General features: G+C 50.2%; 1 protein-coding gene across 3 annotated transcripts; it reads left to right on the forward strand.

Moving 5' to 3' along the window:
- The first annotated feature begins 350 nt into the window (after positions 1–350).
- Positions 351–118,578, forward strand: MN1 (MN1 proto-oncogene, transcriptional regulator). Of its 3 annotated transcripts, none has more exons than XM_052796232.1 (2): positions 351–3,917; positions 117,023–118,578. In XM_052796232.1, exons 1-2 carry the CDS (start codon positions 479–481, stop codon positions 117,208–117,210), a joined length of 3,627 nt encoding a protein of 1,208 aa, XP_052652192.1. In that variant the 5' UTR covers positions 351–478; the 3' UTR covers positions 117,211–118,578. The 3 variants fall into 3 exon arrangements, with proteins under 3 accessions (XP_052652192.1, XP_052652193.1, XP_052652191.1); XM_052796233.1 differs by lacking the exon at positions 117,023–118,578 and adding an exon at positions 37,459–44,595; XM_052796231.1 differs by lacking the exon at positions 117,023–118,578 and adding an exon at positions 16,291–16,692.
- Positions 118,579–141,664: the final 23,086 nt, after the last annotated feature.

Genomic DNA, 141,664 nt, shown 5'->3' on the forward strand with positions numbered 1-141,664 from the left:
CCGCCCCAGGCCGCGCGGCGCTCATTGGCGCAGCCCCGATGGCTGAAATTCATCGCTGAAATGCAAAACTTGTTGCTGCTCCGCCAGCGCCGGGCGAGAGCGAGGGAGCGCGCAGGGGAGCGCGGCGCAGCCCTCCCAGCGCCCGCCCGCAGCGCCGGCCCCGCCGCCCCGCCGCCGCCGGAGCCCTGCGAGCCGCGGGCAGCGCACGGCGGGCCGGCGATGCGGCGCGCAGCTCCCGGGTGCCGGAGCCTATGAGCGGCGGCGCGCCGCCCCGTCGGCTCTCGGGCAGCGCAGCGCGGCCGGCGCCGGGCGGCAGCGAGCGGCGAGCCGCCGGGGTGAGCGCGGGCGGGCGGCCGGTGCCAGCGGCGCGGCGGCGCGGCAGGATGTGAGCGGGGCGGCCGAGCGGCGGCCGGCGCGGCGGGGAGCGGGACGGCGGAGCGGCGCGGAGCGGCCATGCTCTTCTGAGGAGCCGCGCAGGATGTTCGGGCTGGAGCAGTTCGAGCCGCAGAGCAGCAGCCGGAGCGGCGGGCAGGCGGAGCGGGGCTTCGGCCAGCCCGGACTGAGCATGAGCGCGCACTTCAAGGCGCCGGCCTTCCCCGGCGGCGGCCCGGCGGCGGCGGCGGTGGACCCGGCCCTGGGCGCGCTGGGCGAGCCGCCCCTCCTGGGCATGAACATGAGCCTGGCCGGGGACGCCTACGGCTTCCCGGGCCGCGGCCCCGCCGAGCTGCACGGCGGCGGCATGCAGCCGCCGGTGCACGGCTTCTTCGGCGGGCAGCAACCGCACGGCGGCCACGGCGGCGCCCACCACCCCCACCAGCACCCCCCGCACTTCGGCGGCAACTTCGGGCCCGACCCCGGCGCCTCCTGCGTGCACGGCGGCCGGCTCCTGGGCTACAGCGGCGCGCTGGGCGGGCAGACGGCGTTCGCCGACGGCTACGAGCACATGGCCGAGAGCCAGGGCGGCGAGGGCTTCGGGCAGCAGCGCCCCGGGAACCTGCCCGACTTCCAGCACCACAGCGCCGGCGCCTCCAGCCACGCCGTGCCGGCGCCCTGCCTGCCCCTTGACCAGTCCCCCAGCCGCGCTGCCTCCTTCCATGGGCTGCCGGCGGCTGGCTCCTCCGAGCCCCACGGCCTGGAGCCGCGGCGGCTCCCCGCGCAGGGCGGCGTGGACTCGCTGGAATACAATTACCCCGGCGACGGCCCTGCCGGCCACTTCGAGCTGCCCGTCTTCTCCCCGTCGGAGCCTGAGGGGCAGCTGCCGCACTACGGCGGCGGGCGGCAGGTGCCGGCGGGCAGCGGCTTCGCGGGGGCGCCAGCCCTGGCCCGGGCGCCGGGCATGGCCGTGGCCAAGGCGCACCCGCCGCAGCAGCACGGCGTCTTCTTCGAGCGCTTCGGGGGGGCGCGGAAGATGTCCGCCAGCCTGGAGCCAGGGGCCAGCGCCAGGCACCCGCTGATGCAGCAGCAGCAGCCGCCGCCGCCGCAACCGCCGCAGCAGCCGCCGGGCTTGCTGGCCAGACAGAACTCCTGCCCGCCAGCCATCCCTAGGCAACAGCAAACAGAAGCCAACGCTCCCAACCCCAACCTGCAGGACAATGGTCCCATAATGCAGAACCAGCATGCACAGTTTGAATACCCTATTCACAGACTGGAGAACAGGAATATGCATCCCTACACCGACCCCGTGTTTAATATGCAGCACCCTCCTCCGCAACAGCCACCAAATCAAAGACTGCAGCACTTCGATGCCCCCTACGTGAGCGTCGCCAAGAGGCCGCGGTTCGACTTCCCTGGCAACCCTGGCGTCGAGCGCTGCGCCTCCTGGGGCAGCGGCATGCATGGCCCCACCATGGAAAGCCACCTCTCCCCGACGGCCTACCCTGGCCTGCCGGGTGAATTCACTCCACCGGCGCCTGAGGCCTTTGGGGGGCCACTGCCGCACAGCGGTCCCGAGCACCCGGCGCTGGCGCAGCGCCAGAACGCCGCCCTGGTGATGAAGCAGATGGCCTCACGCAGCCAGCAGCGCCTGCGGCCGCCCAGCCTGCAGCAGCTGGGGCACCACGGTGAGGTGGGCCCGCCTGGCGGCCTGCCCCCACCCGCCTTTGAGCGGGAGGCTGGTGGCAGCAGCCGCGGCTTCGACCCGCCGGCACCGCACCTGGCCCCCGACAGTGCCTGGTTCGCGGGCCCGCCGCCGCCCGGGGAGCTGCTGCCGCGGCGCATGGCAGCGCCGGGGCTGCCGGCCGAGGCGGCCCCCCACGAGCTGGGCCTGCAGCCGGGCGGTGCCGCTGTGCTCTTTCGGCCGGGCACCAGCGGGCTGGGGCTGCAGGAGCCACTGCGGATGGCGGGCGAGGGGCCAGCGCAGGCCCTGCCCTCGCCGGGCGTCCACCCTCCCTTCGCGCCCGCCATGGGCGGCCTCTCGCAGCTGCAGTCGCCGGGCGGCGGCGTGGCACTGCCCAGTGCCCCCGCCGAGCGCCGTGGCCCCACTGACTTCGCTGCCCAGCCAGGCTTCCCCTTTGCAGCAGCAGCACGGCAGCCAGTGGCCCATGGGGCCACGCCTGCCCTCAGCGCCTCACCAGGTGCCTACCCGCCGCCCCCACCCGAGTTCCCCCCACCACCACCACCGCGGCCTGCCGCCAGCAAGCTGGGCGCCCTCTCACTGGGCTCCTTCAGCAAGCCGGCCAGCAAGGACAACGTCTTTGGGCAGAGCTGCCTGGCTGCCCTCTCCACTGCCTGCCAGAACATGATCGCCAGCCTGGGTGCTCCCAACCTCAACGTCACCTTCAACAAGAAGAGCCCGGCCGAGGCCAAGCGCAAGCTCAGCCAGGCTGAGCCTGACCCGCCACCGCCTGCTGCCCCAGACTACTTTCCGGCAGGGCCGCCGGCAGGTGGGGGCGGCACGGGCAAGGCAGCGGGCACTGCCCCACTGCTGCCCGCTGAGAGCAGCCTCTCACCTGGCTACACGCTGGAGCCGGCGGCTGGCGGAGAGGGGAAGGCGGGTGGTGGGCGGGGGCGGGGCCGCCGGAAACGGGACAGTGGGCACGTCAGCCCTGGCACCTTCTTCGAGAAGTTCTCGGCCACGGAAGGCGGCGGGGCCGGCGTCAGCCCAGGGCAGCCAGCGGTGCCGGTGGTGGCGGGGGGCCCGCCAGGGGCCGTGGGTGCAGAGCGCGGCGGGGGCACCCCCCATGACAAGCCCCTGACCTCGCCCTCCTGGGGCAAGGGTGGCGAGCTGCTGCTGGGGGAGCAGCCCGACCTGATGTCTTCCCTGGACAGCGGCATCCAGAGTGTGACCAAGTCGGACGGTAGCTCCCCGCACGTGGACTTTCCTGACGAGGTCAGCACCAGCTACGGCAACGAGGACGAGGTGTCCTCCAGCTCCGACAACGCCGCCTCCAAGCCCACCCGCAGCCCGCTGCTGGGTGGCTCGCCCAAGCTGCCCCGCGCGGAGCACGCACTTCTCAACGGACAGAAGCCCCTGGCCCTCGGCCTCCTCAGTACGTCTACCTCGACCCCCGACAGCTATGGGCTCAGCACCACGGCGGGCACGCACCCCGGCACGCCGAGCATGGAGCAGGTGCGGACCCCCACGAGCACCTCGGCCCAGGATGAGATCCACCCCCTGGAGATCCTGCAAGCGCAGATCCAGCTCCAGCGGCAGCAGTTCAGCATCTCGGAAGACCAGCCCTTGGGGCTGAAGAGCAAGAAGGGGGAGTGTGCGGGGCAGAACGGGGACAGTGACTTGGGCAGCTGCTGCTCGGAGGGCGTCAAGGGCGCCATGAGCACCATCGACCTGGACTCCCTGATGGCAGAGCACAACTCCACCTGGTACCTGCCCGGTGAGAAGGCCCTGATGGAGGGGCAGGAGGAGGACAAGCCCATGGCGCCCTGGGAGAAGCCCAAGCCCCCGAACCCAAGCAAAGAAGGTATCAGTCATCCCGTGCGGGTGCTGGCCCATGGCAGCGGGGACGGTGGGCTGCTCGGGGAAGGGGAGGTGGCGGGGCTGTGGCCCTGGGCTGCTGGGCACACCCTGGCTCCAGACCTGCTCCACCAATGGTGGGGACCTCGGTGGGTGCCGGGTGCCTTCCCGCCCTGCGCTGGGGCTGTGGGATGGCAGGTGGCTCTGCTGGGGCGGCCAACGGCAGGGACGAAGCGCCTGCTGCCCGGCCGTCCCCAGGTGACGGCCATCCCCATCCCCATCGTGCTTCCTGGGGAGTGGGCCCCCGAGGGCTGCGGTGGCCCCGGCTGGCACGGGGCTCTTGGGGGCGCTGAGCAGAGGGGCTGCCAGTGGAGCCCCAGCCATGCTCCCGGGCCTGGGGTGCCGCGGAGGGGGGCTGCGGTGTAGGGTGCCATGGAGGGGGCTCCCGGCAGAGCCCCGTTGGGCTGCTGGGCTGGGCTGCCGGGTGTGGGGTGCTGAGGAGGGGGCTCCTGCAGAGTCCCACTGGGCATGGGGTGCCACGAAGGGGGCTCCTGCAGAGCCCCACTGGGCATGCAGTGCTGAGGAGGGGGCTCCCGCAAAGCCCCATGCCGGCTGAGCCTTCCAGCCACTTCCCCCAAACTGTTACAGAGGTTTTCCTAAACAGAGAAAAGACGCATTTGTTAGTGGTGCTGTCCCTCCGATTCCAGGTATTTCCCTGCTTGCATTAAGAGCCTACCAGCAGTGCGATACTGAACTGAAAGGCTCTTAACATTTTTTTTTTCCTTTACTAGAGAGGCAATTTAAAATAAGGCTCTGGGTCTGCTGGTATAAAACTTGCTTAGTTGACAGATGTTTAATTTCAACATTAGTTGTCATTTTTGATCCTTCCTCATGTCCAGAGGGCATCATAATTCCCCAAGCTCAGGAAAAAAATATTTTAATGGAAAGCCCCCTATTATAAAAGCTGTTGAAGATAAAGATGATTATAGATTCAATTGGTTTCTATTTTATCGTATCAAAGCTGTATTTTCCAAACTGCCTGGCTGTGTGTGTGAATATTACAATAGATGCACGTGGAAGTACCTGCTGTATGAATGCATGCAGGCTATTTTTTGATGTGCTATAAGTACACGTGCATAATTTACGCAATATAAACTCATTATTTGCGCCTAGGAAAGTTGATGTTTTGTTACCGCTAGCATAGTTTGAAATTGTTTTCATTACATCTGGTGGTACAGACTGACTTTTTACAGTCCTCCGCATTTTGTGATTTCACTAAGAAAGGTGCTGGGAAAATCAAAAGGGAGCTGGTTTGAAAACTGGGCAATTTCCTACCCCTGGTTCTGGTTGGCTTTCCAGCTTTGGCTTTCTGAAGCGTGAATCCTAGCCCCCATGGTTTGTCTCTTTGTTCATGTTTAATGCCCAGTGCAGGAGACTCTCATTTCAAGCGGGAGTGTTTAGCATGCACAGCAGACTCTAGGAAGCCCATCAGCATTCTCCATGCTTCACACAGGCAAGGACATAAATTGGTTTGTTTGGGGCCCTTCTTTTCCATTTTTAAATGGAGTTGCACACAGCATCCTTCCTGGCCCCTTCTCTTTTATTGTTTCTTGTACACAACATCTAGATCTGACTGGATCAATAGCTAGTTAGCACAAATCACAGTTCCTGTCACTTCTACCTTGGCAGACTCGAACACATATATACGTTCTCTCACAACACGCACACATGCGTGCACATCCCCCCGTTATGTGTGCACTCTCACACACACACATGCATACAGATATGCAGATCTACACACCGTGCTGTTTTTAGAAATAGATTTTAAAAGAGTAACGTATTCCATAGATCTTAATTTCATGGATTAAAAAAAAAATCCTGAGCAGTGATTTAATCCTGAACAGCACATTTATTAAAAGTGTAATTTGGCTTAAAATTATGTGTATTTTGTGTATATGTGTCACATGGAGCCATGCTTTCTTTAACATCTTTAACAGCACTCCTACGTTCACTTTGATTGCCACTATTCTTAGTAACATCTAGTGAAATAAATAATTGCTTTCTGGTCGCGATAACCACAATGTTGCCATTAAAACAGTTCATCACTGGGAAGGAAAACCATTTAATCAGTGTTCCTGTATAAGGATATGTTTTAGTATTTCAGAGGCTTAACATAAAATAGCAAACCAGTTTTACAACAATGCATAGAGACACTCATTTTGTTTCACACTTTAGTCACTTACAGGATTTGAGTGGGCTGGTTCTTCGGATGAGGAATTCATATAGACCAGTGGAGAATTTACTTTAACTGTTGTTGGAAGTGATAAAGATACAATAGGTGAGACAAAACAGGCTGTTCTCCTTGGTTAGTAGAAATAATTTAACTTTACATTGCTATACCCCCGAGTGTTTGAAACTGTGTTTAAGAAAAGGCTTTATTTATCCAGTGACTGAGATTTTAAACCTTTTTAGGTGATTGGGATTTGCATCCGTGGTATTTGTTCCAGCAGTTCCCCGGTATACGCGTGCAGGTTGAATGCACAGGCTTCAGACAGCACTCCTCCAAATTTCAAGCAGTTCCTAAATGTGCTTAATACTGTGCTGGGGGAGTGTTCACCATTTCGTAGTTCTGTGCAATGTTAAGAGTGACATTAGTCGTTAGACCCAAGTTCCCTCACCAACACGTAGGCGTTGTTGGTGGGCTTCTTAATTACACCTGCCGTGATGGGAGGGAAAGCGTTTGGTGATTTGTGCCTATTGTGGCACTGCCGCAATCTGCACCGGCGGTGGCTCCGTGGGCTCTGAGTGGGGCGGAGGAAGGGACGGCGGGTGTCGGAGGGCAGGTGTCCCCCTTCCCGCCGCTCTCCTCCCGTGGCACGGAGTGAGTGCCGGGGCCAGAGGCTCTGGCTTTGCTGCCAGCTGTGGAGGCACAGCGTTGGAACGGACAGGCTCCCCAAAATGCAGCAGAATCAGGAACTTTTCAAATACTTTGTTAATGCCCAGATTACTGGGGGAAACAACTTGTTTGAGTTGTTTTAATGGCTGGTCAGATTCTTATAGCTCGTCTCTTTTTTCTTATAATGGCATTAGAATGATTTGCTAAATGTCTAGCAATCTGTGTGAGCTGTGAGCTTTGAGGGTAGAGGGGAGCAGATAACGTTATTTCAGACACCTGTGCTGTAGGTGCCCTTGTAACATGTACACACCTACATCATTTAGTGATAGCCTTTAGCCAGGTCCGTGCATATGTTCACGTTTTGTTTCTGAATTTAACATTATTAATGCTGGCTGAACATTGGTCTTCGCTGAAATGCAATTTTCCATAAGGAGTTTTCTCTGATACATTGCTTCTTGTGCTAACATGTTTTATGTGAAGTGGCTGATTGTTTTTTTTCCCCCAAAATGCTTTCTAGAATTTCATGTTTTCCTCTGCAGCTAGAGCTGGGAGTGAGATATAATAATACTGAGTCTAGAGAGGTTGTGTTGACTTCCAACCCCGCAGCTCTAGCTAACAAAGAATAACCAGATCAAACTCACTTAAAAACTGAGGGCCAGTTTAATGGGGTTTTGCTTTGCCTGGTTTGACTGAACTAGAACAGTTTCCCCTTTAGTGAAATGTTGATTAGTATTCTCTAGAAACCCAGTAATTAAGTGCTGGTAGGGTTTTGGTTTTAGTTTTTAATTGAAATTTTGAAGGTCCCATACTGCAGATGTCAGGTGAAGATGTCAGTATGTAACCTAGAACCATGCAGATGTTGACTGGAAAAAATAAGAATGTGTTCAGTTGCTCGGTAGCTGTTGGGCTCGTCTGTCCGAGCTGATGAGCATGTGCAGTGCAGCATGGTTACTTTTCATCTTTGAGGTTTTGTTAATATTTCATCGTAACACCGAACCTATCATTTGAATGAGCCAGCAAGCTAAAACTCGTGACGAAGAAGTATGTAACGTCCGTAAATTACTACCAAATACATTAACAAAGGTCAAATTTGGTCCAGATGTGGCTAGGAGCCTTTGTTTTCTTTCTCTTCCTAGTACGTTCTGCTGCGTGCTTTTATTTTAAATACTGCTAAATTCTTTTAGACGTCCCCTTACCAAGGGACTAGGTTTGTTTACTGAGACTGAGTTTGTCAGACCTCTTGTGAGGTATTTCAAACACTTAAATATCATTGAAAGCAATATGTGATTTGGAATGAGTTTGTACTGTACTGAGGGTTGTTGGAAATGAGTTCAGTGACTAAGCTCAGCGCACTTTGCAGCGATGGATCTGTGATTCCCGATGCTGCTTTGTTTGCTTGAAAGAGCTGTTTAAACTTACACAAGGAATTTTAACAGTTAGTGAAAAAAATGCTATTGCCTTTGCCAAGAAGTTACGTGATATACTCCACAGATATGAAATACACATCTTTAATAAATGATCTGGATTAGCATGCGGATTTATGAGGAAAGAGTACTCCCATTGCGTATCGTAGGAGAGAGTTTGGTGTGCATTAGATTTGAGTTTAATAGGATCTTTTAAACTCTTCTGACCTGTCCAAAAAAAAAAAAAAATCAAGAGATTGCCCCAGCTTGGCTTGGCTTTGTGTGAATGAGAGTAATACTCTATTGTTTACTTTGACTGACTATCATTTTTAATATTTTCTACTAGAAAGTGGCCCTGTTTAGAAATGTTTTCCTTTGTTTTATAAACATTCTGCAGCAGTGTGTTTGTAGACCTTCATGGCGAATATTAGAGAAGGCAAGGGGCAGAGTTTTCAGTAGTATTTGCTATTGCTGCTGTAATGCACGAAGGTGTTTAATGCAGAAAGTGTGTGGGTTTATTGGCATTTCAGTAACTACCATAGCCACTCTGTTTGCCTTTACATCCCTCCGTCTGTTTGTCTGTCTATTAATTTTTGGCCTTTAGATTTACCTGTTCTGCTCATTTTAGTGGACAGTCTAGCTGTATTTGAATTAATGCAGATCACAAATTTAGTTTGTGTCATGATGCTTTCTTTTACCAAAGTCTGTTATTCTATAATGGCACGTTTAGTTACGAGGTTAGTTTTAACTGGATTGTTTTGTACACGCTTCGTGTGAGAGAGTGCATGAGACAGGCTTTGAGGGATATAATTCTTGAAATGGGTATGTGAATGTGCTTCAGATCTTTACGTATGATGTAAAGGGAAATGAATTAGACTTAATATTTATATATGAGCTTAGATGACAGCATAGATTTATTCTGATCTGTGATGTATTACACCATGTCTGCTCTTAATTTTAACATGCAATACCTGTTTTTTTACCAATGACCTAGTGGAATGCTCTGCCATGAAACTGCAAATATTTTTTTGCTAAAAAACATTATTAATTAGCAATACCTACAGATACAGTTTGTCATTGCTTGTATAGAGCAAAGGATAAGGCATTAAACAAAAGTCTAACCTAAAAGTATATGGGCTGCTTTTATTTGTACCAGCTGACTCAGCTTCTGCAATGTTCTGTACCAGGGAGAGGTTTTGATACAGCAAAACGTCTTTATGTGGCCATATAAAATTTTAGTACTAGACAAATTACTGTACATTTTTAGTCTGTGGTTTCCTGTGTGTTTCTATTAAATACAAGTGTGAGTAGAGCATCCACCGAAAGCGTAAAGGCAGCTCTAAAATGAATCTTCAGGTGGCCTAACACGTAAGCTTTTTTAATGCTAAATTTACTGAAATATCATAAACAGTTTAATTATGTAATGCCTAGAGCATATTGAGAATATCAAAAGAGACCAGTCAAATTGTGGGTAGTGGGATCCTTCCCTGTTTTGTTGCTACCATAAAATAGATCATCCTTAACGTGTTTTGGGCTGGAGCGCTTCGTATGCAGACAGCATGGATAACGTCGCGGCCACCGCTCGAGCCAGCAGTCGGCTTTCTGTCAAACTGTTCTGGTTTTTCCACTGAAAAATCTAAGCCCTTGAAAAGAACAAAATTTGCACCTGCAAATACATGCTTAGAGTTTGTAGGATATTTTTAAGATTGATACGTTGGGTTTTTTTAATACAGAATTATTCTTGTTTCATTTATTTGAGGGGCGTTTAGAGCTTCCGTTAATGAGGTATATTTAGAACATGGCTTGCTTGTGCACTTCCTCAGCACCAGTTCTTGGGTAAGGTACACAGGGCAGGGAACCCTATGGAAATTAAATAGGTGAAGCTGTGGAATCTTCCAGGAAATTCAAGGTCTGCCCTGACTTTCTTGATCTTGGTTAGATTTCTCAACTTTTAAAATGTAAATCTGAATTTTTGCTATTCTGTAGATAGACCCAGTTTGCACATAGTGATAACATGACTAGCTTATGTAAAAATACTGATATTCTTTGTGGATAGTTGCTTTTCCTTTGCAAAACACTTTTGTGTTGGTGCAGTTAAAACATTATGAATTATTAGTGACCTTTTTTAATGCAAATATTATATATTTTTTAATTTAAATATATTTTATGCATTATGTGCCAATGTTACAAAGTGAAATACCTTTTAAATTTAAAGCTGAGAATTGAACAGCTGGAGGTCTAATCCATTAATTTTTACAAGTTGACTTTCTTAATACTTCAAAGAGAACATCTTAGATGATATTGCTTTGCTACTTCCCTCCTCAGCACCCCTTCCTCTCAGCTCCCCCCCAATGCCCTCTCTTCTAAGTCTTTATGTTCTGCTCATCTCCTGGCAAATGACAAAAGCATATGTGTGCGGGGAATGCATTTTCCTTAGTTGATGTAGTAAGTTGTAAGACTTGATGATCTAGAAATGTACTCTCTTAGTGTTGCACTTTTTGTCTACATACTGATGCAAAAAATATTGTGGTTACTGCTTTTCTAGTAGTCTTCTCCCCCGTACTTGAGTTATTTTTTGTAACAGTACAAGCATTACCGTAAGACTATTTGTATTCAGCAGCCATGTGTTCTGGGCTTGTACCCTTTTGAGACACCTGACTAAAACCTAGAATGCATCCCTTCCCATAGGATTGGGTTTGATCCATGCTGGCCATTTTTAAATAAAGTTTTTCCAAGTTTTTTCTTGCCCCTCTTAGACGATAACTGTTTTATCACATCTTACAATTTCACTCCCCCAAATGCATGTATGTATCAGTCACAGGAAGCTCCTGAGAATGAACCATTTCTCGTCTGCATGCTTAACTTCTGCTGGGAGTCTTTAGTTGTGCAATTTATGTCTGTTTTCAATTTTAGGAAATCTATTTGTGTCTGTTTAGTATTTTAACATAAAAACGCAGTGTATGACACTGCGCCATCTAAATTTTTATTAGCTTTTAAGATTTGTCTAAAGAAGCTTTTTTTGGTTTGGTAAGCGGAAGACTGGTTACGTTTAAGTGCTGCTTTGATAGATTTTTTTACATTAAAATAAATACAGTTTATTTGAGTTTAAACACAAACAACACATGTGTGAGCTCTGCAGGGCTCCACTAGTTCTCTGCTGCAGAGTGTTGTGTTAGGGACGGCACTGCAGCCTTGCTCTAATGACCAGTTTGCTTCAACTTGTGGATATTTATCTTTTCTTACCCCCACCCTGTTTGGAGCATTTAAAAAGCGAGATGAGGAAAGTGAGTTGCTACCTTTTTTTCATTTAACTCTCTTACCTTCAGTTCTGACCGCTGGGCCTTTAGGACTTGATACTCTTGACCACAGAAAAGCCTGTAATCAGTCAGTAGTTGGGAGACAGTGTTTTTTTGTGGTAAAATATATGTTTTCAGAGTTAAGTCTGCATTTAATTAATTTTGGAAATTAGTATTCACAAAATATTAGAAAGCATTTGTATTGCTAATAGAAAGATCATACTAAGGCTGAGGAAGCACAGTTAATTGAAAAAGCAGCCATTTGTAAAGTGAAGAAAATTTTAAAACATTTCATACCCTAATTAAGAATATACTCCTGATTTAAAATTGAGAATATTAATTTGCTGTGTGAAGCAAATATACTAAAAAGCCCTGGAAACAGTCATATCCTTCCTTCCTCCTCTTAATCCTCTCCCAAAATGCAGTTTAAGAAGAAAAGCATGACTTTTTCTTTTTTTTTTTTTTTTTTTTTTTTTAATGTAGCCTGAAACCATTTTGCTACAAAGATGTAAATTGATCTATTAACATAGGAAATGAAGGCTGGACTGAGGTTATTATCTGGTCAGAATTTTAGGATCTCTTTCCTAGAAAAATCTTCCACTAATTTTTTTGGGGGGGGTGGGTATAATCTTCCTCTATAATGACATTTTAAAGCCTTTTGGTCTTGGGTAAGAGAAGTCATGGGAAGCAGAGGATGCTGTAGATGAAGGATGTCTGAGAGACACAGATGCGAATGCATTGCAAGCAGGGCCAGGTCCCCAGGGACCAGGACTGAGTGTTCCTTCCCATCCACTGCTGGAGGTGATGCTCCGATTGTCTGTTGGGTGAAAACAGGCGGAGAGGGAGCGTCTGCCTGAGTGTTCCCATCTCCTGGCTAGATGGCACAGTTGGTCAAGTCATTACCATTGCACTTATGGATACTTGGGTTTATATTTGATTTAGATTGCAGTGGAGTCTGTATTCAGGTCCCACTCTATTATTATTTTTATTATTTAAGATCATATTTATTGCACCATAAATTGACATGGTTCTTTAGAAACCTGGGAGACGTTCCCACTGCTAAAGATTTACAGTACAAATGAGATAAAAGAGACGTCGTTCGGCCACGCAGCTGCCAGTGTACCAGGGACCACCTCCTCCTCTGGAGGCTCACCAGTCCCAGTAAACTAGCAGCTGTGTGGCTGAATGACCGCGGTGCCACCAGGGCTTTGGCAGAGGATGCTGGTGGGGTGCACAGTGGGGTCCTGTGCTGGCAGAGCTGAAGGGAACCTGGGGACAAGTCTGGGCACTTGGATGCTCGACAAAGGCTGGCACACTGGGACTGAATGGTGCTGGGATGGAGTGTGCGACCGGGGTCTGGTGGTGGTGGTTAGGAAGTATGTGTAGGCAGGGGGAATGGAGGGCTGAGAGTGTCTTGTCCCACTTGGTAATCTCATTTCTGCATCGATTACTTCTTCCTCCAGTGCATTTGGTGGGGACAGAGTGGCCGTACTGCCATCCCCGGTGCAGCATTTCTCCTCTCCCGCAAAAACGAAAAAAAAAACCCCAGTTATGGCACTTCTGATCCAGAGTGTGAGTGAATTTCTAAATGAATTTCTCAGTCTGAGCAACAGGAAAAGAAACTGAAATGATGTGGAAGTAGTTTGATGCGAGATGGGTTTTCACCTCCTCCAGATGCCTGGGGACGGAAGCATCACCGCCGATGAGCTTCTCCTCTCCTCTCCCTCCCCCTCTCCTCTCTCCTCGGGCGAGGGGAGAGGAGGGCCCTTCCCCCACCAGGACCTGACCCCAAGGTTTGAGCTATCCGGTACATCACAGCACTCTGGTATGACTTAAGCCTGGAGTTGTCCTGATGTAATATTGCTAGAAACAGGGTATCCCTTAGACGTGTAATGCAGCCAGATAACTTTTTGCATGTAATGTTACAGGTATTTTTGATCTGACTCACTTGTTTTGTTAATTTTTATTGGTGCCAAAATGTTAGACGGAAAAACTTTTTTTGCCTAGTCTGAAGAGTAGCCCAAATTTCAGACCAAATGCAGTTATAAAGCAAGACAATAATAAATGTGCCCATTGTTTGTATTCTAAAAAAAAAAAGGAATTCCCCAGTAAGCATAATAAAAATTACCACAATCTATGAGACAATAATTCTGAAACACTTAAAAAATAGTGTTATCATTCAAAGTGCAAAGCAGCTGGTATTTTATGATGGAACAGATTTAATTGTTGCTGGATATAGGGTCAAACACTTGCAACACATTCTTGATTTAACAAACCAAAAACACAAGTGCTTTTTTGAAGATAAAATCAGTATGATTTTTTTTTTCCCCTGGATGCTGTAGTTCCCTTCTCTACCTCTAAATATAGGCACACGCTGTTCTTTTTACGCTTGGAGAAAACAGCTAGCATCCCAACTCCCTGTGCTTGCTCTCTACCACGCCGTCATTCTAGAGGCATAGGAAAAAATAGGACTGTCTCAAGTATAATTAAAATCTCATACTAGCTATTTTGAGATAGGCAGATCCCCCAAAAAAGAAAGAACAGCAAAACATTTCTTCATTCTTGTTCTTTTTAATTATTATTATTTGCCATCGGTGGTAAGTTTCATACCATCGTCTGTTAATTCGTTGTAGCTCTCTCAGAACGGATATGAATTGCGATGGCTCGAAAACTGCGGAGGGACTGGTGCAATTGTCACAGGAAAAGCTACAGGGAGCTTGGGGGTAGGCACGGTTATTTGGGTTATCTTTACTTTTAAACTTTGTGCGTGCAAGGTAGTATCATACATTACATGATAAAGTGATTTGTCCTGTAGATGAATCAAGTTAGTATACTGTGTCCTGATTTTACTTACTTTAGCTGAGGTGCTTATGGGAATTGCAGAAACGAATTTGCTGCTTGCAGCCATAGGGCTCCTGGGTGCTCCAGGTTCCCGCGTGCTCCGGGTTCCCGTGGTCTGGGCTCTGCCAGGACTCCCGAATGTGCAGCTGAATGCCTGGCTGCTGGTGTGCTGGGGGACTCTGGCTGCCATGGGCTGACCAGTGCCACTTCAGGAGTGTGGGTTTTTAACAAAACAGTGGAGTTTTACTTCAAATAATTATCCGAATCCTCTTGCATTTTGTGTAGTTTTTTCTAGAGTGGTTTATGCCAATGGTGCTGAAATACTTCAGTTACAGAAAAGAATAGATTAAAAATCTTCTCCTTGAATCAGACAAATGTGAGCTTCAGGAGCTGGAGAAACATGCAGTGGGAGAGATTGTGATACAATTACGTTTTTATGTCTACCTATTAAGCATAATGAAGGGTTGGTTGCTGGCCTTAAATTTGGAAAGAGCTTACTGTAAAGCTTAAAACAGAAGTAGATTCCTGTAATTACTGCTTCCTGTAATTACTTTGCAGTGAGGAGTATGGCTAGGTAAAGGGAATAAAAACTATTCATTGTCCAATTGTATTTCCATAACTGCTGCACTTTTAAATGTCTGTTTTGAAAGATAAAATTTTTTGTTATACTCATTTTCAGAAGTAAGCTAATAAAAGCCAACATGGGGCCGGGGGGGGGGGGAAGAGGTGAAGAACGTCAAATGCACAATGCTTAGAAAACATACAGCTTTAACTTCTTTTGTGAGCCCTGCTACGTTATTTGGAGAATCAGTTGATATGTTTATTAAACACAAAGCCAGTATACTATTTTGTTTTGTGTTTACTTGAGTTTGAGATATTTGATGATAAAATTAAGAATTTAAAAAACTTTGACTTTTATGTTTGCTTTTATTTGTACTAGATTAGGCAAACCTGGTAAAACATGGTTCAGTCAGTTCTGAGTCTCCTTTTGCTTTTACTTGACATTATTCTTGTTGCCTGATGGCAATATATCAGGCAAATCTGGATCATAGCGTCAATTGTTTGAAATTATTGTTTAGATTATATTCAGTTTCAGATGGTGTGAAACTATTTGTAGTGAGGAACGAGCATTTGTTTATGATGATAAAAATAGTTTTTCATAGCCTACATTTTTTTTCTTTGTATGTAATAGTAATTGTTATAGCTCAGAATATCCCTGTGTAGTTTTTCAAAGTGATAACGTGGCACCATTTTGCTCTCTGTATGCGTTTGGGACTGTGCACTACATTGAAGAGGAGCTGTTTCTGCGCTTCATGCAAGGAAGAAGAGGGGGAAGACCAAGCCTTTTCTTGTCCCTTAGGAAAAAAAACCAAAACCCTAAAACACATGCTTTTTCCTCTCCCCCTCAAAAATTTGGATTACATCTTTAAGATGGAGGGTTTTTTTCTTTTCCTTTTCCTACCATCTTTTAAGATGTGCTGTACTGGCCTTTCTCTTCCTTTTTGTGGAGCTACTCTTGGAATCTGTTTTAAGGGGTTATATTTGAAATGTTCTTGAAGGCTGCCTTCCACAGTGGTCTGGCCCAAATAGAAATGTAAAAAGTTCCCATTACTGAGCTGTAAAAGAATACCGTAAATGGGTTATGCAGAAAAAACCATTTAGATAAAAATGCAATTTTCCCTTCCACATACACTGCTAAGAATTAATAGCACATTCTTCCTAAATGGGGCCTTCTATATCATATTTTCACCTTAATGAAATTCTTTCCAAAACAGGAGTGTTTCATTTAAAATTTTGGAGAAAAATTGATCTGTCTTTATCCTCAGTTAAATCTTAGTTAAATCTCACTGGAACATAGAACTGTGGGATATCTGGGTACTTTATGGAAAATAGATGTTGGTTTCAAAGGTCAGCATCACAATTTGACTCTCCATCCCTTCGCAGGGTGTACATCATGGGATACTTCTTATCCGTGTGACTTCACATCTGGATTGTGCTCTTTGGTGGGGTGGTATGTGGTGTGCACGCCAGCTGTGCTCTTACTGGCTCTGCTACTTGGCCTGTGGCCACCACGCAAGGGAGACATGACTATGTCACTTACTGGGTCATTTTTGCCAGAAATACTCCAAAAGGGAGAAGGGCCAAGCCCATCGTGGCCTTTGCCTGCGTCACCCCGGCGCGGGTTCGTCGTTGCACAGCTGGAGCAGCGGTGGTGAGCCTGAATGCGGCATGGGCTGGCAGCACCACGCAGCTGCTTGCAAAAACACACAGACATTATTTTTAATATGTCCATTTTCTCTAGAAAGTAAATAAATGCCTAATTAAAAAAAGAAGAAGGAGTCCTCTGTGGTGGCAGCAAAACCGAGGTGGAGATGTCCCCTGGAAGACTCAGTTTGCCAGAGGACACTGCGGAAGACCTGCTCGGGGCGGCTCTCCAGCACTCGGCACGGCCCATGGCACCGGGAGGAGCACTGCCACCACCCTGGTGCTGAGCCTGCCAGTGGCGCATGTCCCACAGTGCTTTTGGCGGGTGGTGTGGGAGGAGAGGTGAGAGCTGCCGGTCCCTGGGGAGGTTAGTCCCCATGGGATGCAGTGTGCAGCACACGTGCCTGATTTTGGTGACGGTGGCTTCTGTCCATTTGCAGTGTTGGTATCTCCTTGCTGTTTTCCTTCTGGAGCAATGGTACCTCACGCAGGCCCCAGTGTGTGGCGGCTGCTGGCGCTGGCTCTGTGTGGCCTTGGGTCATTAGCTCGTGCGTGCGAGAGCCGAGGTGTTTTTAATTTCTCCTGGCAGCCTCTCCCCGACGAGCAGGAGCGGCTCCAGCAGCCCTGAGCGGCGCTGGCCCTTCCCTGGGCACGGGCATCCGTGAGACAGGCGAGTGTGCTGGGGTGTTCACAGCCTTTCCTGCAAGTGTGCCAGAGTCATCAACAGCCAGTCCCAGGCAACAGAAAACGAAAACAGATATTCACACTTTTTTTACGGTTTCCTTTTTAATAAAAGGGTTTTAATATAAAGGTGAGAACAAAACTGTACTGTAGGAATAGGGCTAATAGAAAGATTCCTGCTTTAAGCAGCTATTCACTGCTGAGTTGCAGTGGGGGAAACACTTTTATTAAATAAATTGTTTGGTGTTTCCATAGTATTAGTAAAATGGTTCCCACGTATAAACAATACTTGTAACAATGAAGACACGGATAGGAGTTGGTACAGCTCAAAGTCTCCATGTTCAAACCAAAAATCTCCTTTAGTAGCAGCACTGAGCAGCCTTCTGCATCGTTTTTGTGATAAACTACTCTTCAAGGGACTCTGTGCTTGGGATATCCCCCAAGACGTGAAATACAGGAAAATCATAAAGCCTTATTTTCGCAAAGCAGTTCTGATGCCTGTAAAAGCACTCTGGAGCTCTTCTCCCTAATACTATCTGAAAATGTATTTTTTGGACACCTTAGCTGAACCCAAAATCTAGCTGGCCTATTGTAGGTGTCCTGCATTGGGGTTTTAATTGGGGTTTCACCCAGATGCTGCTTCCCTGCCTGCTGCCTTAACCGTTGTGTGAGCACGGTGAAATACAGAAGGGAGATGGTGTTTGTGATAGCCCGCATGTGTTACGTTTGTTTGGAAAGTGGGGGAGGAGCTGCCAAGTAAACACTCTTGAAAATCACCTTACGCACTTGTTGTCTGGGTGATTTAGTGCTCAGACAACCAGAAGGTGCCCGACCCTGCCTGTGTGCATCTCACTGGCAGGCCGCCGAGGTTCAGGCCGGGGCAGAGCCAGCTCGTGTTCTGACAAACTTTTTCCTTTCGGGAGGACAGCAGTGATCTGTTCAAACTCAATAGGTAGGAACTCCGCGTGCGTCACGGGGCAAGGATTGTCCTCGGCAGGTACCCCGGCAGCCTTGTGTTCGCCGCCGCCTGCTCAGTGCCGCCAGAGGGTGGGCACACGGTGGGTCTGTCGCTGCCCAGGCACTGCTCCCTGAATCGCGTTTGCAAGGAAACAGATGCCTTCAGTGGATTCCCCCTCCCACCAGTTTGCAGATTACTGGGAAATGGATCACAAAGTTCTGTGATTCATTATTCAAAATGTGTTCTCAAGCTCCCTCAGCGAATAGTTATCAGTTCATACACATTTGTGATTTCCACTTGGGTTGATACCTTACTTAAGAGCCTTGGCATCCGTTTGTTTTCCCTCTGACTCTTACTCTGAACTAACACTTAGCTTAATCCAAATTCTGTTTTTGAAAGGGGTATTTATAGTCAGTGAGGCTTTGACTATTTACAGTTGTCTTCCGATAGTCTTCCAATCAAAGAACAGAAAAATACTATACTCCTCATCAGATGGGTTACATAATAGCTATTTATTCAGTCACAAGATTCCCCTTTTGTGATTCACTTTTTGTGAATCGCAGTAGTTCAGCGAAGATTGCAAATCATGACTTTTACAGCCAAATATGCAATTCCCTGGAAGCAAATGCTGAAAATTTAAATATTTCAGTGTAGTTCTTTGTAACTTGCAAGTTTTGTATTAATGGAACATTGGCTCTTGAGTTTTTGTGTAAAATGAAATTAAAAAAAAGCCCACAAGAATGATTGCTCGAAGTAACTCCGGAAGGCAAACATTTCTGAATAGTTACAGTCTGCTGTCTCATTTGTGGTACTTGAAAATGTGCAGTGTAGTGTACAGTGTTACACTGAGTGCTTTTTTTATTATTACTGAGAAGTGCTCTGCAATCCTGATGAATACTGAGGGCCCTGCAGGGCAAAACTGCGGGCAGATAGAGAGGTCTGGATTGTCACCTGCCAGGCAGGACACACCACCCTGCAGAACTGGCTCTTCCCCTGCTCTTCAGGTGAAAAGATACCACTAAACCTGCGTGGCTAGGTCTTGTGCAGCCATCTTATTGTCAGGAAATTTAAAACTCAGTGTCTGAGAAGGAAAACGCAATACAACTAGCCAAATGTGGGCTGCTCTCAGACTTCTACATTGACTGCTTCATGCCATAGGACAAGAGTGCTTGTCATGAGGAGTGTTTGCTACCCTGTGTGAATGGTTAACCATTCAAAGAGTGCTGCTTGATTCTACTCTAGGTTTGGATTTCTTATGCGTCACTATTTTATTTTTTAATTTTTTTTTGCTGTTGGTGCTAGCTGATGGCAAGCATGCTGCATACTAAGTTGTGCATTTAAGGTACAGTAAAAATCTTGATGGCCATTGTTTCTATCAAAAAAACCCTTCTCCAAAGTCGCTGCTGTTACAATAATTTTCTCTTTGAACATGTCAGGATTCTGCCTTTGATTATATACTGGATTGTCTCTTGTCATTGCATAATGATTTTTTTTCTTTTTTGGGTAGACAGAGACATTTTTCAGTTCATCACAGTTCATCCCCCATCCCAGTACTTCTTTAAGGAAGAGACTATGTTGAAAACGGATATTTAAGAATATAGATCTCCAAGAAAATAACTGGTTTTGACTTTTTATTTTCCTGGGAATATTATAAAGCTGATGTGAAATATAGCTTTCTTGTACAATTTGAATTTAGACTTTCAAAATTTCCCTTTTTCCCCACTCTTCTTTTTACTTTTGATTGCACCAGAAATCATTATTTTGGAGATTTTCTTCCATTTTTTAATTTGCTGTTTTTGCAACTCACACCACACAAAAAGAATAAATCTCTGTAATTCTGCCACCAGTTTATTCAGCTCTAGACAAGTTTTGGAAAAAAAAAAGACAGAGAGAATGGAAAAGGGGTTTTAGAAAATTAAATAAAGCTTATTCTTTTACCAAAAATAGAACGTGAAAAACTAGATTTTTCCATTTTGTGTGTTGCTATTCTCTGAAGCTGGGAAGGCTTTAGAAAAGAAATGTTGGAAAAGAAAATGGGGGGAGATAAGTGATTAAATAAACATTAACACTCATTTTTGTGGTTACTGAGGAAGAGAGGAAAGGATGAAATCTCATGGCCAACTTTTAAAAAATACATGTGAAAATTAAAAACCATTTGTAAAAATGAGTAGACTGGTGCTGTGTCAGCGATGCCATACTGTCGGCCGGCTCTGCTGCTCAGCACCCCTGCTCCTGGCTGGCTCCTGGGCAAGGAGGTGGCTATGTGGGAGCGGAGGAGGCATGGCTGCCCGCACGCCCTCCCAGTGGGGTGGAGGTCGGTCCACTGGTCCTCAGTCGGGTGGGTGGTCAGTCAGTTGGGTGGGTGGTTGGCTGGCTGGTTTTTAAGGTGGCTGGCTGACCGAGTGCTCTGCTGCCTGGCCCTCCCTGCCCTGCTGTCTGTTGCGGACTGGTTCAAAGCCTTGGCAGGCACTCACTGAGGCCACTTCCGTTGGAAGCAGTTTTTTGGTTTACAGGACGTGTACTGGTGGTCTGCCCACTTCCCAGGGACAAGGGTTTCCATCGCTGCTGTGATGAGTGCTTACTGGCATGTTGTGGCTCTCCGAGCGCGGTGGTGGGATGAAGGCACCCTGGAAGTGGAGCTCCTTGCCCACTGCTGCTGAGGTGTGGAGGGACGTGCCAGCTTTGTGGCTATTCATGGTTGATGGCTTCATCTGCGGTGCTCTGCACTAGTACAGTGTTCACCTTGGATCAAAGGGCAGGGGACCTTCTGAAATGGAAGGTGCCTTGGAAGGTCCTCCCAAGCCTCCCTGAGCTAAGTGAAAGCCCAGAGGCAAGAGCGTTTGCAATTGTCTTGCTCCGTGTGTATGTGCAATCTCTTCCATCACTATGTGATGTTGATGCCACCAGGGTAATGGGAAAACTGGACAAAAATGGGGGACAGTAGAACTGCATCAAGCACTGAACAGATTTATCCCTTGGAAAATGGGTATTTTGTAAGAACGGCAGGAGACCCTAAGCCTGGCTAAAATCTGCAGACCCATATCTGGTTATTGATTACATTGTGCACGCTTCCAGCAGGTTGTTGTAAAACTTGATGGGTATATGCTTCAAAGGGTTAAGTACAACTAAATCAAAGATACCTTCTCAGTGGGGTTTGCCTGTGTGATTTCATGTAATGGAAGTCTTTGCCATAGGTTTTGTAAATCCTGGCTGTGGTTTTAAACAGGCGCTTTCTGCCCTTGTGTTTTGTAAGGAAAAGAGCTAAAAAGGACTCACTGTATCTTTAAACTTGGGGATCCTCAAAACCTCCCTGGGAAGTCAAAGGGGGAAGGGACCCTTTCAGAATTAATTAAACAGAGATGCCTAGCTGTAGACTTCAGGGTTTACTGATAAACGCCAGCCCCTCACCCACATCTGGTGGTGGCGGCTGCTATTATTTGATCAGGGCTATTACAAGGAATCTGAGAAATCTTCCCTTTCTCCTTCTCTGTCCTCCATTTATCTGTCCTCCCAACCTGTTTGTTTGTGTACGGTTAAGTTTTCCATGCTAGGGAGAAGCAGAGTGGAAATGTCAGGGGTCAGGCTGCAGGCAGGGCAGGCAGGGAGCAGGCAGCCCAGCTCTGCTGCAGTCTTTGACTTTCTGAGAAACTGGAGATATGTTTGTTCCAGGAGAGGTTAACTCTTTCAGCACAGCTGCCTTCCAGATGACCTGGAGGACTGGAGTCCAGGTGGGTACGTTAAGACGCTGAGTTCAGTCTCTGTTCATGCATATATCCTTGCAGTCCCGTTGGTTATGGGTGCTTCTGCTGTCATTTCACTCACCCTCTTATCTAAGCCCAGCAGGCCCAACATTTCATCTGCCTTGGCAGCTGTGCAGCTGGAGGATGAGGCTGTGTGGATCCAAACCTCTGAGAAGGACAGAGGATGGCATAATTTGTTGTAATGCTATTATGGATACCTGTATTTCTCAGTGCGTTTTCCAGTAAATAAAGCGTTCATCCATGAAGGGCGCAATGCTGCTGTTTGGAGACAGGTTTTTGAGCAGAGGCATGACTTGGGGTTTGCTCCTCAGAAGATACCTGAAGACCAGTCTGAATACCCTTGTCTTCAGAATAACCAGTTTTGATGTTGGACCCATTGACTCGGTATCTCACAAGCTTTAAGCTGTGTGTAGTGTGGTGGTTTACGTGTGCAGCAGCCCTGGCTGATGCCGAAGTGATAGCTGCGGTTTGGTGAGAGTTCTGATTGTATGACTCAAGCTGTACTACCTGCATCTTGCCCCGCCTGTGCGCATGAAAGGTATGATTCAGTGGTGGGGTGGAGGATTTTGTTTGTTTGGTGACTTCTTTGCATTTGTGTTGTGGCAGTGAAGAGGGTGCTGAAGGGCCAAGTCTTGCCTGGTTTGACAGAGCTCAAAGTGCAAACAGTGCCCTGCTTGGGGCAGTTGCAGGTGGAGATGACAAGGTAGATTACAAGGTAGTCCTTATGCCATTGCGTGGTGGCTTCTTCGTATTTGGCTTTATTTCGGTAGTGAGGTGTTTGTGTGGAACGTGCACGCGTTGAGGTAACGGGCCTCTCTGCAGGGGCAGGAGGGGTGGGGGGGTGCGAGGTGACAGTCATTCCCATGAGTGTCAGGGTTGTGTTTGCAAACAAAGTCCTTTCACAAAGGGGTCTCGGTCTTGCTGCTTTGTTTCTGATTTTATGGGACATGTTCATAAGCTTTGAAGGTCTTGCAGACCACGTGCATGGGAAGGTTATTTAGCTGTTTCCTAATCAGCTCACCCCCACAACACTATTCTGTGCTACGTAACTGCTTTGTGTAGGGTTGATGAATGTGCCACAGCACATTTCTGTGTTATAACTTACATGAATTAAGGAATGGTGTCCTCTGTGTCTGGAAGGATGAGGCCATTTGCTCCAACATTCCCCTCCGTGACAAGAGCCCGTCAGTGCAGGGGACGAGTGCGCTGCTTGTCGCCCCTCATGCTGCGCCCTGCGGGGCTGGGGCTCAGGGCTGGGTGAGGAGCTCCCTGCTTGCTCTGTACGCTCTGTGCTCCTCTTGCTTACTGCTATGTGCATGCAGTATTTGCTTTAAACTTACCTTCCTCCACCACTCCCTGTTAACTTGGCGCATGGAAAGTGGCGCAGCAGGAGAGAGCATCGCTGCCGCTGGAGGCCTTTCTCCTAGGAGCCAGGCGATCAAAGGGACCTGCCCTTCTAGTAGGATGGTCCATGCTTCTACACTGACCAAATCTGAACCAGGGTAAAAGCAGTTGTCACAAACAGCTGTAGGATGTCCTGTATGGGACAGGAATGAACGCCAGTCTCTCCTGGGCTGCTCTATGCAGAGTCCCCCTGCACCGCAGTGAGGTGCCCAGGGACATGCTGCGCTCCCATGTGCCGGCTCTTCGGTGCTGCTCAGCCCTGTGCCGTCTCCCTGCTCCCCTGCGCTTGCCAGGGGGAGTTGGTGCTTCTGGGCATCCCCTCCCCAAGTGCCATAGGGCAGAGCCCACAGAGCTGCCAGCATAATGGGGTGAGCTAATTGCCTGCCATTTTTTCATTTTCCAGGGATACTGAAATCGTTGGGGGTCATAAATCACATGAGCATATGGCTAGAAAGGGAACACAGGCCCATATTTCAGCTTTGGGTTTGAAGATGAGACTGTCCGTCCTGTGTTGTACTGGCCCATTTTGTGGATTTACTGGTCTGTGAAACTTTAGAGTTAATTTTTTGTTGAAGCAGTGAAAGTCTGTCTACCTGTGACTTTCTTGCTTGAACAGCTTTTTGCTCCTGATTCGTTGCTATTCTGAGAATTTCGTGAAGATTCTCCACAGTGATGTGACAATTGGAAGAAAAAGATGAGCTTATATTTTTCTTACCCTAATAGTGGCACTTACAGATGTACCTAAGAAAGCCAGGTTTCTTTGTGTGTTTTTTTTAAGGTGAATTTCCCTTGCTGCCATTCCTCCTTCACATGGTTGCATATTTCTTCTATATCTGATGATTTTTTTGCTTTTCCTTCAGATAGATTTAATTTTAAAACATGCTGTTCAAACAAACCCTGGTCCTCCATTAGATTTATGACACCCAGCTGAATCACCACACCTTTCTGCTGCATGTTTCTGAATGTGCCAAATCCATTATACAGCAAAAACATTTCCATCTCTTTCTGTAGCCAAACCAAAACTTGGGGTATACCAGAATTTGGGGGTTTTCTGTAGCAGAAAAGACCTAGCAATAATTTGACCAGAAAGTACATTTTGGGTTGATAGCATCAGATATCAGTCTGATTTGCGAGCACTTAAATGTTTTCCAGCAGAGATTTTGACCCTTTAAAAAGCTCAGGCTTCCTGACGATTCTGCCTTTTTAAGTTACTTTTCGTAGACTCTTTAGAAATTGTCCATTGATTACTAGGGACTTGCAAACTGTGATTTGAAAACTGTTGTTTCGGCAGTGTCACGCCTCTGCCTTCTGTGTTCCTGGACAGAGAGCGGGCCGAGGGGTGTCTGCCTCTGAACCATGTCTCTGCGGGTGCCTTGGTGAGACCCAGCTTTGTTCTGGGGTCTCTGCTCTTGCTTTGCTCTTACTCCGTGAGTGGTGAAATTGTTTGAGCTCCTTTTGATTTCAGGGAGACTGTTTCCCAAGGTCCCCTCATGTAAGCCACTACTTCTGAAACACCGAACTGCAGCTGGAGGTATCGTAAAGAGGAATGTGATGTATTTCAAGGTAACGCTATAAATAAATGAGATAAAAGAGCTAAAGATCCTGGATGCTGTTTCTTCTCGCTTACTGTTAGCCTTTGACAAACTCCAGTTGTATTTTCACGAATATCCTTGAACTCGTGTGGTTTAACCCAGAGCATTAATGCACATGATCACCATTTCTTGGTGTGCAAGAGCCTCGTGTGTGAGGCCCCTGGGAGAGATTGACTTTGCGTGTGGCAGTTTTGTATTACGGTCTCTCGTAATTGTGAGTTATAGATCGGGCAGAGGCGTCTCCAGGAGCTGCAGGCAGAGCTGGGGAGGAGACGGGAGGAACTGAGGGATGGGCAGCCAGAGGACCCTCAATCCCCGGCCCTGGCAGTCAAGCTGGACGCAGATCTGGCTTTGGGGTACGAGGACATGGCTCCTGTTGATTTCTTTGGTAACAAGGCGACTAAACACATAAAAGTCTTTGGCCAGCTGTATCCAAGCCTTCGCCTTGCAAGAGCCTGGTAATATTTCAGAGACAAATTCCCTTTTTTACACTTGGCTAACAAGTAGTCATTTAATTTGCATCCTGAAACTAAGCGACCACAAACAAAGTTCTTTGAAGGGAATCTTCTTCTTTCATTCTGTTTTCACTTCATTTAAGGAAAATACAGATTTCCATGTATAATATGCAGAGCTTAAATATCCTACTTTTTGTTGTAATTTCTATTTTTTCCCGAGCAATTATGTAGAAGCTCTTGCACATATCTGATGAGAGAAAGCTGGAATTTACATGTTTCCTCCTCTGTTGCACTCAGCGCATAATCACCATCTATTCATTGCCTTTACAAACCCCATTAATACACCCACTTCCCTTGCCAGTGTGAGTGGGCATTTTTATGCTATTTTTGGAGGCCTGCTCTGTGCATTGAAACTCGCATTAGGCTGAAGGTGATAGTGGTACTTCGGACCTGCGTGTCCTCAAGAAGAAATGAGTGGCAGCAAAACTTACTAAAATGGTATGATGGGTTATAGAATGAATTGATGGATCAAGTAAATAGTGCTCTTTCGGGCACCATCCCCTGGCGAAGAGTCAAACTGGTGGTGATGGTGCAGCAGCAGACCGAAGCTCAGGCCAGCTCGAGTCATTTTTCAGTATTTAACACGTGTTAAAAGGTTCCATCATAATGGGAAAAACCAACTCGGGGATCGATCAAACCTGGTAGCCCGGGACACCGTCTGAAGGCAGTCTGACTGTTGGAGGCTGACAGCAAGCTCTCGGGAGCGTGGACCAGTGGTGGCCACTTGTGCAGTGCCTGTGGGAGAGGGCAGGACTGTGAGGCAATCCTGCATGGGGAAGTGGTGGCCATTAGTCACCGTTAATCAGCTTAGCTCCTTGTTAAATGTCTAGTTGGCCATTTAATGCAGAACATTTAAGTAGTGTATTTTTTCAATTTTGGCCTGTCCTGAAATAATGCTAGACAGTGTCCAGGAACTGGATTTAGTTAAATGAAGGCGTATTGAACAATTTCATATGACTTCAGTGCAGGCAGAAAATTCCACTTTGGATTTTATGCAAAACCTTTTATTTGCTTGTACATTCTGGCTGTCAAGAGATGGATTTCACATGGGCTGGAGTTGTGCGTAAAGCTGCCATGTGATAATTTGCGTACATATGAAATAAATTTGAAAGCATTGGATGCAAAAACCAGCATTTCCTTACTCATCATGTGTGGGCTGTTACTCTCGGTGAAAATAGGCTCAAAGCATTTAGTTAGTGAAAGTGAGTGCGAAAACATGGGATCAGTCAGCCAATATTCACTCCTACCATGGAATTCTCCTTTTCACGTTGCATGCTGGATGCCAGAGATAGGGACATGGCTGAGACAGCTGCAGGCCTTTGGAGGGAGGGTTAGGAGAAGGCCTTTGTAGCCGCCTTCCCAATGCTGGGTTTGAGGGTAAATTGGATGGAGCCGGTGGGTTGGATTTAGGCAGGTAACTCCTTTCTGAGATGAGCAGAAGTGCTCGTTTTTTTGCAGGGGGAGAAGGACAGGCCCTGGAATATAACTCGGAGCTCCCAGAGGATTCACTGGTCTTGGATGGCAGCGTATGAACGTCAGGAGCATTGAGTCAGCTGTGCCGGGATGGGTTGCAGTTGCCAGACTCCTGTTTGTTTTCTCTTGGAAGCATCCAGAAGTTCTTTGATTGTTGGTGGCAGTTGGTTTGGTTTGATTTTTAAAGGCAGTTTTCCTCACTTGGGCAGGGTTGTAGTTTCTTATACCGTGCAGAGCTTAGGAGGGCACGGTGTTAGTGATGGCACTGGGGAGCCCAACTGGCGATTCAGAGCCATGCGGTTGGGTTGGGTTGTGTTGGCTTAGACCACAGTTGAAAGTTTGGCCGTCAGTCACTCAGCTTTCTGTGGCTGTTACACATGAGCCATGGTTTGCCTGCATGGGGGAAGGCAGGACCAGGCTAGCAGAAAGCAGCACTGCAGCGCTGTAGTTGTGATGGGACCTGGTTTGCAAGAATGGTCTTTTATTATGTGAGAACCAAAACCCTGACATCGGCCTCTTCACAAGGCGGGTAGGCAGAACTCCCCTCTGTGGTTTGCATATTTTGCAGTAAAGCCAGTCTGAGAGTTAATGTGTTAAACTGAAAAGAGGAACTGGAGGTAGCCAAAAGAGAGGAAGGATATGAGTTAAAAACAGTCCCTTGTCCCTGTGGCTGTCTAGCAGGGCACAGGAGCTGGTGCTGTCCTAAAGTACAGAGCTTCTGGCTTCCCCCTTGGACAAAGGGCTTACGTTTCTTCTCAAAGAGTCATAGAGTTGGTAAGCAGTAATTTAACAGTAGCTTCCAGAGAAATAAATAGATGTAGGCAGTTTCACAGTTTCCTGTAAAGCCATGGATGCGTGTTGTTCTCCTGCTGGGCAGTGTGCAGCAAAGCGGGAACTGTGTGTTCCCCCTTTTTCATCTACTTCTGGCAGGGTGGAGGGAATACGTTTTTTAAAACGTCAGTGTTGTTCTCCTCATCCACACATCGTTCATTCTGTGTCTTCAAGGTCATGCTAGGTGTAAGATGACTGCCACCTTTTCCACTGATAGTACAAGCATTTTTCCTACTTAATGGTGTTTTCACCAGTTTCTTCAGACACTGGCATGTGGCTAACAGTCTGAGTTTATCCTGAAGTGATATCTGCCCCGGCTTGGTGCTGGAGCTGTAGGGTAGGACACTGCGGTCTGAATGTAGCCCTACAGCCCTAACAACAAACCCTTAATGCTGCCGTGGGTTTGGGCAGCCTCCCTGTCGTGGTATGCACATCCTTCCATTGCTCCTGGTGAAAATAGGAGCATGAAAAGAGGTCAAGGGAGAAAAAAGAAAAATACGTATTCACAGCAAGCACTCTGTCTCCTGTTATCTAAATTCTGTGCAAGCAGTGAGCACCGATGGAGCTCCATGCCAGCTCTGAGACCACTGAAAGCAAAATAAACATCTTTGCAGCATGGGCTGATATATGCTCCCTTTAGAGTCACAGGCGCCTCCAATTAATCATGCTGTCTATGGAGGAAGAAGCTTTGAGGATCAGAGGACATTGCTAGACCTGATGGGCTGATGGAGGGGTGGGTACCACTCAACATGAAGGGTGAATGGGCTGTGTTCCCAGCCTGAGCGAGCGGGGACGGCCATGCCTTGCTGTCGTGGTTTAACCCCAGCCAGCAACTAAGCACCACGCGGCTGCTCACTCACTCCCCCCCACCCAGTGGGATGGGGGACAAAATCAGGAAAAGAAGTAAAGCTTGTGGGTTGAGATAAGAACGGTTTAATAGAACAGAAAAGAAGAAACTAATAATGATAATGATAACATTAATAAAATGACAACAGCAATAATAAAAGGATTAGAATGTACAAATGATGCGCAGTGCAATTGCTCACCACCCGCTGATCGACACCCAGCTAGTCCCCGAGCAGCGATCTCCCGCCCCCACTCCCCCCAGTTTATACACTAGATGTGGCGTCACATGGTATGGAATACGCCGTTGTCCAGTTTGGGTCAGCTGCCCTGACTCTGTCCTGTGCCAAGTTCTTGTGCCCCTCCAGCTTTCTTGCTGGCTGGGCATGAGAAGCTGAAAAATCCTTGACTTTAGACTAAACACTACTGAGCAACAACTGAAAACATCAGCGTTATCAACATTCTTCGCATACTGAACTCAAAACATAGCACCATACCAGTTAGTAGGAAGACAATTAACTCTATCCCAGCTGAAACCAGGACACTTGCCTTGCCTTGCCTTTAGGTGAGCAGTGTCTTGTCTATATGCAGCGAAGTCAAATGCTTTAATCCTGGTTTGCAGGATATATTAGTGGTGTGGGACAGTGCTCAGTGCTGTGCACACATTTTTGACTAAAGAGCCTTCCCTCCTTTGTGAGAAAGGCTTTCACAGTGCAGCTCAGCTGGCTGAGTCTCGGCAATAAATCTATGGGCTGACCAAGCCAAATGACTTCTTGAAATGTTAATGAGTGAGATGTGGCCGATACCCTGGAGTTGATATATCTCTGCACAGCGCTCCTGGTCAGCAAAGAGGGGAATCGCCTGATCCCCATTTCGGCTGTGCTTGTCATTACGAGTCCTTGGCATCAGCTACTCATCTTAACCACAAACACTTCTGACTTCCTTTAATTTTGTTCATATTTGGGAGGGTAGCACCTTTAAGCATCTTATGGGCTTTAAAAATTGCACAGGTTACACAAAATAAATGAAGGAATAAAATTGGAGTAAGAGGAAGGTTTCAGTAATGGAGCAGATGGGGCTTTTCATTGAGTGCCAGCAGAGTGCTCGGTGCTGCAGAGTCCAAATGCCCCAAGGCATTTAAAATAGAAGAGACAGATCCAGTCCAAAGTGTGGTACAGGTTGCCAGAGGTGAAGAAAACTTAAAGTGGTGCAAGTGTATGGAGTAAGCAGGTGGCAGATGCCATGTTTGTGTTTATAAACAAATGCAAAACATATGCTTACTTGTACTCCTGGGTCAAGAAAATGCCTTTGTCCAGGATTTTGTCAGTGCTACAGCGGTGAGGGAGGAGATGGCTCATTTGTTTATCAACACAAATGAACTAGTTGTGTTTAAAAATACAACCTTAGGAGTAAATTAATCTGTGGAGACTAGGTCCAGTGTGCAGGGAAACACGAAATGTTTTCAGACCTTATTTTTCTTGAAAACTGAAAAAGATGATTCTGTACTGTGTACAAATGCAGAGCTATGTGCCTGAACCAATATGTCAAACTGTCATGTGGGAGATTTGGTGAAAAACATCTTGTCCTAAGGGAATAATTTTAAACACTATATGTAGGTTTGCTGCCTCATAAGAGATCATTACTCAAATCTATCCCCTCTTATGATATCTCAGCTTCTGCTTAACGGGCGCAGAGTGAACAGAAGCCTATTAACGCATCCTGTAAGAGTGGTTATCAGATGGTAGAGGGGAAACTGATCTCTGATCAGGGAATATAGTGGTTTTGGCCAAATCCTCCGATTTAGCCTTAACGAGATCAGTAGCAACGCAGGGGCTTCACGCTTGGCTGGCCATCGAGGGCGGCGGTGGCGGGGCCATGCTGTGCCAGGCAGCCGGACCCTGGGCAGCGCGGGCGGCTGAGGCTTTGTCAGAGCCAGTGAGGAAGTGTAAGGGATGAGCCCTGGGGCAAGGAGCTGTTCCAGGGATCTTCACCTCCTGTTTGTCACTTCAATCTCGCAGGAGTGCTGAAATGTGGAGTGGAACCCATTCCCAACCAGACCCCTACCAGACTATGAGTGTGCTCTCGCTCCTGCTTGTCACTGCCTCCTGTTCCTTTTATTGGTGGTGGTTTTGGCAAAAACGAGAGGAACGGCATGAGCAGCACCTGAAGAGCAGCATAAACTCCTGGTGCCTCTGTGTAGCATCCATGGTTGCCTTGACTACGCACCATCCCTCCCTCAATTAATCTCTCTCACGAGACAATGCACGTAATGCATGCTAGCGTTGCAGGTGAACTTGTTTTTAATGGGATTAGCTTACCTAAAAATTGGCACACATCTGGGTTTACATAGTGCATGGTGGGGTCGTCACAGTTAAGAGAACACGTTTATTTTTTTAAAAATGCCTAAGAAGATGCTACATGAGGGAAGAGGCTTTACATAGCAGCTTAATGTCGGCTAAGGAGAAAGAGGGAGTGAGAAGGAAGCTGGAGGGATTGAAAGTGTGTATACATGGTGTCTTCAGGAGTGAGGAGAATGTCAGGATCTAATCTGACTAGAGAGAAATGTGTCTTTCCTGAGTTGATGTGAAAAAGCAGTCTGTAGTGTGTGCACTGAATTTTTTGGTGGAGCAGAACTCCTCATCTTCTCCCTGTGTCCCAGCTGCGGGCTACCAGCGCTCCTGGTGAGGCTCCTGTGTTAGTTACCATGCTGCCATTAATGCTGTGTAAACAAACAAACAGCAACCTTTTATTTTCTGAAGGCATGCATGCCTTTGCAAAGTAGAGCAGAACGAAAGAGCAGCTTCCTAAATGTGCAAGGTCAGAGCAGATGATACGGGGCATGGGAGAAAGCCTGGGTGAGTCTTTCATGGGCTGTGCTTTTCTGTCTGTTAGCTTGTTTGTTTGGGACTTACCCACACGAACACATTTCTATCGTTAAAGCCTGTTCAAAAGCTTAATGTGTAGCTTTCACCTAAAAGCAAACTTCAATATTATTATTAAAAAAAAAAAAAAGCTTTTTTAGTCTTTTGGGAATGTGAAGCTGTCTGTGTACTGTGTACGCATCTGCCTCTGTAAAGGAGAGCAGCCTGGCATTTTTGTCCCAACTGCTTGATACAGTTGCTTTTGTATGTTGTTGTAACTGATGGATCTTTTAGCAAACTATTCAGAGAATACTTTGAAATATTTACCTAAAACATACAGTTTGAACTGCAATAAACAAACTTGCTGGAATATTGGCAGAATGCAAGCATGTAAGGGCTGTGAAAATGGCTGGACTTAATTCACTTTCATGTTCCAATGAATGTTTGCAAACATTTCTTTGCCATAGCCACCCAGCTCTTCCAGATGTTGTGGCTGCCTCTTGGAAGTGCCTGTGTGCAAGCTGAGCTAATAATATTAATCAAACCTCATGTTAACTTTCAGGGCATTCAGTGATTATTGCAGGAATTTTCTCTGCTGTGAGCAATTTTGCACAGTTGGCTGGGATACACAGTGCTGGGTTTTCCTTGTCTTTATCTTCCTCTGAAATACAGAGTATGGGTTGCTGCTCTGGACAGGATAATGGTAGGATGGCCCATTATAATCCAAGTAAAAGGAAGAAAGAGTTTCCAGTGCTAGAAATTCAAGCTCAATACATGCAGGAACTGGCTTTTGGGACCACCACAACTTCAGCTGGTCACGGTGTGAGAAGGTGCTGCTGCTGAGGGATGGGTGCTGGCTGCGCCGGGTGGAGGAACCCGACTGCGGTCGCAGGCAGCTTGTTGGCTTTTGCTCTGCAGGTGACTGTCCTCCCTGGCATAACACCCACCATCGCATACAGGAGTGGCAGAGGCTGCCATGGCCGGGACGTGCACTAATCACAGCTCTTTGGGGTGAGGATACTGTCACAGTTGAGCTGTTTCCAGACTCCTTTCAGTCTTTGGTCACTTTATGGCTTTGAGTTTCATGCCTTCCATGTGAGCACGTTGTGTGCTTACGTATGACATTTTATCTCTTATCTCTACTTCAACATTTGCTGTTTTCAAGTGGCATACGCTATCCTGCGAACCAGGTAGTTTTACTTGCATCCGTCCCAGGTTCTGTTGTGTCACGTTCTTCAGTTTGGAGAGGAAGTCTCTACCCAGACCATCTGTAGTGGATTGACCCTGGCTGGATGCCAGGTGCCCACCAAAGCCGCTCTATCACTCCCCCTTCTCAGCTGGACAGGGGGGAGAAAATATAACAAAAGGCTCGTGGGTCAAGATAAGGACAGTTTAATAAAGTGAAAGCCAAGGTCGCGCGCGAAAGCAAAGAAAAACTAATTATATTATTCTCTACTTCCCATCAGCAGGCGATGTCTAGCCACTTCCTGGGAAGCAGGGCTTCAGAATGCGTAGTGGTTGCTCCGGAAGACAAAAATGCCCCCCTTCCGTCTCCCTTTACTTAGCTTTTATATCTGAGCTGACATCATATGGTATGGAATATCTGTTTGGTTAGTTTAGGTCAGCTGTCCTGGTTATGTCCCCTCCCGAGATCTCGCCCTGCCCCGGCCTGCCATTGAGGGGGGGGCAAAAATGTTGGAGAGACAGCCTTGATGCTGTGCCAGCACTGCTCAGCAGTAGCCAAAACACTGGTGTGTTATCAACACCTTTCTAGCTACTGATGCAGAGCACAGTGCTACGAGGGCTGCTATGGGGAGAATTAACTCCATCTCAGCCAGACCCAATACACCATCTTGAGATCTTGGGTATGGAGGATGGCTCTTACTAGGAGGGTATTGCTTTTATTAATAACACTTACAAATTTCTTGCAGTAATTTCTAACAGAGGCAGTTGTGCAATTTAAACATAATTTGTTTGAAAATTCCTCGCTTTCAATTAGATGTACTTCATGACTAGCAGTGATTTACCTGAAACTTGGCAACTGCGAGACAATGACGTGACGACACCATCTTGCATTACCTAACTAATTTTAACCTGCTGAGTCCCATTAGTCTCTACTAGCAATACCCCTCAGGACTGTGTGCACTGCAGAAGGCGGGTGTTGGGGCACTGCTGGTTTGAAGGAGGCAAAGAGACAGCGAAGAAGGCTGCTGAAACAGGTCTGCTGGGAGAGTGTTACTGTTTTGGACAAGCATCAGAGAGTATCTCATGCTTAAGAACATAATTCTCATCAGGTGGATCAGCACAACTTTAATTTTTTAATGCAAAGAGTTTTTTTCAGAAAAGCATCATAGCTTTGTCAAGACAGAAATATTGGAAAAAAGCAAATTGTACTGAATATTTCCTTCCAGATTGGCTTTGAGAACACTTGTGCCAATGCAAGCCTTACTGCAAGCTCTCATGCTCTTTTTGTTTTGGATTTGAACACATCGTTTTCTGTGCTCTGTAACAATAGATCAGGAGAGCTTGAGCTCCCACACGGTGTTGAGTTACGCATCATGTGGACAGTGGCAACTGGTATTAACTTCGCAAACTTAGCATCACATCCTGCTCACCTCGTTTACTTGGGTTTTCCTCTGAGGCCAACAAATCCTGTTCATCACTGTGGGATAGATTTTGCACTGATTCCTTTATCAGTAGTTTGCTTATGAATTTTATCCACAGCAAACATTTTAGAAATAATTTGCTGATTTACAAGTAAATAAGCCTAATTTTTTATTCTTTATGTGCTTGTGGCATAAGAACTTCCTCACTTCATCGTTGGCTGAGGTCCTCATCCATTCTGGGTGTCGGTGGTGTCTGCACAGCCGATGCAGACGTCGCTGCCCACGCCAGCACAGCACAGCTCTGGCTCTGATCCTGGCCGGACGGCTGGGCACGCACAGCCATGTGCTGGTCGTGCTCTGGGAACGCGCCGTCTCGGCCTCTTCTGTCAGTGTCCTCAGCCAAGGTGCTGGTCTCCTGGAGCCCTGCAGTAAATGCTCCTTGCAGAAACACCACCGAGATTTCTGGGTCCCTCGTGACAGCACTTCAGCTGTGGGGCTCTTTCTCTGCAGCAGAGGAAGAAAGCTGCTGTCACAAAGACTAATCTCAAGGCGCCGGCTTTTCCTCTACTGAGACCAGCATGTCCTGTACGTTCAGGGAGACCTAAGAATAAAAAATCCTGGGTACTGTGTGCGTTGTAAGGGATGTGAACAAATACAAAGAAGAAAAATGTTTCCCTTTCTCAATTCTCTGCACAATCCCATTTGAGTTTGAAACATTTTATAAATAAAAAGTTATTCAGGTATATTTACATTCAGGATAGTAAGTTTAAATTGAACACTTCATCAAATAGCATTTGTTTATGGAGTCTTTTTTTTTGCCCTGTGATTTTTCCCAAAGTGGCACTGTAATATCAGCTTGGGATTCACTGGTCTGCGCGACTGCAGCTACTAGCCCTGTGTTGGTGGAGCAACCCGTGCCGTTCCCTGCCCTGCACAGGGCTGCCATGCCCGCAGAGTGCTGCCAGTGGACCAGCTCTGCAGCACAGATGTGTCCCTCGTGTTAAGGGCCGAGGTGGAAACGCTCCCCCGGGGAGGTAAAACCGCTTGTTACTCTTCAGAGGCAGGAGCAGACTGTGCAGCGAGGGAGAGGGTCTGGGGTGTGATGGGGCTCAGGGGTAACGGGAAAGAAGAGTAAAAGCTCCCTGTGTTGGAGCAAAGGCAGGCTGTGCTAATGCTGTCTCTGCCTGCTGAAATGCTGCATTTGGGTATCACGCGACAAACTGTGCTTCAGCTCTGCTCCTCGGTACTGCTTATTTATCAAGACTGACTAAAAAAACCCAATGCCAACTACAGTGGACTGTAATCCACTTTGGAGTTTAGAGAACGTGAGCATCTTTGGCCTGCTGATGTTGGATTCTTTATTGGAGCAGTGAGTGAGGGTATCCTACAGAAATGCAAACCCAGAGCACAGTTGTGCTAGGCTGAGGTGTGTAACACAGATTCGTGTTGATTTTGCACATGGTTGCACTAATGCGGTGCATGGCTGTGCAGGCAGCAGCACTTCTCTGGATCCGTGTTCCTTCTCCCGTCGTTTATAGGATCGTGTCCCCATGTTCTAACTAGTTTCTCTGTATGGTGTTATGATACTGTTTTGAATACGAGCATCTCTGACATCCTATAATCAAGCATTAAAAGCATTTTCCAGTTTAAACCAGGGACTTCCAGTCTGGTTTAAGATTATTTTTTAATAGCACTGTGATTGTGTTACAAGCTCTTCAGTTCCTGTTTTGTATCTGATGTAGTGGCTGGTTAAGTGAAACAAATACAACTTGCTCCATGCAGTGTGGTAAACCCGCACTGCTTGGCTTTGTGGAACATAAGATGATGTGAAGAAAGGTCTTAAGGAGGTTAAACATTCACAGACATTTTCTGGCATTTTTGGCATGCTCCAGCATCGCCCTCAGCCCTGTGTGATGGGAACTCTCAGGGTCTATCAGAGAAATTGCAGTCCCTGCATTTGCTAGTGCTGTAGCGGGTCTGCTCTTACCTCTTGTGCTCTGGGTGAATGTGAACAAAATGGTGGATGAGAGGAAATGCAGGCTGCCTGTCAAGATGATGTTGGCTTTTTTGTCTTGTCTTGCATTGTTCTTCTATTTACTCACTGGTTTTATCGCACAAAAAGCTCTCCTTCCAGTGCTGGGGGGGCTGTCTGCATCAGCTCAGGCATCCTCCCTGGCAGAAGCAGTGACATTCATGGGTGTTCCTGGGGGTGCATTAGCTCTGAGGGGGTTTTCTGTGTCCAGGGCTGGCAGGCTGGCTCCGCCTGGGGATGGGGGGGAGCAAGCCCCAGCCTGTGCTGGCCGCCGGGCTGGCCAGCCCCAGCCAGGGTGGGCGCCAGTTGCTGCCTTGCTCTTTCAGAGGGTCTGAGAAGGACCCTGTGGAGGGGCTGTTGAGGACGTTGAGGATTTACAAGGTGAGGGATGAAGTTTGGGGGGTTTTGTCTTTAGGTTTTTTTTGATGATTTGACTAAGAGCAGTGGAGAAGAACTAAAGAAGTGCTTGATTTCAGAGAGGAAGAAGGTGATGAAAGAAAGATGTCAGTGGCTGTGCCGGGCAGGGAGAGGGCACATGCACCAAGGCAAATTTTGAAGATGAGAAAAATATGTTTGCAACAGAGAAGATTACTTGAGAGTATTAAGAATGGAAGCAAGGCACAATAATGGAGTGACAGTGGGAACGAGTCATGAATACATGGCAGTATACTTTGGAAGGAACAATTTTAGCTACTCTTCATATTAACTGTAAAATCCAGAGGAAAAAGGCCTGGGACATCATTTAGGGTGTTTCGGTTAGACTCTTTAATTTCTGTGGTTAACAGAAACTAATGGTGGCTAAAGATCATGCAAAGTCCTAAAATGAAGAAATTACAAGAAAAATGTTACATGGTGCTCCATTAAAAGAGGTGAACAGGGAGGCCTTTGCCTGTAGACCAGTGGTCGGAATGACCTGGAGGACACGGAGGGTTTGGGGCTGGTTTCCTGCTTGGGGAGGTTTCAGGATCGATTTCAAATAGCGGAGGGTGCATGGGGAGTGAGAACTCCCAGTTGTGCTGCAGTCCAGGACATACATAATCAGTCGTGTATACATCCCCAGCATTGCTGATTTACTTTAAACCAAGTGCATGTGAAAGAGAATATTTTTGGGGTTCCTCTGGCACGGTGAAAAGGCAGACAGAGAGGCTCGCTGTGGGGTGGGAAGAGGGAGCTGTACCAGTGGTGGGGACACCGGGGGACGCCACGGGTGCAGGAGCTGGGGCGCGGGCCCGCAGGGCAGAGGCGGGTGCAGAGACTGGGGCCATGCCTGCTCCCCGCTTGCCGGTTGTGTGAGGTGATGGGGTTGCATTGCATGGTTCTCCTAACGCTCTCTCTGTGAACCCTTTCCAGCCCACGACCTTCCTCCGAGCAAGACCTCGGCCACGGCGCAGACTGGCAGCCACCTGCAGTGCCTCTCGGTCCACTGCACGGACGACGTGGGCGAGACGAAGGGCCGGACTGCGGTGCCGACGTGGAGGTCCCTGCACTCGGACATCTCCAACAGATTTGGGACTTTTGTGGCTGCCCTGACTTGAACAAAAGAAATTATTTTTTTTCTCTTTTTAATTTCAAAGGCCGCTACTGCTAGGTGGACTATTTTTCTAGGTTGGTACCTGCTTAGTGGCATATGGACTGGAAAGGGTTAATTTAAAGTAAACCTCAACTTTTTTTTAATCTTCTGCCACAGTATGTTACCAGTGTTAACCCTTCTGCAGTTAGCACACTTTTGCTTAAGATTTTCCTGCTAGACCACTTTTTCCCATTATTCTGTAACCTTGGCATACATTTATAGATGAGGCCTTTTCCTTTTTCATCTCAGCATATGTCCAAGTCACGTATGTCATAATAAGACAAAGATCCTCCTCCTCCTCCTTTTCTTCCTTATTTGCTTTGTTTTTCCTTTTTTGTTTTGCTTTGTTCAGTGTTTATTACAATGGTGATCCTGAAGAACAGCAGTTCAGGAATAAACGCCGGTTAAAGTGAAATGGTCATCATTATATTATATATTATATTGACACCCAGCTTTTGCCAGTCACATACAAACCAAACAGTTAATGCTCTGTTGAATATTCAGGCAACGAGCCTGCCCTGAGAAAATGATGTTCTGTTACTAATAACGTTCAGCCTCGTTTGCTCTCCGCCTCCCCCTGTGAGGCGAGGACGCTCGTTCCTGTATTTACCCTGGTAAAGCCCAGAGATGGAGCTCTGTCATGAACGGGCTGGTTCAGACACAGCTGGGGAAGGTATAGAGAAGTTTTTCTGTGTAAGTCTAACAGGAAGTTTACTTAATAATTAAGAGTCATTATCTCCTTTGCCGAACACCCAGGCTCCCTCCCTGCTTGCGAGGAGGAGTGGGGGGTGCTCCCCAGCGTGGCCGTAGCCTCCTGGTCCTGGTGATGGTCCCACAGTTCCCACTTTATCACAGCTGGAGAAAAAAATCCCCCCGAGCTACTGCGCGCCTCCCACGTGCGTTGTCCCGCAGCACGGTGTCCCAGCACAGGAGCCGGCGCCCGCAGCGGGGCTGGGGCTGGGTCCATCGCCAGCTGTGGCTGGTGTCCCCAAAGCCCTGCCAGGCAGCACTGCTGCACCCTGCCCATTTTTCACCTATTTTTAGCTGAAGGAAGACGCTGTCGATTGGAAGCAGGGTCCAGCACCCTGTGTGCTTGTCTGCGGAGCACCCCAGCTCCCGCCATGGCTGTCCCTGTGCAGTGGCAGCGGTCGGGGGACAGCCCAAGCAAGGGGATGCGGGGGGCTGTACGCCCAGGGTCAGTGTTTCCTAATCTGCCAGGGCAGGGACACCCCATGTTAGACTCCCCCAAACTCATTTGAGGCCCCATTTTTGCCATGCACTGAAGAACAGCGTTAGTGGATGCACACAATAAAAGGAAAACCATACTTTCCTGCTCGTGATAGATAATACTCATTCAAGAAGAAGGTTGGAAGCAAACCAGATAAAAAACACAACTGACACGATGATCCGACACTCCTGTGGTTTTACGTAATGCTGTCCATTATTTGTGTATCCTCTGTGTACAGGAGTGTGAGCTGTCCCACTCCACTCAGGCCAGCTTGCTTTCCTCTGCTCCCTGAAGCTTAATAACATCACTGGAGATTTAGGTTTTAGCTGTGATATAAAGGTTGGCCTCTCTAGGGTTATTTATTACTTCTGTCATGAATTTGCAAAATGTGTCTCTCCTCAAGGGACGGAGTTTGAAGACTGCTTTGTATTTTATCTTCGATGATTGTGCTGGGCCTTTAATTATTTTGAAGTAACGTTCTTGGTAGACACCAATGGAGAGGAAATTCTGCCTAAAATGGCAGTGGCACTGGGTGGTCTGAAATCCTCACCCTCGGTCTTACGTGGCTTCAGAGAGACTCACAGTGTTTGGAAATGTTAGTTGAATGTGCTCTTATTAACCGTGCATGGATTGATTTCCTCTTATGGGTCTGGTCAGTGACTTGACTTTGGATAAATTTGGATAGTTTTGAACCTTGATTTTCAATATTATTTTACTTTTTATAGAAGCTGGAGCTGCCATGAGGATGAGGATTTTTGCCCATCCCGGAGCAATTGGCTGTGGAGCTGCCTCACACCTGCTTGGTTTGGAACAAAAGGATGGGATGTTTTGTACCTTCTGTAGGTGTGTGTGCTGCCAAAAGCTCAGAGCTCTCCCCTGTACCTGCAATAAAACACCACCATCCCCAGTAAAGTATCTCCTGGTAGAATAATAATTGTCAGCCCCCCACTCCGGAAGATGCCTCTTTCTTTGCCTGTCATTTCTTAAGTCCCAGTGCACCCAAATATGTGTTTAACTTTAAATCCTGTCTAGCAAAGCACTTGGGGGCTGCTGAGCTGGGGGGGGTTCTGTGCCTGCCAGAGCGGGGGTGAGAGCTGCCATGGTGGGTTCTGTCCGCTGCTCCCACCCTGACCTGGCAGCTCGTACCTGTTCCAGCTGGGTGGGTCTTGGAGTAACCCCCCAAAACGCATGCCCAGACATATGATACCACATTTCAGCACTTCCAGCTGAAAATTTAGGAAGAGTTCATGGTCTGGTGGCATTCCTGTACTGGAGTGCAGCCCCAGTGGCTTACTTCTTTGTTTTTAGTTTTTCCTGCCGCATTCAAGAGAACAGGTTTTTCAGGCTTCCTGAGGTCAGGGATGCACACCCTGTGCTACCAGGAAGAGACCTTTCAGTGAATGCTGCATCAAACATTTCAGATTGCTTTTAAAGAGAAATCCTCCTTTAAGTAGAAATGTGGCGACTCAGTTTCCCCCGCCTTTTTCTTCTGGTTTGCTCTCTACAGCTTGTGCTTCTTTCCTGGAGTTGTTCTCATCCACTTGAGACTTGCTTTTTCACTTGCTCATAGAAATACAAAATAGAAGCAATTCCTTAAAAACCAGTGGAATCCTAACAGTTTTAAATCCTATGAAATGAGGAGGACGGGCTATACTGAAGGCAGGGGACATGTCTTCAGCTGCCAAGCTGTACAGCATGGAAGTGTGGGAGCTGTGGCACGGGGCTGCCACTGGGTCTGCTCCTGCATGGCTGGCACCGCTGCACCCGTGAGGTGGATGCAGTGGGAGGATGGGAGTTTCAGACAGCGAGGAGCTAAAAACAGTGGTTGACTGTCTTCTGGGCCTTATTGTCCATTTTTCTGAATAATATGGTCACATGCATTCCTTTTTCTAACCTCCTATCCATGTGATCTTGCTTAATTTAAGTGACATTATCACTTGAGCAAAAGGAGACATTGTGAGTGCTACTCGGGGCAGCTGTTAGCAATGCCAGGACCAACCTGGGCTTTTATGTTTCTTTGCTTTTTGCCAAAAAACGGAACAGAAATGGTACATATTACTGACCAGGACATGCATCACTTCATGCTCATGACCTGGTGTATTTAGTACTGACAGCATATGCAGAAGGATAGAGCTTTGTCACAAAGCTTGTGTTGCCTGCAGTAATTTCATTGTACTTCTTTTCTCCATTAATTTGACACTGAATGCACTGGGGTGGGTTTTTTTTAGCATATATAAAATATCAGCATAGTCCTACATGGTAAGAATTGAAATGATTTAATTTTCTGAATAATAAGACTTCCAACTGAAGCATGTTTGAGAGCTGTAGGTAAAAGCCTGTTGTGCAAGAGGTAAGTTGCACTTTTTTGTGGAGAGGGCAATAGGCACAGACAGTGTCAACCCGAGCTGGGTCAAAGGCACATCGGTGGCAGAGCTGACCTGTACCCGAGGTCTGACCTCTGCTTGCAGCCCTCGTTGCTGAGCTGCAGGGCTTGAAGCTTGCTTCCTTCGGAGGATGAGCCAGTGCAACAGGGTGAAATTTTATGAGCTACATGTTCCCCAAATGACTGGGTAAAGCCAGAATAATGTAAACTTGCACCTGCTTGTCCTACAGGGCTTCCAGACAGGGGGGACCTTGTACAAGAAGTCAAAGACCTGCGGTAAATGTGCCATTGAGATATGCATAGTCTTTGCTTTGTACAGTGAACAACAGCTAAAATGCAGCTTTGCATTTGTTGTGGAGACTTCTCCCTCCCTTGCCCGGTGTTTTCGTTCTCCCATGCGGCCCCATGCCCAGGTGCGGGATAAGGGGGAGCCTGGGCATCAGTAACCTCCTGACCCAGCTCGCTGACTCCTTTGGTATTTGTTAAAAGAAGCTCTGCACTTTTAGTCTGTAAGTCGAAATGTACTAGCAAACTGAGCAAAATCTCTCTTGCATTTAAATTGGGAGGAGTGATAGAATACCTCTTTGCCAAAAAAAGGAAGGAACAAGCCTTATTTATTAAATACTCTTGTGAATTTTCTCCAGATCACTTTTTCCTAGGGTCACTAGTTCTCTGCTATTCTAGCTCGGTTGTTAGAGCATCAGTGAGAGAGGGTTTAGACTCATTTTCATTTAGTTATGGTGACTTTTCATCAAATAGGTAAGGATTTCATTGTGTGGTTAGGGTGGAAGGGAATGAGCATCAGATTTATGTCATCTAGGTCATTTAGGGAACTGTTTCAGATACTGGATGTCTACGTGGTCATTCTGAGACTGGCTGGCCTTCCCAAACCAGGAATCGGTATCAGGCTTCCAGGCACCAACAGTAAGGCAAAATGTTCACACCTTTCCTAAGGAGGAAGGGGTATGGTGAGCACAGGTCAGCAGAACGCATCGGCTGCTGGGAGGGTGGGAGGAGGTGGGTAGGGGGGAAACGCAGACAGAAACAAAACTGGTAAATTTTGATTATTTTTGTTAAGGTGCAGTGTAAGGTTTTCTCAACTACTAGATTCACAGCTGTTCAATGGATGGTGTGTAAGAGCATAACCCATTTTTATAGAATTGTTTCTCCTTTATTGCTTAAGGCTAATGGAGGAAATAGTCTAATTTTGTCTTAGAAATTCTCTATTAAAATTGTTGGTTTGAGTCCATCCGCTCATAGATTCTGACTGATGAAACTGCAGGCTGTGATTTCCGGCAGTTATAACTTTATCACTATTCACTACCCAAGAATATTACAGCTTTAAAACAGCCTTAAGCAAAAGGATGTTATTACTTTGTACTAAATTTGGTTCATGGAAAAGAAAAAAACCCTCAAAACACTGGTAATCCGTACTGCATAGCAAACTCTTCTGAAAAATGTTATTGCACATGTAAAATATGAAAACTTGACTCTGCTGTGTGTTAGGCAATCCTGTAATCTTTTTTCTTTTTTTTTTCTTTTTTTTTTTTTTGATTCTTGTTAAATTCATTTCTTAAATGCTTGGTTGGAAGACTGTGACAATAGCTCATGAAATTGAGTGTTATTTTTCTTTCTTTTTTTTAAATATGTAAAGTGCAGTCTTCTGTATTCATGCATATTGTACATATCTGTATATGTTTTACTGAGCAACTAAATAACAATAAATATGATGTTAATGGTGGCTATTGTATATTTCATACCATGTTTGTTAATTTTTGTAGTAAGTCCTTTTTCTGCTAAGATGTAAAGAAGTCAAACGATACTATTCACATACAGGTAAACCCTGGGCCTCGTGCTGACCGGTACAAATTTTGCCCATGATCTGGGGAAACCGTCACTAACAACTGGCTTCCCTCGCTGATAGGGCTGTCACGCCGAGCTGGATGACTACAGGAAGGTGTGGGGATGCAGTTTGTTCCTGGCACTCCTGGGCTTTGCAGATTCCTCTCTGCCTGCAGTAGGGTGACCTTCTGCTCTGGCGCCTGGTGGTGCGGGTCCCTGGGAGCTCGTGGTGCAGCCCCGCAGCCAGATACAGCCCCTCACTCCTGGTTCAGACGGTGATGGACACGGAGATCGTGAAGGTTGGAACTAACCGGGGCGATCAGAAATGTCTTTTTAGCTGAAGGCACTTCTCTGATAGAACAGACAGCAAATCCATGAGGTTTGCTGAGCTACCCCATCTGCAGTAAATGGGGCTTGATGAGGAAAGATTAACCTCCCCAGGAGCAGCAGCTGAATTTTGAGGAGGCTCCTCCCCAGGTTTGGGGGATCCCTGGTACAAGAGGAGGTTCCTTCCGGCCTTGTAAGCTTGAGTGCTGGATCTTCCACAGCACTTCTGGCAAGATTTTTGAGCTGAATTCTGTGAATAAAAAGTAAACAGCCTAGAGCTCTTACCAAAATTCTTAAAAATCCCTTCATCTCTGTCATTCCAATTTCAAACTCTTAATCCTTTCACATTCCTGCGAGTTTTCCAAGGAGTCCTTCAGGAGAAATGTCGTATGGTATTTTCCAAAGCAAAAAAAAAAAGCGCAATAGCCCAGGCAATGTTCAAACACGTCATTTTTTAACTGAAGAAACAACCTTCCCTATCTTTCATACTCACAGGCAACACAGAAGTGGTGCTCAGCCTCACGTATTTGTCTCCATGGGTTCAGCACACGCTGGGGTGCAGAAGGCTGTAGAGCGCTTGCAGCACAGCACTCTGCCTTCTGGTGTGCAGCGTAGCAGGATGGGCCACTGCGTCTCCTGCACAGCCAGTGTGCCCACATCTCACCAGCATTTCTGTATGCTGAATTAGGTATCTAGTAACTCATAGGTAATGCATCAAAACATAAACGAAGTACCATGACATTGTATTCCATCTCTACATTGTTTTGTAACATTGAAAGCACAAATGGAAAAATGAAACTGTTTTGAGAGCCATTTCAAGTCTGTTGAGGGTGAAAGCTTTGCTTAATTTTCAAACCATGCTTTTAATATTGTTGAAGGGATGAAGCAATGTATGAAAGAGAAGTGTAATCTGCTTTAAAGATGTGAGCTCACCTCTCGTTGTGGTGGCTGGGTATAGAGGGAGCAGACAGAAATTTGTTAACTTTGCCTGTAAAAAGCTGTTTTGTTTTGAAACATTCTCGTTAAATCTGGTAATTATATGCTAGATACTTTGTAACTCTACCTTTAAAAATAAGTAACTTGCTTACTTTTTTCTGTATGCAACCCTTCTGAGAAGTAAATCTATTTTCACAGCTTTTTGCTCCTTGCTGTGTAAGTAGTGTGCATGTTTTTCCCCAACTTTCAACTCAAAACCATTGAAATGACTTTTTCAGTATCAGTGTTTTTTTAAGTTTGGACTTCTTTTTGATCCTGAGAGAGAAATAGAGGCAGCGTTCCTGGCACCTGTGCAGTTCCTTCTTTGCAGCGGAAACCCACAGAAGATGAGACCCTCCCCTCTCCCTGTACAGCCGCCAGTTCCCCTGTGGGACTCGTGCCCAGTTTGGTGGCAGGGAGCTTCTGGTGTTCCTCATTGCCACTGATGGCTCCCAACCTCTCTCCAGCCCCTCCGCAGAGACACTTGTGGGATGGTGACCCCCGTATGTTGAGAGCGTTAGGACCCTCTCCGCTGCTGGGTATCAGACATTCAGTGCAGCTTTAGTCTCAGCCACTTTGCCCAAACATTGTCTTGGGATTCTCTGGGCCGTCCTGCTCGCCTCAGTGTGCCCTCTCTCTGCTGCAGCATTTCTTTTTCTCCTCTTGTCACCTGTGGCTCTGGAGCTTGTCTGGAGGGGACGGACCTTCCTGCAGCGCTGCCGTGGCTGGAGCCATCTCGGTGCTGCCTGGCAGGCGGCTGGGCAGCGAGAGCAGTGGCTGTAGGGCAGCTCCCCAAAGCCTCCCCCCCCGGCCTGTGTAACGCAGCACTGCTCCTTTTACTGCTTTAGTTGCTCCACTAAAACTGGCTATGAGCTCTGTTAATAGTTGGATTCATGTGGCTTCTTGGGACGCAATGGCTGTTTCTCGACAGCCAGATCTTCTGTGCAAAGGCTCCTCTTGCTGCTGCCAGCAGCCGGAGCTGCCCCTCCTGCACCAGCAATGCTCCTCTCCAAGCTCCTGGCTCCAGAAAGCCAGCAGGAGCTCGCTGTTCACTGTGCATCATGTTAACAGATGAAAATAAACTGACTGATCTTTGATTTCCTACTCTTTGTGCTGGCTTTACTTGTCTGGTAATGTTCGTGACCTCTGGTGATGCTGGCATGGTGCTTGCTTACCCCAAACGCTTGCCTTCATCCCGGTGCTCTGTGCTCAGAGGCTCTGTTCTGGTCTGTGTCAGTGTTAAGCAGGGATTAAGTTTATTAACTAAAGAAGAGCAAGTAGTTGGTCAGAGAGCTTTTATAGTTCTTGCTCTCCTAATTGTTGTTCCCTGTGCCCTGAGACTGTGCTGAGAGTTGAAATCTGGCTGTAGCCGTGTCTCTTTTCCCAAGCCATTTAACTGATTTAATTATGTCCTTTGAGTTATTTTCTGCACGAGGCTTTGGCATTCCTGTCACGGAGGAGACCCTATAAATATGTATTGTATGTTCAGCAGTCAGGGATCCATCAGCAGCACAGCTGGATCCCGTGAGCCGAGATCTGCCCAGCCCCTCCGCAGCCACCTGGCAGTGCCAACAGCCGGAAAGACAAGAAGCCGTGTGGCAGTCTGGGCAGCTCTGCCCCTGCATTGCCAGCCTGTGTGCTTTTCTGCAGGGTGGCTGTGAGCGTGGCAGTGCACTTGGCATGGCTCTCGGACGGGTTTGGCCATGAGGTGTTAGAAGCTGCTTGCCTCCCCTCCGAACCTCTGCGGCCATGGCAGCAACACGCGTGTCCGAGCCAGGGCAGAGCTGCACGCAGCAAAGATGGACAGAAATGCATGCTGCGTTGCTGTTTGTGGGCTTCTGTGTGTGACTCCAGAGTCATTAAAACCCCCTTTTCCCAGGTCGTTGTCTGTGCTAGCTGCTTACAGACTGCTGCTGGTTTTATGAGTATGGCAGAAAGCATCGCTTTCCCTGCAAACCAAAGTAAATAAACACAAGAATGAAAATTTGGGTCAATGATATCCTTTTGGCTGAGAAACTTGTTAGGAAATGGAATTATGATGGGTTTCTTTTAATATTAATTATTTCCAAAAATCTCCAAGTTACATGCCTGAAGCAGTTACTTTCCTGCCTGGTGACCAGAGTTTGTAGCCTCCCCAGCAGTTTTAGCTTTACAGCCAATAACATCACATACATTTTGCTTATAAAATGTCTGAAAACTCTTTGCTCAGGTGAACTCTGTACGCTGTGCCTGCTGGGCAGAGGTGGAAATAGAGGTGATGCCTGTTCTGAGCTCTCCTTCTTTCTGAGACATTGCCAGAACTTGTTAATGATAGTGCAGAAAGTGGAGGTGACAAGACCTGAAGAAAATCATTTAGGTCATCTTTGGTTAATTAGCACAGGATTGCTCCCTGTTCTCTAATTCCCAGAGCTCTGACCAGCACAACTAAAATTGACAGAGCAGTGGGGGCGTTCTTAACCTTTTAGTTAAAAAAAAATAAAAACAACCAACCAAACAACCCTTTATCCCCAGCTCTCGAGTGGGGATAACGTTCGAAGTGATGGAAGGGGAAAAGAGCCTACCAGCTGTACAGGCAGCGTTGGAATGACACCACCTTTTTTCTAGCACTTGCAGACAGCGGTGGGTTTGTGCATCTGCAGAGCCCAGGTGGGTGGTGCACAGGGAAGCTCCTCGCAGGACCCTGATGGCCTCCGGTCCCGGGACTGTGCGTGGCGCAGGGGTGGGGTGCGGGAGGTGGGAACAGAGGCTCCTTCACGTTCTCACTTGGCCTTGGACACGTAGTCACTGCAAGGCCTGTAAGCCATCGCTTAGCCTCATTATTTCCTGTTATATCTTGCTTATGTCACCACCTGTAAGACTTATGTCACCACCTGTAAGACTGGCACAAGGGAAAAACTGTGAGCCCTGGTTAATGTTTGCTGTGTCCTTTTAGGGGCTAATGTTATTAATCCACAGACAAAGAAGCTGTTGAAATGTCATCCTAAATTTGATGTTAAAACATTAATTTCAGCCTCTTTCAAGAAAAGTTTGGTGTTAGGAGGGCTCATGTCCTGCTGAAACATCCTCAAGGGTTTGTAATGCATCAGGGTTAACTGGCAGAGAATATTCAGTTCTGAGCTTCAGGAGGTGGGAACTTTTCTCAATTTCCTTTATCCTCTGCAAAATGCCCCTCTCTCCCTTCCCCCTTTCTTCCCCCAACCCCCTTTTCTCTTTATAAAGCTGGAATTCTTCCAGACTCTGCTCTGGGCTTGCAAGAAAACTTTACTGTGTAAATTTGCTCTTTGTGTTGGGAGTCCTTTGTTTAAACAGCATTGTGAGCTTGCTGGGGAGGGATGGAAAAAGGGGGAGCTGGGAGGAAGAATTTGAAAAGCCCTGACCCCTGATGAATAAAATCCAGCACATTAACACATTCTTCAATAAATTCATGATTGCAGATAAGGTGGGAGTCCCCAGGGCCGGGCTTTTCATTAACCCCCTGCTGGCTAACCCAAACAGACGGCAGTGTTTTGTTAGCGCGCTAGGACAAGCAGACCCCTTTTGTGGTGGAGGGGCCGAGTGCGCATGGGGAGATCTCCTATAGGCAGCCAGGTTACAAAATGGGACTCTATTTCAGAACAAACTCCTTTTGGTTAGTTTGATGAGATTACAGAAGGGAAAAGGCTTTAACAAGGGGCTTATTGAAGCTAAGTAACTGTTCTGAATACAGTGAGGACCAGGGCAGAAAACATATGATTCCCAAGTAAATAAGCGCCTCTACAGTATGGCTAAAACAACAAAGCTGGACATGCTCAGCGTGGTTATTATGCGGCGTGTGGGGATGCTTGAAGGTGTGAACACGTGTGGGACTCCTGCGATAGATAACCTGTGGCACGGCACCAGGCGGGCAGCCTGGCACTGCCGGCCAGGGCTGCCGCAGCACCAACGCATCCCTTCATGCCACTTCACATCCACGTGCTGCTCTGGGCCTCAAAGCGGAGTTCGTTCGTTCGCAACGGGCCATGGAACCTCCGGCAGACTCTGAGTTGTGAGGGTGCCGGTCCAATGCTGCACGTTCACCTGGCAGAGCAGGGCTGGCGGGGCTCACCGCTCCCTGCGCCGCCTCCTGCCCGCACAGGCCTCAGTGTTGCCTGCAAGCACAATGCGGCAAGCCAGGCTGGTGTCCCTGTTCCTGCTGGAGGATGCTTGGGTCCTCTCCTCCCTGCTGCCGCCAATCCTGCTCCCCACCTAGGAGTGCTTGGGCAAGCTTATGTCCATTTATTCCTGCACTGGGATTGCCCTTTTGCTTGAGTAACTCCCTGCTCTTCCTTGCATTGACTATCCAATGCATTTGCATGGAAGAGCTGTGTTCCTTCTCAGCTTCTGCTGAGAGCACAAGGTGAGGTGAGCTGGGCTGTTAGCCCCCGCATGCAGGCTAGCCCTGCACTCCCTGTGCCCCCAGCACCCCTCTCTGCACCTGCTGTGCCTCCAAGGCAACCTGAGAGTGGCCGCCCGGCCACAGCTGGCATGCTGGCCAGCTGCACCATGCTCTGCAACACTCTGGCATCAGCAAGAGGCTTTGGAGAGGCATATGCACTAAGTCCACAGTGCAAGTTGCACCTCTTGCAATGTTTTAGGCTTTGCAACCTTATTTGTTCTTCTTGTTTCCAAGTGGAAAGCCTACTCGGGAAATATTTTGCTTTTGTAGAGACCTATCCCCCAAAATGCCTCCCTCCCATACTAGGAAGGTCTTCTAGGTTATTTATTAGAATATTTATATTTTTAAATGGTCTGAAGTCTGTGGCTTGTGCTGCCAAGTCTTGGTCTGCCAAGCAACTCAGAGTATCACTCAGCCCAAAGAAATGTGTTTTGGGATGAAACACAGAAAAATCATGAGATAGATTGTCTCAGGTTCCTGCTGCCTGCCAGTAATAATGCTGTGCCTTTCTCAGGCTGCTGTTGCACAAGACTGCCTGTCTCCCTGCAAGGTAACATGCCTGGTGGTAGGCTCCAAGCCTTTCACAGAGCAGCTCATGCCCAAGTCAAGTGAATCCTGCCCTTCAGGAATAAAAGCAGGTATTCTGCATGGGACCCCGGCATACCTGTACACAGAAGCAGCTGTGCTCTGTTGGGCACCCCTCCTGTCGACGATGGCCACTTGCATGTCCTGCCAGCTGCTGGAGACAGCACTTCTGCATGAGGACTCTGCAGCACTGAAGGCTGGAGGCTGCTGGCAGCATCAGCTCTGGCAACTCCTACCTTCTGACTTTGCAGACCTAGTCTTCTTCTAAGGCTGCTTTTTTTGGTGTGCAATTTCATTTGCTATGATATATAATTTCAAATTATTTCCCATTGCTGCTAATGGAAGTATTTTGTTAATTTCCATGGAAAATAGTTCCTCTCTTTCAGAGGAAATGAAGGTGTTCCAGACCTCACCGGGCTCCTGGCCCCATTGGCATTGCACCTCCTCTCGCAAATGCAAGGCAACACCACGCACATACGTGGTTGAACCTTCTGTCGTGGTTTAACCCCAGCCAGCAACTAAACACCACGCAGCCGCTCACTCACTCCCCCCCCCCAGTGGGATGGGGGAGAAAATTGGGAAAAGAAGCAAAACCCGTGGGTTGAGATAAGAACGGTTTAATAGAACAGAAAAGAAGAAACTAATAATGATAACACTAGTAAAATGACAACAGCAATAATGAAAGGATTGGAATGTACAAATGATGCGCAGTGCAATTGCTCACCACCCGCCGACCGACACCCAGCCAGTCCCCCGAGTGGCGAATCCCTGCCTCCCCACTTCCCCGTTCCTATACTAGATGGGATGTCACATGGTATGGAATACACCGTTGGCCAGTTTGGGTCAGGTGCCCTGGCTGTGTTTTGTGCCAACTTCTTGTGCCCCTCCAGCTTTCTCACTGGCTGGGCATGAGAAGCTGAAAAATCCTTGACATTAGTCTAAACACTACTGAGCAACAACTGAAGACATCAGTGTTATCAACATTCTTCGCATACTGAACTCAAAACATAGCACTGTACCAGCTACTAGGAAGACAGTTAACTCTATCCCAGCTGAAACCAGGACACCTTCCTAGGGAAAAGAGCGAGGAATGAGCTATAATTTCCTGCAAGCTCACTGCCCTGCTTATGGGCAGGCCCACGTGTATGAGAGCCATTCCTGCAGCTCCAGAGAAGCCAGCCTAGTCGTAGGGAGGACCAGCAGAGTGGCAGGGCTGTGTGGGGCGTGAGCATTTTGGGTCAGGGAGATCTTGGCCCCCCATGTCATGGCAGGGCTGGGAGATCCTGGATTTGGATTGCAGCAGTGCCCCTGCCCCTGCATGTGCCTGGCAGAGCCTCAGGCTTTGTGCTGTGCTCCTCAACTGCTCAGCTGGTGGCTCTGTGGCGATATTGGGGAAACGGTCAATGATTTAAGCCTGAAATCCCTTACAAACAAATACCATGTCTGCTGTGGCCTTCTCTCCCAGCAGCACTGTAAGCAAATGCGGCAGGGGTTGCTTTTCCATCTGTTTTAAACTATTTAAATTTCCAAGGTTAATAAAGATAGAGACGTGTATTATATTTGTAATTAAATCAAATTATCTCAATTCATGGACCCTCAAGGTTCCCTATTCTTGATGCAGTGAGATTAGGAATTGCCAGTTTCCCTAATTAATGGGTGATACCCTCAGCTCTGAGATCTCCCTGCATCTAGCACAATGCTCTGCACGGGTTTCGGCCTGAAATAACCCCAGTGGCTTGCGCTGTGTATGAATAACCTCCTAAACGTGTTTGCCTTGTAAGCTCGATACACCTTATCAAGGCTCTTGCTTACAAGACCTAGTGAAGGCAGCCCATTGTGTTGGGAGATTACTGCTGCTTCAATGCAATTTAATATTTTACCATTGCTCCATCTCATTGACAAGGAGCACCTGGAAGAGGAAAAACCTGGTTGTTTGCGTACGTAGAAATGATGGGCCCAGGGTCCAGCTATGGGCCCCTGTGAATCACTGCCTCTTCGCCTTGTGCTAGGCTGAGGGGCATTTCCTTCCGAATATCCCCCAAATCCCTCTCCCGGCGCTGCTGTCCTAGCAAAGGGAGCAGGTTTAATGTTTTGCACACATGGCTCTGCGGAGCTGACATGTTTGACTGGAAGGAGCAGTCGCAGCTCCTTCCCATGGAAAATCCATCTGTTCCCCTGCATTCCCTGGTGCGTGGGGTCTTGGTGCCAGGGTGGGGGTGACAGCAGAGCAGGTATTATTTGCCATGCACCCTGCTTGGCTGAGTGACGCTGTGCCGTGCTGGAGGTGGTTAGGAGGGGTTGCTCAGGCATGTTCCCTCCCTTCCTTTTCCTTCACTTATTATTTGAGTCTTTGCTTAGTAAGAAAAGCCTATTTTTTACATGTTGGGGCTATGTTATTTATTCCCCTTGGCTGTGTTCATGCTCTGCAGAGGGCTGCACAATCCCTTGGAAAAGCCCCGAGGGCAGCCTGTGCAGGAGGGCCAGGGCCCAGGGTGCCAGGGCTGAGCTTGGCAGTGGGGGGCTGCAGAAAGGGTCTTTTCAGGGTGGAGGTCTGGGGATTAATCCGAAGGCAAGGTTTTGTGGGGTTTTTTTCCCCTGGAATAATTTAAGTTCAGCTCTTTTCAGGCACTGGTAACTCTTCAGCGGGACTGCAGAGGGATGGTTGTGAGGCAGTGGGAGCACGCTTGCCACTCCCCAGCCGGCCCCAGTTCTGCTGAGCCAAACTTGGGTGCCAGCCACAGGAGTGGTGCCCATGGGGATGATCACCATGCTTGGCTGATGTCTGCTTACCCTGGCAGGTTCTCAGTTTTGGGTTGGCCTCCCTCATGGACCGGCAGCATGTGCTGGCAGTCCACGGCATGGCCTGGGGTGTTGTTGCTCTCCATCCTGAGCAGGCTGTTGTTGAACAGTCATTAACTGATGGTCACCGGCCCAGTTGCTGGCCTGGCTGGGTGGGGGTCAGCCTGGACGCTGCTTCCCAGCTCACCAGTCCATCCACGCCTGGCTACAGCAGGTCTGCCATCTGCATGGCAGGCACATCCCTGGGCAGGGCATCCCACACCCTCTGCTTGGAAGCAGCACATGGCCAGGGGATGGCACAGGTAGCTGCTGGCCTGACAATAAAGGCATTTTATCTTAATCTGAGCTGTTAAGAAGTATCCCTTTTTCTGTGATTTATGGTGCAAGATCATGCCAGGAGACCCACGCGAGTCCAGCACAGCTCACAGGGAGCGTTCCTGGTCGGACCCTGGCAGGGCTGTTACAGCCTGTAACGGGGCTGGCTCAGCACTTTGAAGGCTGTTTGTGTTTGATGGGCTGATGCGTATCAAATGCAATCCAGCTTCCCACTGTCTGCTCTGTCAGCCCCCTGATGTTGGCCTTTGACAGATAAAGCACCCCCTCCCCGAATTTCTGATTTCACACTGATGCACAAACATTCTTTGGCAATTTGAGCCCATTGTATTAAAGTAGTCAAATTCCTTAAGCATGTGCCTCTGAGAATACAGTGGTGATATTCATTACAGAAATATCAGTGTGGTGGCAGCACAGGCTATCATCTGGCCATGTCAGGAGACCCATAGCAGTGATGGTTTCGTCGGACTTTGAGCCAGCAGGAAAGCTCCTGCAGGCTGCAGATGTGCCCATGCCACGGGTGCGCAGAACTGAGGACACTGCTGCACATACTGAAACACCCCAATGTCCTTCGCTGTCTGTAGCACTGCTGCAGTGTGCACATCTGTGCATTCTAGTGGGGGTCCTCATCCTTCGCGTGTCTGAGAAGCAATACTCGCGTAGCCCAAGGAGTCTGGGGTGTGGACTGGCTGCTGTGGCAGTGGGGTGGGTGCGTGTGAATGAGGAAGCATTAAAACGTGAGTTGTTCTTGCAAAGTGCATTTGCCTTTATGTTGGACCTCAGAGAAAGCACTCTGGCCATCCTAATTTCAGTGCACTGAGGGGCTTGGCTATTGGACCTGGTCTGGAAGCCTCTTTTCCCACCCAAGAGTGCCTACTGGGTCCAGGAGCAGCCTGGGAATCAGGAAAAAAGGTCCCAGGAAGGGAAGCAGCTTTGTCGAATGCAAGAATTTAATTGTTCTTTGCTAAGTGGGAGGGCTGGAGGCGGGCACCATTGCTGGGATCTGTTACAGTTCTGCATCTGATCTGCTAGCCCTTGCCTCAGAAACTACCCTGTGTGATGTAGTCACTTGTGAGTTAAGATTTAGTTTCAGATGTCTTAAGTTATTATTGATGCTTGAAAAGGTTACATCTGCAACTCATTTTCTATGTCATTGACGTTCTTTTCTGACAAATAATTTCAGAAATATGCAGCAGAATGTTTTGGCCCACAAATGCTGCAGCTCACCAAGTGTGCAGACCACATCTTTACACATTTTGTAAGAAAAAGCTTAACTCCTCATGTGCTCTCACAGCTCTGCCTGCCTCAGCAAGGCATGAGGGTGATACGAAGCGCTTGCTGCTGACCAGACCTGGCTGCTAACGCAGTGCCCACATGGGTGACATGAGGTATGGTGGAGCAGAGGGTGCGGGGGAAGGACCGCTGCCCCCTCTACTACTTTCCATCAGGTCTGGCATGGGTTGAGGCTGTGGAGGGCTGGCCATGTCCCTCTCTCCAGTACTCAATGCACGATGGAAACCCAAGGGAAGAAAACTGGTAGGTGACCTGTTCTAGTGACAGCCACATCTTTGGTTCTAGAGAAACGTGGTTTAAGAAGGGAACACTCTTGGGTGCCAGTCCTCTATAGGTTTGTTGACACCCACGCTTTAAAGTGCAGGTGTTACATGGTGTCAAGACCTGGAAGACCTTCGGGCATCATGAAAGCAACAAACCTGAAAGAAAGAATTCAATCATTTTGTTGGGATAGTCAGATGCTGTGTTTGCCACTGCATCCCAACGCGCTGCTCATGGCTGTAGCTGGGCCGCTCTGTTACTCGGATCACAGGCATGCTCCTGGCAGCTGTACAACAGCAGAGGGAAGTGCATTCACTGGGCTTCCCAGCTGCTGTCACAACGTGGTAATGATTTCAGGGAGACATAATCCAGATTGTTTGAATGAGAAAGCAATAAGTGACCTTGGCTTTCTGGTTAATGCCCAGGTGTATGAAGGGAAAATAAGAGAGAGTTGCCTCCTAGGAAACATCATCAAAGCCAAGCATCATTCATATAATTTGCTTTGGAAGGTGGAACTTTTCTTTTTATTTACCAAGCACTGCTGATGTCCAAGATAACATTTATATCAGATGGGAGCTTTTAAAGTGCTGCTCAGACAGGGCTGCTGACCTTCTTCTGGTCTTATTAAATGTTATGCATTTGACACACTCTCTTCTGTTATATAAATTACCAGCCTGGCTGAGAAAGGTGGCTGCTGTAGCGAGCTGGGTGAGGTTAGACGTCATCTGAGCGTCTCTGCTTGATGTGCCTTTGCAGGCAGAGCTCAGCGGGAATTTTGCTATTGGGATGAAAGCCATAGCTTAAGCTATGGGCGGTTTGAAATAACTTCATTGTAGAGTGGTATCCAGAGTGAAGATGGGACTCCACAGGAACGCTTCCCCTTCCCCAGCTTGCCTTTGTTGTTGCTACTTTGGTGAATATTAAGAGGGGTTGCTGACCCTTGCAAGCCCGCGACCTCTGTATCTGAAAGGCTGGTGGAGCAGAGCCTTCTTCTCAACCTTGCCGAGCTAGTCATTCCCCAGCGCTCTCCTTTCTTTGCCAGTGTGACACTATGTAAATGCAAGCTATGGAAATGCACCTTCAGAGCTGCCACCCTTGGAGCAGATTTGGTGCACTCCCACATGTGTGGCTGACCGCTCTGCTTTGCATCCCTCAGGCAGGGTCATGTCTTCTCCGGGAAGAGAATCAGCAGGCAGTCTGGCTCACATCCTGCAAGTAAGGCCTGGTGGATCATGTGGCTGATAAGAAGGTCCAAAGAGTGCAGAGGAAACTTATCTGGGAAGAATGTGGGAGGCACACAGCTAAAGCCTGCACGTTGATCTAAGGAAATTGCATACAAAAGTCTGCAGTGACTCACCCAGGTGGCTTGTCTGTACAGCAGTGTTGCTGTGTGCCATTATACTCTGCATGCATAGGCTGCCTGTCCATCACTTGCCATCTTAGTGCCTGGTTCTTCCATCATAAAGGATAATGCTTAGAATATCGTTCATTAGTTTTGGAGAAGGCAAAGCAGGGAATCAGATTTTAATTTTACAATGTCTTCCTGCTTCAGGAGCTGTGGCACCCTGTGCGTATGTTTGGAGCTGCAGGTTCTCCTTTCCCTGAGGTAGCTCTTGCTGACATTGGGCAAGACGCGGTGAGGGGCACAACACAGCACCCAGTCTGATTCTCAGTGTGCAGTCAGGCACAGCACCTCTCCTCCTGCAGATGTGGGAATTTGTTCCTTCCAGGAGTGGGACACTTGGAAGGGAATTTGATGAATTCAGTGGAAAGGTTCTGGTTCACTGCATGAGGAGGAAAGGGTTGTGTAACTAGATCCTGCAAAATCCACTAATGCATTGGAAGTTACCATTATGGACCTTGGCTGTATTGTGAGAGCCAGTGAGAATAAAGCTGGTTTTTTTCCTTTGCATTGGTTGGTATCTGCTCCCACCACGACTTTTTCCTGCAGGTTTGGTGAGCCTAATCATTTAGAGTGAGTTGTGTCTAACAGGTAGGTCTAAACTTACGGCATGCATAGGTTAACCAGACAGTAGGCAGACAGTTCAGTGTGAAATCCTCTCACTGCTTGCTTTTATTTCTATTTTCACATGCAGGTTGAAGTTCTCCACAGAAATTAGTCATAGGAACACTGACGGTACCTGAGAGGAAGCCCAGCCAACACCCCCTGGAAGCACAGGGCACCCTGCCCTGAAGTCCAGGCTCATGCCATGCCCAGGCTGGCTCACGTACATGCTGTGTCCCACCACAGATGCAGTAATATTTGTGCCTGGGAACAGCTGCAGTCAGGACTATCCACATCAGCCCTCCCTGGTCTCTATGCAAACCACCTGTGATCAGCTCTATTGTGCAGTCCTGGCTAGGTTTCACTTATGCACATTAAAGCAACAGCTGGCTCCTAGATGACTCTGGAGAGTGGTCCCTTCATTAGTGACTGGCCCATCGTCATGGAGCAGCATTTGGAAAAGCCACCCTTACCTGGAAGATGGCCAGGGTTCGTGGAAGTTAAGCACTGTTGCACATATTTGCCTTATTCTTGATGTGTTGGCACAAGTTTTTGTCCTGTAAATTTGGGGGCCTTGTGCTAGCGAAAGTTAAAATGGCAGCTGCTAACTTTTATTAATTGTGTGAAGGGCTTTTTTTTCCCCTCTGAGGTATGGGTATCGAGTAATTGTATTGTTTATTGCACTTAATGGAGGAGCCAGTGCACTCCCAATGGGCTAAGTATTCTGCTTATTATCTTAATTCCAGGTATGAAGTTAATTATCATATAAGCTCTGGAAGCATCCAGTTTCTGCAACAGCCATCCTCACAAGCTGTAGCCTCACAGCAAGAATTTGAAATTATATCCTTTGGTTCCCCTCTTTCCATGCACTGCAGCAGGAGCTCCCATTGCTGTTCCTTTATGAAGCTAAACTTATGGGCTAAAACCTAACTTACTCTTTTAGACCAACCTCTTAGAAAGACCAGAAGAACAAATTGTAATGCCACAGCATTGCCTTTGCCAGCCCGAGCTTGCAGGATTGATCTGGGGCAAAACAGACAATTTGAAATTGAGCTTTGAACTGTGCCTTGCTTTCCCCTCATATTTTGTGCTTGTCCTCTGTGCCACCTTACAGTGTTTAAGGAAGGAGCAGAAAGCTGCAGGGTTTTATCTCACATGACAGGATTTTGCTGTCATATATGGTATAGCAATGGCTTGTTCCAAACTTTCAAGTTGCAAAGAGCTAGCAGCCTTCTAGGTGATCGCCCATGACACTTCAATCTAAAGGCATCCATATGCTGCACAGAAAGTAACTGCTCCAGTCTTCCAAAATGCATGTTTTGAACCAGGAATTTTCCATTTGGAAAGCAGGACAATGCAGGTATGGAGAGAGGGACTGCTTCTGAGCTGCGAAGTGCCTTCAGGAAAAGGAGGGATCAGAGCTGGATGTTTCCCAGAACCAGACACGTGTGTCTTGTATCACACTCAGACTGTCCTGCAAACATCACAGGAAAGGCAATGAACAGTGGAGCAAATCTTCCACCCCTCCACCCCCGCTGTTCTCACCACTAATGAAGCAGTAAGGTGCGAGTTTGACGAACCTTGTCATCAATAGCCATTGAAATCTAAGACATTTACTGATAGTCTTTGCAGAAGACTGGGAGCTGGAAGCTCTGGCTCCAAACCCTGTGCTTTAACAGTTAATTATTTCTTTTCATGTTTTATAAGAACATGCCCAGTGAGGCAAGACAACAACTTTAAAAATTGGATCTCTTTTGGTTAACACAGCTGACTTGAGCCCCCAAAGCCCTTTTCATGGCTCTAAGAAAGCATAATGTAAAGGTAGTCTGTCTCTTTCATCTGTATTTTGAATGCTTTTCTTAATGACAGTAAATATTTGTCCTTCAGCTAACAGAGGTTTCTTTTCTTAAAAATTTCTAGCATACTGGATTACTGTAATTTAGTTCTTGTATTTATATTTTACACTTGTATTTTTCCATCTTACTTTTGTTCTCGCTCTGCAGTGCTGAGAGTTTGACATTGTACCATCTTCTTTTCATGTGGAATCATGTCTGCAGTGTAGAAATGCACCTCCTGTTCTCGCAGCTCAAGCTGTGAGATCTTTTTGCAGAGAGGAAGGCATGTCATGAACAGTCTTTCATGAGGTCCCTGCCCCATCAGCTCTTGAGATTCTTTGAACTTCTCTCCCTTTAGGGATCTGTGCCTTGCTGCCTAAGAACTGTCAGAGGATGTTACTGTTTTCCTCTGTTTGGTGAGGATGTTCCCTAAGATGTTTTTCCCATTAATCCAGCCGCATTAGGAAGCACAGTGCGATGCTCACACTGCTTAAGTGAGTCTGGTCTTGGTGTTGGAGCCCTCATGATGGACAGTAATGAGATACTGAATGGATTTGTAATGAAAACCCAGCTGGCTGAGTGTGCAGGGTAGCAGTATAGTGCCTGCCGTAAGTGCCTTTCTGCTTTGCAAATATGTTAGCAGCCATGAAAATTTTTTAATGTTTAGGAAAGTTTTGTTTCTAAAATCTGGCAAAACATCTCCCAGGCTTCCTTCTGTGCAGTACCTGTCAGCCTTTTGGGATCAGTCGGTATTAATTTGAGACACTTGGGAATTTGAGTATTACGGTGCTGAACACAGTCTGTATGTCCAGACAGACAGATTTACTGTGTAAATTCTCCTTTGTGAAATCACAGGTGTTTCTGTCTGCCCTATCTGTCTTTAGAGTATGGTGTTTAGTGGATGCCCGCTTGAGTGGAAGTTAGTGGGTGCTAACAAAGGGGTGTGATTTTTCAAGGAGAAGGCGGTGGAGTTCAATTCCTCTTCTAGGCTGTTCTGTTGTCAGTCACCTCACCATCGCCTCACATTCTCCAGAGATGCCGAGTTTATCTCATCTGAGATGGATTTCATTTTCCAGTGTTCTTGGCTCTAAAGACAGCTCTGCATGCTTCCCTTTCCAGAGTCCTCATTCAGCTGGGCTTTGGATGCTCCTCTGTCAGATAAAGCAGGTGTGCTTCTCAGTGTTACAGACAACGAGGGTCTCACACGTTTCCAAGTCTTGAGCCCGGTGACAGCCCGCCGGAGGCAGGGAGCCCCCCTGGCTCCCCTCCCCTGCCTGCTGCTGTGCTCAGCAGGGCCTCCCGCCCCGGCTAGCCGCCAACGAGCGCTGACTGGAAGGAGACCTGGGCTTGGCGTGGGCCGGCCGGGCACCTCAGGGGGCCGCGGTGCCTCCCGGGGCCGCCGCGCCTGCAGCACAGCACCGGCACCTGCCCGGGGGCCGACGGGCGGCTGGGGGGGGGGCTCGGAGGTGACCGCGGGGACCCTGCCCTTCGCTCCCGAGGCGGCTGACGGCAAACCGTTTGCAGGGCTGCATTACCGACAGCGCGGCGCTCGCTACAGTCCGGCGGGCAGCCTCCGGGCTGAGCGCTGCTGTGCGAATCGGGCCCCGCGGCCTCCCGCCCCGACTGGGCGCATACGACGGGGCCGGCGCTGCGGGGCCTCCTGCCATCGGCGGAGCACCAGCGCTGAGGGCCCGGTCCCGGTCCCGGTCCCGGCCCCGGCCCCGGCCCCGGCCCCGGCGCCCCCCGCCCGCCAGGCACCGCCGCCTCAGGGTCATGCCGCACCCCGAGGCAGCGGCGGCACCACGGAGGTGGGAGGGCGCTCCTCAGCTACCATTGGCTGCAGGGTGGCCAATCCCAGCTGGCCCCGCCCCGGCAGCTATATAAAGCGCAGCGCGGCGCTCATGCGGGTCGCTCTTCGGCTTCGCCAGCGCCCGCGGCTCCCGCCCCGCCGCCCCAGCCGGGGAGGGTGTCTGTGGGCGAGGCTGCAGCACAGACGCTCACACAGGTAAGCACTTTCCGTGGTCCCCCTGTGAGAGTGCATGGGCTGGCGCCAGGCCTCATCAGGAGGGCCTCGGTCTGCCGGGCTGGGGAGCGCATGGGCCGGGCTGCGCTGGGTCGGTGCCGCTTAACCAAGAGACATTAAGGCATTAAGGTCAGGCCCTGCAGGGGGCTGCTGTGGGCAGTGTGGTGTGGCTGAAGGGCTGCTGAGAAAGCTTGTGGGCAGGGTGGATGCTGACTTTGGCTCCTCAGCCTGTGGTGCTCTGCTCATTGCCCTCGGCAGGGAGCTGCCTGCCAGCTGCCCCTGGCTGGGTTGCTGGGCTGATGTGGGAGGGCTGTGGGGAGGCAGGGGGATGCAGGTGGGAGAGGGAAGGGGTGCGTTCGCTCATGAAGCGGAGGAGAGGGGCTTGGGGAGGGAGGTGGATGGGGCTATGGGCGGGGGGGGCGAGGACTGGGGCTCTGTAGCATCCACTGACAAACTGCACAAAGTCTATGTGGAAAGAAGGGGCAAAACTGACATTCTCTTCTGGAATGTTCTTGTTCCAGTTGCTAGAAGCTTCCTGCTCATCTCTAGCCTGGGTTTATTCCTGGCCTGCCCCTCCCTCTGTGTTCCCATGACAGTTTCCCATCCCTTCAGTTTCCATAAGGCTTCTCTTTCCCAGTGATTTTCTTCTTCTGTACTGTCAGTGAAGTGTCCGAACACACTTATTTTTGAGACTGGGCAATGCTAGCATCTCTCATGGGGTTGGTTCTGCAGTGCTTTATCAATCCTCTTTGCTTTGCCCCTGTTCTGGTTGGGCTCATCTTTCTCAAGTCTGTGCGAGTGGTCCTCTGGTGTTTTGCAAGCTTTGTTACCTGCAGCTATAAGTAGATGAGGAAATATTAAAAAAAAAAAAAATTTTTTTGTGGAAGTGCAGGCAAATTTCTGTACAGCTTTGTAAAGGGAGGAGCGATCCTCTGTAGGTATTCTTCAGTGCAACGTGCTCTGCCCTGGCATGTGCCTGCAGCCATCCCCGAGTATAAGATGTGTGGGAGAGCCCCTGCCTCTCTTGAGTCTTCACCAGCCTGCTATGGTCCCTGTGGCCAAGGCAGTGATAGACCAGGGCATGAGCACACCGATGTACCCCATCACCCTGTGGCCAGCAGCTGCTGGTCAGGGACCTGGTGTGAGCTGTGTGGCAGCGCTTGCCCTCTCTTGCCCTGCTGGCAATGCTTTGCCTAGTGCAGCCAGGACACTGTTAGCCACCTTTGCTGCAGGGGCACAGTGCTGGTCTGGTGGTGTAGCTGTGGGGACCCTCATGGCCCTTTGCTGCTGTGTCTGTGGTCAGGTGGCCTCCAGGTTCTGAGCTGGAGGTGCTGGGGGATGGAGCAGGCGAGCAGATGGTGCTTCCTCATGGGAGGGTGTGACCTTCCCAATCTACACACAAGTATTTTAGAGGAGGGGAATTAAAATGACTTGATAGATTTCTTGTTTGGATGTAATATGAACTGTATTCTCAGAGTCAGAGGATTTGTGATCTGCTGGTGGGCTGTGCTCAGAATCACTGTTCGTTTCTCCTTGTTGAAGGTCTAAATGAGTTTTCTGGCTGTAATGAGATCGATGTGCACAAGGGTTTGATAGAGCTAATCATGAAGAATGCCTCTTTTCCTACCAGAGCAAATGACATGAAAATGAGTGTTAGATTTTTAGGGCTGATCTCAGCTCCTGGCACGTGCTGGTGAAAGCCAGGTCTGCAGCTCTGGTGCTACATGGAGGTGTGCAGAGCAAGGGCAGTGCTGACCTTGGCCCAACCGCCTGCCCTGGGATGCTGCTGTGTGCCCAGAGGGTCACAGGGGGGGATTTGCCCAGTTGAGGAATGAGGAAACTTCCCAGTTTCATATTAAACTTTTACACTTTTCTGAACAACTAATTATTTGCCTGGTATTCCCAGGCTACCTGCCTGTAGTGTGTACTTAAAGCGATGTTTTCTGTGGTATTTTTCTCAGTAAGATAATGGAAAATGCCATTCCTACCTCAGGGTTAGCTTTGTGCTTGTGGGAAGATCATTAATTCCAAGCTATAACCACAGCTAAAAAATATATTGCTCCTTAGACCTCTGCTTCATTGCCCAAATGAAAAATGGCAACATGCAGACTTTCTTCCAGGGAGGCTTATGGAAGTGCAGTGCTGAGGTGAGTGGGACCTGTGGCTCGGCTGGGTTTCAGTGGTGGCTGTGGGAATGTGGCTGGTGCCTTGATGGAGCGGGTATAGTTGCTGTGTTTTTTTTTTTAATCGGTCCTTTTACTTAAAATTATTTACTTGGCTGGTCCTGACTTGTTTTCATAGCCTCCTTCTTGGCTCTGTTGCAGTTCCCCAGGGTGGCTGGCGGGACAGCCTCCTGTGGGAGCTGGTGCCTGCAGACAAACCTGTCTTTGGTCCTTTGTGTGCAAGGACCCAGCCAGCCTTCCTCTCTACTGGGGTTGAAATCTCCCTCCTACATGTTTGGTTTTTAATTCTGGTCATTTCTTCATAATTTGCAGAGTAGGGGCAAGATCAATAGAGTTGCTTTGTAAATTGGTGGTAGGAAACATAATTAATGGTGTTAGGGATTTAGCTAATAGTGTTGGTTAGGAATCCTAAATAACCTAATTTGTGATACGGCTTTTGACTGGGGATTTGGCTGACTTGATGGGGTGAAGGTGGCAAGTGAGACACTTGTCACTTGTTCACGGGTAGGAATATGGATTAACCTGAAAAAAAGCAAATGCATGTGAAGTGTATGTGAGATGCTGCTAGTGCAGGAGGCTTTGAGATGTGAGTCATCTTCAGAGCCTTCGGGCAATGAGTTTAAAACCTGCATGGAAGTATGTAGCATGCGTTGTTATTTATATTGTGCAAGTTGTGGACAGTTTCTTGATTTGATGATGATCCTTGGCAGCAAGTAGGCATTTTCAGGAGGCCTTCCCTCTGCCTGAGGTCTGGGGGTGCTGATGGCCTGGCAGCTGTCTGGAGGATGAGCGAGGAAGGTCCATACTAAAACTGGGGTGAAGTGGAGGGCTGTGATCATGTGCTGGGGGTGGTTGCTTTCCCTGTGCCCAGGGTGCTGGGCTGCAGGGGGGAGCAGAGCCACTGGCTGAGGCAGGCTCAGGGATGACAGGGTGTGCACAGCTCTCCTGCATTGCCCCAGCCCAATGACTTGCTTCAAACAGCCTTTGGTGAGCCCTGAGCTGCTGCCTTGCCAGTGGAAGGGCCTTCAGGTGATGGTCTGCTTACAGATTACTGTGCAGCCTGCAGTTGTTGAGAACCAGCTCCCCAGCATTGTTGGACCTGGAAAATGTTTGTGGTCTAGTGTAATGATTATATAATGAGTCACTTAAGTGGCATTTTAACATGAGTGAAAGCAGAGCAAGGGAGGATCCCGTGGGTGTTTCTGGGCTCCTACAGCATCTCCAGGCTGGGAGCGTTTGAGGTCCCTATCCCTGCCGGTGGAGCCGGTGCTCTGGAGGGGTCTCCTCTGCCCCCACAGCCCTGCGGTGCCTGGCTGGGGGCTCCTCAGGTGCTGTGCTCAGACCAGGGCTGGTGTCGAGGGGAGCTGGTGCGTGCCTGCTCCTGTGGTCACACTGAGAGCCCTAGCAGTCCTTTCCTGGTGTGTGCTGTGCTGTTGCAGGTGAGAGGAGGGAAGGCCAGAGCTGGCAGCTGTTCTTGGTGGGCTTTGTGGGCATGTGAGCGGGGGGGGGGCTCTCCTTGCATGGGGCCCTTGCCGATGGGTGGGGGAGAAGGCACTGGTCTGGAGCTGCCTGAGCCCTGCTTGACTCCCACTGGCTTGAGGGGCAGGGTGGGATGGGGCCCGGGCTGAGCATGCTGTACCTCCGCACCTCTCCTTCTCAGCTGCCTGGCCCTGTGGCCATCTCCTGTCATGCCCCACAGTTTTATTGGAGCTGGAGCTGTGGCCCCTCCACGGAGGGCGGGCAGCACAGCGGTGGGGTTGTGCCCATCTCACCCATTCTTTGGAGGCACAGCGGGGGATGGCCCTGGTTACTTCCATGCTGCTGCCTGCTGGGCCTGGATGTGACTTTTGGCTAGTGCTGCGAGGCCACCAGGACTGTGGAGCTCTTTCTCTGCAGCTCGTTTTCCTGGGGCACAAATTGCATCTCTTAAAAAGCACTTAAACTAACAATGGCTTGAAAGGAGGCAGTGAACAGAGTGACATCCCAGGGAGGCAGTGAAGAGCTGGAGGAGGAGAACCTGTGAGGAGTGCAGGCACAGAGCTGCTTGCAGAAGGGTGCTGGCTTCACCTTCTCTGGGTGAGAGCTCCAGTGGCACTGTTCCCCTGCTGTCTCTGCTCGTTCTGAATTGGTGACGGTTAGCAGGGTGCTTGGTGCCAGTGTTTCATAATCCCATCTTTTATTGGGAGGCAGAACCGGACCCTCTGATTTATTTGCATGCTGCAGAGCAAAGGGAGGGAATGTGCTTGAGTGCTACCTCTGACTGAAGCGGGATGGGGACTTTGGGGAATAAATAACGTGATGACACCAGGACTTATACACTTGTTCAGCTGCATTGATTTCATTCAAAGGGTCTTGCAGTTGTATTGATCTGGGTCCTTCTGCTACCTGCAGAACCTGGGGAGTGGGAGGGCTGGTCCCAAACACACATGAGTGTGTGTATGATATTTTACCAAAACCTCTTGGTGCTTTGTACACAGCTGCTCAGCAGCTCTGGGGTGTTTGCTCCGGTGCCTGTGTAGGGGAAGAGTGTCCCCAAAGGGTTATGTAGTTAATCATTGCTAGCTGCCTGTTATGGATGGGAGAGCAAGAACCTCTGTATCTGTTTATATACTTTAATTACTCCACTGTAAATGAGCCAATGCATAGGCTAACCTAACAAAATTAACAGTAAAATAGCCTAAACACCTCATCCCTACCCCAGACCAGTCTGTCTTTTCCGTGTGCTTGTCCCATGCCAGAGCTCCTTGCCCCTGTAATAAGGGAAGAAGCAGTCTTCAGGGTCACTTACCCTCCCTGGTTGTGCCAGGCCTTGTTTGCCCCTGACCCTCCTGGCTAACCTCCTCATTCTTAACTGGGGGCTCTGCTCTTGTCTCTCAAGGGCTAAACTTGTTAAAATGAATCACATTTGGCATATCTCCCTGTGGTGCCTCTCCAGATAAAAGTGGTCCCAGCTCGCATGCTCTATTTTTGTTTTGTTTCTGTATGTGACAATTTTCTCTATACAAAACCCTCTTTTGTCAGTTTGTAGAAGAGATTATGGGGAGACAAGAGCCTGCCTTTTTTATATCCATCTAGTGCTTTCTCATGGCTCCACGAATGTCATTGTTCATGGCCAAGGAACAATGACATTCTTCTGCTCCCATATCTGATGTGATTAAAGGAGCTGCAGAGCAGAAGTTACACTGAAGATTATAATGAACAGAGGAGACCTTGCTACTGGACATGAGATGGAGGGAAGATTTTAGCCTCAGACTTGCTTCCTGTAAAATAAATCCCCCTTTTTCTAATCTGCAAAAAAGTCTGAAATTATGCCCTTGATAAAGACTGTAAAGTGGACAAAGTGCATCCTTCATGGGCTCTCCTGGCCCCAGAGTGCCTTCATGTTGGGCACAGCATGAGAACAGCCACCCTTGCTCCCCAGGGTGCTGCATGGCCACAGATGGGAAGAGTGCATTTAGATCAAAAAGCACAAGGAAAAAGCTTGCCAGCAAGCTGTTAGGTGAGGGGCTATAGCCCTTTTAGGAAGACCAGATTGGAACTTGCATTTAAAGATTTTTAGCTGAAAGGGACCTGAGATGTGTAAAAGAGCAGGAGGTGAGAAAGCTGGTTCTTTGTGGCTGGGCTCAGGCCTGGCTTCCTTTCCTTGAAGTCCTTAAGAGCAAGGAGGGTCCTGCTGGGGGGCTGTTGAAGAGGCTTGGAAACTGCTGAGGGCTTTTTAGCCTTGTTTCCCGAGGAAATAACTGTACTGAGCATGCTATCTGTTCTTCACCCAGTAGCACGGAAGCCCTGTTGCCAGGTTGGAACCTGATCTGTGGAGGAAGAGGGGCTGGAAGAGGACCAGACTGGTGGCTGTTTCAGCCTTGGCAAGGTGGAGGAGCACGCTGTGTCCTGGCGCCTGCTCTTGGCTGGCCGGCACATCCTGGCTGGGCGCAGGGAAGTGTGGGGAGTTGTGGGTGAGGGGCTGAGCTCCAGCATGGTGTGGGGGGTTTCTGGTGGGCAGGGCACAGGCAGGAGCGGTGTGCATGGGGCAGTGCCGTGATACTGATGGACCTGGGTGGTGCATGCCCTTCAGTGGGAAGGGCCTCTTTGGGATTCTCTTCTCTGTGGTCCTCTTACCTAGGAGCCCTTGCCCCTCTTGTGGTGGTGGTGGGGAAGCTGCCTTTGCCTTCTCTGGGCGGGAAGGCTGTGTGGAGGCCAGTCTGAGTTCTGGAAGGGAAGGAGTCATTTCCCACCTCCCTAGGGTTTGGCCATAGCCTCCCTTGTCTGCTGGGGGATGCTCAGCCTTCACATCCTTTTCCTTTCTTTTCCTGCAGCTTGCATTGTCATGTACTTTGTTATTGATATGTAAAATGGCCCCTTTGTAGACTCCCAGGCACTTATGCATGCCAAAAGGATGATAGTCTCAGGCTGTGACTGGGTAGAGCCCTTGCAAGCAGATGCTTTCAGCCCAGGTGGTGGGAGCAGGTATGCTGTGCAGTAATGGTCATAGCCAGGGACCACCTTCTGGGCTACCCCAAGTGCTGAGCACAGGTGTGATGAGTCCACAGGGAACCAGAAGACACCAAGGAGCCTGTGTGATTGGGATCTTCCCAGGTACTGGGCTATCTGAAATCCAGATGTGGACAAACAACAGCTCTTGCTGGTTATGGCAGTGGATGAGGCAGCCTGGTCTGATAACTGTGTGGCCAAGTCCTTGCAAGGGCCAGTGAGACCTTGTGGAAACTGGACTGGCAAAGTGTAAGCTAACTGCAAGCCTGATGTGGGCTCTTGGCAGCAAATCTCTAGGAGCTGTGAGCATAGGTGGTGGAGGGGTGGAAGTTTGCCAGCACCTGAGGATGCTTTCTATCCAGGTTGATCTCTGAAGCTCTGCCCTTCCTTACAAGGCATCACTGGTGTATGTTTTGGTGCATCTCCCTGATGTTCTCCTAGATCTTATTCTCCATGCACAGAGCTTTAGGCTGCTGTTGGTGACTTGGACAAACACACACAATGTGCAAAATACCTGGCCAGGAACTGATCTCAGCATGTCCCCTACTGGCCCTGGATTTTTCACTCCAAAAGCTGGGGATTAAGTGGCAGCCCAGGGAAGGACCAGTCTGGACAAGGAGCTCAGATCTGTTGTGAACATGTGGGGTATGGGAGGCTGTTCCCAGCCTGGGGGTGTGACAGGGTATGGGGAGTGGGGCTTCATGAGAGCTGGTGAGTGCCTGTACTGAAGGTAGGTGAGTGCTGAGTTAGTGTGAAGAGCAGTGACAAGCCTGTTTGTGTGGGGAGGGGGCTACACAGGAGCGCCTGGGTCTGCAGGCACCAGATTTGCAAGGCAGTCTCATACATTTATTTCAGTTTTCAGAGTTATGGAAGAAGGGTGTCTAAAGTCTTTCAGTGACTGGCATCTTTGCACAGAATTAGTCATCCTGGAGCTGGCATCAGAAGAAGGACACATTTTGTATTGCAGTTGTGTTCTCCAGTGTGCTTACTGTTTGCTGTACGCATTTGCTTTTCCTCTTGATAACTTCTCTGTGGACTCTTGCACCAAAAGCAGTGTTTACCAATGCGTATTCGATCTACTGTGTGGTGCTGAGATGCACAGCTGGAATACTAAGTTGTTTCCATCACAAGGCATGGCTGATTTTTGCAGGAGGCCCTGTTTCACAACAGCATGAGCACCACTTCTGCAGACCCTGCTGGTGGAGCCCACAGAACTGTTAAATCCTGTTCCCAAACCCTTTTGGGTATGAGCATCCCGTGGCTGTGGGAGGCCTGGGAGTTGCTTGCCAAGTGACTGAGGTTCCCTCTGCTGTCTGTCCTCTCTCCAGGAGACAGGGTTGGTGGCTGCACAGAAATGGGGTGTCCGGCAGGGATCTGCTTGGTGTGCTGCCATGGCCCATGTCCACGCTGCTGCTTGCGCTCTGCCTGGCATTGCTGCAGGGCTTGAGAACTCTGCAAAGTTTCCAGAGCAGGGATTTAGGTGCTCAGGTTGGCTGGGTTTGGTTCTTGTTTTTCAGTGTGACTCTCTGGAAGTTGCTGTTGCTTGGTGTTTTTCTTTGGGTTCCTGGAGGCAACTCCAATGACTGCCTATGTGTAAACCTGAGAAGAAGGTTTATTTAAAAAAAAAAAAAAAAAAATTCAAGTTTCTGGTGACAGCTGCTGTTGCCATGTTCAGTGTTGCCATGTTCAGTGTTGCCATGTTCAGTGTTGCCATGTTCAGTGTTGCCATGTTCAGTGTTGCCATGTTCAGTGTTGCCATGTTCAGTGTTGCCATGTTCAGTGTTGCCATGTTCAGTGTTGCCATGTTCAGTGTTGCCATGTTCAGTGTTGCCATGTTCAGTGTTGCCATGTTCAGTGTTGCCATGTTCAGTGTTGCCATGTTCAGTGTTGCCATGTTCAGTGTTGCCATGTTCAGTGTTGCCATGTTCAGTGTTGCCATGTTCAGTGTTGCCATGTTCAGTGTTGCCATGTTCAGTGTTGCCATGTTCAGTGTTGCCATGTTCAGTGTTGCCATGTTCAGTGTTGCCATGTTCAGTGTTGCCATGTTCAGTGTTGCCATGTTCAGTGTTGCCATGTTCAGTGTTGCCATGTTCAGTGTTGCCATGTTCAGTGTTGCCATGTTCAGTGTTGCCATGTTCAGTGTTGCCATGTTCAGTGTTGCCATGTTCAGTGTTGCCATGTTCAGTGTTGCCATGTTCAGTGTTGCCATGTTCAGTGTTGCCATGTTCAGTGTTGCCATGTTCAGTGTTGCCATGTTCAGTGTTGCCATGTTCAGTGTTGCCATGTTCAGTGTTGCCATGTTCAGTGTTGCCATGTTCAGTGTTGCCATGTTCAGTGTTGCCATGTTCAGTGTTGCCATGTTCAGTGTTGCCATGTTCAGTGTTGCCATGTTCAGTGTTGCCATGTTCAGTGTTGCCATGTTCAGTGTTGCCATGTTCAGTGTTGCCATGTTCAGTGTTGCCATGTTCAGTGTTGCCATGTTCAGTGTTGCCATGTTCAGTGTTGCCATGTTCAGTGTTGCCATGTTCAGTGTTGCCATGTTCAGTGTTGCCATGTTCAGTGTTGCCATGTTCAGTGTTGCCATGTTCAGTGTTGCCATGTTCAGTGTTGCCATGTTCAGTGTTGCCATGTTCAGTGTTGCCATGTTCAGTGTTGCCATGTTCAGTGTTGCCATGTTCAGTGTTGCCATGTTCAGTGTTGCCATGTTCAGTGTTGCCATGTTCAGTGTTGCCATGTTCAGTGTTGCCATGTTCAGTGTTGCCATGTTCAGTGTTGCCATGTTCAGTGTTGCCATGTTCAGTGTTGCCATGTTCAGTGTTGCCATGTTCAGTGTTGCCATGTTCAGTGTTGCCATGTTCAGTGTTGCCATGTTCAGTGTTGCCATGTTCAGTGTTGCCATGTTCAGTGTTGCCATGTTCAGTGTTGCCATGTTCAGTGTTGCCATGTTCAGTGTTGCCATGTTCAGTGTTGCCATGTTCAGTGTTGCCATGTTCAGTGTTGCCATGTTCAGTGTTGCCATGTTCAGTGTTGCCATGTTCAGTGTTGCCATGTTCAGTGTTGCCATGTTCAGTGTTGCCATGTTCGAACAGGAGGGCTTTCTGTCCTGAGGTCTTTATGCTCTTACTAGGCAAAAAGAGAGGTGCTGGGCAGGGTAGGGCTGCAGCAGGCAAGCTGTGGCAGCAGGGGAGACACTAGTGATGGGACACTCTCCAGCTGTGCTCACCTCTGCAATTTCCTCAAATGCATAATTGACTGCATTGGCTGTAGCAATGGGGAAATGTGTTCCAATGGTCCCCTGGAAGGAGAAAAAAAACAATTTCTTTTCTAAAAAATAAATCCTTGGCAAGATTTCCACAATACATGTGGTCCTGTATTAGCATAGAAGGGGTTAATCCTGGCTTGAAGGGTGGAGGGCTGATGTTGGCCAAGCAGCACAGTACATGGCCTGTTAAACTGGAAGTTGTACAGGAAGGGAGAAAAGGTTTTCTACCCACAAGGTGAGGCAGGAATCAATGAATCAAAGACATAGGTATTTCATAAAGCATGTGGCAGGAGGCAGCTCTTGGATTACTAGAAATAATGTGATATATTAGCCCTTGATTTGGCAGAGTCTGCCTTATACTAAAGAGGAGGAGAGTGTAAATTGTGATGATTTGTGTAGAGTTTCTGACATTGTCTTGGCAAAAAAAAGGACTATCTATACAGATAAATGCACTTGATCGAAATCGTGCATGTGAATTTTTATACGCACTTTTTTCCATTATTAGAAAGGTCTTGGATGGACATTAGGATGTCTGTATAAAATGAGGCTTTATAACAAATATAATTTGCAATATCAGAGGGAAGGCCCCTGTATGATTTTTACTTTCCTTATGGAAATTATTTTGCTAATACCAAGAACCTCAGGATTGTAATGAAGTGTCCCCAGCTCAGGGCCATGCCTGTGGGTGGAAGAGAATCACAGAATCATAGAATCACTTAGGTTGGAAAAGACCTTCAAGATCAAGTCCAGCCATTATCCATGCCCACTAAACCATGTTCTGGAGTACCTTGTCTACGTGCTTTTTGAATACCTCCAGGGATGGTGACTCAACCACTTCCCTGGGCAGCCCATTCCAATGTCTGACAACCTTCTCAGTAAAGAAATTTTTCCTAATATCCAACCTAAATCTCCCTTGCTGCAACTTGAGGCCATTTCCTCTTGTCCTATCTCCAGACACCTGACAGAAGAGACCAGCACCCAACTCACTACAACCCCCCTTCAGGCAGTTGTAGAGAGTGATAAGGTTCCCCTCAGCCTCCTTTTCTCCAGACTAAACAGTCCCAGTTCCCTCAGCCGCTCCTCATAAGACTTGTGCTCCAGGCCCCTCACCAACTTGGTTGCCCTCCTCTGAACATGCTCCAGCAACTCAATGTCTTTCCTGTAGTGAGGGGCCCAAAACTGAACACAGGACTCAAGGTGCAGCCTCACCAGTGCCGAGTACAGGGGAACAACCACCTCCCTGCTCCTGCCGGCCACACTATTTCTGATACAGGCCAGGATGCTGTTGGCCGCCTTGGCCACCCGGACACACTGCTGGCTCATATTCAGCCGGCTGTCAGCGAGCACCCCCAGGTCTTTCTCTGCCGGACAGCTTTCCAGCCACTCTTCCCCAAGCCTGTAGTGCTGCATGGGGTTGCTGTGACTGAAGTGCAGGACCTGGCACTTGGCCTTGTTGAACTTCATAAGATTGGCCTCAGCCAAAGGGGAGTCCTCTGTGTGAGTTGGGTAGCTCCCACTGTGCTGAACCTCAGAAGATGCGTACATTTTGCCCTAGAAGTGCAAAGATTCAAGATCCCATGCCTTTCCTGGGGAGACCACAGGGCAGAGGGTGAGCCTGCCACCCTGGGCATTACCAGGTTCCTGTGCAGAGCAGCTCCTGTGCCTTGACATGGGGGCAGGAAAGGAGCATCCCTCTGGCATGCCAGGAATGGTGAGGACAGTGCTGGAGAGCTGTGCTGCATAATGACCTGGGAGAGGCTGGACAAAATGCCAAGCCTTCAGTTAGTGGGAGCTCTGATGCTGTGTTTTCTCTGTGGCAGTTGGCTCAGCTACTTTCCCCTGCAGTGCTACCCACTGTAAATTGTAAATTAAGCTTGCCTGTAAAGAGAGAAAACATATCCTCGTTCTCCATTGTTCTGAGTTAGAGTTTTAGCTGCTTGTGAGTGGAGATAAGTGAGAATGTTTATGCTCCCTTTTTTGTCAATGGACCTTTTTTCTGCAGTAGTTGCTTAATACTTGCTCCATACACAAATGCATATTGCTCTTTTTGTCTGTACATTAGAAATCTTGCTTACCAATAAGCTGGACATACTGTTAAAGTCATCACTCCAAAATCAGCTTGCTTTATATTTAGGCTTTCAAGTCAAAGGGTTTTTGTTTGTGTCTAATGCTAAATTCTAGTTTGTGGCATTGCAGGGCTCCAGGTTGTTAGTCTTCTCTGAGCAAGTCAAGCTGTACTGTCAGAGTGAGCTGCTAGGCTGTGAAGTTTTGGACCGAGTCTGTCTAGGCTGGCTGGAATTCAAGTTCATTGATCTGATTTTGTAGGGTGGACCAGTACCTGAGTGACTCTTCTAAACTGTCTGCCTGTGAAAGTAAGGTCAGTGCTGGATTCAGATTGTCATGCTGGGATTTGAGGTCCCTGGTGTTGTACATACAGGATTGTGCTTAGTGTCCCTGAGCTGTCTGCTGGGGCTTTACAGACCGGCAAATTCTGTGTGTATATGGACATAAGGCTTATCATAGCATGTGCCCTGGGGAACACCATTTTAAAAAATGGAAGGACTTCTTCATGCTAACACAGGCCTCTGGATTTCCTTAACTCTTTGTTAAGGATGGATCCTGCTTCTGATCCTCTGACAGTGGAGCTGTGTGTGGCCAGGACCCTGGCTACAGGGTTTGTGGCCACCCAGGACTGTGGAGCAGGAAGAGGACCAGCTGCAGGTCCCAGCACTGCTCAAATGGTCCTGGGGGAGCCCCTGAGCTGCTGGCACAGCATGCTGCTGTGGGCAGACAGCCCTTGGCCAAGGCTGGGCAGGTGGGCTCTGCACAGGATGCTTTGAACAGCTAATGTAACTTCCCTGACCATAATTCTTTCTCCTCCATTATTTCATTGGCTCTAAGTGTTCCCGCTTCATATAACCCTGCAAAATCAACAGTTGAATTTAATATGACTGAGTAATTCATATGGCACAGGTACTGACAGTGGTAATTCAGCCTCTAAATTATGATCATAAATTTCCGTGGCATGGCACTGCCGAGGGGGTTGATGATTTTATTGGTCAGAGCAGAGTCACTCAACTAATTAAACAGGGAAAGAAACCTTTGGCTGCCTGGGGTGCAGCACAGCCTGCACAGCGTATGTGCAGCTGGCTTGCAGCGCAGGCGCGTGCCAGGGTGTGCTGGGGCATTGTGGCATGAACCTGCTCGGGGCTTCATTTGAAGTTGCTGCACTTGGTCTGGTCCTTTGCAGAGGTGGTGGCAGTGGCTCTACGAGCACTGCCTGTGTCTGGGTGAGAGTGAGCGGCAAAGCGCTGGGGGTTGAGAGCAGTGCTGGCTGCTTGGCCTTGGGCAAGGGTGAAAGGCAGGTGGGGGGACTGAGGGCAGATGTGTCTTGTGCTTTGGCTGCAGTGGTGCCCAGCTGTGCTGACCATTGGCTCTGGAGCCGGTCTCCAATGCTCAGATTTACAGGGCTGACTTGGGTAAGATAAGAGATCTGAATTTCTGTGTCAGGAGGTGAGTTGGGTCTCTTCGTGCTCCTCTGAATCATAATAAAGGAAAGTCTTTAAACAGTTTATAATTTGGAATTCTTACAAGACTAAACCATACCTGTTGCTTCCTGTTTCTGTATTAGGAAAGACCAGCTTTGGCCATTGTATTCTCTGCTGAGCTCAACTGTGGCTTTACGTAAATAAAGAAAAACCATGAGCAGCGAGCACCCCAAGCTGTGAGTGTCAGGCTGGGAAATGTGATGCCTCTTGGTGCCTGGTCTGAGAAGTGGAATGAGAGGGGCTGTGTAGAAGCAGCGCAGGTGTTGCATGTGTGTGGGAGCCAGGCATCTGGCATCTTGGAGGTGGTGATGGCACTCTGGGCTTCTGGAGACCCTGACCCTCTTCAGCTCAGAGCTGGTGCTGCTGTGGATGTAGCTGGTTAACCCTGCCATAGGGATTGCTGGGGTTTGAGCCAAGAGGTGTTTTCTGTGTGACCTGAGAAGTGGGAGGTGAAGGGGGTGCCTGGGCGCAGGCTTTATGGGGTACCTAGGATGTGCCAGGCAAGCAGGTGCTCCAGGGTACAGTGGAAGTGCAGTGTGAAGTGTGGGATGTGCTCTCTGCTGCTCAGCCCAGGCTGGTGGAGGCTGTGTTTGCTGGACCAGGGCCGGCTCCTGCCTGGTTTGCAGGAAGAACCCTGCTCACTGGTCGTGGCATTGGTGCTGTTGTACTGGCTGGCATGCAGAGGGGCATCATGCTGGGGCCCCCTCCTTGGCTGGAAAGTACAGGTAGGCCATAAGTTACTGAACCGTGGGAGGGGTTTATGAGCCAGACATGCAAGAATGGTCCAAACTTAGAGAAAATGTATTTATTACAACACTTCTCATGGGCAAGTTATCATTTTGTCAAACTTTATTAGAGAAAGTAATTAATGGGCTGTAAAAGGTGCTAGTGCGTAGCCAGTAAAAGAGCTAGTCCTGTGCAAATTGGCAGTTTGTAGATTTATGGTTCCTTCTTTCCCCATTTATTAATATGGAGAATACACATGAAGTGTGTTATATGTATGGGCTGGTGAGCCCTTGTGTTCGTGCATAGGTGCTATGCTCCTGGGGCCTGGCCACAGCGAGGGTGGGGGTGAGCAGAGGGTGTGGTGGGGGCTGCAGGGGTATGATGGCTCCTTCATTCCTGTTGTCCCTCCAGGCTCTGGTGTCTCTGCATGGTGAGCAGCACTAAGGATGAGCGTGATTAAATACATTGTGCCTGTCTTGGGTGGGCTGTGGCCCCTGCCCTGCAGTGAGGGCCAGTACAGTGGGGGGGGTGCTCAGTGTGCACCCAGGCAAGGTGTCCTGTAGGCCCAGAGGGGGAAGAGGTGCAAGTCCCAGGGGAAGGAAGGAAGATGTGCTGCATTATTAAGGAGCATGAGGTAGAAGCTGTGTTTCTGCTCTGGAAAGTGATCCAAGCCTGCCCCAGGCTGAGGGGCCAGTGGCATGCTCTCTGGCTCTGCCACCCGCTGCTCTCTGTGGCATGGCCCTGGCAGACCTGCTGTTTGCAAACACCATGTGCTGTGTGGTGGCTGGTGTGAGCTCAGCTGCAAACTGCTTGTTGGTATGTGCTGGTGTTCGGGATGCTGAGCTGTACATGCTGATTATACAGGACTGTAAGTCTGTGTTCCTTGTTATTGTAGGGTTGCTTGAAGCTGATTTAGTTTAATTATGCCAGGGGAAAAGGAACCAATTGTTCAAAGCAAAGTTCTGCCAGAGATGCTTCAGGGACTTAGAAACATCAGGAGAAAAAAAGAGATACCCAGCACCCTGGCCCTATTGTCCCTCTGAATTAGCTTTATGCCTGGATGTATCACGTCTGTGATCTGGGACTTACCTCCACCCTGTGCTGGTGCTGTCCTGGGTGTGATGGTTGTCATTTCATCTGGGTGATGCTGTTGGCAAATCCTTCGGGATGTTCTTGCATTTGTGAGCTGGGCAGTATTCAGAAGGGTTACAACAGCAAAACTAAACCCTTCTGCTTCAGATTGCTGGTAAAGATGCTTATAAATAAGCAGCAAGCAGACTTGGTGCCCAACTGTCCTCTTGCTGAGCAGTTAGGGCAAAAGATTTGGCAGCTTTCAAGAACTGAAGAAATTGTGCAAACTAACGTAATTTCCCCAATTACTTCACCTTTTGAATTGTAGGTCAGGATCCTGGAATATCAATTTCTAGATACCTTCTCAGTGTTTACAAGCGAGCTCCTTGCCTTATTTCCAGGCAGCACTGCCCCTGCGTTAGCAGCAGTGATGCCTATCCTCTCTGTGTGGTTCTGCATCCCTGGGTGGGATGTGCTCTCGGGACAGAGTACAGTGCTGATGCAAGGAAATAGGAGGCAATCCTGTGTGCTGGTCTTACCTAAGGATTTCTTTTTCAGATGTTTAAAGGAATCCCCCGTAATACTTATCTGCTGATCAGACAGGGTAAAAGATCTGGGCCAGTAACTGAAAAGGATGAAACAAGTAACAGCCAAGAATGCTTTTACTTATACAGAGAATGCAGAAAATATGATTTTTAGTGTCTAGCAGCAGTAAATATCAGGGATGTGCATGCAGACCTGAGCAAATAATGAATCTTCTTCCTGCCTTGTGGCACCCTGAGGGATGTTTGGGAGGTCCTGGATCTGCCCTCTCCAGCTTGGCTGCCTTTGTCACCCTGTGACTGTGCTGCCTCTTAGCACCTCTCTGTGCCAGGATGGTGTGAGGTGACAGGTGAGGGCTAGCCCCTGGCTGTGGTGGAGAGAGGATGACTGGTGGTGAGCGTGCCTCTGCCCCTGTGCTCTGCTGTGGCTGGTTGGAACGGTGGGTGTCGTCCCTCTCTTGGGACCCCCCACCATCGCTACAGTGCCTGAGCCTGTCATGCAGGGCTGGTCCTGGGTAGGCAGCATGGTGCTCATCGCAGAGCTGGGAGCTGTGCTTGGCCAGCCCCTGCCTGCTTGTGGGGATGTCTGTGGCCTGCTGTCTTTCTCCCACCAGTTGGCATGTGTCACTGCATAAGCCAGTGCCTGCAGGACATGGGTTGCTGTTTATCAGCATCTCTTCACACAGATGAGCACCAGAGATACCCCTTGGCTGTTTTGGAAGAACAGAAGTAGGATGGGGAGCATAGGGTGCAGCCTCAGTGTTGAGGGGAGCTCTGTGCCCTTGCAAAGGGGCCAAGCCTTGGTGGCTGATGTACCGGGATGCCTGGGATGTGCAGTGGCCCAGACCCTCAGGCAGCAGCCAGTGCTGTGCAGTAGCTGTTTGCCTCCACGCTCGGTGAAGGTCTGGCCTGGGAGATTCAAGTTGGGCTGCAGCAGCTACTGTGCGTGTGAGCCAGGCTGGTGATCTCTGTGTCAGCCCTTCCCACAGCCACGGTGGCGGCGGCATGGGATAGGGAGGTGGTTTCTATTCCGTGCTCTTGGCCTGGCTGGAGCCTCTGCCTGGCCTTTCAGCACAGGGACCTCTCCTTCCCTTGTGGCCAACTGCTCTCCCAGCCAAAGGTCCCTTTCTCCTTGGCCTGATCTGCTCCTGTCCCAGCTCTGTGTGTGGTGTCTTGTTTTCTCCTGGGGATTATGTTAATACCATTGATTGGTTTGTTTTAAATAGCTGTGGCTGCTAGGTCATTATTACTAGATGCTGATGCATAATTTATTGATAGAAATATTGGCTGCCTGCTAGAGGGGCATTGACTTCTACCTGTTAACCCTTCACCTGCCCACATGACCTCTCATTGTTTCTGTGGTCTTGTAACACCCAGCTTTTTCCAGGCTGTAGAGGGTGATGTTATTTTCCATGAGCTCCCTTCTCTCTTCCTCCTTTGCAGGGGGAGACAGGCAGGTCTGTGTTAGTGGCTGCATTAACAGCCAGGGAAAAGCTGTGGTTAAGCGGCTGGGCTGAAAGCAGAGCACGTGTTAATGCCCATGGCTGGCACTGGTTTATACTGGTCTTGTGTCTTCCTGTTGCAGAATGCTCCCCATGCCTCAGCTGCCTTGGTTTGGGATACTTGTGAGTTTGCTTGCAGAGATAGGCTGGGAAAAGTAGCTTTGCCTGTTGTGAGCCTTGGCTGGAGGACAGTGGGATGGTGCTGCTTTTGTCCAGGGAGCTGAGCCCAACTGCTCCTGATGTTGAGGGATGCTGCCAGTCCATACGCAGTGGGGCTAGAGCTCCGTCTCCAGCCTGGAGCTGGCAATTTGCAGGAAATCTATTGGCACAGGTCAGGCTACTGGCAGAGAGTAGAGTGCTGTGTTAGGGAGCTGTTGGCTGGGCTTGGGGAGTGCCTGATGTTTAAAAGATCAGAAACATGAAACCAGAACTAGCCAGTGAAAACAAGGGATTTTGCTCAGGCTCCACAATTGCTGCCTGCTGCTCTGCTTCTGCTATTATTGCACTTCCTACAGTGCCAGGAGCTAATCCAGGCTTCCCTCTGTGCTGGACTCCCAGCTGCATGGAGCTGCTGAGCCTGCAGCCAGCATGTCACTTGCTGGCAGGACCCTTGCCCCCAGTGACCCAGGACAGACTGCTTGGTAATGTCAATGGAGAGGCATGCAAGGCAGTGCCTTTCCATCACCACCCTGCACCAGTGGGTGATATCTCTGCCCCAAGCACGGCACACCTAATGGACAGGCTTTTGCATTCGCACACCCAGTCCCAGTGGCTCTGCAGTCATGGGCTCCTGAAGATGTGGCATGCAAAAGCCAGCATGGTAGGGGAACCATCTGAGTTCCTCAGCAGAAAACTGTGGGGTAGGCATGTGTCTGAAATCTCCTTGGAATTTGGTGTCTCCTGCCAAGATCTCATAGCCCCCAAACCTCTCTGAATTATGCCTTGGCTTTCAAATCAGACAAGCTGACTGTATGGAGTTACTTTTAAATGAATTATCTGTAGAACAACTCAGGATCAAGATTTTTTTATTTTCTAGAAATAGATTTTCTTTTTTCCAGAGACAGAAGTGTGTGCGTTCTTGCTGTCTATCCTAGGGAGCACCTACCTAACCCCCAAAGAGGAAGAATAAATCTGGAGCTTAAACCCCCTCGAAGCAGAGTGTGCCCTGGCTGCTGCTGTGTTCCTGGGTGAAAGAGGGATGTCCTCACCTGCCTTGGGTGATGGGAGTCCCATGTGGTGAATGTACCTCAGGACTGGGACTCTGGTTTGCACAGGCAGGTTTTTTTGTGCAACTTCCGTGGAAGAGACCTCCTGAACCCTTATAAGACCAAGCACAGACTCTAGGGTGTTGGGTTGCCCACTCCTGGTTTATGGTCCTGCCTTCCTATTCAAATCAGCTGTGAGCCCAAGTGTGTTCCTGTGGCTGACCCTCTGATGTGGTTAAAGCTCCTCTGAGCAGATGCTCGTGTCCTGGCAGGGACCAGGAAGTGTCTTGCAGCGAAGTGCCATGGTTCCTGCTTTAGTCTGTGGAGATGAGGAAATGGGTGGCTACTTTCTCTGCAGGCCATGGTCAAATGTCTTTTATCTTGCATTATCCTGGTTTTCTTTGCAGTTCTGACATTCATGCAGATCCTAATTTCTGTGTCCCTCGCTTCTGCTGCCAGCATGGCAAAAGTCTTGCAGGAACCTCTCCAAGCACGTCCTTCGTCTTGCCTCATCTTGCGTTGATCAATAGGCTGCTTGGGGTGTGCTGCTAGTTCTAGCCTTGCTGCTGTCAGTGGAGACCCACCCATGCCCACCCTCTGCAATGGAAGGAAGGCAACCAGATGTTCCTCATGGGCTCAGGAGACAGGAACATGGAAACAAAGCTTGGCCAGCATTCATGTCTCATACTGCTGGTGTGCTCTTCTGGGCCAAGGAATGCTGCTAAAGCACAGTGTGATTGAGGGCCTTACAACACTATTGTGCTAGGACTTCACTAAACAGGCCTGGAGTAATCCTTCTCTGGGTTCAGTGGGAAATGTATGTATGTCATCTACACCAGACTTTGGCTTTTGACTGGAATGTGCATGTTGATGAGATGCAAGGGTATCACAGCCTAGGTCTGAATGCTTTCAGAGCTTCCTCTGAAGACCCTTGGTACCCTGGTGTGCCAAGAAAATACTCCAAGAAAGGCTGTTTGCATGGTGTCTGGTGCTCCCAGCCAGAAGAATGGAAGGCAGATATGAAAATGAGTAATTATCTTTAAAAATTATCCAGATGTACTTGCTGGCCTTTCTTTTGCGTACCCCAAACTGGTTTCTGTCTTCCCTGCTGTAGGTTCTAAAAATCTTGGAGAAAATAGATTTTTGTAGGGTGAGGGAGGGAGAAATCAATGAAGTCAGACACTAATTTCACAACTGGAAATGTGTGAAATGTCTCATTTAAATGGCAGAGCAGCAGCTGGCCCATTTCTCTTGGTGTGTTTCTGCCTGTGGTGATAAAGCTTTGCAGTGTGGCAATGGAGAGCATTGGGCAGGGGCCTGAGAAGGGCAGGGCATTAGCCCCTTCCCTGGGTTGGTTTTCCTGGCTGCAGCATGCTGATATCCTGGCTCCACTCCCTGTTTATGCAAGAAAGATTTAAGTTTGTTTTGTTTTTCAAATTGTTCCCAATCCACAGGAAAGTTAATTTTAAGCCCTTCCAAGGTTTTTAATGAGTAGGTTAGTTAGTGCTGGTTCAGGCTCCCCTCCCTCCCCCTGCAGAGAGGGGACAGTGCTGTCCTTGAGCTGTGCCCAGGTTGGAGGATGCTCAGGGTGGTTGCAGCTCTGCCCAGGGGCTGGAGGGGTTATTGGTAGGACTGGCTGCTGGTGGAGGGCGATCCATCCTTCCTCTGAGGTGGGGAAGGCACTTACAGGGGCAGGGCAGTACTGCACAGCTAGTGCAGGGTGTCTGGCAGGCTTTAGTGCATGACAGGCGTGTGTGGCTGGGCTGAGGGGGCTTCTGCAGGGACAGCAGAAGTAGTTTGTGCAAACTGCAGAGGACTGTTCTAGGTTGGAGTTTGCTGCAAATTGCTACCCCTGTTCTTTGTGTCCATGTATGGCTTCCTTCAGAGATGGCACAGGAGGCAGTGAGCTTTGGTTTTTCATCTGTCCCTACTTAAACCTCCTAGCCACCTCGCCAGCTCTGTGTCAGGCAAGGGACTCCTTTAGCACACAGTGTTCATTTGCAGTGAAGCCTCTGGCAGCTGTTTTCCTTGGATGTGTTCCCTAGATCAAGAGTCAGCACATGCTTACCATGAGACCTATTTGGTAAACGGGTTGAGAACAACGATAATCTTAGACTAGTTTGGTTTGCATATGAGGACTGACACAGGCTCAGTTCATATTTGAATACTACTTCAGAGCTAAGTCTGCTGCAGTCATGCAGCTCCTGGTCAGATAGCTGTCACATGCACATGGATGTGCACATATCCGATTGCCTGTTATCTGTGTGAGGATGACCCTTGTACCATAGATGGGGAGGAGAAATGGAAGAAATTCAGTCATTCATAAAAATGGGTAAATGAATCCATGTTTAATGTGTACTCCAAGATCCTTATACCTATGTCTTGCTTAGGAGTCCTAGAGGAACAAACCTCTGTGCCCAGCTCCTCTGAAAACTCTTGCCTTTTTCCCAAAGCCTGTCATTATGAAGAGCTTTGGATCTTCTGAATTAAGTCACAGTGTAAAAGGTACTGGGGACATCTCCAGTACAGATGTCCCTTTTGCACAAAGGATGGACATCTGTAGTGGAATATTGCAGCTGGGTTTCTTTGAATGATTTTACCAGCAACTATGTTTAAATTGCAACATAGTACTCCGCTTTACCTTACTCAAAGGATCACATTAGGTGATTTAACCTGATATTCTGGGTTTAGCAGGAAGATTAGCAGCTGTTAAAATGCAAAGTCATATGCCATTGATGATCTATCACCAGCAGCCATTCCTGGGTAATTGTCACTTAGTCAACATCGTGTGTCAGGTGCAGAACACAGGGTGCTACTGGTGGCTCTGCTGGGAGGGAGCATGTGCCCTGGACACATTCCTGCTGCGTCTGCTTTTCTGAGCTTTCAGACTAGTGCTGCTTGATGCATTTCTAGCTGTGATGGAGGTAATGGTGGTGGTATAACCAGGCTGAGCCCTGTCTGGCCCGTCTAGGACCTGGCCCTCAGTGTGAAGCAGTGTAGTGATGCTGTTTCAAAGGCCCTTCTCTTCTTCATGCTACTCGGATGTAAATTCATTTTTGCTGGAGCTGCCTGAGCACTGTGTCTGCCAGTTAAATCAATTGAGACAAATCCCCTTTATCTTAAGGAAGAGCTGAGCCTCAGCTGCATGTGAAGTGGAGGAAAAGGGAGGTTCTGCTGTGTGGATTCTTGCACCCCAAGCCCATGCTGTGCGCTGGCTGGGGAGGTCAGGATGGAGGTGCTGTGCTGCCTGCTGGCTCTGCCTGCTCTGTACTGCAGAGCACTTGTTGGTCTTTGGCCTCTGGGAATGCAGCTGCAAATCGCCAGGCATACTTCTAAAGCTGTGTGCAGGAGTTGCTCAGAGAAAATCCAGCTCCAGGAGTTGGTTTACAGAAAGGAAAAAGATTTGTGCCCAAACACCCACGCAGGGTTTTGTGCATTCACCCACTCTGATAGCAGGGGATTGGGCATCCCATCTGAACAGCGCTGCTGCTGAGCTGTGTGCTGCATGGGATTTGTGGGTGCTTAATAGCAGGAATCAAATGCTCCTGGACCAGCAGAGATACAATGTAGAACTGAATGCATGTTGTCCTTACCATGTGCTATTCATATGGAGGAATAATCCATAAATCAAGATATTACAAGGTTATTTAGTGATTCTTCAACTGTTATACATGTGTCAACAACAAATAAAAGAAACATTTGATAGCATTAGTCTATGTGCCAGGAAATCCTCCTGGTTCCTTTCTTTACCTAAAGAAGGGGAGACCTAAGGCTATTTGGATTAGCAAGCTGTGCTGAGATGCTCCTACACAGGCAGTGTGTTCTTCCTAAGCACTGCCAAGAATTTGCTTGTCACAGAGATGTGTAATGTGATTGCAGTGGAAAATACATGCAAATGTTTAGCTGCCTCTTTTTTTTTTTCTAGAGGGGAAGAGATCTAGAGGGGAAGAGATCTTGATTAAACAGTAATTAAGAGTGTTTTGGACAACATGAGGCAGCCTCTTTCCCAGGTGCTTAATAAGTGCCAAGACTGTTGAATGAAGTGTTTATTTAGCTTAGTAATAGGAGACAGTTATTGCCAGGCTCACCAGAATTGAGTCTCTGTTGTATATGTAACCTTGGGTAATGTGTGCTGCGTGCTCTGCCCCATCGAGGGCAACGCATGGGCAGAAAAGCTGCCTGCCTGCTGCCCATCTGCATTGCTGCTGCTTCCCCAAAGTGAGGTGGAGGATGAAGCTCTCTGTCCCCAGGGAGGGTGGCTGCAGGCACTCAGTCTCAAGGTGAGCCCAGCGTTGCAGGTGGCAGCCCTGGGACTGGGCTGTGTCCTTGGGGCTATGGCCGAGTCTGTCCCTCTGTGTCTGCAGGTGAGGGGCAGGCAGTGAGCTGGGGGCTGCCTGGGGTGTTCTTCCCCAAATACTGTCCTTTGGTGCTGCCCCTCACAGTTGGCAGGCATGGAGCAGCCTTGCTGACTCCTCTCAGCTGGGCCCTGGCACATCTTCCTTGCCCACTGCTCTTGGGTGGGATGCGTTCCCCCAGGCACTGTCCCTGCTGAGCAGGAGACAAGGGCCACAGGCTGCTGCTGACGTGTGCTTCATGGGTCTGCCTCTGGTCCCTGCTGCGCTGCAATGCTGTGAGAGATGCTGCTAGAACAGGTACTGGGCAGAGGTTTTTCTGCAGCACTGGGGTTAAAGGGTGGAGAAAGCAGCTTGTCTTGGATTGCTGGTATTTTTTTCAAAGATGCTGTTTGCATTGATAGATTTTTGGATGATGCTCTAGAAAAAAAAAAAATCAATGTCCCAGTGATTGTACCAGGAAGGGCAGTCGATTGGTGAAAGAACTGCAGCAGGCGTATTGGGAAATGGATTTTTTCTGCCCTCCAGACATTAACTTGAAATTCTTTGAAATGAGGAGAAAACAATCTGTGTCAGAAATGAAAAATTAAGGAGGTTAATGTGCTGCCTTTTCCACTTTTAATTTCTTTGAATTCCAGGATGTCCTTGGAGGCTGGTGGGGCGCAGGGTGGGAGAGCTCTGTTCCTGAGCTTTGCTCTGCCCACCCTGCCCTGCCTGCTTCTGCTGCCAGGACTGGGCAGGACTGCTGGGCGCTCACTGCAGCCATGTCACCGGCAGGCTGGACAGGCTGGCAGCAGGGCCAGGAGGCATGTAGTGCCCAGGAAGGCTGTTGTCCTCACAGTTGTGCAAGACCATTGTTGCTGGGTGTGTAAGAGCAGATGGGGAGGACGTGTTGTGGGTAAGCTTGCTCCGAGTGTTGCAATAGTGGGATGTCTTTAGAGATCAGCTGCTTGACTGGGGTTGTTTGCTCAACAGTGCTGATGAGCAATAATTTAGGGTCTCTGAGGGGGAAAGTGGTGTGAAGTGTTTGGGCAGGGAAGTGTTTCCCATGCCCTAGGTGCTCCTTGTTTTTCTGTAAGGACATGTGCCAGTGCGTGCACATGTGTGCATTTACGCTCCCTGGTACCTGCTCCTGCGTAGGCAGCTCTTTTGCCTGTGGCACAGTGCGGTGCTGGCCAGTGATCCTAGTCAGGGCTCTTGGAGGGGAAAGCTGAGCAGGAGACTTCATGCTGTTGTTTTTCTGCTTTGGGTAATTGTCTGCGCTTCAGCCTTTCTAAACAAAATGCCTCTTTCTTTCCTGTGGGGACCACTTTTCCCAGTCCCTTGGGTGGTCTTTTTATGCAGGTTTTTTTTTTCCATTCTGTGGTAGGCTATAGGCAGCTCTCCAGAGAGCCGGAAAAACCTCTGCTTGCTTTACCCTATTGCAGAGGGGAAAAAATGAACTCCCAGAGTCTTGGTTTTGGGAAATTAAAAAGCAAGATGAACATTAAAAAGGAACGTAAATAACAGGAGACTTTTCATCCCCACTGAGCTGTGGAGGGTTTGATTTCTCCGTGCCCCTGGAGGCAGTCTGCATAAGCCCCCTTCCCCCTGAGCCGCAGCAGCCTGTGGAGCCCTGCTGCAGCTGGGTGGATGCAGACATGCTCTCCTTGCAGAACGAGTGCCCTGCCCCAGACTCACCAACAGCTCCTGCTGCCTCCATGGAGGGCACTTCCAACTTCCCAGAGTTGTTTGCAGATGCTCTGCCACCAGATCCTCTGGAGATGCAGGCTGAAAAGCTTGTTGGGTCCTGCCTTGGCAAGGGGCCAGGCAGAGCAGGCAGCCTGCTTGGGGAATGCTGCCTCTTTTGCTGGCCATGCATTATCTGCCAGCAGAAGATGATTGCTTCAAATGCATTTATCACTTGAAATTATTGCACAGGGTGTGGTGTGAGTCAGCCCAGCAGCATGCACCAGCACTGTTCACTTCCAGCGCTTCTGTAAACATCTGCATTGTTGTGTGGGGCTAGCCATTGAAGCCCCATGGTCTTTATCAAGAGTCCTGTGTGCTTTTCAAGGCTTCCTTTCCCCAGGAGGCCTGTGGACCCTAGTGCTGATCATGGGGAAGACTTGGAGGTCCTGTCCTGCTCCACCAGTGCCTTTCTCAGCCCCAGGCTGGTCTAGTTGGTGAGTGACTAGCCAGGACCAGGGAAGGATGCTGGCATCCTCCTTGGGATGGCAGCTGGGGTCAGAATCTATTGGTTGTCTCCTCACAAGAGGTGTAAGGGGACCGTAGTGTTTGATGGCCATGCATGGCCAAAGAGGATAGAGGACCAGACAAAATTAATTACATTCTTAAGAAGCTGCAGTGATCTTTGCATGTGCATTTTAAATACAGTGAGTACTGTTCTAGTCAAGTGCTCTTTCAAAAAAAAAAAAATCTCTAAAGGGTGAGAGGAGGAGAAGGTGGCATGAAACAGCTTCTGTGCAAGGAAGGCTAGAAGAGCAGGCCTGTGCAGCTGGGAAAGGAGTGTTGTGTTGGTCCTGGGGGTGCTACCTAGCTGTGTATACTCATGTGTGGAAGGCAAAGTTTCATTAGAAAACAATTAATTGCTTGCTTATAGTGCAAAAGCTAAGGGTATGTATTGAAGTTAGCCAGCAGTTTTGAAACTGAAGTACCTTTTATATCATCGTGTTTAACTATGTTATGGAAGTTAATGGTTATGGATTGTTGTGGAAGCCAAAGCAGAAATGGATTCAAAAGGGAAATGGGTGAGTCTGTGGGATAAAAGTCCATTTATGGTTATTAGTGATGATAGTTTGATGTGTGGTTTGGCTTGGTCAATCCCTAAATAGGTAATCATGAGGCAGGAGGGTATTATCCTGTCCTAGAGAAAGGAGCAATCTCTTGGGTCCAGTTTCTTATATTTTTTTCCCTAAGCATTAGGTTGGGTCATGGTTGAGGCAAACCCTGGCTGGACAACTTGACATTGGCCATGGGGCAGAGGCTCCAGTGCAGGAGTGCAGCCATGCTAGGGGTTGTACCCTGCTCCTGCTGTGAACACCCAGGGTTTGGCAAGGATATGCTTAAAGAATGGGTCTTTTCTCCCTTCACCTGAGTCAGCTGAGCTATGTGGGTGTAAGCTAGGGCAAGACTTGGCACATTAAGTTTATAATGGGGATCTAATTAAGAGAAGATGTGTGTTTCTTCAACTTCACTGTTATTTATTGTGTTAACTAGAAGGCAGAGGCAGTGGCCACTTGTTCCCATCTGCATGAAAGTTTATCATTTGATTCATTCTCTTTATTTTAGCTTTGCAGAAGTGAAGAGGAAAATCACTGAAGTTAACAGTGAGGTAGCAGGGAACAGCGAAGGACATATGGGTATGTAAGGGAAGCAGATGGCCTATCTGACTAAACCACATCATATAAGTTTATGAGTCAGGCAGGTGCTCTTTCCTGCTGTTTTATAGTGATGTCTTAAGGATTTCCCTTTTGATATATGAGGGCAAATCATCAGCCGAGCCCTTCTCTATCAGAGGCTAATCCAAAAGTAAATCACTCTAAAGCAGCAGGAGAGAGGTCTTGCAAGGCACCCACTATAGAGATATTCTTTTGTTATAAATCATTGGAGTCATGTTCTTAAGAGATTATGCTGGAAAAAGCAAACAATATAAAAAGGTCAAATACAAATAGTAAAAATGAAATAGTTTGTTGCCTTATTCTGTCTACTCACAGATGAGAGACCACTCAGCCTGGGAGAAGAGATGGCTCTTCAGTCTCACCAGAGTGTGGCTGGAGCCTGGGATGGGGCTGCCTGGCTTGGGCTGGGTGGAAGAGGGCAGCGAGGGAGCTGTGCTAAGCATGGAGGTGAGATGCACCCAGCTGCTGGGGGGTGTCTGTCTGGTGGAATGGCTGACTCTCCCTGCCCCGGCCTGCCGTCTGTGCCCCGTGCTCTGGGTCTGCCCCTCTGGACACTGGGGCATGTGTTCCTTGGTGTCTGTGGGAACACCCTTGGGCTATGCAGCCTATGCCAGCTGCCTGCACCCTGGGTGTTGGTGGTGGAGAGGGAGGAGCAGCCATTCACACAGCCACCTTGCTTGTGGCTTTGCTAATGGGCTTGTGTTTGCTTTTGCTGGGATTGTGCAAGGTGTGTGTGGAGCAGGGTGGGGGTATGCGTGGGTGCCCCTCAGTGCATGGGCTGGAGCAAGGTGAGAGGTTTTGCTCAGGCATCTGTCTCTGGATTGAGCCTAGAAGAACCTGGTAAATGGGTAATGCTGTCTCATCACTGCTTGTACTGCTGTTGGGGAAAACCCTCTCACCATGATCCTGCTACATGATCAGCCTAGGCATTAAACTGCTTTTGCTGCAGCTCCTGGTATAATATCAAAACTTCAGGGAAATGTAAGTGAAAGAACATGCATGCTGCTGGCCTGCCATATGGATGTGCTGTCTGAGAGCTGGTGGTGATGTCAGCTCAGTGGCACATCCTGCTGTGCAATGTGCAGTGCTTCATTTTGCAGGCAAGATTTATTCCTTGTGCTTTAGTGCAACCTGAGCCTCTGCCTCACCAGGTAGGAAGCACAAATCCAGGCCCCAAGCTCTCCTGCCAGGAAGGTGCTCGGTAGCAGGGCCCTTCAGGACCATGGGCTGTCTCATCAGCTTTCTGCTCACCCCTCAGCATACCCTGGTCGGAGCCCTGCGATGTGAGGCTGGGGAGTGGGGTGCATGCCCTGTTCCCTGCACTTCTCATCATAATAATTGTCTGCAGTTAATACTGCTTCCAGAAAACTGGGTTTCTTGTTTGGAGGGTAAGATGGCATACTATGTTCCTGCTTGTGGATGTTAGGAATCCCAGCAACCATCTGCATGAGTCAGGACAACCTGGGCCACTGATCTCTGCTCTCTTACCTCTCCCTCCTGTTGCACCTGGCCCCAAATGGTGTTTCCCATGCAGTGTCTCAGGGGAGGCTGCATTTTGCTGTGAGAGTGGAGGTGATCCTGGTCTTGTACATTTTACATTGTCATAGGGGTGAGGTGCAATTGCTCAGCAAATCCCAGTAAACAGCTGTGCCATTTTCTTCTCCAAATCTCAAAGTGTAATTAATTATTAATTATATATTAATACACTATTAATGGAGTAAAAACATCATAGCTGCTCTTGGGGGTTCTGACACACTTTGGTTCTTTAACATGACATTACCACATGGGTGGCCTTGAGCTCTGTCTGGCAGAGCGGTGGGTACTGCACACCCTGCTTTTGCTTTAAAATAGGTATAAATACTGCTTGGCTGCCCATAGGCTGAGGCAATCCCTTTTCTGTGGCATCCCTGGCTTTCCTGCCCTCTGAAAGAGAGCTTAATTATAGCAAGGGCCTGGGCTCTGCTGGGGTGCAAACCTGTCCCCTGGCTGTCCATGGTGAGGGCCTGCAGGCTGGTGTGGGGCTGGCAGACGGGACAGCTCCATGGGCTGTGGGGCTTCTCTCTGTGTGGCAGGTCAGAGGATCTGGTGCTCGGTGCTGGTGGCCACTGCCGCCTTCCCCTGCTCCGTCACATCAGATCAGTAGCAGCATCGCTGCTGCCAGATCATGAGCTTGTGCCTCCCTGCAATTATATTTAGGCTGTTGGCTGTCCCTGACACAGACTTGGATTAGGAGTCCCCGTGCTGACATGCTGACAGGTTGGCCTTGTTTGGTGTCCAGTTAAGTGTGCAATTCATCAGCACATGAGTGCAGCTGCTCCTGCTGCTCCCATGTGCATGCTGCCCGCTGGTGGGCTCGGCCCATGCCCTGCAGCCCTGCGAAGTGGGTCAGACATGCAGCAGCAGGGTTCATCCAGCCCAGGGCAGAGTTTCTGCAGGGTGGGGGAGAGCCGCTGGGTCTGCAGAGCTGTCATGCTCAGCCTCGCAGTGAAGCCCTGGGGGCAACGAGCTGCTTCCCTGGCTGCTGGGTGCTGCCAGCCTGTCACATCCCCCTGTCTGCCATTGGGGTGCTCCTCGCTCTCCAGCCGCATGGGACTCTTGGAAACCTGGTGGCAGCACCCGGGTAGCACTATGCATAAGATCTGCCAGCAGCAAGTACAGCAAGTAGTGGTCTGGGAAGGCACATGGTCTTCCCTTAACCAAATAACCATTTTTTTTTTCCTCCCATATGTGCACCTTCCAGCTCCAGCAGGTAAAGCAGGATTTTAATGGTATCAGCATCCACCACCTGCATCTCCAGTTCACTCACAGAGCAGCTCCAGTGCACTGGCTGCACTCGGCTTCTCAGATGAAAACCAGGGTAACCTGAGTCTGTTGCAATTCAAAGAAACAAGAAGGTCAAATTCAGGTTGCAGAGGCATTCCTAACTTCTGAATGCTGGATGTGAAATGTAGAAATAATGTCCTTTTAACATAGTACTTAATGTGTAATACAGTTTTATGAGTCTTCAGGAGCACAAATGGTCCCCTTGCTGAGTTTAACATTTGTAACTTTAAAACTGATGAACTGATTTTCTTTGAATTTGGCTTCACTTTAGAGGACTGACTGTTTTCTTCGATCTTGGCTAGGTCTGTGGGTTTTGTTGAGATCTTGGTAGCTTCTGAGCCTTTGGAGCTGGAGAGCTCTGAGGATTGTAAGCATGCAGCCAGCTGCAGGTGGGTGTGGAGTGGAGGTGGCTGTAATGATGCTACTTTGACTTGAGCTACATTTTAGTGCATGTTGTTTAGTCCAGTAACTATCTTAACAGTGATATATTTGTAAATCAAACTCCTGTTTTCAAAATGATCTGAGGCCAAAGCTCTTCTTTTTCCTCTTACATTGCAACCATCTTTACTGAAGTCTTGTTTGCCACACCATGGCTAGGTTTGTAGGGGTAAAAATCCCACCTCCCTGCTTTTTGGCTCAATGTGCCCTAAGTTAGAAGAAATTTTTTTCATCTCTGCCAATATCACAGATTCACCAGTCAGTAGAGTCCAGGATAGACTGGTTGAGAAAGTCATCAACATGTGCTTGCAAGTGGTCAAGATGGTGAACATCAGCTGGGAAGCTTGCCTGGTGGTGGCTGATTCCAGGCTGACTCCTCACTGGCTTCCTCACCAGGGTGCTGGGTACCAGCACTGGTCTGTGTTTCCCCAGCCATTGTGCGTCAGGGTGTGGATGTGGTGCTCCAGATGCTTGCAGCAGCTCAGAGCACAAGCATGGGGTGAGCCCTGCTTGTCCTTTGCTTTGGGCGTCTTAAAGCAGGATTGGTCTTGGGGGAGTTTAGCTGGTAAAATCCAAGAGCTGGCAAGGAAAGAGAAAGAGTTTTTGGAAGGCTAAGTAGGCAAATTTGTGCAGTTTTTCATGGGATGATAGAAAAAGGCTATTGCTGGTATTAAACCTGCCAGGGATCCTTAGTCCTTTTGGATCTTGAACCTTCTTTCAAAACACAGGGATATGCTTTTGCCCTGTAAACTGAAGAGAGTGGGAGAGATGGAGAGTTTACCTTAGAAATATCTCTCAAATAACCAAGAAGTTCTGAATTAAATCTTCAAATCAATACATTCAGTCTGGCTGATGTATTTGCCATGAAAAATTGGGGTCTGATCAGTTAACCCTTGGCAAATTTATAAGCAACTGAAAATGAGGCTTTCTAGTCAGACCTTTCAGACAATCTTATTAGGAGATGGGACTGTTGCCTCCAGTATGGGCAGGTGCTGGGTGGGGATGCTGCGTGCAACTCGGTCGGACCTGGCTGCAGTCTGGCAAGGATGTGAGAGCTGGGGAAGGCTGGGTTCGGGCTTTGGGGGTGCATGGTGGGCCTCATCCCGATTGCCTGATGGAAACAAAAGAAACTCTCCTGTAATGTTTCTTTTTTCCTTTTAAGAGAAACAAAACCAACAAGCCTCCTAGCAAATGAGATGCAGAAGGTCCAGTTAATGAAGCGAGACTGCGCTGCTAAGTGTTGAAAAGTTAAAATATGCAAAACTTAACCTCAGGTGCACAACTCTGACTCTGCCCCCTTGTGCATATTCATTAAAATACAGTCTCTAATTACATGTTGTAAGTTGTCTGAGCTGCATGTGTCCTTAAGTACAGAAGTGAAAATTCTGTTGTACTGTGCGCTGTGATGCTGTGGGTGGGTTATCGGTTTGAGGCCACGAGGCTGCTAAGTTAAAGGTGGCTGCTGTGATGTGAGCTCTGCCAAGTTAGGTGTGCGAGTGACTCACTCTGCCTTTGTGTGGCCACAGATTAGATCTGACTCCTGTACTGTCACCGTGCTGGTGCGTATTGATGGAGATGCTGCTTTCATCTGTCTAATACCTGTGGACATTCACTTTTAAGATTAGGTTTTTTCATTCTGACTTTTTTGGTGCTGTTATAAATCTGGAGCAACTGGATTGAAGGCAGTGGGTACCCAGAGTGAGCTGGTGGGCTGGACTGGAGCCCAGCTGAGTGCTCTGCCCCCACCCCGATGCAGGCTGGGGGTCAGGCTGCAGACAGACCTTTGTGCTGCCAGCTGGGCTCCAGTGAAATGGGAGAACTCCAGCCTGTGCCCACCTCCCTTCTGTGGTGCAAATGCAGAATGATGGACTTGCCTGAGCAGCGAGGCACAAAGGGCTCTAAGCTGAGCCATTGTCACTTGCCATGCGTGCCTTGCAGGCTCAGCCACCCAAGAAGTGCCATTAAGATGCGGCAATGCATTCTCAGCTGGACTTTCTTGGGCTCAGAAAATGGATTTTGAGGATTTTTAAAAGATTTTGTTGCTGCTGTTGTTCAAAATATCCCTCTCCTATTAGAAATAGCGCATAAGAAAAAAATGGGAGGAAATAGCTTTGGTGATCTCCTAGAAACATCAGAACTATATTGTTTTTTTCATTTCTGATTTCCTGCCTGTGCTCTCCACACAGCATCTTTGCAGTAACAGTGATCCCTATTCACATATAGTGCCCGCACTGAACTTATATGCTGCTTAATCCTATTAAAAGCCAGCCAGAGGTGTATGGTATCTCAGTGGTGTCTTTGCTCCTCTGTTAAGAGCTCAGGTGAGCTCTTTGCCCTGCCCAGCATATCCATGCAGTTGATGGGGGATGAATTCTGTTGAGAGCAAAATCGCATGGCATTTCAAAAGAAATCCTCTGGATGCTACTTGATGGTGAGGGCTTGCACCTCTTCACCACTGCCCATGAGTGGAGTTTTTATCCATGCAAGGCATAGTTAGTGACCCAGTGGACAGTTGCTATTAGTTGCCTGTAGCTGTGGAGCTTTGTTGGTCAGTGTTGGGTGGGTTTTATCCTGATGTGTCTCCCTCAGCTGTCCCTTTAAAGGGCTGATAAATTAAAGCTCCAGCACATCTTGTGCAGGTGATACATGCAACCAGCTCAGGGACTTAGCAGTGCAATGAAGAGGCTCTCCCTGAAGTTTAGAAGTTGTGATAGCTCCTGCTATATGGGGAGTCACACTGAAAGTAAGAACAGGAACATCGATCGTGTGACCTGGTGCTGGTGGCCTTCTTTGCAGCAGTGCCTGGGTGAGACGTTACTGAGAGTAGACTGCAGATTGCTGTGTGATGGCTCTCTTCTGTGGTCCATCTGGGACCAGCAGTAAGAGGGTTAATGGTGCTGGCATTTTGGTATTATAGGTGGGGCCTCTTCCTGATAAACTTCAAACCAAGTCTTGGTTAAAGCCAACTGTATGGACTCCAACCAGAGACGTAGGTGATTTACCCATTTCTGAGGACAGCTTTTAGATGTCTAATTCTGGTTAGTTGAGAGGAAACCCACCAGATGTGAGCATCAGCTCTTTGCCGATAAGGACAAGAGCAGCTCTGGGCTCTGTCTTCAGGCTACCAGATTGCCCCATGTGCAGCATCAACTTACACCCAGTGTGCTTTTGAAACCAGTGCACAGTGCAGGACTCAGGTTAACACTTCGATAGTGGAGCACAAGGTGGTAGCTATCTAGAAGTGGTGCCCACTTTTGCTGAAGTATAGTGATGTTTTAGCTCTGGAATTGCTGATGGAGATCATTACTTTAAAAAAAGTGTAACGATAAAACATCTGTCTGGAAGAGGGTGTAAAATACCCCATTTTCCTCTTATTTTGAAACCCTTCTCAAGGTCTGTTATTCCTGCTGTGGGCTATTTGTTGGCACACAGCCCTATGTACACTGAACATCTTGCCTTGACAGTATCGAGGCAAGGTGCTCAGATACCTTTGAAGGTTCAGACCTGTGCAACTTGCCCAACACCTGGTGCAGAGCTTGAACTTCAGTGTCTTTGCTGAGGAGCGCCTGAGCTCCCTTGGACCTTGGGTTTAGGGCAGGAGGAGGTTAGATAAAACATGCTTTTTCTTCCAAGGTGGCAGTGCAAACAAAACACTCCTAGGAAAGAGTTAATATTGGTCTGTCTGCAGATGTCCTGATGGAGTGAAGGCAAGCAATGATATTTTATATCATTTTGATATCTGGTCTAAATTAGGCCTGAGGGAAAGACTGTGGCCTATTTAACCCAGCATCTGTCAGTTATCATTATTTTCAGCCAACTTTAGTAGTTTCAAGTATAAAATTTATATCTGGGGGGAGGAGAGGAAAAGAGGCTAGTAGGAGCTGCATTTGACTACCTCAGCTCTTGTTGAAATAGTTTGCAGTGGCCTTTTAGGAGTTGTTACATGAGATAAGAAACAAATTAGTGGGGACAGCACTGTGGGTGAAACTGGCTGTATGGTCACCAACCAAGAGCTGTATGGAGGGTGGCACAAGGAAGATGAAGGGAGGGTGTTAGTGAGGTTTTCAAGGATTAGTCTTGGGTCTGGATAGTGTTTGGTTAATTGTGTTGCAAGAAAAACTGGCATCTGATTATGAAATTTGATGATAGTGTAACCTTGAAAGGCATTCTTGGCAGATGTGGATGGATGGCCATCCTGATGAGCAGGCAATAGGGTAACAGACAGGGACTGGGACTCAGAAGTATGTGGTCTTCCTAATGGGTGCTTCTGCCACAGCTGAGAACATGGACTGAGGAGCCCAGGGAAAGGAGGGTTTGGTTTCACTGGTTGGGGGGAGGGTGGGTGCTTGGGAGCTGCTGGTGGCATGCAGCTGTGAAAGGCAAATCTCATTTTAGTGGGAGTTTTCAGTAGAGATGTAGCTGTGCCCATGCCAGCCCACAGGATGGGGAGGACCTCCATGGGCATGCTTGCACCCTTCAGGCATAGTGCTCTGCTCCGTCCTCCCCCTATGCAGACAACAGTCGCTGGAGCAGAGCCTGGGCTGGGGCACTGGTATGTGCCAGGACCTGCCCTGCCTTGCTGAGGGAGGGAGAACCCTGTGGTAATTACCTGAACTTGGTGGTTTCCAGAAAACAGGCATGTTTCTGTGGTGTTGCTGTGTGGTCACTCAGTTATTAAACAGCGTGCGGTGTGCATAGCACATTGCAAAGGCGACTCCGTCCTGCCTCCTGCAGATACTGCTGGCTGCAGTCAGGTAGCTAAGCAATTTTTTTACCTGCTGTCATCTGAAACCAAGCAGAAACCCTGAACTCCTGATGACTGACTAATGCAATTGCCCTTTTATTTCCTGATACTTCCTTGAGAAGCAGAGGGACTCCAAAGCCTACTCCATCGTAAATCCCTGCTCAGGCTCGGGGCAGATAAAGGAAACTTTAGCAGCCAGGGAGAAACTCAAACCTCATCCTTCCCAGCAGCCTTCTCTGTGTGCTGTGTGGTGTGGTAGATTCTTGGTTTTTTACACATTGGGATGTACTGGGTGGATTTTGTTGAAACAGAGACCAGAACTTCACACCTGTTGTATGGCAGTGCCTTGCAGTGCTTCTCCTTCTAACACCACCTCAGAGTAGAAGTTGTGAATTGCTGGTGACCATGGTGCTGCCTTTGTTAACCAAGTGGAAATTTGCAGATTGCACCAAACTGCTGCTTGCCCCTTCAGCTGATCTCTAACAAAAATGACTTGAAATTCTCCAGAAGTTAAAATGTTTTTGTCCGACAAGAAAGAGCTCCCCTGGTCCTGTGATTTGGGGTCAGATCAGCCTCTTCCCAGCACGTGGTGGAAGAGCTCCTTCTCTTGCTGCCTGGCATTCAGGCAGCTGTGCCGTGCTGGGCTACCTCCCCTCAGGAGCCACCTGAAAGGGTCAGTGGGAAGGCAGCGTGGTGGGCAATGTGCTTTCGGGTGACCAGCAGTGGGTTTGTCATCCCAGCATGCCGCTGGTTCTGGGGTTTCGAGGAGTGCCTGTCACATCCTTATGCAATCTGCTGAAGCACTGTGTTGTATAATGCTGTTGTGTAAGCAGGGCACAGGCGGGTGTCAGGGTTTCGGCACCCGAGCCACGCTCCCTGTCATGCTCCCTGTGTTTCCCCACCTGCAGCCTGGAGGGGATCCGTCCGCTTTCCCAGTGGCATTGTGGTGGTAGCTACCAGAGCTGTTTCTCAGAATGTGCTGTTGGTGGAGGGGTTGTCTTTAGGCTGGGGATGGTTGGCACATGTGCTGACTCCTGCTCCTGTGTTCAGCAGTGCCTTTTCCAGGGACAATGGTAGATGTGGTAGGGGCCAGGTTCATCTTTGCAGGATGTGAAGCTGCCAGTGTGCCTGGACACTGAGAGCGGCTTTGCAAGAGGACTCTCCTTGTTCAGCCAGTGCTGCCTTGCTCTCTGCCCTCCTGTTTCTAGCTGACATTACCATGGGCACCGTGCTACCTGTTACAAAGCTGTCTTGCAGAGGGAATGCCAGGACTTCCACAGCACTGGCACCTCAAAGGCATGGTTGAAACTAGCTCAGAGGGGAAATGTATCCCCCCGCCTGTGATCACACTGCGGTGACAATGGCGCGGTCTGGAACATGGTGAGGAGGTTCTGAATGTCGGTGCATTGTTCATAGCGAGATATGTGTCATGTTGCATTAGCTCAGGCCAACAGCTACCGGTGGGAAAATATTTCTGCAAGTTCCTCAGAGTGCCCCCACCTCCTACAGGCAAGGACTTGTGCCTGTTGAGGCAGCAGCAAAACTATACCCAGCCATACTGGGGAAGCAGTGAGACCATCTGGTGCCTGCATATGTGGAAAGTTATCTGAGCGTTGTGTCCAAAGGGCAAGGCTGCCTGTGCTGGTAGCACATTCATGGAGAAAGTGTCTGGCTGTTCGGAAGACAAAGCTCAGTTTTATTTCTTGGTAACCTCTGCTCAGGGGAGAGGAGATGGGGTTAGTGTGACTTATTTGGTGAAATCCACCATGCCCAGACCGAAGGCAGCAGCTGGCAGCACTGGGAGCCGAGGAAGCCCTCTTGTTCCTGCCCACAGGCTACAGAGATGAGAAGCTGGAAGTGTGCGGGGTGATTCATGAGCATTTAGAGCAGGACAGAGCAGTCTTTTCTTGTGAGTGCAAGTACCCCCTCAGCATTGCACAGCCACATAATGGTGTGAGGATGGAGGAGGAGCAGGGCTCCTGTGGGGTAAAGATGAGATGTGGGAAAAGATGAGGTGGGAAGGCATTGGCTTGCTCACGTGAAGGGACTGCAGCCCGTGTGCAGAGCCCCCATACTGAGTTTTTTGGTGATGCCCTGTATGATCCTTCTCTAAGGCACAGGACTCCATTCCTTGTGGCCTCATCGACAAAAGCAGTTCTTGGTGGAGTGAGCTCATTTTGTAATGAACTACTCTTTCCAAATGAGCCAAGAGGGTGCCATGCTCGCTGCTGAGCAGGCAGAGCTGCAGCACGTGCAGCACTACCTCCCTGCAGTCATTTGTTGCTCTATGGTTCCTGTGCTCTTCTGAGTTGGGTCCAGCCTCCAGCACCAGTTAGAGGTGCCACTGGTGCAAGCCAGGAGCTGCTGGCAGCGGTGGTAGGTGGCAGGGAGTGTGAGGGTCGGCACCAGTCCCTGGAACTCCTGTGTGCCCCTCAGCTCTCTCGGTGCCCTGGCGAAGGCTTGCTGGGTGCCTGCAGCAGTGCACCCTGGCTCCTCTGTGCTCTCAGCTCACAGCTTCCCTCTGCCTGGGCTGGCTCCAGCCCTGCCTGGCCTCCCTGCCTGACAGGTGGGCTGCTGCCTTGGAGCACTGCCTGCTCTTGTTATTTTGTTACTCCAGCATCAGCTTTTCTGAGCCTCTCCCTCTTTATTTTCTTCCTATGTCAAAAAGGTGAGGAGGTCAAACGCTAATGCAGTATTTCTTTCCTTTCCTAAAATGTACCTAGCAGATGAGGGGTGTCAACACTGATTTGTTTTTCAAGTGTTTCTGCAGGATTATTTTCTTGTTAAAAGTGACAAGGAGGTGCAGAACTGTCGGCCTTTAGCCAGAGATGTCATCTTGTCTTTGCGTAGGTGAACAGGCATGAGATGACAGAGCACTTTTTTGTGGGAAAGATGAAAAGTTGATCCCAATTTAATAATTTCCTTGAAAATAAAAAGGAGAACATGTTCCTTATCTTTTTCTGGTCCTCAGTAATGAGAGGCTGGAGAGAGGAAGAGCCTGTTAGGCCATAGTTAGTGCAGGGTGGTTCCCTAATGTATTTTTGCAGAACCACTTTCAGTACTGAAATGGGTGGCTTGAGCATGGTTATTCATCTCTGGCCTTTCCAACTTTTGCAGCATTTTTTGACAGCAAAATCTGATGATGGTTTCAGCAAAGGCAAGGTGCTCCTCTGTTGTAGTTTGCAATACGGGCTACGTGGGGAAACAGTTCTGGGTTTCAGTTGCACTCTCAGGACTTGCCCAGGAACCTGCAAGTGTCTGCAGTGCCTCCAGCTGGCCTGGCTGCAGCTCCTGCTGCTGAGCTGTCCCCATGCAGCTCCATGGAGCTGCTCTCTTCTGCTCCTAATTGCAAGTGCTTGTCAGATGCTCAGCCCAGCATGCAGCTTTGTGGGACCCTGAGCTGTAGCCCCTAGTCTGTGCTGGGGCTGAGGAGCAGGGACGGGGCAGGGCTAGGCTGGGGGTGTGATCCTGTTCCTTGGCTGCCCTGGCCATTGGCTGCCCTTGGCATGCTGTGCATGTCCTGGCACTGGAGAGACGAGGAGATGCTAAATGCTGCACTCCAGTCTCTCAGAGCTGATGTTTTCTGGCAGTTAAGGAGACTAATAGATGACTTGCCACTTAATGTAATGTGGTGGGTTGACCCTGGCTAGATGCCAGGTGCCCACCAAAGCTGCTTTATCACTCCCCTCCTCAGCTGGACAAGGGAGAGAAAATATAACAAAAGGCTTGTGGGTTGAGCTAAGGACAGGGAGATCACTCACCAATTACCGTCATGGGCGAAACAGACTCGACTTGGGGAAATTAGTTTTATTTATTACCAATCAAATCAGAGTAGGATAATGAGAAATAAAACCAGATCTTAAAACCACCTTCCCCGCCATACCCTCCCTCCTTCCTGGGCTCAACTCCACTCCTGATTTTCTCTACCTCTTCCCTGCCAGCAGCAGAGGGGGATGGGGATGGGGGTTGTGGTCAGTTCATCACACATTGTCTCTGCTGCTCCTTCCTCCTCAGGGAGAGGACTCCTCACCTTCTTCCCCTGTTCCAGCGTGGGGTTGTGAGACAGTCCTCTACAAACTTCTCCAACATGAGTCCTTCCCACAGGCTGCAGTTCTTCACGAACTGCTCCAACATGAGTCCTTCCCACGGGTTGCAGTCCTTCAGGCCCAGACTGCTCCAGCGTGGGTCCCCCATGGGGTCACAAGTCCTGCCAGCAAACCTGCTCCAGCGTGGGCTCCTCTCTCCACGGGGCCACAGGTCCTGCCAGGAGCCTGCTCCAGCGTGGGCTTCCCACAGGGTTACAGCCTCCTTCAGGCATCCCCTTGCTCTGGTGTGGGGTCCTCCCTGGGCTGCAGGTGGATATCTGCTCCACCGTGGACCTCCATGGGCTGCAGGGGGACAGCCTGCCTCACCATGGTCTTCCCCACGGGCTGCAGGGGAATCTCTGCTCCGGCGCCTGGAGCATCTCCTCTACCTCCTTCTTCACTGACCTGGGGGTCTGCAGGGTTGGTTCTCTCACGTATCTCACTCCTTTCTCCTGGCTGCGGTTTCTGTTGCGGAGTTACCCCCCCCCCCTTCTTAAATTTGTTGTCCCAGAGGCACTACCACTGTCGCTGATGGGCTCGGCCTTGGCCAGCAGCAGGGTCCGTCTTGGAGCTGGCTGGCCCTGGCTCTGTCAGACACAGGGGCAGCTTCTAGCAGCTTCTCACAGAAGCCACCCCTGTAGCCCCCCTGCTACCAAAATCTTGCCATGCAAACCCAATACACATAATCATTAAGGGGTCTGCTGTGCAGTTAAAACCCTCTCTCCTCCTAACTCTGCATAGCCTCCAGTGACATTCCAGGAAAGGGAGTGCTGTTGATTAACGATGTCGGGTGTAGGATGGAGCTGAGGGAGGCAGACTTGTGCTGATGGCATCTGCTCCGGTGCATGGAGCTGAACGTGGGTAGTGCAGCACACTGTGGGACCAGCCCTGGGGATGGTGGTGGAGCTGGGGCTGGGATTTATTGTCTGGGTCAGCAGAGAGGCAAACTGGAGAACCCAGGCGGGCTGGAGATGTGGTTGGGTGCAGCAGGATTTGTACCCTTGAGGTTGCCCGTGCACAGGACTGTGCCAGTCTCCCAGTCCATATCTCCTTTGCTGGATTCGTACTGGTTCATACTGGCCATGGTGAGGCGTTTCCAGCAGCTTCAGGCATGCTCTGCTCCTGCTCTCTGTGGTGAGAGCGCCTGAGCCTGGAGACCTGCGGGGAGAAGCTGGGTGGTTTCTGCTGCCATTTGGGCAGGAGCTGCTTTGGCGCAGTTTTCGGTGCAGTTTTCTGGCTGCAGCAATAGGCAAGGCATGGTCACCCCTGCTCTGCCAGCTCTGGCTTTGCCTGTGGGAGCTTTCCTTTGCCCATGGTGTTTCCGGGGATTTTCTGTAACTGTCAGGTGTGGCGATTAAAACCAGACAGCAAATGTGCTGAGACTGGAGCTGTACCATTGGGACACAGGTGAACTGTGAACTTGGGTGACATCACTGGAAGTGTTTTTCTCAGTAAGTTCTTTTCTTCTCAGATGGTCTGGCAGGTCAGTTTTACCTCAATTTGGTCAGAGTTAGAAAAACACACGTTTTTAAGAAAATTTCCACAGTGATACTTCTGAACACAGTCTGCATTTTTTCCTTTAGCAAAGTAAGGCCAGGGACTAGCAACCTCATCTTATTTTTTTTTTTTGTAGGATGATGAAAACAGCCTCATGTGGCAGAGCTGAATCCTCCTGGACTCTGCAGCTTTGTGCAGATTCCAGAGCACCGAGATAGGAGGTGCTTAGTGAAAACTTTCTCTTTTCTAATTTCTCTTTCCTCTTCAGAACTCGAGTTCTGTAGTAGTGCAGCAGAGACGCCACTGGTATGAGCTGAGCAGCTCTACTGAAGCCCAACTGCTTTGTGCTTTTGTACGGCCTTTGAAAACAGTGACCCATTGGACTGAAAGTTTCCCTGCTTTTTCTCAGCCTCTGTGTGATGTGTGTGTGCAGACAGGTTGTTGAAATTGATTTTTTTTTCCTATCAGTTGTTAATACCTCATCACGAAGACTGCACGGTTTTAGGACAGCCTTGCTGTGAAGCATTTTAGCAGTGTGCCTGTTTGTTCAAGCTGGTAATAAACAATTTCCTTACATGTAAAAGATGAAGCAAAGGTAGCTTTTGGAAGAGAGCCAGTCTGAAGCTAAAGTGGAATGCTTTTCCCAAAGCCTTTTACTTAAAAATGTGCTTGTAATCAAACAATTTAGCTTTTCATAGAAAAAACAACACTGGAAAAACCGGCAAACTGGAGACAACATATGAAATGATCCCTGTAGGGATATGTCAGACAGCGAGAGCAGACAGAGTAGTGTGAAAGTGGGTGAATCAGTGTATTCTTTTGTCATCACTCCAAGTCCAGAAATTCAACAACTTTGGAGAAAGTTGTAGTTACAGGAGTAATAAAAAGGCAACTGACTCACATGGAAACAACATCAGTGGAATAAATCCATGCAAAAACAAAGGGAGTGAGGCTCAGGCTGCTGCAAGAGAGACTCTTTGGTGGGGGAGTTCAGTGTGCTTACATCTGTGGTGATGGAAATGCATGTATTAAAGCACCTGAGATGAGTCTAGCCTTGTCCAGAAATAAATTAGCAGAAGTAAATAATGTATATCCACCTTCCCATGAGTTCTGGCTTCATTAAGAGTGATATCATGCCTTGCTTTTAACAGCCTTTGTGATCTCGGGGCAAAGTATTTAAAAAAAAATTGAGATAATTCTTTTGTTTGAAAAAAAAGAAAAAAACCAACCTAAAAGCCCTGAAGTGACCTTTTATTCTAAGTGAAGGAACAGGCAGGCTGATGACTTTTTCAGATACGAAGAGTCACAGCAAAGCAGCCCGAACACTGGCCAGCACCCCTATATGGGAGTGCTGCCGGCAGCAGACACTTGGCCCTATTGTCTCTGCACTTGTATGGACTAGTCAGTGGGAAATGAGGTATTTCCTTTTTGCAGCTTGCTTGTATTAGAGTGCTAGAGGTCAGATCCTGCCCTGCCTTACGCCACAGTAAAGGCTGCATAATGCTGGGGTTTTGTGAGGCTTACACCAGCGTGAGCAGAATCAGATTCTGCGCCAGGTGTCTGGGAGGCTATGACCTTCTGGGTCTTCTGGGGCATCATAAGTTAAACATGTTCTGATTAGCCTGCACTGTAAATCCAGCATTTTAATTCTTTCCATATGTAAGATCCAGTCTAATAAGCCAAAGTTTAAGACCATGCAATCTATTTGGAATAACCATATGGATTAGGAGTCAGACTGTGCTTTTCTGCTTCTTGTATTTATACTAATATAGAGACATTTGCTAATGTGCATGTAGCTCATGCTGGTATCAATTTTTTAAAAATATGACACCAAATGGCTTGCATTAAAATATTTGAAAAGCAGTAAAACTGTGAAAGTTTCTCTCTCGCGCACAGACACATCTGTGAAATGAAGCGTCTCCAGGCAGCGCCATTCCTGTCCCTCCCTGTAGGCTTATCAGTGGGGCTGAAGACCCCTGTGAGGGTGCTGTGCCAGCCCAAGCCCCCCTGGCTCACTGCAGTTCTCCACACCCGCTGGCCCAGTATCAGCCTGATGCCTCTGAGACCCCCCCCAGGCACAAGGGGAGAGTAGCCTTCAGGGCATGTAGGACCTGGCTGGATCCAGACCCCTCCTGCAATGGCCAGGGCTGAATCAGAGGAACTTGTGGCTATGGGGAGCCCAGGGCTGCCTGTGGCCAGCTGGGCAAGTGGTGCTGACTGTGCGGTGTTGTCACCCCCCTCCCCATCCCTGCTGTCAGAGGTATTCAACCTGGGGGTTCACCCTGCTGATGCCTTCCTGCATGCTGGAGAGAGGTCTGGAGAGAAGAGTAGCAGAGCTGGGAGCCAGGCACTTGCCCTGATACTGGGGCCTTTGCATTCATCAAAGTCATTAAGGATTACTGGTCTTTTTCCGCAATTTCTTGGTTCTCTTGGGAAGATCCCCTTCCTCCTGTCTTTCCCGTGTCTCACCAGTTTGATTCTTTCTCTGTCTTTCTGTTTTCCTGTCTCTCTCTTTATTTAACATTAAGTTATGGATTTGAAAATCCATAAGAAAAACAGCAGTGCTCTGCTTTTGAAGCTTTGCTCTTGTGCTCTGCAGTGAATGTCCCTCAGGAGAAGGTCAAACAAGCCTACTTATGATCACCTCTTCTGCAAGTACCCACCAACACTGGGGTTGGTGGTGGTGTTTATGGGTGGACGCAGGGCTCCCAGTGGTGTCCAGCAGGCTCCGGAGTCCTCTTTGCTGCTGGCTCCCACTTTGCCATGTGGTATTCCCGTGACACCTCCTTGAAGATGGCAAACCTTGGCAACCTCTGTGTCCATACTTCATCTGTTGTTTGTTTCTTGTTAATGAAGTGGTTGCTTCGTTATGTTCCTGCAGCTGATGGTACAGGGGCACTGTGACCGAGACTGTGCTTGAGGAGAGTCTGGTATGTGTCCCCAGGGTGAGGACAGTCACTTTGCTTGCTGTTCATTGTCTCTGTCTGGAAGAGGGGTGGGCTTGGCTCTCCTCGCCTCGGGGAGCAGCCATGCAGATGGGCACTGCCTTCCCTCGGGGGCTCAGGGCTTTCTGAAGGTCTCACTGAGTTTGGGGCGAGCAGCACCAGTCCCTGCTGCACCGGGGAAGTGCTGGGGCAAGGAGCGGCATCCTCCGTCCTTGTCTTGCAGTCCTTGGCCTTTTGCCTGGGCCTGGTGACCAGACCTGGCCAGAAGCACCAAGTACCTCCCTCTCCTCGTGGTGTTTCTTGTGGGACACGTTTCGGCTGAAGGCAGGAGCCTGCACCGCTGGCTGTTCCAGGGTACCGAAAGCATCCTGGACAGGACTATAAAGCAGTCGGCTTGTCATGGAAGCCAGAGTCGGACCCAGGTCTGTGCGAGTGCTGGAAAGCATTTCCGAGTGGGAGTTGTACTCTGCCATCCGTCATTTCCTCAGATGGAGAGGAGGGAGTCAGCGTGAGACATGGCAACTTCTTCCTCCCTGTCTCCAGCATTAATCTAAATGCCAAAACGCAGACCTTGTGGAATGTGCCGGCGCTGCGGAGAGCACCAGCCTCTAATTCCATATGGCACGGAAATATCCCCCAGGTAGCACTTCACAGACACCCAGCACTGTCTCGCAGCTTGTAGGTTAATGCCGCCAGCTTGGCTGCTTATTTGTGCTGGTGTTAGGCCATATTGAGGAGCTGCTGGGTTGGGCTGCCTGAGGTGAGGAGAGAGCCCAGGGAGAGAGGGGAGTGCGGAGATGCTCCCAACACTGGGCTGAAAATTGTTTATTGAAAGGAAAGGATCATATTACACTCAATTTTTGCTGAGTTTATCTTGGTTTTTATCAGATTACACACGGGATAACTCATCAATGTTGTGATCCTGCTGACATGTAAGTGAGCAGCTGCATAATTCATGGCTGCTGCAGGGCTCTGGCAATGGGAGGCACATATTTAATTAGACACCTCACCATTTCACTCTTCTGGAGCAGCCCCGGGATCACACCCGTGGAGGTGGATGCTGCGGTTGCCCTGCCTGTTGCAGCCCCTGGCTGCCTTGCAGAAGCTGTGCTGGCACTGTCCCTTTTGTCCCAGCTTGGAGGCAGAGGCACTGTGTCGTGGCTTCATGGTACAGCTCTTTCCAGGGACATCTGACAGCATAGCCCTCTGGGTGGCATGGTCTGTGTCCGGGTACAGGACAACATAGCCCCCTCAGAAGCAGTTCAGCCTGTGCTGTCCTTGGAGGACACCCGGCTTCAGGAATGGTCTCTGGAGGCTGCTGTGGAACAGCAAGCCTCCCCAAACCATGCTACCCTTGGGGTGACCTTGGAGGGGCCCATTGCACTTCACCTCTGTGCCCCAGTGCGAATTGCACTGGGAGCTGATGCCTGGCCCTGTTGCGTGGCTGACCGCACCAGCTCTCTGCAGGAGAAAACTCAAGGTGCCCATCAGCTAAAGTGAAATGTGCTGCTGTGGCCGGCCAGTCTCCCGCTGGCCCTCTGCCAGGATGCAGGGTGGCATGTCCCGGGGAGCCCATGCTGGGGTGCCTGCCGCACCGCTAGCTGGGGATGGACCCTGGGAGTGGTGTGTTGCGCTGCGCTCCTATGTGTGGGCACGGTTTCAGAGCAAAAGGGTTTGCAGCAGGTAGGGGTTTCCCTGGGACTGCAGGTTCCTTGCACTACAGTGCTGAGTTTGGAGCAGAGCTCCGAGTTGTTAAATAACACTGTAATAGGCAGAAATGCAAAGAAAACTTAGTAATGGCCTGTTAATTTTTTAATGCCTGTATTGAGTAAGAGACAAAGTAACTAATTCCCTTCCCTATGCTGAACAGTTCAATAAATTAGTTTTACAAAGTTCAGAGCTGATCAGGGTACCAGAGCTTTGATTCCTGTGCTTTGTGCCAGGGTGCAGACAACTTTTGCAGCATTTCCCTTCCTCGGGCAGTATTTCTAGTGATGAAGTTAAAGGAATATTATTGCCTGTTTCCTCTTCAGTGCTGATTGTCATCTGCTCTCATGAGGCTGCATCACAGCCCAGCTAGAGACTGCTGCTCCAGTAAGCAGGCTGTTGGTTTTACTTATAAAGCAGGCTTCCTGTTTGTGGGTCTGTCTGGCCGTCTGCTGGCTCTTTGTCCTCATGGTGTCCATCACTGGCAGCAGCATTGCCAAGAGTGTGGTTTAGAAAGCTTGGTTCTGCTTCCACAGACCTGAGATGCTCCAGTGAACAGAGATCGTGCTGGTGGAGGGAAAGGAATAGGCGTGTTCCCTGCTGCAGGGCCATGCAGCTGATGTGACAGCCGTGTTTTGACTTATGGAGACAAAGACACTCAAAGTAGGGCAGTGCATTGAGAGTGGTGATATATATGGTCCATGCTGTATGTGTATGTCACTGGTAACATCTCACAGGGCTCAGTTTCCAAGCATGGGTGAGTTGACAGGAGGCTGATAGCAGCCAGGCGCTCAGGGTGGGATTTTGGTGGGTGAGCACCGAGTTGCATCGCCAGGTCAGAACATGCCTGGCTGATTCAGCCCATGTCCATGGGATGCGAACCGCCATGAAACCCGGGAACCAATCAGTGCTGTGGGTCTGTCCTGCTACCCACCGAGCTCAGGGTCTGAGCTGGGCCCTTGGTCCTGGGGGGGGGAACATGTGCTGGCAGAGACAAGAGGTCCTCCCTCTCGGGTGCCCTTTGGAGAGCACTTTAAACCGTGGTGATGAGATGAGGGGTGTAGCATCTCCCATGTTTGTCAGCTGTAATGTTTAACTCTGAGAATCCATGTTATCTGTAAAAACACCCAGTCCTTTGTCAGTCTTTTCAAGTTCAGATCTCAACACCTTCCTGCAGCAGTGAAGCCCAGAGCTGAATTGCATGTTTATGGAAAAGTCTTCCTTAACAGTCTTGAATTTCTTGCTCTGGTCTCGCTCATCTCCTCCACCTTGGGCTTCAGGACAGAGTCAGTGGTTGCCCCTGCCCTCCCCTCTCTAGGCCACCCCCAGATTTATATGATCATTATGCTCATAATCTCCTCACGGTGAGCAACGTCCAGAGGGGTGAGGAGTCGTGTTCACAGGGGTTCAGCAGTGGACCCCTCCCCAGTGCTGGTCTTTTGTCTGGCTGTGTTCAAGGAGTGCGTATGTCTCTCTTCCTCTCACAGGCTGTTTGAAAATGTATTGGAGATAGTGAGAATTTTTTTCCATTTTTGTGGTGCTTCCCTCCATTAATTTTCTGGTTGTAGTACATTACTCATGGATAATTAAGAGTGAGCTATTAATACAACATTTAATATTCAAGTGCAGTGAAGAGGAGAGAACAATAAGTCAAAGAATCATATACTACAAGACGTTTTGGTTTAGCGATGAAATTTTTTTTGCTGGCTTTGGCTATCAGAGCATGGTGCTGCTTCCATTTAAGTATGGTCCTGAGAACTTCATTTATTGATAGAATACAAATAGGACATTAAATCAGGGGGAAGTGAATTTGAATTGCTGGCCATATATACAATTATGAACGGGATTGGCTACTTCTATCTAGTGTATCTTAAGTTAGGAGAATTATGTTAGAGACCACTAAAGAGAGCTTAGAGTGTCTTAAAATTAATGAGATTGAAGACTGTCTGGGAAAAAAGAAATTAATGCTAAAATGCAGCTCTTGCACTAGGGATGAAAAAATTGCTTTAGAGAAGTAGTCATGCTTTGTCCAGATGGAGAAATGTGGGGTGGATAGGCTGTGTACCAGCATCAAATAAACATGGCAGCCTTAAGTGCTCCTCCTTGCCCCACTGTCCTCATGTACCGGGGATGAATTGATTGCCAGCAGCGGAGAGGAGAGGGAAGCTTTCACCCGTGCCTGGCTGGGAGTGGTGGCCTTGATACAGCCCATCGCTCGGTTATCTAGCCTTCTCCCTTTCCAGTTCCTGCTGGCTGCTCCAACCACTGCACCCCTGCTCTGAACGACTGACCCGCATGTCTGCAAAGCTCCCCCCCCACTGTTATGGTATTTTGGAGGGTCACTGGGGAGCGTTCTCCTGTCCCCCAAAGGCCACAGATCTGTGTGTCCTGTGTCCACAGTGCGGTGCTTTCTGGGGTGGGTTCTCAGATGGCCACTTTGTAGGGATGAGCTGAGGCATTTTGGACCAGCCACAGGCAGTGAGTCCGTTGCTTTCTCCTTGCGCCACAGGTTAGCCTGTACTTTGGAGATGAGGAGGGAGGTTTAGGTCCATGAGCATGCCCATCTGAAACATATGGTGGATGGTGGCAGTGGCACCATGTGCCTGGCCAGAGATCACTGCTCCCTGGGCAGGGGGCTTGCCTGGCCACCCCTGGAGCAGGGCACCAGGGGTGGGTACAGAGCTGCGGCCCCATGGCGGAGCGGGGAGGTGGGATCCCCCAGCACCGTGTGTCCTGGCTGGGGTGGCCTTGGTGGGGCAGCAGGAGCGCCGGCACCGCGGCGGGAGGCAGCTCTGCTGAGCCGCGCCAGGAGCTCTCCGGAGATGGAGCCTGTAAAGATGTCACAAGTCAAGCACATGTAAAGGTTGCCATTTACAAGCAAGTAATTGCAAGAGTTACCACACAGCTGTCTCTGAGACAGCGCAGGATATTGTTATTTATATCCCCACCATTCGCATGCTGCTCAAATGTGCGTCTCTGCCCCCAAGCAGAGCAGCGGTGCTGCTGCCTGCCAGCGAGCACCACCTTGTTACGGTACCTGGCCTAGCTGTGCAGTGGGGCAGCTGCCTTCTGCCCTCAGTGACAGGGGGTCTGCTGCCAGAGGAAGGGGGTTCGTCAGTCACTTGTGTGCTGGGTTACCCTGTCTGGGTTTTGCACATGCTCATGTCATGGGGCTTCCTTTAGCTATGCCAGGTGCACCTGATCACACACATGTGCATGCACAAACACCACACACATGTAAATACTTGTGCATTATTTTGTTTGATGAGCTGAATAATTGGTTGTTTACAGATGGGAAAGGGTAAGTGTGCTTCTGACCTTTCTTCATGTGGGTTGTTTATAGTTAATAATGATCCTGCTAACTACGTCCATTTCTTTAAGGGGGCTGTTCTCTCCTGTAGGCACTCTCTGTGTTCTCTGAATCCTAAATACAAAGTCCTTAATCTCTGTAGGGAGAAAAGACCAACTGATCCCAACCATTCTGAAATAAGGAATGTAATTAAACATAGGCACTTTATTGATTCCCAATTAAGAAGCAACAAAACAAATTATTTACTAGTGTAATAAAAATGTTGTCAGAGTGTTGACAGTATTTAGGCATAAAGCTTTCCTCAGTCTATTATGTGTGCACATTTATAAGTGTCATATAAATAGCTGCATTTGTCAATGAGAAACCTTAAGCAGAGCTGTCTGTTGTAAAATTGCGTTTGCATCTTTGGACATCAGAGACTGCTCAGCAATTAGGAAACAGCCGCTTCCAGCAGTGACTGCTTGCGGGCCTCCCCCTTCCAGAGGAGTGGGTCCAGCACAGGAGCCGTGGCTGAGCGGGGCTCCGGGGATGCTGGTGTCCAAAGGCTGCCTGGTGCTAGGGGCACGACGGAGGCCTGGGCTTGGCTGAGCCTCAGGGATGAGACCAGGATCCTCAGAGGTGTTTTATGTGCAGTGTCAGTGTTTAAAACAAATTAAGCATTTAAACTGGACTGGACTTGAATAGCCAACATTACAGATCCTGTGCCTGCGCACCTGGCCATGCTGGGGTGGAGCGGTGCCTGGTCGGGCTGCAGCCCACTGCCCACTGCTGGGTCACTGCCTCTCAGCCTCCCCTGCCCTGCCAAGGCACCGTTATGCCTACTCTCAGAGCCACTGGTGTGGGGTTCCCCCCTCAGTCTGACCCACCACTGGGGGCTGTGCTGCTCTCAGCTTTTCTGCCTTTTGGTGGCTATGCTGAGATAGTCCATGGCCAGCTGTTTCCAGGTGCAGGAGCAGAGCAGCCATGCGTGGCATTGCAATAGGTGAGCTGCAGGTGAAGCCTGCCAGGGAAACCCTTCTGCTGGGGATCAGAGTGCCTTTTGCAGTGAAGCCTCCTGGCTTTGGGATGACATGAAGAAATGCAGAAGAGATCGTGGATTGCCTGTAAGGAGGTGGCTCCATCACGAGAAAGGGGTGTCCTCTGGACAGGTATTTCTAACTATCCTCTTACGTGGTCTCTGGTGGCTCTGGTCTGCTGGGGTTTGAATTTGCCCCAACACCTGGCAACCCTTTGGTACGCTGCTGGGGGAGCAGCGATTCCCAGTGGTGCTGGTGTGCAGAGTCAGCTAGGAACAGGAGTTGTTCTTAACCACGGGTTTTGCCTTGGGCTCGCTTGGCTGTTCACTGAGAGAGGGAGTTGCTTTCTTTGGTGTGAGACCGAAAAAACACCACTAATCCTAACATGATGATCTGCTCTGTGCACCCTGCCTTGGGAGTGCTGCGTAGCTGCTGCAGTGTTTGCAGCTTCGGGACACGCATGCGTTTTCTGTGAAGAGAAGTGTCACTTAGTGTAGCTTCTCTGTTTCTGTAAGCTGGAGCAGAGTGTGAGTGTGTGTGCATGAGTGTGTGAACGTGAAGCTGAGAGTAGGGATCTGGGGGAGGGGAAGGTTTCGGCAAACATTTCCTTACCAAAACAGCCCTGAGCTTTGCAGGGCTGGAGCTGTCTGATGCAACAGGCTGAACCTTTCCAGACTCCAGCTCCAACTTGAAATGCTTCAGAGCAAAATTGATGGCCGCTGCATTGGCCCCAGTGTTTACATCCAGTGCTCACCCAGCTGCTGCCAGAGGATGGGGAGAAGGGTCTAAAAGCCGAGAGTGGGAGCCACAGTCTCTGTTTTTCTCATGTGTAGCCCAATCAGTGTTGACTGATGCCCGCAGGCAGTGCCGCTCACCCGTGAGCCGGGGCAGTTGTGCTTACGTGCTGTGCCACGAGCAGTTGTGCTCCCTTGGGCCCTTTGTTTGGGGAGCAGTGGGTGCTGGTGTGGAGGAAGAGCTGTGCAGGGCCAGGGGTATGGGGAGGTGGCCCAGTTGCATGCTCTGGAGCAGCTGGCGTTGGTTTGGAGGGATGGGTGGAGGTATTAATTTTGACCATAGGCGAGAGAGTCAGCTTTTCCGTGCTGGGGACTCAAACCCAGTTCATTGAAACCAAGCGGGAGTTTATTTGTCAGCACCTATGGTGCGCGGGTGGGAGCTGCTGTGCTCTGGGGATCGGCACTGAGAGGAGTCGTCGCTGCCTGGCTCTCTGGCAAACCAGCTGTTAGTTACAGCGATGCTGTTTTTCTGTGTCCTGCGGTGAATAAAATTAAACAACTCTTTATTTCTGAATGACAGCCCAGGGACTGCACTTCTGCTCTGGCTCAGTGTGAAGTGGCTTCATCCCAGCGCGGGTCCTCTGGGGCCTGAAGCCCTCGATTCATTAGTTGTCAGGCTCGTAGGTGGATTCTGCATTAGGCCTTTAATTTAGTGTATTGCCATGGGCTACTGACCACATGACACTGCTCAAATGTGAGCAAATCTAACGAGGATCTGGGACTGCTCTTTAATTTGGTGAGAATAACAGAGTGAGCAGGGGCCTAGGGAGTGTTAATCATGAAGGAAAACTGGCTGAAACCAGGTCAGCCGGTGCTGGTTCTCAATGCGACACGATGGAGAGGGAGCGCGAGGGGCTGAGGAGGGAGTGCTGTGAGCCCTAGCACCCCGCAGTACTGGTAATCCCGCTCTGCCTGCGATGGGAAGCACCACGGCCCCAAATGGCCGGCAACAGCAGTGCACCATCTTTACTGCCATCTCTTCCTCTCCCTCTGGCTGAGCCCAGTGGCCTGCAGACCCCGCGGGGTGGCCGGGGTCCTGGGGAGGGCCGCGCTTAGGTCCCCAGCCCAGGGTGGCGTCACGGGGCCTGGCCATCCCCTCGCATCCGTGGTGCCCGTGGGAAGGGGAAGGCGATGCTCCCTGGCTATGGAAGATCCAGGAGTGCCAGGCATCTTCTGTCCTCGTGGGGAGCCGGTGGCAAAGGCCAGTCCCAGCTGCCATCCACCTGTGCCTCAGTCCTGCAGCAAGTCACTCAGCACAAAGGCCCCAGAGCCGCTCACTCCTCACGTTGAGTGGCATCCAGTCCCTGTGGTTAGATTTGTTCCATAAAATAAACAAATTCACGCCGCCCTCCTGCTGGCTGTTCCTGGATGGGGCCAACTCCCCTTGGCATGCATCACGCAGATTTATTGTGTTATATTGGAGCGGTGTCTGAGCTTGGCTGGTTTCTTTAAATCTTCTTTTTTTGAAGAGGGCTGGGCTTTGGGAGAGGGGGCACAGAAATCCTCTGTAGTAATTCCTGTTGACTGCAGTGACCAGCGAGGCAGAACTGATCAACTGCAGGCTTCCCTGCTGCTGAACTCTGCCAACAAAGTGCTTACATCTGCTTTTACACTAATGGGAACTTTATGGACTGGCGTGTCCCCCCCCAGGAGCAAATTCCAACAAGGTCAGAATCCAGAAAGTTGCCACTTGACACCGGCCATGAAGCCCTGAGCCAGCCGGAGGAGGCCAGGTTGCACCAAGGACCTTCTGGGGCAGAAGATCTAACATTATTGTGTGCATCTGATAGCCTGGAGGTCTCCCAAATGCTGCTGCTGCTGCCCCGCTTCTCAGCTGCATGGCCCCCCTCCATCCCTGGGGCATGCTGCTGGAGGAGCTGGGCAGATAGTCACCATGGTGAGCAAGGCACTGAGTCTCGCCGCTCAGCAAACGGAGGTGCGATGGGAGGCCGGCCTCTGGCAGTGCTCCGCCTTTTGGAAGACTCTGGGTCACGTTCACCATTAGCATGGCCTTACTAGTGCCACCCACATATGTGATACCTGGTGCCATGTCAATGAGGTGGGCACTCCTTACAGATGCTTAAATACAGATTTGGAGCTGTGAGTGTGGGCAGCCAAGCTGGCATGTTGTGGCTGAGCAGAGCTGGCCAGGGGCAGGGTATGGCATGGCCGAGCTGGGGTCGCAGCCTGACTGGCCAGCTCTGTTTGCTGCCATGGCAGAGTCCTGCTCTGGGTTTGTGCTGCAGATCACTCATCCCTGGGCAGAGCTCTCTGGAGCAATCCTTACTCATGCTGCACATTCATGTTGGTGGGGACTTTGCTCCAGGAGCAGGGGCCATGTGCCTGTGCCTTGCACCATGGAGCACACGAGGGGTTTGCCCAACTGCAATGGGTAATTGGTGATACAGGACAGAAGTGATACAGCCGTGGAAGGCATTTGGTGGAGAGCCGTTGGCAGCCCTGGCTTTTGGAGGTGTGGGGGCCTTATGGCACTAGTAATCTCCCTTTCTTTTGGCTCCTTGCTGTACATCACAAGCTGTGGCAGCTTGAAGGCAGGTGTGGACACCAACTTTCTAGACCCCCTTTGCACGTGGTGTCTGGGAGCAAGAGCTGGCTGCAGCGGGTGCACAGCAGAGCCAGTGAGCAGCCAGCCGGTTACCTCCTCTGCTGCACACAGGCAGGGCTCCCTGGGGGGCTCCTGGGGATGGTGCTTGTGCTGTGCAAACAGGGCTAGCTGGTCTGAAGGCAGGCCTGCTTTGTGACTGCTTGGGCTGTGCTAGACGCAGTTACCAGCAGAGCTGGAAATTGGTGGCTTTGTGCTTAAAAGAGAAGCTTAATGAAATTTCCTGTTACATTTGTACCCCCTTTTTCTGCTTCCTTGACTGTGCTAGTAGATTGTGCTGTTCTCTTTGCATACCTAGAAGATTATGATACGGCACTGACGTGACAATGGTGCAGGCAGGCAGCAGTGCTGCTCCTGCTGCCAGGTCTGTGCCTGGGTTTGGCCACACAGCTCTCAGTGCACAGCTGCACTGCCCACTGGCAAGTGGGTGCAGAGTGGAGCTGAGCGGGCATCGGGTGCCTGCCGGCTTGGGGCATGCTGTGCAAGAGGAGCACAAGTGCTGTGTTGTGAGTGTGCTGGGTACCAAAATCATGAAATGATTGCTTTGAGGCTGTGTATTTTCCTGAATCTAATGAATGACCATTCCACGTTAATGTTTATTAAAGTGATTAATACTTTAATTTTTGTGGAAGAGAGTTTGCAGAAACATAACTTGCTTCTACACAAGAGTTACTGTTCATTTTTCAGGAAATACAATCAGTCCAGACAAGGCCTGCTGAATTGTGGCCTGCTTTGGCAGCCCAAGCGTGAAAGATTATGGACGGTCTCCGATTAGCTGTCTCTGTTTTAATCCAACATTGCAGGGGCCTAATTGCTTTGACTTTGACTAAAGAGAATATAGTTTCCATACGGGTGTCCCACGGAGCTGTGCTCTGACTGTGCAGCCAGGGGCCCCAGGCACGGCGGTTGGGGTTGGGTCCCTAGCCTCCCCTGTGCCAGTGCATTTACCTGCTGTTGCATGTCCCATATTGCTCTACTGGGATGTTGGTTGGGTTCTGTGCTATGTAGGGTGCTGGTGGACCCAACTCCTCGTTGCTCTTTGCCTGAACAGGGACCAGCGGGTATTGAAGGGGCTTCTGCATTCTGGCCTGTGAGGCACCACTGGTGTTCACCCTGTACCGTCCACCCAGTGCAAGGCGTGGAGCCTGGGCCATCTTTGCTGTTGAGTACAGGAGCATTTGGCAGCAGGATAAGATACAGACCGTGCATGTAGTAGTGTCTCTATATCCCTATATCTGGGCAGAATGGGCAGCTCTTTAGCCTACGGTGTTGTTTTTGTAGTGCTTGGACTACTCCTAGGTTACAAGGCATTAATGAGGAGCCCCCTGCCTGTGCCTGCATGCACACCATGGTGTTGTGCACATGGGCCTGTGTTAGACCAGCCCAGTGCTGGAGAGTTTGTCTGGGGAGAAGGGCAGCGTGACTCTGCTCTGAGGGACACTGGATGTGACATGTCCTGGCACCCAGCTGGCTCCTGACATGGGGCTCCGTAGGGATGCTGTGCTCTGAAATGGCCGTTCCAATGCCACAGCCACTTGAGTGTGAACCTGGCCCACACCCATTAGACATCTCGGCTCTGTTTCCCCTGCAGCACTGGATAAAGAGTTTAATTAATTTGCAGCATTAGGAGAGGGATGAATACTGGGTAGGACCGGGTATCTGCCTGCACCAGTGGGGCTGCGCTGCAGCCCGGCTCCCTCCCTGCTGTGCCAGATCTGTGCAACACGGGACCTCTGGGGCTGGCACCAAACCCACCGGTCCTTGGAGAGTTGCCGCAACCTCACCCTGCTGAGCACACACTGGTCTTGGGGACCCTGCCCCAGCCACCTCTGTGCCCAGGGCAGCAGAGACAGATCCCCTCTGAAGTAAGAGGATTTTGAAGTTTGGGAAAGGGGCATCCTTGCAGAGCCTTTACGGCAGCCTTGCGCAGGCACGTGGTCCTCCAGTGGCTCAGCACCTCTGCCCCGTGTTGCTCCTGCAGACCTCTGCCTCAAAGTTGTGCCGGGCTGTCTGGCTGCTCTGGCTGCTGCAGGGCGGTGAGTGAGGCAGGAGCATCCCTCCCAAGCATGGCGCCTCTTCTCCTTGCTTCACCTTGCTCGAAGCTCTGTCTGATTTTAGCTCTTTGAAACGAACCTTTGCACCATCCTCCGGGTCCCTTGCAGCACAGGAATGGCCAGGACGAATGCATGCGGGTGCGATGGCGGAGGAGGACAGGAGGTCGATGATCAGGAATGAAAGAGGGGGTGGTAGCAGGGAGGTGGGGGTCTGTCCTGCCCAGCAGCCCCGAAGGGCTCCCTGGGGAGACGGCCCCAGGGCATCACTCCTGCTCCCACCACCCAGGCGCAGGGGCTGCCCTTGTCCTGTGCCGAGCACAGCTCAGGTACGCAGACCGCCGTGGTCTGGATCTCTGGCCACAGAAGGGGATGGGCAGCTCCCTGCTCCTCATGGCTGGAGACGTGACCACCATGTCACAGCTGGCAGGAAGGGGCTCCAGTCTCTGCCTGGTGCCGGGGGAGTGGGTGTTTTCAGTGGCAATGCCCCGGAGAGGCCAAATGCAGGCTGTGCCAGCCTGGCTCCCCCTTTCCCCCCTGCTGCCACTGCGGTTTGCAGTGACCACTGCCTCTAAACAAACTGAAAGGCGATTTCAGAGCAGGCAGCAATGAATGAATTCTGTTTTTCTGAAGCATTTAGTGTTGCTTTCAGTTTGCTTTGATGATGTCTTCTCACAACTAGTGTAAACAGACTGCGCAACGGGGAGCACTCACATGTGTACAAGAAGCTGCACATGAAAGACAGAGGCATCTTGAAAGCCATAATAACGCTCTGAGTGCCAGTTAAAGGATTTGTCACTAAGAGCACTTTACAGATAGAATGAACTTATTAACTAGTGTGACTAACAGCTTGCAAGGTTTAATTGATGTGTGTTTGTTGTCCTTTTATATCTCTCCCCCTCGTCTTCCTCTTGGCACCGATTCCAGCAGTTGCTGGTGCAAAAGCAGCAGCCTCTAAGCTGCCTGAATAGGTACCAGGAATAAAAACAAGGCCAAGCCCTGCTCTGAGTGCCCCTGATCCTGGGCTGCGGTCAGGGCTGCAGCAGCCCCAGGAGCTTGTCCCTGCCATCCGCTTCCCCCCTTAGGAACTGAGGCTGGACTTATTTTCTTGCTCTGGGTTCTGTTATTCCTCCCTAAGTGATGCTGAGTTTTTGAAGATAAAGCTTTTCAATGCATGAATAGTATGGATAATTAATGTTTTTGCCAGACAGACTACTCATTGCAAGATTGATTGACTATTAAGGTCATAATGCAGAAGCCACCCACACGAAACAAACAGGCTAATGTTAGACTTAAGCTTAAGCCGAGAGTTGGTCAGCTGTCCACGGTCACAGTGGGGGCTTCCAGTCATCTGTCAACAAGTGATTGATTGATGTGGACACCTTCCAATCTTATTCTGATTATTCTCAGCAGCTTGCCTGGTGGCCATTTTTCAGGAGTTGGCAGCACTCAGACCTCCAAGACTCAATGCAATGACTGCACAGGGGTTAACCCTTTCCTTGGATCCAAAACATCTTTGTTACAGGCAACAATGGCAATGCACAAGGGAAGGACTGTGTTTGTGAGCCCCGATTACGGAATACACTGGGAAACTCCCAGAGATCACATGCGGGAATGACGCTTTGACTTTCAGACATTTCTAATCGACTTGGCCCGAGTAAAGCTGCGAGCGGGGATCTGCAGAGAATCCACCTGGAGCAGAGCAGATACAGCTTCGTAACCTGGCTTCTTTATCACACTGTCTTTTGTGGGCAGTTTAACATGCTGCAGAGTAAACCGTGTGTATCAAGGCCCCAGCAGCAGAAAGGCAAATTCTAATAACTCGGGTAGGAGAGAGTTCAGAAGGGAAAAAAGAAAGGGTTTGGATGTACTTGTTTTTGTGCGAGTGACGATGAATTAAAGAGGGCTCTGCTGTTTTTAAGGATGGCTCCTGGTTCAGCTCTTTGAATTCACTAGGAGAAATCTGTTGCCTGGATGCTTTCTGTATGTGCCCATGAAGATGACTTAAATATATCTCTCTGAAGTATTTTATGTACATGTTATACTTGGTGTGTGCCCACACATATGCCAGTGGGAAAGTGAAATTATAATTATGTATGCTATATAGTGTATGTTTACAGTATATAAACATGTTCTAGAGTTCTTTTGGTTGCAGGCATGTACTGTGGATTTCCATTTCCTTGTATGTTTTTCAGCAGTTTTAGTTTAACTGCTTTGGAGGGCCTGACACCTGGCTTGTTCACCTTCCTGTGTGCTTTCTATCCATGGTGTTAGCATTCATAATGTACCCTAACAAGCCTGCTGTGGGGAAACGTCAAGAGCCCTTTCTCCTCCAAGAGTTACATCTTTATGTAACTCAAGTGCATCATTGCATTTTTATGGTGCAATCCAAGTGCTGTAACGTAGCAGAGCTGGCACAGAGCTGTTGTGCACAGGATTGTGACAGGAGGGCTGTGCTAAACTGCTCTGGGTGCTGGTGTGTTGGCATGCACACCTTGGGATCCCAGCATGGCCTGGAGGCCCTTCACTGGCCCCTGGCAATGGGCTGCAGTCTGATATTTTTTCTATGGAAGATGCTGCAGCAGGCCCTGATCCAGGACCCCTTAATGTCAGCCTCTCTCCTGACTGAGCAGGGACTGGGTCTGAAGCCAAAAGGAGCTGCTGGGAGCTGGGCTTCCATAACCATGGCTGAGTTTTGCTAATCTCGTCTGCTCTCCATCCCTTGCAGGTGGTGATCTGTTCCAGAGCCACGTGGACACCTGCTCGGACAGTGCCCTCATGCAGCACCATGCCAGCCTTGTTGCTGACTGTCTCCTGGACTCCAAGGACCATCTTCCACTGCACGGCTGGGCAGCTTCCCACTCGGAGCTGCTGCGCTGGGCAGGCTCCCTGGCAGCGGCACTGACCTGCACCTAAGTGAGCACTGTGCCCAACATCTGGTAGATCTGGTAGGCTCCCAGTGGGAGGCAGGATGGACATGAGTTTCAGCCAGCCTTTGCCCACAGGCAGGTGCACCAGGGTCGCGCTGGAGAAGAGGGCGAGGTGGGGTGTATATAGGTTTGTGGGGATATGCTGGAGGCTGGTACCACTTAGGGAGGGCTAATTTAATTGCATGAATGCCACCGGCCAGCTGCTTTCACAGAGACTGCCTCCCAAAGGTGTTTGCTGGAGTGAGGGTGTGAAGCATAGGACTTAGCTCTGGCTGGAGATGCTGACCAGCTCTTCCTGCGGGAAGGACCCTCTCCTCAGCCACAGAGGGGATGCAGCTGGGGCAGTAACAGCAAAGGTCTCCCTGGGCTCTGCTCCCCCTCCTGTTCAGCTTCCAGGGTAGTAGTGGGCTGGGGTCTGTAAGACAGATGCCTGCCTGGGCAAGGTCCAACATGTAGGTGCTGCAAATCCATCCCTGTGCAACTCCCCAAGAAAGGCCAGGCAGGGTTTTTTCCCCAGCCCTGCATCAACTCCTTCGCCAGAGAGAGCAGGGCTGCACTGGGGAGGGAATGGAGCGACCTGTAATTGTGTAAACTGAAACAGGGGACTGAAATGCCATGTGCTCTCTGCAGAATTTTTCCAAGGCACAGCAGAGCCACGTGCAGGGCTTCAGCCCTCTTGTCCAGGGCTCTGAGGGCTGTTGGTCTGAGTGCATGAAAGAGCAAGAATTTGTCTCCAGAGGCTTTCGCACCAGCACTGTGGCCTTCCCCTCCTCCTCATGCACTCCATGCTCATGCTTGTGTGTTTAGTTCCTGCCAGGCCAGGCAGAGGGACACTTGTGGACCAAGGGAAGGCCTCTGATAGTAAGAAAGTAAGTCCACAAAAAGCAAGTGGGTTAGTTTTGTCCATCGAGTTGTATCATGAATTGCTTATCTTCCCTCAGGAGTCTTTTCCTCCTGGGCCTTGGCCGAGGGGCACCACCACCTGATGCAGCACAAGATCTTGGGCATTTTCAGTAAAAGCTGTCTGCCGCCATTGGTCTTAACATCTGTGGGATGCAAAGTGCTCTGGGATTGCCACAAAGTGCAGTGGAAGTGTAGAAGCTGATGAATTGGTTCCCATGAGAGACTGTAGACCTGCTCTTTTAGCTTTTGTTGAGCAGAAAGTGGCTTGTTTGGACATAGTCATGCCATGTAGCAGTGGTAAGGCTGGGAGAACCAAGCCTAGGTCCTTCATCCATAGCGGCCTGTGTCCTCTGGATGTTAAGCATCAGCCAAGGAGGGATGCTGCTGAGTGCTTTTCCACTGACTGCAGGTGGTGAAGAGTTGAAAGGCACCAGCACTGCTTGCTGATGGCACCAGCACTGCTTGCTGACAGCTCCAGCTCAACAGGCTGCACGGGATGATTTTCCTGGAGCAGCCCCAAACAATGGGCCCAGAGCAGTGCTGGTGGTGCTAACCCTAGGACATGTGGAGCAAACCCTCACTGTGGTCTGGGGAGGGTGTACCAGGGTTTCTCCTGCAACTTGTTACGTAAAAGAGAGAGGTACCATATAGTTATTTCTCCATGTCTAATCTCTTAACATGCCACTGCAGTAACTAAGATGGTTTTGTGTATTAGAGAGTCCCTCCGATAGGGTTGCACTCAAGACTTGAGCCTCTAGGCTTCCCATTAGGTCATGTAAATCTAACAAAGAGTTTAATGACCGTGGCAAACAAAGTGGTTACCTGCCATAACAGAAGCCCTGAGGCCATGCTGGTTTCCTTCCTGCCTCAGCTGTCCCGTTGTCTGTCTGCTGTGCCCAGCTCCAGGGTGCCACCTCGCTCCCAGTCCTCTGCTGGCCATGTCCCAGCAGCGTGTGGCCCTGGGGTCCTTGGCTGAGCTGGCCAAGTCAGTGTGGGTCCAGTGGCAGCAGGGTGGCCTTGGTACCTCGCTTGCCATTCCTTGTCCTGGTGTCTTCTGCAGGTTGGCCATCTCACCTGGGCTGCCTGCGCTGAGCAAGGAGCTGCGTTAGCTCCTGGAGCCCAGCCCTGGTCCTCCTGCCCAGTGCAGTGTGGCATCCAGATGCCCGCTGAGCAGCCCACCGGGCAGAACCTCCACCATGCTGAGCAAAAGATGCGATAGCCTGCGAGCTGGCAGCCTTGCTGATGTGGACAAGGGCTGGGAGTGAGCAACCTGGCAGTGCTTGCCTTCACCAGCAGCCACAAGCCTTGGTGTCCCCATGGTGTGAGCCCAGTCAGCGTGGCCTCAGGGCTCCTCCTGAGGCAGCGTTGGTATAATAACACTGATGAAAAGCTGATTAATCCTTGTAAGCGAGCTGCAATAGCTTCCCTCTAGAGCTGAAGAGATTACCACTGATTTGTCATCCTGATTGTTTCAAAGAGAGGTGCAATTAGTTGCTCTAATTTAGCTTCGCTTCTCACTGAGTGGCATGACAACTGAGATGTAATCAGTAGATCTGCACACAATGGCAGCCACTGATGGGTGCAGCTGTGCCCACCACCATTTCACATGCAGAGGATGGCCGCCAAAATGGTGGAGCATCACGTGCTTGTGTTAGAGGGGCAAAGCCCCCTCGGTGCCACGTGGCTGCAGGGCAGTGGAGCAGACCCAGCTTGTGGTGCCGACCTGTGCAGCAGGTGGGTGTTCATTTTTGTAGCCTGCTGAGGGAGGAATTCCCACTGGGGGAATGCTGCAGGGATAGTGATCTGCTCCAAGCCATGCTGATGGAGCCAGGGCTTGGCAGGGTCCTGCGCCACGCCTGAACGGGGCTCTGGCAGGTGCTGGTTGTTCAGAAGGCTGTTGGGAAGATGCAGCGAGTGCTCGCCTGAGACCCACCACAGGGGTGATAGGTTGCGTTGGATGTGGGCATGACATTACACTTACTTTTATTAAAAAAAACAAAACAAAACAAAAAAAAAGTGGAAGGAAATCTTGTTTTTATTCCTCTGCCTCCCCCAGCTATTGTCCCTCTTCTTTGCCAGGCGCAACAAAATCAATACCAGCTACAGGAGAGGGGTGGGTGTTTCGCTTGAGGCTTCCTCCTTTCTGAGGACTGTCTTTACTTTGGAAAAGGTGCAAAGCTACTATGGAAAATGAAGAGCCTGTGGTGCGTCCCTTCTCAGCAGGCGCAGCCCTCCAGCTCACTGCTCTGGGTCAGCAGCCAACCTCCCTCTGGGCAGAGAGGAGGGAACACATGGTATTTCAAAATGTGTCCATTTGCAGTGAAATCACATAAAAATTCAATTCACAATGAACAAAGTAAAAATGCTTTAAAAACAAAACCTGCCTGTGGCTATTTGTTGGATGAAGCGCCCCCCCCCCCCCCCCCCCCCCCGGAAGGCATTTTGTTTTTGAAGCAAGCTGGCCATGCTTGCTGGGGAGGGTGTTCGCAGGGTGGCTCAGAGCAGCTCTGCATGCTGGCCGCCGGCAGCCCTTGCCCCTGGCCAAGCACCGTGCAGCTGCTCGGCTCATGTTTCCCTGCCACGGCACAGCGCTCCCCATGTCGCTGCAAGGTCGTGCTTCTCCCTGGCTGGGTGGCTCCCGGCCCCTCTGGCTCGGCCGTCAGCTGTTGTCCCCCACTGGGCCGGAGGCTCTGCCACCCCATGACACCCAGGGGACTCTGCGCCGGCCAGGGGACCCTGCACATTGTGCACTAGTTCAGCCCCGGGGCCATGCTCTGCATGCTGCCCTGCCACCAGCCCTGTGGCTGAGCCAACATTGCGCGGGGTGAGGACCCAGGTGAGCATGTGGCATGGGGTTCACCTAGGAAGCCTCTTGGGAGGCTTTCTGCTGCCGGCTGTTGGTCGGTTGTTCATTGCGCCCTCAGGCCCTGCCCAGGGCGGATGTGTGCAGCAAGTACATGTGGCATGCAGGAGTCTTGCCGTTAGCTCAGCGCGACAACCCATGCATGGCGTATGGCGCAGTACCGCTTCAGTGCTGGAGCCGGCCGGCTCTGCAGGAGCGTCTGAAACACCGACGTGGAGGCGAGCCTGCCTGGAGCGCACCGCTCCTGCTGACTATGGCCCCATCCCATGTTTTCCTCATCCACAGGAGCATGCAGCGAGCACAGCTCGGAGCTTCCCGGCGGCAGCTTTCCCCCGGCGCACAGGTGACGGCCGGCTTGCTACCGCACCCGCTGCACTGCTGTCAGTTGATCCAAAGGGCAGCCGGGGTCTCAGCGGTGCCAGGTGGGCTGGGCCAGACAAGTGCCATCGGCTGGGACACGTTCCCCTTGCCTTTCCTGGCTCGGGTCAAGGTTGGCCTCCGTGAACTGGCTGAGGGACTGTCTGGCACAGGGAGCACCAGCAGGACACTTTTAAGTGCTCCTGCTCCTCTCAGCTAAATATAAGCCCCAGTAGGAAGCCTACCTCTTGCTAGTTTTATGTTTCTTGCCTCTGTACTTCCTAAACCTGGCAGCAGGCCCAGCTGTCTCCAAGTTTAAGATGAAAATACCCTTGCAAATCCCACTCATAAAAATACCTGCTGTATTCCCAAAACATGCCTGAGATAGCTTCCAGAGAGGATGGGGAGCTAAAATAAGATGCATGAGCTCAGAGCCCCATTTTCCACTGGCCCCACAGTTCCTGTCGCTGCAGCACACCACACTATGGACTGAAATGGAAGTGCTGCAGTGCGGGGTGGCTTTTAGCTGGGAACTGGGCAAGCTACAGCTCTCCTTGAAGCAGAAGCTGCTGCAAACCTCATGTGCACTGGCAAAACCCCGCGCTCTGTGCTTACTGGCTGGTTTGCACAACCTGGACAATTGCCCTGACCAGCAGTGTTGGCCTCAGTAGAGGAAACCTGAGTCTGAGAGCGGGGTACAGACCTGTAGGGTAATGTTTGGTCCCCAGACTTAAGGTAAATGAAATGCCCTGTGAATGGCAGCAGGAGGCTGCTCTGCCCCAGGAAGCCCATGTGGCTGGGCTGCACTGGTGGTGGCACCCACCCTGGGGCTGGGCTCTGCTGCAGACCTCAAAACCTCCTCATTGGCAGGCCTTCAGCATCAGGGACTAAAGAGGAGACACAAATCTGTTGTGCCTGCCGAAAGCCACAAGCCTGCGATGCAGGCACAGCAGCCAGGTACTGGGGAGGAGTGCAAGCCACCGCTCTAGCTCTGTCTGCCGGGCAGCCCCCGGGCAAAGGGACGAGCCCTTGGAGAGGGCAGCTGCCGGCTCCTGGCTGCGACGCAGTCCGTGAAACCCGGGAGCCTAAATCTCAGCCTTGTCCACTTCTAAAATGCTCTGCTGCAATCTGTGAATATATCCCAGATCTGTTCAAGTTCATGTCTTTTTTTTTTTTTTTTTTTTTTTTCTTTTTAACAACCCACTGCTTCTATTTTGACACCAAAACATTTCCTGGATCAGACACAGATGTCCCCACAGTCACGTCCTGCCATTGTCTCTGCTTGGCTACTCCAAACTGCCCACAGAGGCAGAGGCAGACGTGCCCGCTGGTTTTCCCCCTAACTGTAGGCAGGGATGTGGCAGTCATGAGCTCTCGTCAGGGAGAGTGTTGGCCTGCCGGGAGCGGGGTCTGGGGACCGGCAGTGGAGCCGCTGGCTGCTCTAGACACCCAGGCTGGGGCCAGGGCGGTCACAGGGGCACAAAACCCTCAACGGTCGTCAGAGGTGTGCTGCTGCACCTCCGCGGCGCACGGCCCCAAACACAGCCATCTGCTCGCACTGCTCACATCAGAGACCCCTTCTTGTACCTGCCGGGCTTTGTGTTAAACCAGTTGGGGTCTGCTTTTGCCCTTAAGGCTCTTTGGGGCAGGCTGCTCTGCACTGTGCTGCTCTGAAGGTCTTGGAGGATTTTTGTTGCCCAAGGAGGATCACCTTGCGGCAGTGAGCTCAGTGAGGAGGAAAGCCCTTTTGGGCTCAACGATGATGGCAACGGGGCCTGGGCGGGCCTTCGTGTACCCTCTTGGCACCACAGCGGTGACCAGGCAATGCGGGGCAGCACGTGGGTCTTGCAGGCCGGTGCCCTGTGATAACGTTATTGCTGGGTGCTTTCATGGGTGCTCTGAGCTGAGCTCTGTTTGGCAGGGCAAAAGCTGTCCCCTCTCTTCGGACAATTACTTCCTGAATCTCATTTAACACTGGGCTGGATGGCAATATTCAAAGTTAACCACTCCACTTGCATTGCCTTATATGTCAGCAAGTGCTACTTAATGATCTGTGAATGGAGGGAATGCTGGGAATGGGCCGGACTGCGTGTGAAATATCTATCCAGAGTCTATAAATAATGTAGCCTCTTTATGCTTTGCACAGTTTGGAGCTTCATGGGAGGAGCATCTCACTGCCATGACTGGAAGAGCCTGTAAGTGATTTGGGAATGAAACAAAGGCGATGAAATGCAAAGAGGGGGACCATTCAATTTCTGAAATATCCTGCAAATGTGCCTCAGCCATTTATGGCCAGCTCCTGCACTGCCACCAGCACCCCATGGGCTGTGCCCACGTGCACCAGGACGTGGCCCCTGACACTCACCCTGCACTAACTGACCATTAAAAACATCTTTGGGGCAGGGCCCCTGCCTCCCCTCCCACGGCTCGGCCTCTCATCAGTAATTACGATGGCACTGGGGCTGCCCGGGTGCGGTGTGTTCTCACTGGCACCAGTTGCAATTGCCAAGTGAGCAGCAGCATCCCCGGCTGTGTCAGCCCCGGGTTGCGAGCTCTCCCGCCGGCGGCCGCAGTGAGCACTCCCTGACTGGCTCACTCCCTTTTCCTGCTAAGGAAAAGACCTGGCAGTGGGGAAATAAAGGCGGATTTCTGTTAGAGCAGCTTTCTGTCTGGTAGGTTTTCTAGGGCAATGTGTGGGTTTCCCTGAGTGTTTAGAAGCCGCCAGTTTTTGTTGGAAATGCCAGGCAGAGGTGGGCTGCATCAGCATTGCCACAGTGTGGGTGTTCAGCAGCCTTTGCTGGACACGCCAAGGTTGTCTTCTCCGAGATACGCTAACAGCCAAGGAAAACCATGGCTGTCACATGCAGACACGCAGGTGAACAGTCTCTTTGCCTGGCGCTCGTGCTGGCCGTTTTCTACCTGCCAGTAAAGGCAACCTGCCCCAGCCGGGCTGGTGCCGCTCCCAGCCACCAGTGCCCCAGCCAGCACAGTGTGGCTTCCCAGGCACGGAGGGTCCGCTCTGCCTGGGCAGGGAAGGGTCGCATGAATTTGATGAACCACAGGATATGTTTCTGTCATTGCTCTGCATCTCACGTGAAATTTACTGTACGTGGTGCTCGTGATGACGTCTGTATAATTAATAACTGCAAAGCAAGAATGAGCTGGTGTTGCACCAGCGCAGCAATGATTAGGAAAAGCAGAGCCCGTCTCTGGCGCAGCCCCGGTGTTATCTGCCACGGAGCAGGTGGAGTGGCCCCAGTGCGGGGGCTCACTGCCGGGGCCATGCCTGGCTTTTATTTTTAACATCCTGCTCCCAGGCGGTGACAAGCCTTCACTAAGTGAGGTAATAGCCAATTGATTTTGTTCTGTTTTGCAGTGGGCAGTAATAAATCACACGGCTTGTCAGGGGGTGTTTCATGTTTTCAGTGAGAGTGTGCCAGCAATTAACCATCAGAAAGCTCTTGTGGCTCCGCTCTTGAAGACGTGGCTGCAGCCTGCAACTCAGGAATGCGGGGCCCTCCGCCACCAAAACAGAGCGGCTGTGGCAGAGATTTACAGGGAGGTTTTATTTCCAGGCTCCAAAGTGGACAGAGCAGGAATTAACTGATGAGCGGGAAGAGCAGCCGCCCCTTTCAGGGACACGGCCGCCTGCGAGGGGACATGGGAAGGGTGGAGCCGAAGGACGTCCCCATCCCCATCCCACCCCTGTCCCCATCCCCATCCATGTCCCCATCGCCACCTCTCCCAGCCCCGTCCCCACCATGCCCAGGGGACCACCAGTGTCAGGGCTGGCAGACGCGCGTGACCCAAGGCAGGCAGCCCATCCAGCTGCCAGGTTTGCAGCCACACTGGCGGCGGGTCGTGCGATGTGGATGGGGTGAGATGGAGCTGCCGGGCACTTTCTGGCCCTGACATAGCCATTGCCATACACTGCCGTCCTGGGCTGCCTGTGCCCAGCTCTGGGTGTGCAGGACTGCTGCACTGGGGTGCAAGGAGGCTAGTGGCGGCCACACTTCCCTCCAACCCCGTTAAGTGGGATGTGGGGTGTCACGCCAATGCTGCGCAGGCTTTGTGGCTCGGCTCAGCTCAGCTTGGCACCCCTCACGTCTTTCCCCAGCGGCTGCTGCCGGGGCAGGGTCCCTGCAGCACTTGCCAGGCTGTTGGGCTTCGGCTGGGCTGAGGCATGCACTGGTGGTGGGCTGTGGGGTCAGCCCAGTCTCTGGAGCCTGCTCCTTCCCCTCTGGGCTCCTGTTTGATGATTCCCAGATGGTAATCACTCTGCTTTTATTTCCCGTAACCTTTGTTACTCAGGGAAGGCAGAGCCCAGAGTCAGAGATAGAGGCTGGGGTGAGGGATGTGGCAGGGAGGGTCAGGACCCCAGGGAATAATACTGGTTTCAAAGCAAGGCCTTTCACAGACCTCATTTGCATTTGGAAATAAGGAGTGACTGCTTTGCATTCAGAGCTGGAGGCCGCTGGTCCCAAGGGGGAACAAACAGGAGCAAGTGGTCAATTGATCCCTGATCAGAATAAGGAAATTATCTTTGGGGTTACTGCTCTTCTGCTTTGTGCTGTGGGGCTCCGGCAACAAAAGAGCCTCTTCCGGCAGACTGCCTGGCTGCCCATGATAGCTGGGTTAGGCTGTAACTTTTTTTCTTGTTGCAGCACTGCAAATAAAACGTCCAGAAGCACAGAAGAAGGGGGGTGGGCACAGTCGAGCACCCTGATCCACCATGTCACTCCCAGTTAGATCAGAGCAGTGCCGCCACGCAGCAGAGCTGCCTCCTCCCAGGGCCACGCTTTCCGCCACTTCCCAGGATGCTGCTGGAGATGACACGCTACAGCTCCAGTGTTGGTCTTAGGGAAACTAATAAATAAGAAAGCAGAGCGGCTCTGAAATGAGTGAGATGAGCGTGCCTGGGCTCTTCTGCCGCTGCCCAACAGTGGCATTAGGTGAGCTCTGTTCCGCACCCGGGGCAGGACCAGGAGCGGGACCGTGTCCTGCCCACCCTGAAGGACAGAGCCACTCTTTTGCCTGGAGCTTGCACAGAAAAGGGTCTCTCTGTGAGACTGTGTGCCTGTGCTGGCAGCTCCAGGCTTGCACAGTGGCTCAGTGCTGGCCATCGGGCCTGCAGGTCTGCGTCCCACACGGGGACCAGGTCGAGCCAGGCAGGCAGCGAGGGGGGGCAGCGAGGGGGGCTGCAGCTTGTGGGCGATGGCTCTGCTGCTTCCTGAGGCTGGGAACAGGGAGACGAGTGGCTTTTGCCACTTCAAAGTCTGAATAAAGCAGGAACTTTTCAAAGGCTGTTGCTTAGCTCACCTTGATCTCTTCTGCTATCCCACCAGGTACTGCCACTCTCTGAGCATTCTCCAGATGCTCGTTACATGCAATTAGTTTTATTCTAAGGGGCTTGAGAGATAATAAATAGGTTAATATTTTCTTTTGTTATTACAACTTTGCTTTTTCTGAACCAATTGTAAGAGTGATTTTAAAAGAAGAAAATTAATTATTGGAGGTTTTATTCCCTAATTTAGTATGGCCATCTGCGGTGTAGTCTCACACTCTGTGATTTCATGCTGAAATCCTTACTTGTCAGCATGAGAAGATGATCTGCAGAGTGGCATTGCCCTGGTGCAGGGTGTCTGCCCATCTCCTGCAGTTCTCCATCCTGTGCGGATGGAGAGCATTTTCTGCCTGATGGTTCACTTCTCTGCTGGTGTGAATTAGAAATAATTCTTCTATGGACAAAGGGACCAACATGCATATGTGTGTGCCTGTATGTGATGTCTGGAGAAGACCCTTGGGAAGGTTCCTGAGTGGTGGGAAGGGCTGTGCCACCCGTACCTCCCTCCCTGAAACCTGACTGCCCAGTAAGACCAGTTTCCCCATTGGCACCTGTTGCTACAACCCTGTGACTCTGCTGGAGGTGCTGGTGCTGGCACCAAGGCACCAGCATCGAACAGCGTGTGCCCAGGCACGTCTAGGAAAGGGGCTTGATGTTTTCATGGAAATGCAGCTGAGATTTCATGGGTTTGTTATGGGTTAAAATCCCAGATTTGAAGTTTTTGTCATGGAGCTTTGGCCAGCAAAAGCCGTGGAGAAATCCCAGTGAGCGCATGCTGGGTGCCATGCTGTGCCTGCTCCTGCCCGAGCTGGGCTCGTCTCATGTGCGCAGGGGAGTTCGCCCAACATTCTTGGGGTCACTCCATTAGAAACAGGCTCCTAACACTTACTGTGGGGTCCCCAGTGCAGCCACCCTGTAGGGCAAGTGCTGGTGGTCCTGCACAGCCCGGCAAGCAGGAGCCGTCCCGTGGCTGCCATGCAGGGAATTGCACATGGACAGAAGGACAGTTGTTTTAAAACCTCCTCCACAGGAGGCAATGAATGGACGGGAAAGGCAGTCCTTCCTCCCCCCAGGCCCCCAACATTTTTGTGATTTCATGGGAACTTGTAAGAAAAGAGTATGTGTTTCCTGCAGCTCTGGGAAGAGGAGCACGGGTCACAGGGTTTGATGAGAGAGCAGGTTTTCATGGGCCCCTGGGCATGCAGTGAACCAGGTTCTGCTCCTGGAGGGGTACCTGCCTGCTCGGGGGGAAAACGTGGCTCATTATAAAGATGCTAAAGAAGAGGAGATGCTGCACATGTTTGCATGAGGATGAAGAGTCCCGTTAGAGCCGTGCTAGAGCAATGATGTCTCGGGGAGCCAGACCTGCAGCTGGCTGCCCATGCAGCAGTGCCAGCGGCAACATGAGGAGTGAGCCAGAGGAAACCTCTGGAGCATGCTTGTACCCTGGGTCTCTTTATTTGGAGCTGGAGCATGCTGAACGCCCTTATGGCAAGCTGCGGGGCCAACTCAAGCCGGGGGCTGCGCTGCCTGGGGCTGAGGGGTCATGTACCAGCCAGCCCTCATGTCTCTGTGTGGTTGCAGGACAAAAAAACAAGTGAAAAGGGAAAGAGGAAGCTGTTTTGCTGGCTGGCATTACTAGACATTGAGGCAGTGAGATAGAGCCCAATTATACATCTCTGTTACACCTTCTGTGGGCTTTTTTCATCTGCACCCCACTTCCAATTTGTTTTTTCCATTCTTGCTTTTATTTTCTAACATCCCAAGTGACTTCTTTGTTACGTGATTAATATGCCTTGTGAATGTACAGCCTGGAGTTTTACGCATTGCCAGGAGCTGCATGGGAGCCAGAGGCAGGTGATGCTCTATCTCCGACTCCAGCAGCCCTTTTTCTCACAGACTTCGGGGTGGAAAAAAATTCTGTCTCCACTTGGACTCTATTTATTGCCACAGTGTGAGACTGATTAGGGGTGACACAGCTCACACGAGTCCAGGTAATGCCTCATAGGGTAGCAAGTGACCCAGAAACATCCTGGAAAAGTGCAGCCAAGGAAATAGCCCCTTGGAGTAAGTCAGGGTGTTTGCAGGCGTTAGCTGTCTCTTGAGTCTCTGTGCCTGCTGTGATCGGGGAGAGGAGGATTGCTTCCCTAGCAGTTTGGTCTTAGGCAATGTCAGCAACTGTGAAGTCTGGTCACGGGCAGTCTTGTGGAGCAGATCTGTTGAAAAGTCTGAAGTATTTTTTTATATCTGCAAGAAGCTGGCATTTTTGTTTAGCTGTTTCATGAATATCGAAATGATGGTGCTGTAAAACAGCCCTGGGTTTTTCTTCGCCTTGGGGGCAGGGCTCCTTCCTGTGGTATTAATTGTCAATAAAAGTTAAAGGCTGGTGCCAAAGGAGATGGGGGGCACGGTGGTGTGCGGGGGGGCTTGCACGCACTGCCGTGCAGCATGCTGCCTTCCCAGCACACTGAACTTATTAAGCCCCACCACTGTGATAACACTTGCTTTAATATACATCCTCACAGTGTGCAGGAGATTGTAGACAAGGAGCCAATTCAGGAGCAGGAGGTATCTGCAAACATGCGCTGCTGGCTGGAGGCTCTCCGAGTCCGGTTCCTCCAGCAGAAAGAGGAAACTGCAGCGCTTGACCCCTGCTTCCTATTTCCATCAGAACGGTGCTTTTTCCTTCCTTTTGGTAAACTTGTCATTTAGTTGTCTGTGGAAAGCACTCCTTACATTTTACATCCCATGAGCAGGCCCAGCAGACAGGTTTGTGCTGTATTAACGACTGGTCGTGGGTGAAAGTTTGTCTTTGTCAACACATCCATCCATGTCAACACTCAAACAGGAGACGCTTCTACAGCTGGTAATGCACATAAAAAGGGCATTTCGTGCTGGTTAAAGAAAGCTCACAGCTCTCAGACAGAGTTTAAAGCAGAGTCATTTATAAAAGGCAAAGATAAAAGAACCAGCTTGGGCGCCTGGCGACAGCTTTCCTAAGGGATCTCCTGTCTCCGCTGTGGCTGGGGCTGTGCAGTGCCACACCCAGCCTTCGGCGGGCACAGCCCCTGTACCTGCACCGGCTGAGCAGCGACTTCCACGGCCAGGGGCTGGCGTCAAGATCGCGGCACCGGGAGCAGCAGGACGCTCCATTCCCAGTGCCACTGCTCAGGCCACGGAGTGTAACCACAGTCATTACCACACCTTGTTACAAAGTCGTTTCCACAAGCGCCCTCAGTGAGGGTGATGGGGTGGGAGGTTCCCAGCCTCTTTTGAGTGCCAGACTCCGAAGGCGGCTTCCCATGAACATCCACACCACAGCCCTGCCGGCAGCTGCCCACTGACGGGGAGCAGGGTGGGAAGCACTTGTGGTGCATGGTGGAGTCGCCTGCTGTCGCTGCGCCGTGCCATAGCGTGGTGCCGTAGTGCAGCGCCATAGCACGGTGCCGTAGTTGTGGTGCTGTGATGTGGCAGCTCTGCCCTGTCCAGCCAGCCCTGCGCCCTGGAGTGACTGTGAGCACACAGCTGCACACACGCCTGTGCAGGTGTGAGCCTCTGCTCCAGCACACACACGGGTCTCTCCTGCTTTTGTGGGCACCCAGAGGGACAAAGAGACCCCTTGTCCACCACGGTCAGATGGGCAGCGTGGGGCAGACCACAGATCTGATTTTGCACTATCAACATCACACTGCAGAAAGTAAAGAGAGATCAAGTACGAACTTCTCCACTTGAAATCCAGAAAGATTCAGCTCCTTTTCACCACAGTTGTCACACTGTTGCACAAGATTTTTTTCAAACAAAGCCTGCTCATCTACTCTAGAGCACAGGAGCTTGTTCCTTGAGTGAGGACCAATGCAGGGGTATTTGGGGCATTTGCATTTCCCAATGGAGGATGTTCTTATACAATCTAAAGTCAGGGATGGACTTTCTAGAGGCAGAGTGTGGTGGCCACAGTGGCATTTGGCTCAGCAATCAGCGCAGGCATAGTAAGCAACATATTTTTAAGAAATGGAACAAAACTGCAGAGCTCGGCTGCGCCTGTCTGCAACAACCCTACCATGTGTCAGATCAGCTGACATGTTTTGACCATCAGTGCAGAGCGCTGCAACACTCTCGGTGACCGACGGGCTTCTGCCAGCCCTCCAGAAATGGGGCTGCCGGCCACATCTGGCAACATGAGAGCTGAGACCCAGAGTGGCTCTGCGTCCACAGCCCCCCACTGGCAGGCAGCTCGGAGTGAGGAGGGGTTTGCAAAAGATCACTGTTTAGCTCAGAGGAACTGGTACAAAGCAGCACTGGCAATCTTCTGAGTATGTTTCTGAATCATCGCTGCACATGTCTTGTTTCTATAAAAGGAAACCAAGGACAAATTTGAATCGTCAATGTCTTCTTTGTCCGTCTAGAATCAAAGATTTTTCCAGTCCTTGCTGTCTACACTAGAGGGGAGGAATGTGTGGGGTTCCTGAAGCCTGGACCTGGATTTTTTTATCTCCAAACAATATAAGGTAAAATTAGAGTGCAGTATGCACTGGACACCTTAAACAGGAGAGATGTTTACACACAGGTGAGAAAGCACGGCTACAAGAATTGCACCAGCATTGCACATCTGAACTCCTTTGGCTTAGGGTGAATGCTGACCTGATACCAATACACAGTGTCTGAAGGACAGGGTATGCTTTCTTTCCCTGGTATCCCACCTGCTTTTCTCCTGTAAACTTGGGCGGCTGCAGCATGAGCTGCTGTGCAGGACCCTCCTAATGAGAACATGTGTAAGGCGAGGACTTAAGGCAGGATTTCCAAGTGTGTGACCTAGAAGCACAAGCCTCATTTATATTCATGAGGCTTGGGTGCTTCTGAAAATCCCACCTGAACCCATTCATCTGTGTATAGGAATAAGACATTAGCTGACATTAGAAAGGACCTCTCACTTCAGCTAAGGCTTCCAGCAAAGAGAACGTGGGACCTGGGTTGTTCTACAAGAGATGGCTGGAAACCCATTTGATTTCATACTCAGGTAGTAACAGCAAGGTGACCTGAGAAGGGCAGGAAAGGGAACAGAGGAGGACGAGGTGGGCAGGCGGTGATGCTCAGCTCCGTCTCCCTCTGAAGGATCCCAGTGAGGAGAAGGCTGGGGCAGCCCTGCTGGGGGCTGGCCATGCCCATGGGCCCCCAGCACAGCGTGAACCCGCTCCGTCACTGCCTCCCGTTGCCCTTGTGTCGAGCTGTTTCGGCATGCTCTGGATGCGGAACGCGAGGCGAGGGATGTGTGCTTGGTGCTGCCTGTTGGACTGGGGATGGGGTCACCCCACGGAGTGAGCACTGGGTGCCCCCAACACCTGCCCGTGCCGTGTGCTCCGGCACTGCTCCACTTGCCCTGCTCTGCGGGCGGCATGCCTCGGAGTGCTTGGAGAAGGTGTCTAAAGTCAAAATCAGTACTGGCACTTCGGAAAAAATACACGAGAGCTCTTCCCAGGGTGGTGTGATTTTTAAAATGGGACCAAAAGCAAACCCTCATATGGGGAAGTGTTTATTTTCTTTCTTTATTTCCTTCTTGTGCCGCAGCCCGGGCGGCAGCAGCTCCCGGGCAGGTTGCGGTGCATGGAGCCTGGCTGCTTCAGCCACTCCAAGCAGGGGCTTCAGCCTCCGTTCCTATTACAAATTCCGTGGGACAAATCAACATCTTCCCATTAGGAAGTGATGACAAACCAGTCCATTTGGCGTGATTAATTGACATCTTAAATTAATCACGAGCACTCGTCTTAATGCTGTGACTCAAGATATTAACTGTTCCACCAGTCGCATGAGAAAGAACAGAGACCATTACAAAGCACATTTGTCAAACAGTCACTTACACAGCCATTGTGGTGGCTGAAAAAAGGTCAAGGGACTTTGTTATTGTTAAGTAGAGAGCAGACCGAAACTCCTAATTCCTTACTATGTGTTTAATGTGCCAGTTAAGTAGTGGTAATTGGCAGCAGCTGTGCCCTGGAACCAATGGGTTCTTACCGGAGTAGGAAGCCCTAATGTGCTAAATGGTGCAGTGTTGCTTTCAGGGGTGTGTTTTTATAAAGCAAGAGCCAGGGAAGGGAAAGGCAAATCCTAGGGAGCTGCTGGGGGCAGGTGGCAGTGATAAGGAGAAAGCAGGTAAGAAGTGAGTTTGTGCTGATTTGAAAATTTAAAAATCAATAGACAAATCAAAATGTAATTTTCATGGAGGTTAATATAGTGGTGATGATAAACTGCTAGGGATTAGTGCAGTTGTTGCTTCTATCACTGATGCTGCCGGGTGGCTAATGATGAACAGCTGGGGTCAGATCTGAATGCAGTGCTGTGCCCTGGCTGTGGGAGGGTGCTGATCTCCCTGCCTGGGGCTGGTGAAGGAGCCCCCCACCATGAGGGGCTACCCTGGGGGCTCTGCACCCCCAGCTCCCTGCCTCTGTGCTGTGGGAGTGCAGGGTCCTTCAGCTCTGGGTGCTGTGAGGGACGTATCCTGTCCCTCTGCCTGGAGCAACTCACCTGGCTAAGGAGACCAGGGAAGCAGAGCTGTCATGTGTCTAGGTGATCTTAGTGTGTCTGACTACAAATCAGCATTTTTCTTAGGCTGGAGACAAACTGGCAGCAGTGAGGAGCAGGTGGTCACATCTTCCTCCTGGCATGTGACACAGACCAAATGCTGTGGTCGTGCCTTGCTCTGTGTTTGAAAGGGTGATGGGGTAAGGTCTTGGGTGGTCCAACAGAGGATGCAGTGGTTTACAGAGAGCTCAAACCTGGGACTCCTGCAGCTTATTCTTCTTGGGTAGAGGTTGTGCAGAGGGCAGCTCTGCACGGGAAGGTCCCACGTAGTGTGGGACCCGGGCACGGGCTAGAGGTGCTGTTCAGTGTGGGATTCCCCTTCTCCAGCCTCTGAGGAGTCTCCTGGCTGTGCAGGCATGTGTGCTGGGAGCACAGAAGTGCCATCTCAGCATCATCCAGAAGGCTGTGCCTTTCTGGAGGCACAGGGATGCTCAGCATATGGACCTGCTCCTGGCTCTGTTCCAGTTTTTTCCACCATCTTTGCTCTGGGCCAAACCATGCAAGCATTAGACTGCTGGGAGCAATAGTGTCAGCTGGTGTTGGGCTGTTTCTGGCTCAGATGGGTGGTTGCATGAGGGTTTGAGCCCTGTTTCCAGGCCTACAAAGTTTGCACAGCTTTGGATAAACAAATGATCTTTCAGATGCAGTGTGAGCAAAATCTTCCGCTTGTTCCTGCCCCTGAGCAGAGCAAGATGCACAGCAGAGATAAGCAGTGCTGGAGGCAGGTCAAGAATGCTATGCAAACTCTGAACATCAGCAACGCTCCTGCCTGTAAAGGCACAGACCTGAGCTGTTCTCACCCATCCGAGCTGCTTCACCCAGAACAACCTGCCCGCAGCCCGGGCCACCTCCAATACACTTGCTGGGGTTATCCCAGCACAGTGCCATGGCTGGGGGTTGCAGCTGGAACCTCTTGGACCATGTACCCGGAGCAGAGATCCCTTCCCCTGGGAGGGCACCTCTCCACGTCCCACCCCATCTTGGGAAGGAGCAGTGTGCTCAGTCCACTGGTGCTTGTGCCCTGATAGACCCTGGTGGGTGGCTGGGGGCCATGGGAGCACTGCTGGGGACCCTCCCCTTCATGGAGTGGCTCTGCCTCGCTGACAGCCGGTGGGTTGGGCACCTTTGCTGAGAAAAATGCATTGAAGCTGCTGCAGCAGCACCAAGTGAGTGGTTGTGTAGCAGAATTAGCAAACAGTCCCCTCGTGCAGCTGGCTGGAAACCTCTGCCTCGTAGCCTGGAGTCGTCATTTCCCTCTGTGAATCTGGAGTCTTAATATTTGAGTGCTTAGAATATTTATTTTTCATGTTGCTTACAGACACCAGGAAGGGGAAATGAGTAAATCTTTATGCACTTTTAATCACCTGTTAGTGGCGGAGCTGCAGGGCACTGCTGCTTTATGTCTGGAGATAAAAAATTGTGGATGGGTTTGCCAGGGAGAGGTGGCTGGCACAGGTGCTGTGTGGATGCCTGCAGAAGGAGGACAGAGCAGCACCCTGGGTGAGAGGGAGCCGGGAGTACTTTGATGGCATTATGACAAAGAGAGGATGATCAGGCAGCTTTCTCCCTGATGTGGAAGGGGAGCTGATGCCCCTGGCCCCCCTGACAGCAAGGATGGGGGCTGCTTTGGTCTGGCCCCGCTGAGCTGCAGGCAGGGCTCCCTGTGCCTGGGCATCTGTGGATGGTGCTGCCGCTCTACCGGGCACCCGAAGAGCTGGCCCTGCTCCTCAGGCTCCTGGGATCATGGCAAGGAGCTCCTGTCAGGACTGGACTGATGAGCTTTCTGGGTGTCCTGGTTTTGGCTGGGACAGAGTTAATTGTCTTCCTAGTAGCTGGTATAGTGTTATGTTTTGGGTTCAGTATGAGAAGAATGTTGATAACACACTGATGTTTTCAGTGGTTGCTAAGTAGTGTTTACACAAAGTCAAGGATTTTTCAGCTTCTCATGCCCAGCCAGGAGAAGGCTGGAGGGGGACAAGAAGTTGGGAGGGGACACAGCCAGGACAGCTGACCCAAACTGGCCAAAGGGATATTCCATACCGTGTGACATCGTGCCCAGTATATAAACTGGGGGGAGTGGGGCTGGGAGGGATCACTGCTCGGGAACTAACTGGGCATCAGTCAGCGGGTGGTAAGCAATTGCATTGTGCATCACTTGTATACTCCAATCCTTTTATTATTAGTATTGCCATTTTATTATTGTTGTTATTATCATTATTAGTTTCTTCCTTTCTGTTCTATTAAACTGTTCTTATCTCAACCCACAAGTTTTACTTTTTTTTTCCCCTGATTCTCTCCCCCATCCCAGTGGGTGGGGGGGAGTGAGTGAGTGGCTGTGTGGTGCTTAGTTCCCGGCTGGGGTTAAACCACGACACTGGGATAAGGCCCTTGTCCCCATGGCGAGTTGTTGGGGATGTGCCACCCTGTCCCATTGGCTGGGGAGCATGTGGCTAGTGCTGCAAAGCCCTGGCCAGCCTCCATGCTGCCTTTCACCCTCCTTGCAGCTCAGGAACAATTACCTGGACTTGGTCACATCCCTGCCGGTTCTCCTCCCAGCAGCTGCCCTGCTGTAACCTGCTGAGCCAAAAGCTCCTGCCCCATCCTTGCCTGCGGTGGTGTGCACAGGGAGCTGGGCCAGCTTGGCCATTGGGTGTCACCAGCATTGGGACCACCTGGCAGTGGTCCGGCAGGAGCTGGTGAGGGCTGAGGGCGGCTGCTCCAGGGCTGCTGTGCTCACACTGAGCCCTGGCAGTGACCTCGAATGGCAGAGGCAGCACCCTCATGCCTCCATTGCCTCCTTGTTGAAATGGGAGGAACTTAAGGAAAAGGAAGGGTCTTCCAGGGCAAGCTGCATTTAATCAACGTCCTTGAAGGCCTTAGCTGAGGGTCTTAAAGTGTTATGATGTTATCATTAATAAGAACAGCATTTAAAGTGAAACAGCTGACAGGCACAATAGAATAGCAGCCACTTTAATATTCTCCATTTCATTCTGTACTTAAAATCCCTGTCAGTTTCCAGTGAGGAACAAGGAGAATTTACGATGAAAAAATCAAAGATGTTCATGAAAATCAAGGATGAGATCAGTGGGCTGATGGATGACTGGCACGCGAGCACCCATCGCTGCCGAGGTGCTCTTGGCAGGAGATGGGGAACTATAGTTTCCTGCACAGAATTGGAATGCCACCCTCTTCCCTCACTGCTTTTGTTTAAATACAGGTATGTACCAAGGGACTCTGCTCCTCAGGCAGCTTTACTCCCCCCACAGTTGTCCCCTGCGTTTTGTTGCGCCTCTCACGAGTTGGCCTGTGGCTGGGGCCAGGGTTTGCTGGGGAAGTGCCTGCTGGCTGGGCTGTGGTGGAGCTGCCTTCACCCTTGCACTGGCCTGTGCCTCGCTGCCTCTAGGAACCGGGCACCTCCTGCCCCAGGAAGGGAGGGAGAGCTGTGCTGGCTGGGCAGCATCTCCCTTGGCCCTGCCTGTGGGGGCACCTGCTGCCAGCTCCTGGCCCTGGGGATGCTCCTGTGGTCACTGGAGACATCTCACCCCACCCGGGGTGGACACAGATCTGAGTGACCCATGAGCAGCTGTTGGCCCTCAGCTCCGTTCCCCGAGCCTGCGGTCTCCAAATGCTCCAGGGGCTGGTGCAGTGCCTGAGCATGGAGCTCCCCCGGGTGCCCCCACACCCCCCCCAGCCCGGTGGGAGCAACTTGCACCAGCAGTAATTAAGGCGTTTGTGGTAACACTAATGCTGTTCCACTTAATGGTATAGGAGATAAATGCCCAACACACAAAGGGAGTTTCTTGCTTCAAAAGAAGATTTCTTTTAAGTAATCTAATAATGGCAGTGATAAATACTGTTTACCAGGCAGCGCTTGCTCCCTGCGGGAGCCTGGCCGGGGAGGCTGAGCTGGTGCTGGCTTGTGCAGCAGCCCCTCAGTGGGGCTGGCTGGGCCCGATGGCCCCCGTGGCACCAGGGCAGGGGCTGATCGCTCCCTGTGCCCCTGTGTGCTGTCTGTGCTGTGTGGGTCCCCTGTTCTGGGCAGCGGTGACTGACACCGTGCCGGGGCACCCACCGCTGCTCTGCCGGCGCAGTGATGCTGGGGACGTGGGCTTGCAGCTAATTAGCAGCCCCGCAAAGTTCATCAATAATAGATCTTGTGGCAGCAGCTGATTGCCGGCTCACAGCAGGTGGGCATGGAGTGGTAAATCAGCCTGATTGATTGTTGACCACTCCAGTTTTTCCAGCAGTAATTTAAAGCAATTAAAATGCCTCCCTCAGAAATTAACAAGGTAAATAATGCCCCTGTGGAGCTGCATGTGGCAGAGATCCCCTGGAGAGCTGGGGCTTGGTGGGAGGGGGCCGAGCCTCCCGGGGAGGCCCTGGCTGGCAGGGACGTTGGCCACGCCCGCAGTCCTGCTGGGCACTGGGCAGGAGCATAGGGATGCAGCTGCAGCTCCCGGGTGGGCACCGTGGTGCAGTTCCCAGAGCAGCTGTTGTGTGTATGTGTGTTTGCAGCACGTGCGGCGTGCTGCTGCTTGTGCAAAAACTGTCCCTATTTGGGCAGGGCCACATGTGTGGGAAATGGGGCAGAAAGCCTCAGGTTTTCTCGGGGCTGGGAGCGGCCCTGGGGAACCCAGGGTGTTTGCAGGAAAACCCCAAACGCTGCTGGCTAAGGGAGCTCTGTGGGCATGGGGCTCTGCTCAATGGCAGGAGGTCACTTCTAGTGAATCAGCAGTGCTGGGACAAAACCCCAGCTGGGAATGTGGGACCAGTGCTAACTTCCTGCAGCGCTGATCTCGGGAAGTGGCATGGCTAAGCTTTGGGATTAAATCTTTGACTCTTGGGCTTCTACTCTGGGGTAAAAAAAATACCTAAATACTGGATTTTCCCTTCAACAGGAATTGCACCCAGCCCTTCTGCTGCAGCTCCTGTTTTAATTGCACAGTCTATCAATCCTGCTACTGTGGTATAAATAGAGGCTACTTCACCCATGAAGGGTGATTATCTTTTATGAGTGTGAAAGATCTATAACTCATGAGGTGCAATAGGAAGAAAGTGAGGAGAGAAGGGAAGTCACTCTGCATGGATCAGATGGTCTGTGTAGTGTATGGGAAGGGCTTGCTTTTAATTAAAACCCGTACTTTTCAGAAGTGAAGATGAGATAAAGATGCACTTGGCACCAATTGCCAAAGCTTCCCCTGAGACTGGTGCACCCCGTAGATGTTCCTGGGCTGCTCCTCTTGGCTGATGGTGCAGAGGGATGAGTCACGTTCACGGGTCAAGGTGTTCAGGCATGCTGGGTGGTTCTGGACACCCAGATGCAATCTCTGAGCTCCTCTAGGTGCTGGGCACCTGTCTGCCAGCATTACCAGTTTGATTTAAATCCCTCCAGCTCACTACTACACACCATTACCCAGGTTCAGGTGCTCTTTGTTCCTGCAGGGTGCTGATAGCGGCACCTCTTGCTGCCCTCCTGGAGATTACCTTTGCTGTTTGCTTTGCCACGTGCCCAGCCCTCGGAGCTCTGCATGTTCTAGCACCCCAGAGCAGGGCATGTAAAGTCAAGCGGGGCCTTGCAGCCTTGTTTGTGCCAGTGATGTGTCCCTGGCACTGATCAGCAATTACATTAGCTCTTGCTGTAACAGGGCAGCAATGTGCAGGGAATGCTCTGGGACACGGGGGTCCATGGAGAGGGCAGGATGCTGGGCAGGGCAGGGGTGGTAGGACTGGGAAGCATTTGCCGGCAGACCCCTTCCCTGCGCCCAGGGTGTGCTCTGCAGTCCTAACCCTGGGAGACTCAGCTAGCAGTCAGGAGCTTTCCCCCCAGTAAAATTTTATAGCTTCAAAGAGCTGAGCGGGATAGCTGCCAGCAGATCCTTCTGGAAAATTTATGACAGATTGTCTTTTCCCCACACACCTTGCTGATTTTTCTCCTGAAGTTCTCACCTGTGGTGTGCTCAGCCGTCAGGGCCGGGGCTGGGCTGGGTTGGGTTTGCTGGTAGGTCCTGCTGCCGCTTGCTGCCTACCAGGCCTTTAGCACTCGGACTGGGTGAGAAGTGTCTGGTCTATTTTGTGTCAAAAGCTGTGTTTGTTTATCTCCAGCTCTGTAGCAATATTTATGTGGATGTAAATGATTAGTTTGTGTGCTGGCAAACACCTCCTCAGCCAAATGCATCCGCGTTTTTGAGGGCTGCTGGTCAGTGTGTACCTCTGCTCCTCGGGGCCCTTAACTGCGGTGATTTGTAAGTGTGCACATTCCTTGACAGAAGTGCAGCAATCCTTTCCTCTGGATATGGGGATGTCATTGATCTTTGGTGCTCTGCTGGATGCAAGCTTCGCTAATGCTTTGCAGAGATTTTTCCTTCTTTTTTTGGAAGGCTGCTAAAGTTACATGAGGTTTGATCTCTCCAAGATCTCTAATATCTCCACTTAAGCCTTGTAAAGTGTCTTGATCCCATGCAAAGAGTGCTGGATAACAGCCGGAAATGATCACCCGCCATGGGTAGAAGTACTGGTAACCTGCCCTGAGACATGGTGATTGCAGGACTCAGGAGCTGCTCAGCCTCTAGACGACATTGTTAAAAATTTAATCTTGATTGAGAGCAGCTACGTCGCAGGCAGCCTGTGCTGCACTGGTACCTAACTGGAAAGAGGTGGGACAGCTAAACCACAAATTGGTAGTGGGAGGTTTCAGGTGTTTGAAACATGCATGCATTAGTTATACCTCTGCAGCCACACTTAAAATCCAGGAAGCAATTACAAATTCTTAGTGTTACTTATGGTATGGGTTCCAAAGCTAAGAGTTTGCAGCTGTGTGGCAGCAGCTAAGACCCTTCGTGCCAAGGGCTGCACAATGGCACAGCTTCTGTTCTTTGCCTGGGAGATACTGCATGGACACTGCGAGCTGCCCTGCTGGGAAGGGTGCTTGGGATGAGGCACAGGAGCTGAGACCAGGTGCACGGTCCTGCCCCTGGGGTCTGGCTGGGTGTGCACGGCTGTGTGTCTGGTCCCCGGGGCCGCAGGGCTACAGTGGGGAGACAGCTCGGGCTAGTGCAGGGCTGAGGTTGTGCTACGGCAGAGAGGGAAGGAGGCCTGAGACCCCGTGAGCGGGAGGCTGCTCCACAGAGGAGGCACCTTCCCCCATGCTGTGATGAGTGGCCCATCCCCTCCCCTCTCCCACTCTGCCCCACGGGTGCTGGAGGGGGAATGTCAGCGTGCTGCTTATGGCAGAGCTTTCTGCCAGCTGCTGGCACTGACTTGCTCAGGAAAGACACGCTTCCAGCCTGATCTGAGCTATAACCGTTATATAACACAGGGGAAGGTGCTCAGATTGAGCACCTTGTATTGTAAACCTGTTAAGGGTCCATACAGTGCAAGCTCAGGTTGATTAGAAGCTAAACCACGGTGTTTTGTCGCAATCAGGAGCAGCAGGTGCTGTTCTTGGACCTGTGTGGCTATGGGTGCTGGGGACAACCTGCAAGTCACTGCTCTCGCACTGCTGGGGCTCGATGGTATCACCTCTGCGGGGTTGTGCCCTGCTGCTCTGGCCACCCCTGCCCTCCCATGGCTGTAAGACGGAGGGATGGGCTCTCGCTGCAGCGAGCCTCTGACAGCCCAAGGGGCAGTGTAAGGGACACAAGGTGACAGGAGACATCCTGGCTGTTGTGGTATGTGCAGTCAAAGTCTAGAGAAATGCTTCCTAATGGAAAACGTAGTTTGCTGTTGAGAACATTTTTTCCTCCTGGCTGGATACTAGTTTTCTTATTTCAAGAGCTTTGTTTTCATGCTTGAGGTGTGCGATAAGTAAGTGAAATCAGACCAGTTCCTTGCAATCCAAAGCACCTTCAGCCTTGCCCAAGCCTTGGGCTCTGGGTTCTCCACAGCCCCTCACGCAGCTCCTCTCTTTCACTTTGTTCCCTCACGTCTAATCTCATATTTGCATTTGCATTCCTAAACCACATTCAAAGCCAAGCACGGACCAAACCTGGATGACTTCTCAAGAAAACCTGCCTTTGGAGGAGCAGCTGGGCTGCTGGCCGGCAGGCTGCTCAGGCTGGCGCGCTCCAGGGCTGCGATTGCACGCTCCGCTCCCCAGCGCTGGTGCCAGTGCCAGTACCTGCCAGCCCCTCTCCGGGAGGTGAGACCAGGACCGCCTTTCTTCAGAGCCGCAGCATCGGGCACATCTTCATCTGCCCCTGCCAGCTCCCAGCGCAGCTCGCGTGCCATCTGTATTGGATGATCAACAGGGACTCGGCAATGCTCTAAGAGCTGAATCTGACGTTCAGCTGTTCTAAAGGAACTAGCTGTTTCTCGCTATGTCCTAGTGCTGTATTTTGGATGATGTCATTTCTCACTCTGACGTGGTGACACCGGGTCTGGAAGTATCCTGAACTCCTTGCA

The sequence above is a fragment of the Harpia harpyja genome, chromosome 9, assembly GCF_026419915.1.
Source record: "Harpia harpyja isolate bHarHar1 chromosome 9, bHarHar1 primary haplotype, whole genome shotgun sequence".
NCBI classification, from domain to species: Eukaryota; Metazoa; Chordata; class Aves; order Accipitriformes; family Accipitridae; genus Harpia; species Harpia harpyja.

What these genes read in the sequence shown, in the direction of transcription:
- MN1 (XM_052796231.1), top strand. Translation starts at nt 479, where the DNA reads ATGTTCGGGCTGGAGCAGTTCGAGCCGCAGAGCAGCAGCCGGAGCGGC. An exon ending in CCCGAACCCAAGCAAAGAAG is followed by an intron (nt 3,918 to 16,290) that starts GTATCAGTCATC and finishes ATCCCTTCGCAG; the next exon opens with GGTGTACATCATGGGATACT.